Raw genomic sequence first — 144,179 nt, 5'->3', positions numbered from 1 at the left:
TTTTCCTCATAAGAAAGCAGACTGCCCCAAATAAAAATCATTACTGTCTCAAAACAACCTATTACTTCATAATCAAAAATAAAATTTAGGAAAATTCTTTTCCGATTCACCACAACTCTAACAGTGCACACTGATTTGGACATGGGCTTATCCCCAACTGAACATGAATTAACTTCAGTATAATACATATTTTTACCTCGACTCTGATGCTCTGACCAGAGTAATCTAAGGCTGAGGGTTCAAGTGTTTAATATAAAATCTTCTGGAGTTGATCCACTTTAGGTATATTCAGAGTGACTTAATCACCAGAATATCTATAAACTTTGCAAAAACTTGCTAGGCTTCAAAATACTTGATAAATTATTTTTCTGCATTCATACATATCCAAAGCAGACCTTTTGGGGGGTAAGTTCTTGAAGTTACTTAAGGCTTGGTCCCACTGCACTAATACGGATGCAGAGAGGATGTAAAGCGGAAAAGAATTTTGCCATCCGTTGGAAAACGTTATGTACCCGTTGTGTACTCTGTTCATGTGTTTCATACGCTCTATATCCATCGAGCATCTGTCCACTGTGATTTCATTGTTTGCCCATTTTGTCCATTGTCTGGAGCAGATGAAAACGGATGGAGCCACCCCAAAATGTTGCTTGTCCGCTGTATCTGTTATAAATAAGTTTTGATTCCGTCGGCCAACGGGACCAGGCCTTTACAAGCATAGATAGATAGATAGATAAATGGTATTTATTGTGATAAAAATTCAATTAGCAGCCAAAGGCTGAATTACATGAATTTGTACAGAGTAAAATTTCAGTAAACAAACAAGCGAAACAGTAAAAAAAAATTATAATAAAGTTTACTAATGTACAATATTGGAAAGGGGATACAAAGAGAAAAGTATACAGAGGGAGAAGTAATGTCAAAAGCAGGAATGGGGAAAGGTTAGGAGTAGACTAAATGTATATACCTTTAACATAATGAACATTTTAACATAAATATATATTTAACCAATTTTGAATGGATAGCAATACATGTAGATTAAAGAGTGGATTGTATGAAATAATGCTTCCTTTTTAGAAAAGAAAAAAAGAAAGCTATTAATTTGGGTGAAATTGAAGGAGAAAAACATGTATAAACATTATAAATGAAACAGTAATCTGGGTTGGGATTGTTCTCGATATGCTTGATAATGATTCTAAAGAAACACTGTGTTGGTGATAATAATAATAGTTGGAGGAATCGGAGTAATGAATGAATTATCTCGAAAGGAATTTAAATTAAAAATAAGAGGACGTGGAAGTAATATGATCTGAACAAAAATATAAATATAAATGTAAAGTGGGTTATAACATTATTAGCCAGTGATTTTTCGGAAAAGAAAGTTGAATGATTACTGCAGAAATTAACAATTAGAAAAATATTTCAAAAGTCAGTTACAGTTTAAGAGAAGCTACAAATAAAACAACAAAGGTATAAAGAAATAGTTCTTCACAGTCCATGGGAGTTTAAAAGTCTCGTAAAGAAGGGGACATTATAGTCTGATTAACAGGCGAGGTGCGCGATTCAAAATCGCTAGCACAGCAGACCAGGCGCTCGCACATAACTGCTTGCTGATTTTCCCCCAAATATTTATGTTTCTTTAACTCCTGGCTTGCCTGTACCCGTCCAGTGTTTAAGGTACGGTATTGTAAAACAAGTTAAAATGATTCTCAAGATTGTTTTCCCTAAATTAGATTTTGTTCAATCTCATTAGCATCAGTTTTACTTCGTATCAATGCTACAAGCAGCATTTGCTTAACATGCAATTTTAATTTTGATTTGTTGATGAGTATGCAGAAGTGCCATAGAGTCCGGACATGGTCAGAACAATATATTGCATGATGCCCAAAGATTTTAAAAAAAAATACAAATTTTGTAAACAATTTACTACCTGCAAAATCTTAATGAAGCCTAGAATTCAAAAGATTTGTGAAGAATTTGCATTTTGCACATATGTGCAAATTAAGGCGGATGCTGATGAATTACCATGAACAGAAGTATTTGATTGACATTTTTTCATGTACAAAATCATGTTCCTTTCTTACACTCCAAGATCTCTACACAATACTAGCACAGAAATTGTCAAAACAAATGTCAAATAACAATTCAGGCAAAATGAAAACCAAAATACAATCATATTTGATCTTGTTAGTGTTTTAATCATCACTTTGATGATGAATCTTGTGCTAATTTCTGTCATCTAGTAAATGCTTGAAGTTAGTTATGTCCATATTATATTCATTCAAGAATGGTAGGTTCACCACTGTATAGTGTATACCATACTGTGGCATATATATCCATGGTTGAAATTACTTTGGTTTTTCTGGGGGCCAGTTTGAAAAAAAAAGAGTCATTTTTCATTTTACAATCTGCTATTTAGTTTTCTAGAGCCATTTTTAAAGTATTCAGCACATGGCTTCACAATGCAATTTGTCATGCTTGTTTACAAATTCATTTAAAATTATTTTATTAATTGATAATTTTAATTCATTTGGTAGTTGTTAATTATTTACCAAATTGTTTGTTCATGGTTTATTTAACATCTAATGTTTGTATCTCATGTAACTCTACACATTATATCCCTCCTTTCCATTTCTGCATCTTCACACTCATTTTTATTTTGTGGCTTGCACATCTTGTGACAAGACGGACATAAATGCCACTCCTTATTCAGTCCATGATACCACATTCTTAATAAACAAGTCAACCACATTGTCTGTTCTGTAGAATTTTCACAGAATAATGAAGCAATGGCTTCATTGATATTGGCAAGGGTATGTTTGCTTTTAGAGAGAAGATTGAAGCTCTTTGCTTTCAGGGGCTCAGAAACTAGAACGTGTTCCTCTTAAAGTGGATGGTTACCGCTTTAGATTTCAAAAAGCATGTTCTAACAAATGAATACACGTACACCTACATGTTTGAGTAGAGGTTTAAAGGACAAGTCCACCCTAACAAAATTCTGATTTGAATACAAAGAGAAAAATCCAAGAAGCACAACACTGAAAATTTCATAAATATCGGATGTAAAATAAGAAAGTTACAACATTTAAATTTTTTGCTTAATTTCACGAAACAGTTATATGCAAATTGGTATGCAAATAAGAAGACTGATGTCATCCACTAACAATTTCTTTTGAACTGTTTAGCAATGACTGCTAAACCAGGGGACCCCCTCATCCCCCCCCCACACACAATCTCTTCAGTAAGTAATATTTTTATCTTTTTGGTTGCCTCTTTAATACCATACTGGATGTTAACTTTCGATGTAAATGTATAAATTGCATTTATTTGTTGCTATTGAATTTATACATTATTTTGTATCATATTTTGGATATATATGGTAAATAAATTGAATTGAATCAAGGATGTGTATGACCATCAAACTTTGATTTATAGGCCTTTCAAAATCAGTCTTTGGTCCCTGTACAAGTAGCTTTCCTATGAAGGAGTGTATGCCCAAGGAGTTACCAGCAACTCCTTGGTATGCCTCTGTTCAAAATGAATATAACAGCAACAAGTGTCGTATGAGCAATGTGTAAGAAGGAAGAAAGGGGCCCCCATTGAAAATGACCTGTCATCTAAAGTTCGAGGTGAACCGTCTGATGTCACTATACCCTAATCGCTTTTTCAGAAGACAGGGGGCATGAAATGACAACAACACATCATCAGTCTAGTCTTCGTCTTAAAGAAAAGATGATCTGAAATAATACCCATAGTTTAAACATAGATAGCATTCATATTCTCAAAATATAGTCAGTGGTGCAAATCTAATTGCAGCATTGCGTTATCTTCCGGATGACACCCCTCCCCACAATGGTAGGTATTTTGAGTAGGAAAACAAAAGAGGAATCACTTGTCTGCAATAGCTGCGCCATAGCTGTTCATGTGCATTTAAACTCTCTCCTTCAAATCCCCCCTACATGTACATGTAGCCCCTGTGAAGTTCACATCCAAGTTATTATAGTAAAATCTTATGCCTCATAAAATTCTCCAACAGTAATGTGACATCAATTCATTTGTCAAAAAGAACACTCTCCCCTCTAGATTGAGGGGTCTGGATAAATTTGGAGGAGAGAGCCATCGTAAGTGCAAATAGATGAGGCACAGCTGTATTCATTGAATGTGCACATGGGATACTGTGCAGAAAAATGTTGTTTTTCGCAGGGCATGTTTGTTATGATCCCTAAACACAAAATTTGCATGTTTTCTGAGGCTGGGAAACAGGTGTAAATGTTCATGGAGTGTTGTGGCCAGTGGATTAGTCTCCGGACTTTGAAACAGAGGGTCGTGGGTTCCAATCCCAGCCATGGCGTAATTTCCTTTAGCAAGAAAATCCACATTGTGCTGCACTCGACCCAGGTGAGGTGACTAGTACCCGGTAGGATTTATTCCTTGAACGCTACAGCCGGGGTAATAATATGATACCAAGTATCAAAGAGAAGTCGAGTATATGCACATAGTATAACTGCGCTATATAAATGGACATATTATCGTTACTATTCATTAATTCAGGTGTGCTTGGGTTGATCACAAAAAAACAAAAACTGAGATCGTCCCCACCCCTTGCATAGTAGCATGAATCAAGGATGAAATTTAAATACTTTCCTCATTTTATTCTTGTTAATTTCAATACATACATCTCAAAATGCACTTTCTACCTGGCCTGCAATGGAGCTCAATGTTTTCAAATATTAAACATGAAAAGGAATGCCACCATGTTTTCAAACATTTCACATCCCTCGTTTTGGCCCCCCAAATTTGAGCGTATAAACACGCCCTGAGATTGGTGCAGGTGGTTGGATGAAGCATCCAATTACACATCGGTGATTAAACACATATCCCTCAACGACTCTACTCAATCAGCTCACAATATTTATGACTAGAATTATGAATATGTAGGGGAGACCGGGGTTAGTTGGAACATTTTTGACAAAAATGGCTGTAAAATCCAAATAGATTTTATTTGAGAAACAATCAATATATCAGCTTGAAGCATATATCTAAGGGCTTCAAATGTACCCCATAAAATTTTTAACTCAGTTATGGTTACTGAAAAAATCCACCTTGAACAAGACCATCGCAAACGTTCCAACTTACCCCAATACGGGGTAAGTTGGAACATGGTATGGGGTATTAAGTTGGAACACTGCATGGTCAATTAAGAATTATACTAAAACTACTTAAAACTGTAATATTACATGGTTTTAGCCTATATGCTTTATTTTTTCAAGTTAAAAATATTTGAAGTGTGGATTTGTTGAACTTTATGTTTTCTATTATACAGCCACTCACGCTAGCAGACTGTGTAGTAGAATTCGGCATATTTGGGTGCGTTTGATAACATGCAATTACCGGTAAGTGTTTTTGCATTTAACTCTATTTATTAACCTAGTAGAATGCTAATTTTTGGTGAGAGTATCAATTTTCACATTTATAACAAATATCCACCAAAAATTGCAAAAAAATATAATTTCTTATGTATTTTATTTTTTTTTGTATTTCTTTGTTTTTCGAACCTTTGTTTTTTCTGATGAACTTTGTCGGGACTCTTTTGCGATCATAAATAGCATAAAATAAATCTATTTGAACCAACAAAAGTAAAAAAATAATCATACATTTATGACTTTTGGTTGAAAAACACAATTTGCATTGACCTTGTGCATGGAATCACGTATTTGAGCAATTTTTGGTCCGACATGCACATACAAAATGTTGCGTATTTTCGAAACCGCGCACACAGGCATCGCAAATTTGGTCTCAAATGATGCGCAAGACTTGAAAGTAAAAAGTCAGCGAGCAGTGTAGTAAAAAAAAATCGCGTGACGGCGTAGTGACCAAATTTCTCGAGGGAAGGCTCAAATTGACCCCCCCCCCCCCCCGTTTGATAAGGGTTAATATTGCATCAGGGGCCTACAATAAGCCAGTTCGTAGTTCCTTTCTGCACATGATCAAAAGATTCTACGCATGATCAGAGGAAGGTCATTTGTACTAAAGTGACATGGTGGATTAAAATCTAATGAGATAAACACCAACTTTATGTCTTGATTATTCAAATATTCTTTTGAATTGTGGTTTTCATTTACATCCACAAAAAACAGCAATTCGTCCACGAACGACTGGTATTTCACAGTTTGCCAAGTACATTGTACAACATGCTATGATATGCATTCAAAGTAGGAATGCAACAAATACCTTCATAAAGTGTTCATTGGTGTGCTATTCTAGTCACCTGGTCTATTCAATTTCTTCATCCTGCTATGTAAGGCAAGCTTACGTAATATCTTGCTTTGAAATCTACCTATCATAATGAAAGAAATGAAAGGTCATTTGACCAAAATTGTCCATGAATTAACTACGAACTGGTCTATAAGCCTTAAATGCCACTCAGACCTAACTGATAAACAAACAAGTGGAATGCCTCTGGCCGTCTCACCTGCATCACGCGATTCAATATAGCAGCAGTGCTGATTTTGAAAACTACTATAACTCGCACAAGATGTTCAGTGATACTTGGTTACTCTTATTTCCACGTTTTATGAACTAGACCAATACACTTATAGAGATATGATGGCAATTCAACAAATACCCCCAACGTGGCCAAAGTTCTTTGACCTTACATGACCTTTGACCTTGATCATGTGACCTGAAACTCGCACAGGATGTTCAGTGATACTTGATTACTATTATGTCCAAGTTTTATGAACTAGACCAACACACTTTCAAATTGATGGCTGTAATTCAACAAATACCCCAATTTGGCCAAAGTTCATTGACCCTAAATGACCTTTGACCTTGATCATGTGACCTGAAACTTGCACAGGATGTTCAGTAATACTTGATTACTATTATGTCCAAGTTTCATGAATCAGATCCATAAACTTTCAAAGTTATGATGGTAATTCAACAGATACCCCCAATTCGGCCAAAGTTCATTGACCCTAAATGACCTTTGACCTTGGTCATGTGATGTGAAACTCAAGCAGGATGTTCAGTGATACTTGATTAACCTTATGTATAAGTTTCATGAACTAGGTCCATATATTTTCTAAGTTATGATGATATTTCTAAAACTTAACCTTAGGTTAAGATTTTGATGTTGATTCCCCCAACATGGTCTAAGTTCATTGACCCTAAATGACCTTTGACCTTGGTCATGTGACATGAAACTCAGGCAGGATGTTCAGTAATACTTGATTAACCTTATGGCCAAGTTTCATGAACTAGGTCCATATACTTTCTAAGTTATGCTGTCATTTCAAAAACTTAACCTCAGGTTAAGATTTGGTGTTGACGCCGCCGCCGCCGTCGCCGCCGCCGTCGGAAAAGCGGCGCCTATAGTCTCACTCTGCTATGCAGGTGAGACAAAAACAAGCATGATATATTCAGAAGAGTGTGAAATACTTTATATATTTTTATTCATAATTATGTTTGGGGTAAGTTGGAACATGTTCCAACTAGCCCCTTCAATTTTGTTCCAACTAACCCCGGAGGCCCATTTGACGTTTATAAGCTTACAGCACAAAAAAGGGACTTCACCATGGCATATTAATAACTTAATTTTGTAGCTTGGTACAAGTGTCTATCATACCCCCAAACTGGCCAACTTGATCTATAAACTTCTCTGAACTAATAAAACATTTCTGAAAGAGAAAAAAATTACTCAGAAGGTAAAAAAACAAAAATTCCTTTCTAACTTCACCAGGCTTGTTGCACATGTGTTGTCTGTAATATGGTGGATGGCTGTTGATAATGACAATAAATTGAGGGCAGTATTGCAGAAATTTATTTAAAGGTAAATGCCAGTTGTGATAACGATCTCAAAATGACTTTTTACAGAATCCAATATAATGACCACCCAAGTGTCTGTTTGTATGAATAAAAAATATGTGCCAAAGGATTCTGGAAGAAATTGTGTAATTGCTGAGAAATAAGCAAAATAAGCGCGGATGCGGGCACTTCCGTCGGGTCTTTATTCCAGCAATAATAATATACTGTCCCACGTGTGCCTATCTGTGTTGGCGATCTTCAGTGTGATCGTTTTTCAGCTTAGATTTTATGATTTCACAGAGTTCAGTTTATGTTACTGTACCAGATCTACATGTAGACCCACGATGATATAGTAATACTTAACCTTGGTTTTACAGACTTTCTCACAAAATCAGTGTTTACTGCAACTACTATCATTTAGCTTTAAAGACGTTAAAGAAAATTACAATGTTTCAACTTACCCCGTGTTCCAACTAACCCCGGTCTCCCCTACCTCTGAAATAATGGGCATTAAAGACAATTAAATACACATCTCCAATCCACTAAAAGTCTAAGGGAATGGGTTATGCACTAGATTAGTTCAAAAACTCAATGGGTCATAGATTCAAGCCTCAGTACAGTGTATACACAATTGAGAAGTTGAGGATCCACAATGCATGAATTAATCCTGGGCTTTGAACCTCGCAGCCTAGCACTTGTCATTTGATATGAAATTAATTTAAAAGGCTCAATTTGCAAATTAATATAATTTTCACTATAATAGTATCAGTATGATCAAAACTTTTATTGGAAATATTCATTTCAAAGTGGAAATGGAGTTCACTTCAATTTTTTTTACTTCAAAGGCTTACATAGTTCTTTGCACATGAAATCAGTTATTCTGTATTTCATGCATACCAGTACATTGAATGAGTTCAGTTATTTGCCATTTCAATTAATAATAAAAAGAAATACAAGTGAATAGGCTAGTCATGTTTATCTCTGCTGGACGTGAACTGTTTGAACGTCTCGCTCTGAGACTCAGAGCTATTGGCTTGTGCAAACAAAATTATTCTTGCACATCAGTGACTATTATAATTAACTTCTGATCGGACAGTAGAGATTCCTATCAAAGAAAATCATTCCCATTTTGCAGCCTCCATGAAGCAATCAATGCATGGTATGTGTATGATAATTGCAATTCTATGTTAGCATCTAAAGCATACATGTAGTGTGTATTCAATGTCGATTTTAAAATTTAAACAGCAACATGAACCATGATTGAAAACTCATTTACAGAACACAAACATGATCAGCGGTGCACTGTTCAGTGTTGAAAATATAAAGCTGATTATATGTTGTCTTTAAATCTCTTGCTTTCGTTTGCGCAGCTTTAGTGCAGAATTTGACCCATCACAAAAAAGGTCAATTCCACCTGTTTGGGTAGGCTTCCATTGCGAGAGCAAATTTATAAACGTTTCAAAACTCAATCGTGTTCAATGTCGCATTTGCGATGGTGAAAGTTGTAAAATCTGAAACGCATCTAGTTTTAAAGTTTAAATATTCCTCCGAATCATGATTTGAAAGGCATTTACTTTTACGACCGGGAATGGAGGACATTGAACACACCCTTTGTTTCTCATTGTATCCGCGTATTGTAATCACGTTTTCAATCATGATTCATGTTTCCGTTAAAATTTTGAAACCAACATTGTACACACCCATAGTATACAGCATATATGCTTAATACTGAATTTCAATTAATTCAAATGATCATGATTTTAATTACAATCCTTTATACAAAATGTATGTCACATGGCTTATTGCCTTCTTATATTAAAGACAGAGCACACAGACGGTCGATTGAGAATATTTCATTACTTAGTAGCAGACCCCACTCCTTCCTCATTACCGAACGCATATATTAGCATATCTGTCAAGTTATTGAGCAATAGTATATTTGACATTTCAATCTATCATACTCAAATGCATTCATAAGCCAAATAAGAAAGCCCAGTGCTAGTCTGGAAGCTCAGACTCAAAGCTGGTATTTTCTTTTGTGGGATTTTACAAGTAATTTGCTTTAAAACAGGCAAAAATACCAGTGTCTTCTGACAAGGGTAGATCAGGGTAAATTTTCTGATTGTTTTACATAAAATACGAGGGAGCCGTTTCATAAAGCTGTTCGTAAGTTAAGAGCGACTTTAAGAATGACTGGTGAACCTTTCTTATGTGCTAAACTATCGCCAATTCAATATACTATTTACCACAAGAAAGGATCACCAGTCGTTCTTAAAGTCTCTCTTAACTTACAAACAGCTTTATGAAACACCCATCCGGTATTTGGGTATTTAAATGGGTCAGAAAGCTCCAAGTGCAGCATAAACTTCAGTTGAGACAGGGTCATTCAAATAAAAGCTGAAACAGACATACAGGAGAGAAGAAAGGACAGACACAACAAATAATACGAGAGGGAGAGAGAGAGAGAGTGATGAGAAGACAGGAAAAGAGTTTCCTGGCAATTAAAAGGCAGTTAGTAATGATTACTTCCTTAATTACACTTCACATAAACAAAGATAGATACTATAACAAACAAGCATTTAGGAAAGAATACTAACAGCTGGATAGCAAAGTCATAATTTTTTGTTTAAATTCTACTGTGACATTAATGACATCACAGCATGTCTCTGAATATATGACAAATCGATCAAATACAAAATTTAATAGATATTTACATTTTTCTTTTGATTCAGTATGCCTAGAGTTAACCGATATTATATACATGTAACCATGGCAGTGTAACATACATAGACAAAGAACTGAAACTTTTTTTCTTAATTCAGTTTTCCATAGATTTCAACTTACAGTCATGCTTTTTAAATTTGATTTATGTTACAAGGCACAGTTGAAAGCTTGGTTATGGGCAATTCCATGGAAAATGTTCACTTTCGAGAAAAAATGAAGTTTCAGATTCCACTTAAGCAGTCAAATTTTCTTAAAAAGTAATCTATAAAGTTTCAATTTCCAATAGAAAAATCACAATATTGATAAAATTTTGTGGTTTTTTCCATCATCAAAAAAATAAAATAATAAATTGCAAAATCTAAAAAATGTGGCTATTTTTAAACAATTCATCTTTCCTGTCTCTACTAAAAGCAAATAAGGTCCCACAGGTCTATTTTAACTTTTGTATAGATGATTAATGTTTAAATCAACAGAAAATCATTGTTATATTTCATGCCATTCATCAATTTTAGAGAAATCGATCTTCTTTACCATTATCAGTGTCATGTCCATTACGTTTTTCACTTTAAGTTTTCACAGCTTACAGGAAATTTGTCTGAAGGTACTGCAGATTCAGATTCTATGTTAGAATTAAACCCCCTACCATGTGTAGCAATCATTTTCCCTGACCACTTCTCATTTTCATAAAAATGGCGTAACGGACATGACAATTCGCGTAACGGACATGACACCTAATATATGACAAAAGGCAGCATTCACAAAAACAAAATATTAGGCTCAGTGTCACAGACTGTGGTCATTCTCAATTGCTTGAGGATAGCTGGATGTAATAACTCCTAGAATCTGCATGTCATTCAAGCTATTTTTAGAAGTTGGTAAATGATGAAAGTTCAGCTCTTGTTCTGGTATATTTTTCTGAGAATTAACAGTATGCCACATAATATTAGGATAAGATGCAGCTAAAACTGGCAACATACTCATATCACAATCTGCATCATTTGTGTTTGAACAATAATTGATTATCTTAGGTGTTTGCACTGACAGTTTGGAGCATGATAAAACTCCAATGTGAATTCATGAGATCTTTGATGACATTGCTTCAAAGTATCTGACTTTCACCAACCCTCAACTTCTTCAGTGATGGCACTGGCTCACATTTAAAACAAGTTTGTAAATATTCAGATATCTGTGTTACATGATGTAGCTCTATGAATCCATGAATCTACAGAGGCACTTCTTAATATCACAAAGCAAAGAGGCTGTGGAAGGAATGTGGCGCGATCAATAAATTATGTCATCATAGTATTTTGGTCAGCCATAATCATGATTTGAATGATGTATCTTCGTTTGTACACAAGCAGCGCAGACAATACAATGAAATTAGATTCAGCCACATTTGTCAGCAAGCAAGATCGTAAGATTTAGTACATCCAAGATTTGATGAAAGGATGATTATACCAAGGATCTTTATTTTGAATGAAAAAAATCTCAGAAGCGATTTACAAACATTCCGATTACCTTATAACTCGTACATAATCGATAATGAAAGACTGGTTTCCAGGTACTGCTATTAAAATTTAAAATACTTTTTAATATCATTTTTTTAATCTTAAAATTGACATTAATACTAGTACATATTCTTTATCATAAAATACATTTTATAATACAGGTGTATATGGCACGCCCATAGGGAAACAATTATATATATATTTCACTTGAAAAAAATATGTTTCTCTTCTACTAAACCATTTCACTCAAAGAAATTTACATTTCACTTTTCAAAAAAATATATTTCACTTTTATAAAAAAAATATATTTCACTTTTCAAAAAAATATATTTCACTTTTCAAAAAAAATATATTTCACTTTTCAAAAAAATATATTTCACTTTTCAAAAAAATATATTTCACTTTTCAAAAAAAATATATTTCACTTTTCAAAAAAATATATTTCACTTTTCAAAAAAAATATATTTCACTTAAAAAAAAAAATATATTTTACTTTTCAAAAAAATATATTTCACTTTTCAAAAAAATATATTTCACTTTTCAAAAAAATATATTTCACTTTTCAAAAAAATATATATTTCACTTTTCAAAAAAATATATTTCACTTTTCAAAAAAAATATATTTCACTTTTCAAAAAAATATATTTCACTTTTCAAAAAAATATTTCACTTTTCAAAAAAATATATTTCACTTTTCAAAAAATAATATGTTTCACTTTTGAAAAGAATCATTTCACTTGTTACATTTTAATTTTGAGAGAAAACAAATCCTTTCACTTTTGTTGGATAACACATGCGGCTGCCGTATTAGACCGTACGTAAAATTCATCTATCTATCTATCTACCTACATTATATATCTATCTATCTCTCTGCCTAATATATATCTATCTGTTTAAATCTATCTATCTATCCATCTATCTGTCTGTCTATTTATCTATCTATCTCTCGAACTATTTATTTTTCTATCTATCTGTCTAACAATTATCTGTTTAAATATGTCTGTCTATCTATATATCTGTCTGTCTCTATATCTATCTATCTATCTAATATCTATTTATTTATTTTAATATGTCTATATCTGTTTATTTATCATTCAATCTATCTATCTATCTAATGATTTATCCGGCTGTTTAAATGTCTGTATATCTGTCTTAATTTCTATCTATCTGCCTATTTATCTTTATCTATCTATCTATCTATCTATCTATCTATCTATCTATCTATCTATCTATCTATCTATCTATCTATCTATCTATCTATCTATCTATATATCTATCTATCTATCTTAAGTCTATCTGTTCAAAATATGTATGTCTATCTGTATGTCTACCTTTTATCTTTCAATCTAATATCTATTGATCTGTGCAAATAATCATGTCTGTTTATTTGTCTGTTTATCTATTTAATATCTATCTATTAAATCTGTTAAATATGTTATTCTATCTGTCTATCTATCAATAAATATATCAATCTATTTTCTCTCTATCTATATATCTATCCATCTGTTTATCTATCTGCGTATGTATCTATGTATCTATCTGTCTCTGAATCTATGTGTATATCAAATATAATATCATAATCACCGTTATCATCATCATCATATTTGCCATCATCAGCATCATCCTCCTCATCGTATTTTTTATCATCAATCAATATCTATCTAATGTCTATCTGTCTATCTATCTAATACCTATTAATCTGTTTATATCTATCTATATATTAATCCCTTTTATTAATATATATCTATCTTCTATTGATCAATCCACCTATCATTTATCTCTCCATCCATCGATCTATCTATCTATTTATCTATCTTTCTTATACGTATCTGTTTAAATATGTATGTCTATCTGTCTGTCTATTTATCTTTCATACTTATATCCACTCATTTGTATAAATAATTATGTCTGTTTATCTACGACCGACCACCTAATTCGTCCGCACGACGAATTAAAATCTAGTTTCTTTTTCACTTGTTACATTTTAAATCTGAGAGAAAACAAATCCTTTCACTTTTGTTGGATAACACATACGACGGCGGCCGCCGTATTAGACTGTACGTAAAATTCATTCCTCACGTGAAAATCCATTCCTCTCGCTACGTAAAACATTTCACTCTTGTTGCAAAATTCATTTCACTCAATTGCAAAAAAATACGTTCCTCTTTTTTTTCGGCCTGTAGGCGGCGCACATCATTGTTGGCAGGACGAGGTAACAGAGATGGTTGCAAAATTTTCGCTGTGCTGAGGGGAGAAATCATGAATCCGGTTGCAACACACAAAATGACAAGGATATGGGGATACCAGCGAACCCAATTACGACACTTTCCCACGCGTGCCCGAGAATACACCACGAGGTGGGCCTATGAACACAAAACATAAAGTTTGATTTTATTGCTGATTATGCACAATAGCCAGTGCAATATCAGCTGTTGCATTCTGCCCTACGATCAATCACTAACGTTTTGTAGGCATGATATGAAGCATGGATAGCTCCACGCATGGCACTACACTATCTCCGGAGCTAAATGGACAAGGTGTTGAAACTTCCCTTTTCTCCATTCCGTCTGTCTTTTACTTCATTGACATACGATAATCGCGATGATTGATGAAATGAAGCTTACAAAAGGCTACATTTCACTGGTCAACTCGCTTGTACTTCCGTTGCAAAACAAAATTCTCACCATTTTGTCACGGGCAGTGCTTCTTCAAACCAGACATAGGCGGTAAAGCATACATGACATTCTCGGCTAACACCAAATTTTTAGGGTTGAGCGATGACGTCATCACTTAACTTCAGTCCCGTATACTCACTTTTCATGTCTGTTCAAAAGACGGTGAAGTACTGCCCGTTCTGAGAGTAGCATTGGAAAACCCCCCATTCATGTCTCGGACAAACTGGAGAGAATTTGGTTTTGCAGTGCAGGTACAAGCGAGTTGACCAGTGAATTGTAGCTCTTTGTAAGCTTCATTTAATCAATCATTACGATCATCGTATGTCAATGAAGTAAAAGACAGACGGAATGGAGAAAAGGGAAATTTCAACACTTACCTTGACCATTCAGCTCTGTAGATAGTGTATGTATAAAGTATTCATGCCCCATGCCTACAAAACGTATAGCCAGACCGTGCTAAGGTTAGTGATTGATCGTAGGGCAGAATGCAACGGCTGATTGCACTGGCTATTGTGCATAATCAGCGATAAAATCAACCTTTACGTTTTGTGTTCATGGGCCCACCTCGTGGTGCATTCTCGTGCACGTGGGAAAGTGACGTAATTGCGTTCGCTGATATCCCCATATCCTTGTCATTTTGTGAGTTGCAACCGCTTTCATGATTTCTCCCCTCAGCACAGCGAAAATTTTGCAACCATCTCTATTTCCCGCCAACAATGAAGCGCGCCGCCTACAGGCCGAGAAAAAAGAGGAACGTATTTTTTGCAATTGAGTGAAATGAATTTTGCAACAAGAGTGAAATGTTTTGCGTAGCGAGAGGAATGGATTTTACGTGAGGAATGAACTTTACGTACGTCTAATACGGCAGCCGTCGTATGTGTTATCCAACACAAGTGAAAGGATTTGTTTTCTCTCAGATTTAAAATGTAACAAGTGAAACTAGATTTTAATTCGTCGTGCGGACGAATTAGGTGGTCTGTCGTAGATAAATAGATAAACAGACATAATTATTTAAACAAATGAGTGGATATAAGTATGAAAGATAAATAGACAGACAGATAGACATACATATTTAAACAGATACATATAAGAAAGATAGATAAATAGATGGATGGATGGAGGGATAAATGATAGGTGGATAGATTAATAGAAGATAGAGATATATTAATAGATATGTATATATATAAACAGATAAATAGGTATTAGATAGATAGACAGACATTAGATAGATATTGATTGACGAAAAAATATACGATGATGAGGAGGATGATGCTGATAATGATTGATGGCAAATATGATGATGATGATAACGGTGATTATGATATATTTGATCTAAACATCGATTCAGAGCATGGGCGGAAATCCTAGGGGGGACAGGGGGGACGTGTCCCCCCTACTCAAAATAGTAGGGGGGACACAATATCAAATGTCCCCCCTACTATTTTTTGTCTTTTATGATGGTAAGAAATACATCATTCTAAATCGAAATAAAACATGTATTTGGGGACGAGTTGGGACAAGATGACCTTACTTTTGGGATAACCTTTTTTTTTTGCTTGTCAAATGTTCACGCCCCTTGTCCCCGTAGGCGGACCAGGGGGCACAGGGGGCCGCCCCCCCCCCCCGCCCCCCCCCCTCCCCCTCTTGGCGGAGCCAAAAAAAGAAAAAAACGGAAAGAAAGAAGGAATAAAAGAGGGAAAAGAGAGGAGAAAAAGAAGAGGGCGACGAGTGCATAAAACAAGATGAGGGGAAGACTTGGAAAATAAAAAGAATCTTTCGTGCCACTATATATAACATTTTAGCTCTCGCTTCGCGCTCGCATTGCCTGTTAGGTGATTTACATATCTTGTTCAATATGGAGCTCGAATGTCAAGTTTGGAAGTCAATATACAAAACATATTTCACCTTGGAAATCGAACTTTCATTATTTTGTGTGATTTACAAATTGATTTTTAAAAAGTGCTCTGTAAAAATGTCAGTTTTATGGTCTAAATATTAACATTTGCTGCTTGCCTTACAATTTTTCTACAAAGTGCTTGAAATATAAAGCTGAAATTGACTCTTTTTTCAGATCGGAGTATCAAAGTTTCATGATTTACATGATTAAAGATGTACATGTATATAGAATGCTTAGATTCTAGGTCTAAATAATTTATGAAACACGCGCCCGCATGTTTATTCAGATACTCAACTTGTTCTCTATTTAAATCATTATCCAGTTTCAGATCACAATATCAAAATATTTCAGCTCGCGCTTCGTGCTCGCATTTTTTGATTGTTGAAATATGTAACGCCTTCATGGCTAAGTGCAAGCAGTCCTTAACAGTTACCTTTTCAACAGGTGCCAGTTCAAAACATATATAAAAATTTTCTGCTCGCGCTTTGCGCTCGCATTATTAATACTCATCCTTTTCATGATTTACAAAACATGAGTAGAGTGTCTCGTTCAGTAAATATTATAGGACTAAATCTCGAAATTTTACGCTCGCGCTTCGCGCTCGCATCAATTGTTTACTTATATACCTATTCTGCTTGAGTTTCAATTCTTTAGGTGAAAATGTCAAAAAAAAATTAGCTCGCGCTTCGCTCGCATTATTTGATTGTTAAATGCTACTTTAACAGGTATCTTTTCCATCAGTTTATTTCTGCTCGCGCTTTGCGCTTGTAGTAATTATTACGTTGCATACACATCTTTTTCAGGATAACAAACATTGCCCAGAATGTTCAAATTTAAGGAAAAAATACATAAAATTTCCAAAAAATTAGCTCGCGCTTCGCGCTCGCATCATATAAATAAGGACAATGATACTATATATTAATTTATAAGAATAAAGCTAAGAAGTGACTAATGAGGACTACCCCTTCAAAGAAACAAACAAAAATCTTCTTCGAGCTGCCGATCGGGGAAAATATGGCTGAAACAAATTTCCGCCCCCCCTATTGGCGAAGGCTGGATCCGCCCCTGTGTCCCCCCTACCTTTTGGGAGAGATTTCCGCCCCTGGTTCAGAGACAGATAGATACATAGGTACATACACAGATAGACAAATAGATGGATAGATGTATAGATAGAGAGAAAATAGATCGATATATTTATTGATAGATAGACAGATAAAATAACATATTAAACATATTTAATAGATATATATTAAATAGATAAACAGTCAAATAAACAGACATGATTATTTGAACAGATCAATAGATATTAGATTGAAAGATGAAAGGTAGACATACAGATAGACATACATATTTTGAACAGATAGACATAAGATAGATAGATAAAGATAAATAGGCAGATAGATAAAAAGACAGATAAATCATAAGATAGATAGATAGATAGATTGACTGATTGATAAATAAACAGATATACAGACATATTAAAAAATATTAGATAGATATATAGATAAAGAGACAGACAGACAGATAGATAGATTCGTAGATAGATAGACAGACATATTTAATCAGATAATTATCAGACATATAGATAGAAAAATAAATAGTTTGAGAGATAGATAGATAAACAGACAGACAGATAGATGGATAGATAGACATATTTAAACAGATAGATATATATTAGGCAGAGTGATAGATAGATAGATAGATATATCATGTAGGTAGATAGATGAATTCTACGTACGGTCGAATACGGCAGCCGCATGTGTTATCCAACAAAAGTGAAAGGATTTGTTTTCTCTCAAAATTAAAAAAAAATTTGTTGAAAAGTGAAATATATTTTTTTCAAAAGTGAAATATATTTTTTTGGAAAAGTGAAATATATTTTTTTGAAAAGTGAAATATATTTTTTTTGAAAAGTGAAATATTTTTTTTGAAAAGTGAAATATATATTTTTTGAAAAGTGAAATATATTTTTTTGAAAAGTGAAATATATATTTTTTGAAAAGTGAAATATTTTTTTGAAAAGTGAAATATATTTTTTTTGAAAAGTGAAATTTATTTTTTTGAAAAGTGAAATTTATTTTTTTTTAAAGTGAAATATATTTTTTTGAAAAGTGAAATATATTTTTTTGGAAAAGTGAAATATATTTATTTGAAAAGTGAAATATATATATTTTTTTAAAAGTGAAACATATTTTTTTGATAAGTGAAATATAAATTTCTTTGAGTGAAATGGTTTAGTGGAAGAGAAACATATTTTTTTCAAGTGAAACATATATTTAATTGTTTCCCTATGAGCGTGCCATAGGTGTATGTTCATCTTGGATTTAATCAGGTCTGGTACATTTTGTTTTCTTCTCACAAAAAATCTGATTTGCTCTTCTCAGTGTGCCTATGGTACTATTAAAGCATTGTATTCTATATAAAATTATCATGTGGGCTATAGCTATTAAATTAATAATACCTGCCAAAAGTGCCAATAATATCTACATTTTTTTCTTAAGAATGTTAGTAAAGGTACTTTGCTGTTACATAATTACATTCATTATTCATATTTCTTTCATTTTGCAACTAAGAAGTGCTGATGAAGTTCACTTCGGAAGGGTGTCATGTCCGTTACGCTAGTGTATATTGTCAAATAGTAAGCCATGAATAAAAAATAATCTTTACTCTCAACTTTTTCTCTTTTAATTAGATGTGGCGGATGGTAGTAACTGGAAAATAATCATTAACTGTTGTTAACTGGTGTAAAAGAAATTTTTCCAAATATTTTTTTGTTTTATAAATATTGTATGCAAAGCCCCCCTCTCAAATTGCAAAATAATAGGAGATATTACAGATTACCAGTTATGATGTGTGTCTCTAACCTCTAGCCTTAACAAGTAACCAATTAGACTTGTACCATATCTTGTAATAAAATAATTATATTCGCTTACAAAAAGTGGACAAAACTGTCATGTCCGTTACGCTACATTTTGAGCTATGAATACAGAATGCACTGTAAAACTTTTGTTAAACACCATTTTATGGATAGAGCATGATCTTAAGGTTAAATTGTCACCAGCGTCAGGTGCATGCAATCTAAGAATTCACAGGAATTTTGATAAGCAATAGGAGGTAAAAATGCTTCGTCCATTTCGTGTCATGTCCGTTACGCTGACAAAGAGTGCAATTTCTCCGCAACTGTTCAACGAAACGATTTGAAATTTCATGTGTATGTAACTGATACTTAAATGTGTCTGATAAGCTCAGTAGCAATTATCAAAAGACTGCTAATTCTACTGTATAAACCTTTGAATTACAAAAATTTGTCTGAACGTCATGTCCGTTACGCTGGAATTGCCCTTATATAAAATCGGTTCCTGAAAATGATCTCAAATAAAAAAGTTCACATCATGTCTCTAGATTTCAATGATCTCTTTCTTTGATTATTCATGTCTACTACATTTCAACTAGTTTCGAAGGTTTTCACTCTCAATTATATCTTTTCAGTTTAAGGTCAATGGATTTAATAGCAACTTACTAGATGTAGAAACCATGTGATGTTTTTGACGATTGCGTAACACCCGATGAGTCCTGTAGCAACCATGAAGCTTCCTGTCCCAATTAAGACGTATGGAACGCTGGAGTAGTCCTGTTCCGAGAGGGCTAAATAGTTCTTTAGTTCTATCACTCCCCATATACCAAGAGCAAGAAGAGCTATACCAACAACCTGAAAATAAAAAAGAAATAGTTTATTTATTTATTAATTGATTGATTTATTTATTTACTAAAATCCAATACACTAAATACAAAATCCAGCAAAACAATGAAGGAAATATTACATTACAAATTTCATACTTGCACAGATCACATTTGAAGGAATATGCTGGTAGGATTACATTGCGAAAATAATATTTCTTTAGCTTTAAAGTGTTGAGTTACATGCTCTTATCAATCAGGGCGACAATACAAGATTGATATACATGTAGTTGTACCCATGCATTTCATCTCTAATTATTGGGCAAAAGGTTGGTAAATTAAACACCCCATATAAGGTCTCCAGAGTTATAAAATCTATCGAATCTAATTCAGTGAATACACAATACGGTGTGCCAACAAACGGTTGCAGCGAACAGGCCAAAATTTGCAATGCCTCATGGGAAAAAGTTGACATCTGTTGCGTGTGCTAGAACTTAAGTGCATGCGATTATTCAGCGCTGGCCGGCTCGGCTTGACCGGATATGCTGTTAACTACGGTCCAGGAGGTGGACGAGAAATTTGCCTGCATATTTCTCTGCGAACTTTAGACCGTTTTGGTGAATTCTTGCCATATGGTTCTCATTTTTTAAGCATCACAGTCACATTACAGTACACTAGCACTGAGCGCTGCCTGCGCCTGTACGTGATGTCGACCCTGAAGTTAGAAATTTGGCCTGTTCACTAAACCGATAGATGGCGCACCATATTGTGAATCCACCGAATTGATTACATTTATAGGTTGTCTTATGCAATTACAGAGCAAACCATTGAGTTTAAGAAAAGTGGCCTGAATATACAGCCTAAAGTCTCTGAATGGAACGCTGAAGCCCCCTGAACACATGAAATAATATATTTTTGTATTATGTCTGCATACTAGTCTACACCCTCCATACTGGTTTCAACTAATTGGAAAATGCACCTTTCCAGCATGAGTCTTGTGATTAAGACTAGAACTCTAACCGACTTTCCGACACCTACTCAAAAAAAGCAATCCATTTGTGAGGCATAGCCTAAAACAAAACGCAAATAATAAACTGTCTCTTGATCTATAAGATGGTTTGCACACTTATCTACAGTAAATATTAGCTCCTAAAACACCCATTATCAAAATGTTAAGTGTGATTGCAAACATGAATAAAACCATCCAAGGCTTTATGTATGAAACCAGTCATCGCCATCTCCCAAAATAAATAAATGCAAATTCAGAATATTCAAGCTTGCTTGACTGGTCATTGATACTACACAAACAGGAATGCATTTTTTATATGCCTACGAATTAGTCAACATACAGAACAAAATAAAGCACATCGGTGGTCATCCTTGTTACTGTATGCATAGATTTATTATGCAACATTTCAAAGAAAAAAGCATCATGTTGGAATATATTCATTGGCAACACAAACATCTTAATGCAACAATCTCATGTTCAAAAGAAATCACCAGTTTTTAAAGCAAATGTGCTTTAAAGGACAAGTCCACCCCAACAAAAAGTTGATTTGAATAAAAAAAGAAAAATCCAACAACCATAACACTGAAAATTTCATCAAAATCGGATGTAAAATAAGAAAGGTATGACATTTTAAAGTTTCCCTTAATTTCACAAAACAGTTATATGCACATCCTGGCTGGTATGCAAATGAGGAGACTATGACGTCATCCAATCACTATTTCTATTTTATTTTATTATATGAAATATTCTAATTTTCTCCTCGTTGTCAAGTGATACGATTATTTCCTCCCTGAACATGTGGATTTAGCATTGTTTAATACTACATGTATATGGTTCAGTGACTTCAGACAAGTTGGTCCTTATCGTCAAATCTATAAAAAAAGAAATATTGTATAATTCAAACAATACAAAACAAAAGAAAAAGTGAGTGATGGACATCATCGACTGACTCACCTAGTTGTGCATATCACTGTTTTGTAAAAAATAAGCGAAACTTTAAAATGTCATAACTTTCTTATTTTACATCCAATGTTGATGAAATATTCAGCACTATGCTAGTTTGATTTTTCTCTATTTATTCAAGTCAGTATTTTCCTGGGGTGGACTTGACCTTTAAAAACACCCGAAATGTAACAAAGTCAAGAAATCTAGACATGAATGCATAATCACTCTCCCAAGTCCTGGTATTTAATATTTTTTAATCCATGTCATTCAAAGATGTAAAAAAAAAACATTTGAAAAACGAGGGTCAAATGTAGCTGTCACTGAGCTCTCCATATTCTAAAATGTTACACGTTCGGTGAGGTCAAAATGAAAAAAATATATATCACCTTTTATAATAATTAAAACTCAGTTTCTCTTCAGACTGTATATTATTACAATGCCTTATGATTAGGCCTCTGTATATTAATGGTTACAAGTTGATTTTATACTCGGATATGGACATACATGTTACAAACATGTATTGTATGATTTCTTCACAAAGTCACTGCTTTATGGAGTGTTTATGATGTTCATTATTCCGAGAAGACAATTATAAACTGATAGTACATTTTCTGACTCACTCTCACTCTGTGTAGAGTTCAATCGAGCATAGAGTACCAATGACATTACACAAAACTTTTTTTTGGAATTCCAGCCTTTTTTAATACCATATTTTGGTAGAGCATGATGAAAAACCCCCAACTTCAAAATTTGGTGGGAATCTGTCCATGGGGGCCTTAGATATGACCTCATGAATACATAATTAGCCCTATTGAAGTCAATGTATTATTGGCCTGGTTCTCAATGTTAGGAACCATGCCAATAATACATTGACTTCAATGGGGCTAATTATGTATTCATGAGGTCATATCTTGGGGCCCCATGGACCGATTCCCACCAAATGTGGGTTGTGGGTTTTTTCATCATACTCTACCAAAATATGGTATAAAAAACGCTGATATGCAAAAAGTAAAATTTGATGACGTCACACTTCAGTATTTTATAGCAACTTTATATCATTACTGAAGAGTTTTATGCCTATTTTGGGCTTATAATATTCTAAAACAAAAGTTGAAGTTCTTTTTATACAAAAAGGGGTATTATCAACCTGGACATTATGTGTAAATTATCTTTATTTTTGGGGGCAGTTTAAATGAGCACTCAAAAATACGCTTAGCATGTGAATATATGCATACCCATCCTTGTTTCAATGTACAGTCGACAAGATGGAGTTTCGCATGAAAATGTCTACTCCAAATTTCAAAGCACGTTATGACTCCAAAATGGTTTGGAGTGCCTGCTTGAAAGGATACATAATTGATGCTCCTCATGGGCCACTGGAGCCGTGTTAGGTTGGGAGCCTAAGATTGCACACCATAAAGGGGTTAAATTTCATTCTTCATGGATCAGGGATGAATTAATTTGAGATTATCCCCAACTCAGACGTTCCAGCTAACCTCATTATCACTCAGCCAGGGTTTTTCCTTCGCATCTTAAAGTATACAGCATCCTCCTCAGTTGTGAACGAATTCACGCATTTACAAGTGTTCTCTTTTTTTGTCTTTCATTAATTTTGTTTCTAATACAATATATAGATGGCAATTTTTCAACGTCTTCTAATGGATTTACAATAAATCTTGTATGCCATCCGCAACATGAAGTTTATGAGAGAGCAACATGAAATGGTTTATTTCCAATTGGTAATGCCAATTCCTCTAATTACCAATTCATTTGGTCTATCATAAATTCGTCCACTATCCACTTGGTCTAATTGCCATTTCGTCCATAAACCATTTGGTCTACTTGGATAAGTTGGACGAAATGACTGAAAAGAAAATGGGTATTAGACCAACTGGTTATTAGACGAAATGGTCATAGACGAACTGGTGATTAGACAAAGTGATTATTGGACCAAATAGTTGTTAGACAAAATGTTGATGGACCGAATGGCATTTGACTAAATGAAGGTAGACCATGTGATGAGTGGACGAGTTGGCAATAGGCGAATTGGCACTTTACCCATAAAGTTTATGAGAGAAAAATGATTTCCATAGAAAACACTGTCTGGTAAAAATATGAATCTATAGGTTTGTAGGACGTCAATTTCAATGGATAAAAAGAGAATCATGCTGTGAATAATGAGAGCAGGTCTGAAAGTAAATAACAATGGTAGCAGGAAAATCACAAATTACAAACACATTTCCCAGCGACTGTGAGGAAGGGCTTCAAGGGGGTGGAAATAATTTCTGATGTCTGCCAGTCTCTAAAAGTTCATTTCTCAGCTTGATGTTGGGGAAAATGATTATAATTCTTTAAGTTCCACCACCCTCCCCCCCCCCCTGAACAAATACAAATGCTGTGCATTATCTCCACCACCTGCATATAATATCAATGTCTTTGGTGACTCGATAAATGCAACATACAATTATGTATTCATTATTTCACTTCACCTCACCTCTTCCAATATTTGAAGTCTGAATAAGATGACAAATAAAAAGTACTGATGCTTTTCCTTTATTTTTCCCAAAGAAGAGAGAAAAAAATAAATTCACTGCGAAATAAAGGACATAAATTCTGAAATCCATGTGAAATGCTGGTTGATCATGGTAATGATAATTTACCATGGAGCTAAGTAGTAGTATTTATCTGTTTCTAACACCTGTACATGCATGATATTCATGCCAGGGCTTTTATAAACAAAGTCCGATGCAATTAAAGATAAATTCAAATTTCATAAATTTTCATTAGAACTGCCAAGGTGTTCAATGCCTGTATTACTGTACATTATGCTTCCTTCCGAAATTGAGCATAAAATTAGACAATATTTTTTTAAATCATAATTTCTGTTGCAATATTTTAGGTTATGTTGCCAGAGATCTTAAACTCCATATATTTTGTCTTTTTTCTTGGCTACCCAACATTTGTTTCTTTATTTTTAAATCTGGCTCTGTTCATTTTTGCTTTTATACGGTATTCTAGTTTGTATGAAATTGAAGCATTTCCAACATTTTTATTGGAATTCAACTCAAAAGGAACATACATGTATATGCCTACACATGTTTTGCATTTGACTTGGGCAATCTAACTAGAAGAATGTCAAATGCAAGTTGATCAAAAAACATTTCTGGATCATCTATACACATGTATTCACAGGTTAGTGTACATTCCTATACAAGAAATGCACTCAAATTCTAACATTTTTATAAGGGAGTTTTCACAAATTACAAATAAATGGTGGAATTGTATGTGTTAGGCATATGTTAACCCCCCCCCCCCCAAACACTAGTAGAAGCAGAAACCATGTAACTAAATTCTCGTTTTCAAAAGTCAAAACATATTTAAAACAAACTTTACTTTTTCTCCTTTAATATCCTCCTTCCTTTTGCATTCCCGTATAACAAATGCAGGTGCCATTTTATGCATATTGTTGTCAGAAGTCATTCTGTTTCTTTCAGACATACTTTATAATTATATCAGCAAAAATCTTTGGTTTTGATTGGTAGAAAGCACAGATCCATGACTATTACATCATGGAATATAATCCATAATGTCTATTATTAAGTGTCTGTGATGACATTATACAGTGCACATTATTTTGTGAAATGTCGTTCATGTGGTAAACAATTACAATGGCTTTTCAAAATGATTTCTGGGGCAGTGAGAATGACCCCATATAAGGTGGTTTCAAACCGCCTCGATCACAAGAATTCCCGTTAAATGACGAGAAGTTTATCAAGCTAAAAAATACCAGATAATTATTTCCCCCATTCGCACCGCCCTGAAACATATCCTTCATGCGCAGTATGGTCTGATAGGCAGGCAAGGCGCGAGATTCAAAAGCGCTAGCTGAGCAGCCACCCACGGCACAGCCATTGCACCCATGCCCAAATTTAACTACATGCTGCGCTAAGAAAGTTCCCATACTTTGCTTTCACACTGCCAAAGTACCTGCAACCTTGGAAAAGTCCTTGTGAACATTCTCGTAATTTAGCGGGTATTTTCTTTCGGGGATATTACAAGTAATTTGCTTTCACACTGCCAAAATTACCTGCATGGTGTCAACTGATCAGAGCAAATTTCCCAATCAGAAATACCGTACCTGGAACTGACAAACTTCGAGGCGGTCTGAAATAACCTCTAGTTATGGCATGACTGACCAAGCCATTCCGCATTTTAATCTCCTCTCCCATAGAGCATGTACAGCAAGCTTATCAATTATTACCAGCTTGACATTTTAATAATATGCTACCAGACACTGGGTTTTTTTCTTATTCTTCTCTGGCTCTGTAAATAACACCAAGTAAAAAAAGACTTTTGTGTACATTATATATTTAAACGTGTGTGCAAGTGCAAGGACGGCAATAAGATGGCTCAGATAATAATTTTTGCTACAATGTATACTTTTATTAAAATGTGTATTGAACTATTACATGTATATGCATAATAGGAGCATGCACCTGTCCATGTATTGTAAGCCCATTATTGCTAATGGAGAGGGAAAAGGACTGTTGTTGGTCCCAGGACAGTCTTACAAGATAAAGACTGAGATTGAGAAAAAAATCACAGAGATGGCGAGAGATACACACACAGAATTGTTTTATACAAGTAGTATAAAAATTTACACAACCACTGGTTATCCGATGCCTCAGCTACTAATTGGTTAAAACAAAAGTTAACCAACTGTAGGTTGTTTAAAGTTTAAACAGCCATTGTTTAAATGTTTTAAGAAACAGTTAGATATAGGTGTTATACAATTGTGTTGCTCAAATTTTAGCTTGGGTAGTTGATTAAATGAGTTGTATAAATATTAGGCCACCATTGGTTAATTTGAATGTTTTAACCACAATAATTGCCTAAATTTTTAGTATCGTTGTTTAAAGAGGTTGCTACTATTTTAACCCGTTTGGTTTATTTACTGTTTTTACCACACCTGATTGGGCAGTTTAAAAGGGTGAGTACATTGTTCACCATATCTTTGAGCGAAGTGTTCACTGTAGTATCAAGAACAAAATACTCTAATTTTTGTGATTTTATTTTTTTTAATTTGATAATATTGTTGCCTTGTCATGGCTCATGGCCTGTTGACGAGCGAGTAGTCTGCCAATGCATGCAAACTCATTAGTTCAACTTTATAGAACATGACAATTCATGAATTAAGCCTCGCTCATCAATGTTGAGCCCTGACGAGGCAACACAACAATATCATTGTCAAATTTCACACAAAATAAAATCACCAAAATAACAGTATTTTGTTCATGATACTACGGTAAACTCACCTTCAAAGGTCAAGTCCACCCCAGAAAAAGTTGATTTGAATAAATAGAGAAAAATCAAACATGAATAACGCTGAAAACTTCATCAAAATCGAATTACTCATATTCAAATGTTGAATAATTCATATTTCTTTGGTATGAAACTGCAGTCATGTGACTCATTTTTATTTAATGTTGAATACTTTCATATTTCTTTGGCGCGATAATATCGGTTACGTAACTTGTTTTATTCAATGTGTACTAATTTTTAGGTTTTTAATATCAATATATCGTTAGATTTTTTTTTATTCAACGCAAAGTTATTTATATCAAAGCAGCTAACTGCTTTTTATACAACTTTCGCGATTTTCTATACAATTCTAATCTAACTTGTGCAATTTCATATCGTGTTTTGTGTGTGTACAGAGCATCAGAGACACTGTATGTCTAGAATCAGCTAAGACACCCGAAACACAATCACTGTTCTGCAGACAGATCTCAAGTCACCCACCACTGTCTGACAGACTGAAGTAAAGCAGTGAGATTCATCAAGATTAAGTTCCTTTTCAGTATCTCGCCAATGTCCCTTTGATACAGAGGACAATCACTGACTAGAGACATGTCTCCTCTCTCCATACACTAAAACACTGACAACAAAAGCAGTCAGATTTACCTCATCGAGATGGGTTCCTTTTCATTGGCTCGCCAATGCCAGTGCCTTTGAGACACTTCCTTTGAGACAGAGACCAATACAATATTGTCTGAGACCATCATGAGACTGTCTCAAGAGAAGAAATATGTCTTTATAAGATGCCCAACACTGACGGACTGAAGTACATGTACATGCAGCTCAGTGAGATTTTACCAGTCAAATTGACCCTTTTTTCAGTGTCTTGAAGAGAGTACAGTTTTCTCGGCCTCAGGGAGATACTCACAAGCAATATACTTTTCCCGTTGAGAAAGAGACCAAACTAGTATTAGTAACAGCATCTGTAACATTTTATGAGTACAGTATACGAGACAGACAGTATGCAAGACAAGATACATGCTTCTAGACACCCTATACTGTTCATATCATGGTACTGAATGTAATGAAACCATTATCCCTCAAATTCAATAATTCAATCCTATTTTGAAACAATCTCTAGTGCTAATGTGATATTGCTATGTCATGCAATTGTACTCTACTTGAATAAAGCAATATAAGTATTAACCCCCCCATAAAAGAAAGATAAATAATAAACGAATGAATGAACGAAGAATGAATGAATGAATGAACGAACGAATGAAGAAATGAAGGAACAAATGAATGAAGGCATGAATAACATAAACACGTACTGTGCATGAATAGATAAACAAAAAAAATGTAAAAAAATAATTGAGAAATACACGTAAATAGAATGGATTTTTTATAATAACATAAAAGTGGATGAATAAAGTATACAAAAGATATAAACCCCAGTATAAAGAGATAAGTTCACAATTATCTAGCTTTTACAAAATTCCATGCACAGCACTTGGAGTGTACAGACTCATCTAGCACAGTAAGCAATTGGTGACATGTACATCTGTGGTACAACCCCTTATTCATTCCCATCCAAATTAAATTAATTACACTTAAATTCATCAAAAAGCCACCGACTTTAATATGACCAAACTCGTCTCAATTGCCATTTAGGCTTAAATAGACCGACTACATGTACACTGTACAGTATCTACAATCTGAATTTTCTTTTCATTAAGCTCTGACTTGAAAATCTTTGTCAGGTAGGACTACTCTGTAAGTTTTACACTGTATGTTATTCTAGAAAGTACAAGAGTAGCAAATTATGAGATAAAAACAAACATTTGTTTCAACTTCTCAGGCAAATAACAAGCAAATACTAGAATAACTGCACTTAAGACAAGACATACAACTCATTTACAATATTAATATCTACCCTGAGTTTCCCCAACAGGAAAGAAAACAAACAGCATTTAATGCAGCCTGCATTAATAAAATCATTATTGATGCAGTGGACAAAACACTGTTCTTAGAAACAGAAGTATACTCTACGGAAAGACCTAATGTACAATACATGTATGGGAGGATGTAATCATGCAATGACTTCAGGCTTGCTGGATCGATTCGGATTAATTTGGTATGAAATTAATCAGCAACATACTCTAATTACTTTATATTTAAGCATGGTTAAGAAAAACTAGGGTTGTATTTTCCCTTTATATCTAATCATATATATTGTTGCAATTCATTTTTACTGAATAAATTAAAGAACTCATATTATCAAAATAAGAGTGACAGAATTGAAATATGAAATATTTAGATCAATTGCATGTAGAGGTCATTTATGACATTGTGCATCACATCTACATGAACGTTGGTACAATGCAAAGAACCTTCGAGAAACCACAGAAAAGAACATCCTTCGACATAATCTCATGAATGATGAACGATGCATAATGAACACTGGGGGAGTACTCTCTCTTTCTCATGAATAATGTAGCTTTCAAGCTGATTACAACCATGGACCTACTACAACATAGAAATAGAAAGGTGAAATGGGGGAGAGAAGAAGAGAAGGGATGGGAGGGAGAAGGGGTGGAAGAGGTGTAGGGAGTTAGGGAACGGGGTAGAATGGGATGGAAAGGGGAGAGAGATTGGTGATGGGCGGTGGATTCATGGAGAGAAATGGAAGGGGATGCAGAGTACAAAATCAGGGAACAGAAATGGTGGGTCTGAATGTGCGCAGCCTATTAATGTCTTATGTACTGAAGGCTCTCTATGTGCTAGTCTTTGCTTGGAGACCCACTTGTTGATCAAAGTTTCAATCAGGGTCTGTGCCTGCGGACTAGGTTATGGTTGGAGTGAGGAAGGGAGATATTGGAGGAATAAGGGGAAGGAGAGGGATAGGAAAGTAAAGGGAAAGGATGAAGAAGAGAGTCTGGAATTGATGATTGCAGAGATGAGAGATGGAATAAAAGGGTTGGAGAAGTGCAGGATGGAGAAGTGTGAGGAACGGAAAAGAGGGGGAGGTGGATGGTAGTTACTGAGATTAGGAAAGAGAAAGGGGAAGAAATGTAGAAAGGGGAGAAGGGAGAGGTGAAGAATTGGTAGTGAAATATAGGAAAATACAGAGAGGGAGAGAACAAATATAATGCAAAGGAAGGATAGAAGGGGGTAGAAAGACTTGATGTGTTGTGTAATATGGGCCGACATGTACATGTATTATGCCACCTTCTCTTGAGAAGAAACTTAATACACTTTATGCTACAATTAAAAAAAAAATTCAGGGTACCAGCAGATTCATTAAATCAGATGTAATGATTGGTGTTACTGAGGAGAAGTTAAAAGGGGGAAGTTATTACGTTGTCAGTTTATCACAGAAGCTTTCAATCTGAACAGCTGCGATAAATTAGCACATCCCATTCCTAAATCCTATTGCAGCCATTAAAGTCCTGATTTGCAGGCACAAACCATTCATTTTTGCATTTACATGTATGTACTAGTAGTTCATAATACAGAGCCTGAATGTAGAGACTAGGCTATATACAGCCATAGGAGATTCACCATGGCAGAGTTTGGAGCAAAAGAGGGGCAATTTTGCCCCAAAATGATTAAAAGAGCCCCGAAAAGGAAAAAAATAGGAGCCCCAGAAAATTCCTTCCATTACAATGTTTAAGGAGAAATTCACCCTAACAAAAATTTCATTGTAAAAATAGCAGAAAAAGTAATAAAATATATTGTCGGAGGTTTGAGAAAAATCCATCAACGAATTAAAAAGTTATTAGAATTTTAATTATTTGATTTATGACGTCATATGCGAGCAGCATTCCTACACAGTGAATGGTAAAAAATCAATGAAATGTCATTTTCTCAAAATGACAATGGTTACTACTGTACCTTTTGTATATCAATAAACGATTTATTTCACACCCGATCATGAATAGAAAATAAGTCATCAGGAACCATTAAAAATTGAAATTCATGCATTCTATATTACATAAAATATGGGGCAGCTGCTCATTTATGATGTCACAAATCCAAGACTTAAAATTGTATTAACTTTCTTAATCTTCAACGGATATTCCTCAAACCTTCACCAATATTTTTTTATTTTTTTTTTCTGCTTTTACCACAAACTTTTCTTCAAGGTGAACTTCCCTTTTAATGCTTTTCTTATGTTGTAGATTTATTCCAGTCAGTAGGTTGTGAATAGGAATAGTGCCCACCCCCCCCCCCCTGAGGAAAAATAAATTGTCTGGTTTGGTATGAAAAAAATACTGCACTGAAAGTATTAATGATATTCTATTTTGTTGATTTTGCTGAAGTCTGAAGAATTATTATCAGACATTGCTACTGTTTGTGAATCAACTAATGATGAAATAAAAATGATCAGACAAAAAATGGATTTCAAGAGGGTCATTTAGTAGACAACAATCTATCAGGATTTCTGATAAAGCCAAGATACAGATTACTTGTTACTTGTTATTAATTAATACCCAATGCCCATGAATGTGAATTCTTACAGCTGTTTTTCATATCACGACTGATCTTAATCTGCTACTCCAATCCTGCTTTCAGGGCCACGCACTGTCATATGCAGCCTTGATTTCTGATGAACATTACAAGTCATGACCCTGGACTCAAGTGTACATTATGCACTATGCTGTACAACAGTTGGGTTCACACGACACCTTCACAAATAAGTTTTTGCATACAGTTTACCATTATAATGCCCTCCAATATTTCAACATTTGTATCATTTAGGAGATCCCTCCCAAGAAAATGGTCATTTCAAGACAGGACTATATAGCCTAAGTTAAATTGGAGAAATAATCTTATTGCCATATTTTAAAGACATCAAATGCATTGAGACCTTCAGCATTACAAAATATTGTATGCTATTTCTAATGAATGATTTGTCAAGATACCATACTGTACATTGTTCACATCAGAGCTGAAATTGGATCTAGTTGGACAAATTCTCTCCACTACAACCATACTAGGGCTAAATGTGCTTGTAATGATTCAAGAGTCAGTTTTGAATCCACAAGTCCCAACGTAAAACCCCCAAAAAAACTACTGATTCATAAACATTTAGAATTCGCTACGACCTGAGGAGCATTTCATGTTCAACAAATAGTTTGTGATTTTGACTGGCTACATCTGTTATAAGCTACTAAAATCCTTACATCTGATTGGCTCAGGGCAAAATATTAGTCATTGAATATCACTATCTGCTGAATGAAGTCACACTCCTGGGTCCCGTTGCACCTAATAGGGTAACTTTGCCATGCAATGGTAACTTGCACGGGATCCTTGATTTTGATTGGCTGTTGATCATTGAACCATGGTAGTTACAATTGGTTGGCAAATTACCCTTTCATGCAACGGGGCCCTGATGTGATCATACTGTGACCGGCACATGTACGTTGAAGTAGTCTCGTTGTGAGTCAGAAGTCACATAATGTAAAATGTGATGCAACCAATATGACTCATGTTTGACATCATTATCAATGGAAATGATGTCAAGAAACTCGACTTTATTTCTTTCAAAAGAAGACTTCCCTTCTCCAATGCCACAAGATATCATTTGAACACAAATGAAAGAAAAGGAAAATAATATGACTCATTTCCATGGTTACCCATGATTTTTACTCTTGATTTCCTGTGCAGAATTTCCATTAAATGTGATAAAGCCATCTAATAAAATGATTTGTGCTTGAGAAAAATTTTATCTAAGGCCTATTGCTTTCTCGAAATTTATCAAGGCCTCAACTTTATTTCGACATGTACATCTATATAGAACGGCAAGAACTTTGGTATTAAAAGTCAAGTCCACCCAAGAATAAAAAAAGAGAAAAATCAAACTAGCCTAATGCTGAAAATTTCAGTCGAAATTGAATGTGAAATAAGAAAGTTATGACATTTAAAATTTTTGCTTATTTTTCACATAACAGTGATATGCACAACTTTAGACATGCAAATAAGACAGTCGATGTCCCTCACTCACTAATTGTTTTGTTTTTTATTGTTTGAATTATGCAATGTTTCATTCTTAACAGATTTGACTATAAGGACCAACTTGACTGAACCATATAGTTTTAAACAATGCTAATTCAACATGTTCAGGGAGGAATTAATCATTCTTTCACTTTGACAATGAGGAGAAAATTAGAATATTTCAAATTTCATATAATAAAATACAAAAGAAATAGTGAGTGGATGACGCCATCAGTCTCCTCATTTGCATACCGCCCAAGATGTGCATATGACTGTTTTGTGAAATTAAGCGATGATTCAAAATTTCATAACTTTCTCATTTTACAAATGATTTTGATGAAATTTTAAGTGTTATGCTTGTTGGATTTTGCTCTTTTTATTAAAATCAACTTTTTGTTGGGGATTGACTTGTCCTTTAAGGGTCAATAATGTGCTTCACTAAACACAATATTTCAAAGTGATGTATCAATTGAGACTATTAGGCCTATAGTTCAGTGCACCTTTATATCAATGACTCATCATAATGAGCTTTACATACATGTATTTCACATAAATATGAACTCTCATCATTATTTAGACATTTTGATTTTGTTTTATTCAATTGCTCTTTACCATAGACAATGCAAAGGAAGTGTAGATTTGTTTCATTTCTATATAAATGTACTGTCAACATGAACTGAAATGAAATGCACTGAAATTATTGACTACTATACATGTACCTACAATGTAAAGATAAAACATTGTACTAAAATTGATTGCCCATAAAGCAATGTTTTAATCTCCATAATGTCTTTCTCTTGTAAATACCTGATATGATATCAGGTATTTACAAGAGAAAGACATTGGGGATAATAAATTTCTTTCACCAAGAATGCATTCAGTTGACCCTTTTCAAATTACTGCAGACCTAGAATGTAGCTATCACCAAAATGAATAATCAGTAGGCTACATGTATGTAGGCCTATTTCTCAAATGCAAATCCCATATGTCCAATCTTGTAAAATACAAGGGTTTTTTTCCTTGAACATCCAAACAAAACCCTTCACAGATCCTAATGCAGGAGACACAGGTCAATGTAGAGGTCAAAAGACTACATATTGTACTTGTCTGGGATGCAATTAGTCTACAGTGCAGAGACTGAAATGTTTCAGTCTGCTAGATTGAAAAACAGAACGAAAAACATGAAGTTTTCATCTGCTGAGATTTCATTCAATGCAAATATTTTTTTTTTAAATAGGACACTGTTTTAAATTTAATGAATTGGAAAGAGCAATATTATTTCTTTAAAAGGAAAAATGCTCACAGCCTCACACTATACATCAGTGGAACCATTTGAAAAAATGACTAGCAACACTCCCAGATGAAGGTTTTGGGATTCTCCTCTTCTGCTGTTTGTTTATCTGGGGGGGGGGGGGGTAATATATTGGGTGTGCCTGCATGCTGGAATAGCTTTGGAACTGCCGAAAGGGACAATTCTTCAAGGTTCACTTCAAAATATACTTTATGGTACAGAGGTAAAGAGCCAGATGTAAAAGAAAATGTCCAAAGCATTGTATCTAGGCCTGCTGTGACAAACATTCAATAAATTGAGTTTGGTGTTGCAAGTCTGCTTAGTGGATTTGGGTATAATCATGACTAAACAACATGTTGGACATTGTATGCATATGTTTAAAACAAGGATCTGATGGCTTCAAGCAACCGCTTCCTTATCTCTTCAATCTCAGAATTCACTAGACAACAGATGGCTGCTGCCAAGTTGAAAGGAGATTGCATCATGAATCAGTTCAATTCCATCTGTTTTTCCTCCAGAAATCCCTCTCACTTTCAGAAAGGTCATCTCCATTGCTGTTATCACCACAGCTTCCATTTTTTTTTTACATATATGCAAGCAGTAAATGCCAACTTTCGTAGTAGTGCCAGTGTGATATGCACATGTTGCAAATGCAATTCAGTAGTGGAAATACAAGTTTATTATGAAGGAATGTTGGCTGTAGTCCCATGTTTATTTTTAAGCATTTTTATTTTTCATTTTACAAAGTTCACAATAAGTATTCTTCTTCTTTTTTCATGTCCACAAAACAATATCAGATATTTGGCTAGAACATGGCATGATAAACAATTTCTTCAAAAAAATGCTCACTGCAATCAATAACATATTACAGGCTTTAATGTTAATCTGAAATATGAATAACTATATGAAGGCCTACTTGAATCATAGGCCTAAAAACCAAAATGATATCTTTGTAGATGCTGCTGTTATTATTTTGGATATCATCTGAGATGACTAAATTCCAATCCTTGGTGGGTACATTGAATATAAATGAATTTGTGGTAAAGATGAGTTTGAACAGAATCAAACAAAAAAATTACCACCGAAGTGTTTGCACAGGTAGTATGAAAAAATATGTGCCAAATGGCTGTTGAAAAAAAAATGTGTAATTGGTTTTCGGATAAGATTTCATGACTTCACAAAGATATATGTAGGCTTATTTCAATGTACCAGAACTAGATATACATATAATATAAAGGTAGCTCATTAAACCTTGATTTAAAAGACTTTCTCATTCAAATAATTGTTTGCTGCAACTACTTTCTTTTACCTTTAACTTGTTAAACCCTATGGCTATGCCCAAGATAACTCTGGCTGGGGTTTATAGCCAAAGTGTAGTTTTAATTTTATGGAAATTAAATCTTGTTCATTGGGTTGAATGGAATTGGACAGGAGGGTTAATGTGTTGTAACATTCTTTTTTTTTCCATACAAGCACCAAAGGGAGCAATCAAACTGCACTTTTTTGTTCTTTCCCTTCATTTCTTTTATACTTCCCATAATTCCCAAAGTGTGTATGTGTTGGATGCCTAACGTGGACAGACCATGAAGTAATTATTGTACACATGTTGATCAAACTACTGACATGGAACTTGTCAAACAACTACCAGGCTAATGTTACCCCTACTCATACACAAACATACATGTACATATTTACAACTTAGCCCAACACAATGCACATTTTAATGCAAAAAGATCCAAATGATTTGGTATTACCCATGGAATCCATACCTATAGAAAAGTATTGTGGTGTTGTGGCTCTTGTAGTGGCCAAGCAACCTTGAGTAAGGCATCAACCAATGCATTGCCACTCTCCACCCAGGTGATTAATGGGTATATTTAATTGGATGTGTAATGCCAATTGTATTATGCCTAGCATTTGAGCATACACGTAGTTCTGCTTGAATGCTCTCCAGACCAATGGGAGTAGAGAAATATGTATTATTTTTACAGTTTGTGGGCTAGCCAGAATGTGATGACTTGAGTATTCTATGAAGTGATAATAAGAGAGGTTGTTCTCTTTATTATTGAATAATTGGACTAATACTTGTGTTTGTAGTTGAACTAAAGTTTGTAAATAATCATTGCAAGGCTCGACATTAGCGGTGGCCCGGTGGCCCGGGGCCACTAGAAATTCACCTCGGGCAATTATTATTGAAAAAATGTTAAGTTTTGGTGGCCCGAATCGGGCAACCAATAATTTTCAAAGTAGCGCAATTTTTCTCCCGATTTTGCACGCATTTATCAACTTTCTACAGTTCAAATTGCAAGTCAATTCGTCATGCGCCCTTTTTGTTAATCTACACACAAATACACACACACAAAGATTGCATAGTCATGACAGTATGTAGGCCTACCGCTATAGCATACAGTAAACTATTATCCAGCCGGCTGTGCCGGCCGTCTGGCGAGAGCTTTGCATGGCATGAAACCACTGCATGCAGCTAGTTAGCTGTGCGCTAGCAGACTACTCAGACTCAGGGAGCTGCGATACGAAATGTTGCTGCTAAGAAATCTTCCACAGAACTTTGAAAATCTACGTCAAAGTCACATTTTACACCTATGAAATGCCCTTCTACAGTCCATATTACTAAAATCTGGTGTAACCTGATTATTTGCAAGCATTTAAAAGAGGAATTATGACCTCTCTTTTGACTCAAAAAGACCGATTTCCAAATGCAATAATGCACATAAAACACATAGGTGAGTACATCACAGTCCCACGTGTGCATTTGTATGTATGTTGATACTTTGTTTCTTCCGAAGCTGTGTCTTTTCTAGCCAAAAATAAGCACACAGTTTCTTTATTTCTTTTTATAAATGACTTCTTAAACCACTCTTGAGGAAGTAAATACTTTGGGAAGGCATTTCATTGATATGAAATGTGAATTTTTCCAGCATTTGTCAAATATATTATAGGGAAGGACTTTTCTCACACTGTTTTTTCCAGATATAACTTATGCAATTTTTATTATTTTTTTTCTTTCATTTTTTTTTTATAGTGGTTAAACCATTTATACCCCTTCCTATTGAATATGCCTGATTAAATAATATGTTTCTACTGAAAAATAATTATAAATTTTCCATTTTTTTTTATAAATTTTGTTTTATTAATTTTTCTTTCATTTTTTGTTTTTTTTTCCTCTAAATTTTTTCTTTTCTTTTTTTCCTGTTCTTTGTTTTTTCTTTCTTCATTTTCTTTCTTTTGTTTTATTTTTTTTTATTTTAATATTTTTGTTTTCTTTTTTTTAATATACTAAATAAAAATTATTATTGTTTGTTTCCCCCTTTTTATGCATTGTTCTAATTTTGCAGCATATTTCTGTGATTTTCTCCTGCTATAATATGCTGGAAGAGAAAATAAACTATAGATGTGGGGCCTGCATAATCTAGGTTTTAGGATTCAAATAGGAAGAAAGGAAAAATCGAAAGTCCACACAACCTTTGGAACAATACAATTCTTTTATTCTCTTTCAATCATTTCATATTAATTTACAACGATAGAACAATTTATATATTACCACAAATCAATTAGCAAAGTAAAATAACAGCAAACAAGATTTACATACAAGATGTACAAAGTGAAAGTAACTTGGTGGTAGTGGCTGCAGAATTAATATTTCAGAAGTTTGTTTTATTCATTTTAAATTAATGTTTTTCTTTATACTTTTCGGGCCACCAGACTTTGATATCGGGCCACCAAAAATAATTATTTGAAGGTTTTGGTGGCCCGAACGGGCCACCACCAAAAAAAGTTAATGTGGAGCCTTGATCATTGTCATCATATACACATTTATTTTCAACCATTGCAAGTCAATTTCTGGACAGCAATAATTTAAAATGTATTCACAATCTACAGATCAATATTTATACACCTGCTGGTACGCCTTCAAATCCTTTTAAAAAGTTACTGAAGATACTGAAGGTATATGAAAATAGAACTGAGAAAATAAATCAGACTATCACATTACTTGCTTGTTACATGTTAAACCAGGAATTTTTAATGAAATAATGCATAAATGAAGAAAACCTCTTGCTCTAGATGCTGGGTGAAGAGAAGTAAATATATTGGTTTTAAAGATTCAATAAAAATAACTTGACTTGAGGAATTTAAATATGTAAATTACTGATAAAAAGGATTTTTTTTTTGCAGAACTGATGGTGGTCATTCAGAGGCATAGCTCCCTATTTTCATTGTCCCCATAATAGCCTTGAAAAGTTCAGCAAAACTGATACTGTGGTTGTTCAATCACAATATCATCTCTCTTTTTTTAATTATTATATTGTATCATAATTATCATCATCTATTTTGTAATAAAAATAAAATCGTTATATTATACTTACTGTTACCACTATCATCATCAAATCAATTATAAATGTATTGTGCTGTAGTCATAGTCATACATGTATTTCCCTTCCAGCGACCATACGGCAAGTAAAAAACTGTAGCTTTAATTATTTTTTATTCAAACCGCCTATATGTAGCTGGTAAAAAAATGTTAAATTTTGACTCACCGTACATAGGGGAAATGTGACTGTGTCATTTATATCATTGTAACAACTACTATGAAATCAACATCATAATGACATTAAGACATTATCAAACATCATCATCATCATGAGACTATCAATCATCAACATCATCATCATGACACTATCAAACATCATCATCATCAATCATCATCAAATATCATCATCATCATCATCAATCATCATCAAATATCATCATCATCATCATGACACTATCAATCATCAACATCATCATCATGACACTATCAATCATCAACATCATCATCATGACACTATCAATCATCAACATCATCATCATGACACTATCAATCATCAACATCATCATGACACTATCAATCATCAACATCATCATCATGACACTATCAAACATCATCATCATCATCATGACACTATCAATCATCAACATCATCATCATGACACTATCAAACATCATCATCATCATCATGACACTATCAATCATCAACATCATCATCATGACACTATCAAACATCATCATCATCAATCATCATCAAATATCATCATCATCATCATCAATCATCATCAAATATCATCATCATCATCATGACACTATCAATCATCAACATCATCATCATGACACTATCAATCATCAACATCATCATCATGACACTATCAATCATCAACATCATCATCATGACACTATCAATCATCAACATCATCATGACACTATCAATCATCAACATCATCATCATGACACTATCAAACATCATCATCATCATCATGACACTATCAATCATCAACATCATCATCATGACACTATCAATCATCAACATCATCATCATGACACTATCAAACATCATCATCATCATCATGACACTATCAATCATCAACATCATCATCATGACACTATCAAACATCATCATCATCAATCATCATCAAATATCATCATCATCATCATCAATCATCATCAAATATCAACATCATCATCATGACACTATCAATCATCAACATCATCATCATGACACTATCAATCATCAACATCATCATCATGACACTATCAATCATCAACATCATCATCATGACACTATCAAACATCATCATCATCATCATGACACTATCAATCATCAACATTATCAATCATCATCAAATATCATCATCATCATCATGACACTATCAATCATCAACATCATCATCATGAAGCTATTAATCATCAACATCATCATCATTATTTTCACTACATAACAACATCATGTTAAAACAAAACATAGCTAAAAAAATTACAAAACAAAACTTAACAAGATTACCCTAAACATCAACAAAGTAAGACCAACATTTTGAAAGTATCAAATGAGATGCTCTTTTTGTCAAAAGAAGTATTCAATAATTGTCTGACTCCCTGAGTCTGACACATGTCCACGCTTGAATGTTGTACCAAATGTAAGGTAAGGTCGGGTGACACAAGTCTGCGCAGTCCCCCTTGTCTGCACACATGCGTATTCGCGCGATTCTAATAAAAGAAGATACGCAGCGACCACAAACCTTACACCTGAAATACATAGACAGATATTCATTAAAGAATCTGACTCAAATGGTGGAAAAACAATGAATTTGCAGCATTTCATGTGACGGCCTCACAATGCAGCCTTTCTCATAAAAATCCCTGAATCGTGTGTAAAGTGAATGGATGCACAGACAAGGGGCACCATTGTTTGTTTTGTTCAATCTGAAAATGACTGTCCGAGGGTTTTTCCAAGAAAACCGTATATTTCTTTCAAATTTTCACAAGATTTTTGGCACACTTACTCATAAGATTATAAGGAACATCATCAACTGAAAACTTTTGAGGAGTAAAAATAAAATCATTTTTAATCTACAAGTTAAAGTTAGGTGAGCATACATGAGAAATGATGAGGCTTTATTAGTACTTTCTCAGGAACATCTATGACTATGACAAAAGTGGGTGGGGCACCAATATTCAATAAATGAATGAATAATTAAATGTCTTTGTAAGTTTAAGATCGTCATTGGCACTAATCATCTCAGGGAAAATCACAATTTCTCTATATTTACAGAACTTCCATGATTCCATCATGCAATAAATAAAGTCTGCAACTGCCAAGCCCAAGGCAAGCAGGGAGGACAGTAGACCAAAAGCTTCGGTCTCTGTTATGTTGGTTGTTCAGCTGAACTCCGTTGGCTTCACTCACCAAATACAGAGACCGAAGTTCTAGCGCGATCTGTACAGGGGACTCAATGGCCATATGTTTATGTACTTAAGATCGGATAAAACGGGGAAGTGAATTTGCGCGACAGCCGAGGTAAGTCACTGTTTTTGTTCCTTTTAACTTGATTTTTCTCCGTTTTTTGGCAATTGATGCCAAGAGGGAATATTAATTTGCATTTTGGTCGCGTGAATTTTCAAAATTTTTACTCATTAAAGACAAAAATTGAAGAGCCCCGACGGGGGGATTTTGCATTGCATTGCAAGTCCCCTAATGGTGGCTGCACGCTAGCGAGCCGTCTGTGTATGAGGAGAAATTAAAAAAAAAAAAAAATGTTAAAAAACTCCTCGAAACAGACGGCTGCCAGCTGTCTAGGAGGACAGCTGGTAGCGGAGTCGACACGCGTACGGCATACCACGAATTTCGGCCAAGCGTTATCGGGCTGCTCTGGGCAATGAACTAAGGAACGAAAGCACTCACCCAAAATACGACGATGAAAATTGTCAACAGAATCTTGACACAAGCCATAGCGGCCGTTGTCTGAAACCTCTTGGGTGGCATGCTGGTTAGTTATTCCTCCTTCACGAATTAAGATATTGTAATCTTCGAAAGAAAACCAATATTACAAAGATACCAGATGGCAAGACGAGACAAAAATACCCTCCGAGTCTACACTGTACAATCCAAGAATGTATGCAGCTAGTATTACGCATGCATAATACGCGCAGCCGGTACTACGAGTTCCGACCATTCTCACAAAATTTTGGTTCCCTACGCGGGCACCTGCCAATAGCTGTGCATGAAGACGGTGTGCTAGTTATTTTGTGTTATATACAAAAAGTGAAAATTTTGAAATAAAATGTGTTAAATTATCAAAACGCTCATTTAGAGGTTTGCTTTGTTTTAAGCTGGATCAAAATGGCTAATGGGTCAGATGCATAACAAAAATATGTGGCAATTGCTTCTGCTAGGCTTTTGCTTGATTCATAGCAATTAATTTTTTCTTTTTATGCATCTGACCCATTGCAATATTAAAGAAAAACTTGGCGTTTATGGTACAATAACAAAATGATGATGATGAATAATGATGTTGTTAAGAAGAAGAGGAAGAAGAAAAAAAAGAAGAAGAGGGGGAGGAAGAGGAAGAAGAAGAAGAAGAAGAAGAAGAAGAAGAAAAGGAAGAACCGCACTCAGTGATATGGATCGGGTGGTGAGGGCACACGAGTCCTTTCCCCTTTTATAAGAGCAACTCTCCCTCTTAAAAGCTAGGGAAACAGGTGTGCCCCTTCAGGCTCCATGGGCTCCATCACTTCAGATCGAGGGCCATAACAATATATTTCAGATTTTTCCTGACATAAATCACCTTCATTACTTTGGAAATCAAGACCCTTTTCTTGTCAGATTTATCTGAACGAAAATGCCCCCCTGGAAAGTCGTGGATCTGCCCTGACTCACTAAAATATCATAAGAATCTGAAATATATTTTTCCTGATTTAATAAATAAAATACATAAAAACGGGGGAAAACAAAAACATTTATGATGGCGAAAGTTGTAGGCCCCTATAAAAAAAAGCCTCTTACTGGCTTGGAACCTACAACGGCGAGGTACTTTATTATGTGTGTGTTAGTGTTTTATTTTTTAATTCAAGTGTGCATCCACTATATAAATAATGCGAACGCGAAGCGCGAGCTGAAAATTTTTGACATTTCGACCTAAAAAAGTGGACATTCGATACACTTTGCGTAATTATGAACGGGATATATATAAGTATAGCTAAACAACTGATACGAGCGCGAAGTGCGAGCGGAAAAAAGAGATTTCAGGCCTAAAAAGGGATACTATTCATGTTTAATGAATCATGAAAAGGATGGGTAATTGGGTATTTTCCTACATTAATGATGGAGTGCGAAGCGCGAGCAGAACATATTTGATATTCTGATCTGAAACGTGCGTGTTTTAGATTTAGACCTAAAACCTGTGCATTCTGAATATTTTTTTTTTGCCATGAAAATCAATAATGCGAACGAGAAGCGCAAGCTGGAAATATTTAATATACCGATCTATTTCAAGCACTGTGTAGGAAAATTTTGAAATAGATGTGGATCGCACATATAAATGATTCGAGCTAATATTGACCTAGACTGGGACATTCTAAAGACATTTGGTCATCATATGATAGTAATGATTATATTCCTATTCCTAAGCGCTACGTGAAACTTTTCGATATTCCATTCTGAAAAATGGGACAATTTAGTCATTAGGAATTCATGAAAAGGCTATCATCTTGTTTATTAATCTAATAAGCCTAATGAGAGCGCAAATTTGTTGATATTAAGGCCTGAAAAGTGGACTTTTGTAATTTGGTAAATATATTTTTAACAATTAATGTGAGCGCAAATTGCAAACCGATTTGTTTTTATAAACTGCCATGAAAAGGGGATTTTAAGTAGTTTGGAATAGAATTAATATAGAGATATATAATTTACGAATTAAACTGCGAGCGCGCAGCGCTAGCTGATACGTTTTGACAATTAGACTTGAAGGATATTTTGAGAATTTTATGGGATGCACGAAGACAGCGCGAGCTAAGAATGTTGATCATAAAACAAACATTTTAAAGAGCACTTTACAAAATTTATAAATCAAACAAAATAATGAACTCTCGATGTCCGAGCTGAAATATGTTTTGTATTTTGACTTAAAAACTTGATATTTTAAGCTCCATATCAGCCTATTGAGCAAGATGTGTATCTCATCGAGCATCATCATCATCATCCGTTAAAGTACAGTCCACCAGGTTGGTGTATCATCGTACTTGTATAATTATGAAAAAAAAAAGAAAAAAAAAAAAAATCATCGCAGTCTTAGCGCAATTGGATTTTCTGCACCTCAGCCTTGAAGCTGGCTACTGAAGTGCAGTTAACTGTAATGGCAGGGAGAATATTCCACAGTCTAATGGCATCAGGAATAAAAGTTTTCTGATAAGTAACAGTGCGAGCATGTGGGACGTGTAACCTCATCTGATGACCACGAAGCGAAGTGGAAGTAGCAGCCTGGTTGAAGTACTGTACCTTTGGTACATCAGCAATTGTAAGGGTAATGCGAGCGCGAAGCGCGAGCGCGAAATTTTATATAGTGACATAAAGTTTTTTTTTGGAATTATTTTGCAAGTCTTCCCCTCACTTAATTTAATTCATTCGTCTTTCTCCTCTTATTTTTCCTCTTTTTCGTCCTCTCTTTCCCCTTCATTTTATTTTTTTCTTCCCCCCCTTTTTTTGCTCCGCCAACGGGGGCGGACCCCTCGCCCCCTCCCAGGATCCGCCTATATTTGGGGGCTTTGGTCTCCTCTATCGCATGTATGCCAGTGGTATGAATAATGCTCAAAATAATAGCCCTGGTAGACGCGGATCCAGGGGGGGGGGGTGGATAGAGGGCACGTGTCCCCTTTCCCCTTTTGAGAAGCAAAATTAAAATTTGTAATGTAAAAAAGCCATAAAAACAGAGGTGTTCCCCCTCTTTTGAAATTGAAGACTTTTTTTGCTTGTCAATTTTTTTGGGTACGAAATACTCCTTATTTGTGGTTGAAAACCATTCATTTTTTGCTTGTCAATTTTTCGGGTACGAAATACCCTTAATTTGTGGTTGAAAACCCTTTTTTTTTGGTTTGTCAAAATTTTACTCCGAAAAATTTGCCCCCTCCCCTATTGGAAAATTCTGGATCTGCCCCTGAGCCCTGGTTTGAGCACTCACCCTCTTTTGTACTTTTGTAAAGCTCGCAGATATTGGTCCCGAAATTGGCGCATATTATGCTGATTTCACGCTGTGTGGGACAATAAAACGAATTTATCATGCTGAACATCATTGCCACAACATCTTTGCATTTTTTGATCCATGGAAATAACGATATATGTGACTTGTTTGAACAAGTTTTCTTCCGAAAATAATATTTTAAACCTATAGGGAAACATAACTTTAGCCTGTTTGTTTGCTGGATATGAGGGGACAAAAATGGGGGGGGGGGGGGGGGTCAAAGTAGGCCTGAACAAAAGTTCATTTCAAAGTTCAAACATGAACCTCCAGCATTTTCGTGATTATGTTTTGTCCTTTGATAAGGAGTTTATATTTTCATACGCATTTCTCCACACTTTTTCAAACATGACGATATAACCAATTAGGATATAAAAACAAACAAAACAAACAACCAATCAAGCCTATTTCGTGCGATTCACAGCATGTAACGCAGATGTATCAACATTTTCTTGTCGGTGAGGGTGCATATGGCGCAGTGGGTGGGCAAGAAAAGTTGTAAATATAGGGGGGGGGGGGAGATCTTTCTTAACTGAAGCGCATGTGCTCTTCATGAGTTATGTCCACTTTCATGCATAAAACTATTTTGCCCAAGTCACTAACTTTGTAAAAGCGGAAACTTTTGTCGACGGTGATAATTGTCATTTGCTTACAGACGTACACTTAAACCATGTAGAAATTTTGAATAATTTAAACTTCGATCAGGATAACATAACATATTGATTGGATTTTTTTTCAAAGTGTAAACTTTTTTTGGAATGCAAGTATACAGACCCATGCAAATGGAAGCAATAAACTATTTAGTATCTTCTATCTTGTATTTTGTATAAAATTGGTCCTCTTTAACATTCTTTTGGCGATTTTGAATGATGTTTCTGTGAGCTTGAACTGTAAAAGAAGAAAAAAAAGGAAATGTGTTTAAGCTGGCCGGACTAATAAGATTATTTGGAGATATTTTTGGTAACCAACCCTTTTCCTTGCCAAAACAATAGTAGGGTGGGGATGAAGTCTCGCTTTAATTGTGACGGCGTGACCATGCATGAGAACTTATGTCACGGTTCATTGTCATGAAAAATAAAAGGGCCGGGTGGGAATGAGCTTCATTGTTGGGTGCATTATCAAATGACAATGACTAGCCGCCCTAGCTTTCACACGGTAAAAAAAAAAATCGTAATTTGAATTTGCAGCGGCACCGAAAGCTCGTGAACTTGTAAGCTAGTGAACACTTTTTGCGAGAGTGATCACGAATTTCCTAGAAAGCTAGTGAACACTTTTTGCGAGAGTGATCACGAATTTCCTTGTTGACCATAGTAGATTGCGAGACAAATGAATACCCTCTAGCGATTATTTCATTCCGCAATAATGAACCTATTTAGTATTATTGAATGATGAATGTTCAAGTGAAAAATACAGCTATAATGACGAATATTTAGCACGTGTGAAACCAAACTAGAACATGATTAGGATCACGATTCGAACGCTAATCACAGTCACAATTACAATAGCAGTCATCATTGAATGATGATTCAAGATTTACGTGTGGAAAGGCCCTTAATCCTTGGCAAGATATAAAGTATTTTGTAACGGAAAGTTAAAAGGGGTAGGCCTAACTGCAATCTGCGATCGAGAAAAAGAAAGAAAATAAATAAAGCAGTTTCGAAATCCGGTGCACAAAGATAAGAAAAAAAAAAGCAATTAAGAACTCATTTGGTTGTAATTGTAATGAAAAGTACATAACCATGGCAACTCGCTGCATGGGTTTTCTTGGTTGCTTTCTAGCTGCATGTCGCAAGTGGGGCAAACCTTTTTGATAAAAAATCAAGCTTTTGTGATAGATTTTGACACTATTAGAAGGTGATATCATATTTCACTCTTTTTTCATTCGTGATTTTTTTGAGAGGGAGGGGCGGTGGTCCATTGCCCCGAGCGCCCCCATCTGTATGCCAGTGCTACATAATAAAAATGATGGTAAATGTCGGATGATTTATGGTTTTCTGAGCATATGGCACTTAATGGGATTTATACAACATGACAAATATTGGAATCTGGAAGCCATGAAATAAAAACGTTGAAAATTTATTATATCATTATGCTTTAATGGAGTTTCACCAAACTTTCATTTACATGGTTTATTAAAACCAACTTGACATCAGGGTGAATTTTAATGATTAAGATAATACATTGTCATCCTCATCATCACCACCACGGTCACCATCATCGCACTGCAACACATCACATCATAACCAATATCATTATCATAACCACCATCATCTTCATCATCAACATCCACCACCACCATCATCTTCATCAACATCAGCCACCAGCACCACCACCACCACCATCATTACCATCACCACCACCATCATCATCATCACCACCACCACCATCATCATCACCATCACCACCACCATCGCTACCATCATCACCACCATCACCACCACCATCATCATCACCATGATCATCATCATCATCACTTTCAAAATTACAATCACTACTACATTGATCTTCTAAGAAAGTATATCCCAATTGACCATATTTTGCCAAACAGGCAGAATTTTTTTAAGGTGGAATGAACTGAAACAGAGATTATGTAATGGGCAAGAGGGCTACAAAAAAATGCCCAAATGTGTGTGGGGGGGGGGGGGAGAAAAAGAAGAAAACCCAAGAACCATTAGAAATATCAAAATGCAAGGAAATACTGTCATGGCAAACAGAAATGCACGATTTCAATTGTTCAGTTCAAACAATGCTGTCAATATTTCATTCTTTATTTTCAAAGAATTCCACTCAGACTATAAATTATCCAATTTACAAATTCTACAAAATAATTTGATCAACTGAGGAATAGTACGTGCATAAAGGCATCAACACAATAAATATTTACAGGAAATTTACCTCAATATATAAATCATCACCTATTGAACAAAAACATATAAAATACACTGAAACAACAGTCGTAACAAGTTTACTTCTCATATATTTGCTGAAAACCCATTCCAATTCATTAAAAGATCCAAATAGCATAAATGATCAAACAATATGGAGCCATTTAATAAAGCTATTTGTAAGTCATGCACATCTGGTGACCCCTTTTATAATTCCTGTTTTGACAAAATGGAATTGCATTTCCTATTACCCTAATCAAATATGGAAAAATGATCAACCTTGCACCTAGACTTCAACTTTCAGATTTCAAATTTAGAAGTTGTAATCGGAATGACCAAGAATCTGACGTCATTCTACAGAAAGGGTCAAGTACATGCACAACTTACAAGCAGCCTGAAAACAACCAGGCTTATCAAAATTGTATTCAATGTGCAAGAGCAAAAAAAAAAGGGTATTCTACCAATTCTAAACATGTACCGTATGTGATTGTTTCAAGCATAAACACAATAACAAAATACTAATTTCCAAAGCTTTGGTTAAAATGCTCAATAAATTTGAAAAATATATCTCAAACATACGTTTATATTTTATCAGATATATTGCAAAATATACACCTGCAAGTACTATCATTTAGTAACTGTTATATCACTTCAAAGGTCCAATAATATTTTTAACAATTGATATATCAAATGAAGTTCTATGTACTGATATATCGTTAATATTTGTTTGAAGTGAATACAGCAAATTAACAGCAATATATTGTTCTCAATATCTAGAACTTGAATACAGATAATGAATACATAAAAGAAGAATGAATATATCTGTGATGAACTGATATCTTTCTTAGGCTAATGCACATTTCATTTTTTAAGTTTCAAGTCTGTGCTTAAATCTGGGAGGTTTAAAGAATGTCCAAATTCTCTTATATTACTTTGCTCTCTTCTGATAAATGGCGAAGAAAAATATTGAAGTTATGGGTTAAAAGTATGTTATCGATAACAATGTCTGGGTACATTAAAAGTACAGAAGCACCACACCACCTAAACACACGTTGCCATAATAGCTCTTATATATCTAATACAAATTGATATTGGATGCCCAAAATACTTTCTCTCCTATTACGAAAGTTTTTAGAAATATTGATGCATAGAATTTTGAAGGACATTTACTCCAATATTCATTAGGAATTTTCTCTTTCTTACAGTATTTGCTAACACAAATTTTCTCGAACTACATTCAATTGCAATATCTACATACTCATGAATAGAATATTATGTCCACACACTGCCATGCTAATATTCGGTGAAAGAATGAATGATAGAACTGGACTATTTTTCTTAATCAATACCTATACTGCAAAAGTAAATATCCTTAAAGGAGACCAATACCCCCATTATCTTTCAAATTGCATCTTGCCTCCTTCTGAGCATAACATATATCACGTGAAGATGTGGAATTCACACCACATATGTCAAGGTCAGGAGGAGAAAATGTGAAATACATGTATGTAAAATAAAGGGGAAAATCTTAAAATTTGTGTACAAAACAAATGGAGAGTTGTCCACAAAATCAGCAATTTTGAAGCATGTTTGCCAATTTGAGGATCCCATAGAAAGTACAACAAGACTTTTCAAAATTCCATAACTCGCTTATTCTAGAACCGTTTTGATGAAACAAATATTAGATTGCTCCTTACTGATAAGATTGATTCTCTCCTTGTGTTTCGGTTTCCTTTAAATGAACAAGTTGTTAATCGCAAGAAGACTACTCCTAACTATTTAGAGCTTGCACTTCTTTTTTATACCGTTGGTTATCCGCAGCGACCACAAAGTCTGACTGCAGCTCCTCCTCGCTGAGTTGGTCCAAGGATAGATCATTGCAGGGAGTGCTTAGACCAGAACCTAGTCCATCATCCTGTGTGATTCCTAGAGCCCGGTCCTGGTCCTCTTCGGCCATGAGTAGAAGGTTCTCGTCGAGACCCTCGATGAGACTTAGGCTAGAGATGCGCCCATCAGCTAGAGATAGAAACAGATGGCAATTGAATGGGTAAAGGCTTCCAAACCTACAAAACTTTCACAAAAGTCTGACTTGAACCTTAAATCCCAGAATATAACACATCACCACATTGGTCAGATCATGCTCAGGGGACGTGCACTATGTGAAATCATCAGTGAGATCACATATTAAATATCATGTGCACGTTGGCATTTAAGCAAGATTTTTTTTTGTCAGACTTAGGGAGTGTTGCAAGAAAATATTTGCAATCAATTGCAAATATTCTGTTGCAATTTTACAACTGATAGATCAACATTAGCTCTAGCAAATCAGATTACACTTCTTGTTTCAAGGAGCAGATTAGTATTCAATCACTAATTTGCAATTAACTACAAGACATATGATTGATTTAGGGACCGAAAAAAGACTTGCAATTGATCGCAAGTTTCTTGCAACACCCCATTACTCGTTATGAACATCCCACTGATCAGGTATATTGGCAAAATTTTCATTTAATATAGAGCATAAAATGGCATTACTTAAGAGACACAATGAGTCATCTTTTATTTTGATCCATGAAGTAGTGTGTTGGGTGAAAACCTCCAATATATGATAGGATGAAAGATTTAACCTGGAAAATTACTAATTGCTAAAATTATAAAATACTAATGAATACATCTCATTTCACAGACAACAGGTTGCAACCAACTCTATCTAGCAATGATCCCCTCCCTCTGGACAAATTCTCAACCAGAAGTCGTTTTGTTTTTTAATATGTTGTATTAAAGTAAATCAATGCATGGAATAGCCTACCTGTAATTCTGCCTTCATTAGAGGCTAGTTCCCAAGTGAGTTGTTCCAAGGCATTATGGTCTTCTTCCTCTCTCCTTCTAACATACCCATCGTCATCATACCCCGTCATGTCGTCACCATCGACCTCGATACGACTGCTACTCCTCGGTGGCATACTGGACGCACTGGATGATGCTGAGTGATCTCCTGTGGCTGTCTTCCTTGGCACCACCTTGGATCCTTTCGCCTTGTCAGCCTGACTGAGTTTCCAGTGGAGAGTATTGTCAACATCCGAAGCATCTCCTTTTCGTTGGACCAATCCTGTGGATGTTCTAGGTGTCCGTTCTTGGATTCCGCTTCGTGGCTTGCTTGACATCGCTCTGGGAGTTGTGCCAGTTGGGGCAGATGAGGCGTTTGCTTTCGTAGGTGATGCTGCCCCCGTTGCTGAGGGAAGTGACGATCGTTTCCTTCCAGACATGCTGGATGACTTGTTGTCTCTGGCTTGTTTTGGAGGTGATGGGGAGAGAACTGTGGCAGGCTGATCAGGATGATTGGACATACTGCTATCAGGTCTCCAGGTTGATGGACCTTTAAATCAAGCAAGATCATAAAATTCAGTCAAATACACTTCTACATGAATAGCATATCAGTATAAAAACCTTACTGATATGACACAAACCAGATTATGACAAGATTTTGATTACCTGTCATATGAAAACAAATGCATCATGTCAACTCTCATTTATCAATGCTCTGTAGAAGATGAAAATTACAATGTTGTGCTCATTTTTAAACTTATATTTCAATATTTTACAAATTTGGTTTACACAAACTCAGTAGAACTCTGATATGGTAACAAGAAACCTTGATCTTAGATAATTTCTTCAAAAATATTGCTTGCTGCTACTGCTCATGTTAAGCTTGAAAATTATCAGCAGAAGGCAATGCAGAGAATTCAAACACTGTATTTAAAAGCAGTCTCATAGAACTAGCAATGCGAACCAGCTTTAAGCTTGTCACACATGGTTAGCAACCCTCACCTTTATAGGAACATTCAGGTAGTACATTCGTAGGTGTGTTCATTCTCACTGGCTCCACTTGACTTCCACCAGGCCTCTCCTTGTCCTTGAATTCTACACCACCCATGAAGAACGATCCCAGTCCATCCTGATATCCCTGCTGATGCTGCAAGCCAGAGCGCATCCTACCAATCTCCTGGAGTTCCTTGGAGGGCAATGTGGTGATGCCTGCAGAAGGTGGCCTTTCAGTTGCTGATCGCCTGCCTTGGGAATCTTCCTGTCCTTTCTGTTTCCCAACTCCTGCAGAAGACTGACGGCCTTTGGAGGACTGTCTCCCGTTGACCATACTTTCCGGTCTATTTTTCTGGATTGTGCTCTCCCGTTGACTGCTCGAGGCAGAACTGGTCTTGGAGCCAGGTCTTCTTTTAGCCATCTGCTTCTCGGTGCCAGGACCAGCCTTAGATGCTGACCGGACAGTATTCCTGGATGGAATTTGTTTCTCATGATCCTTCCTGACTGCGGACTTTGCAGAGCTCCCCGACACTCTCTCATCAATCTTTGATGATCCTTTTCCCGAAGGCATCACATTCGGCTTGTCCCCCTTCATGCTTGAATCTGTGAGTTTGATTTCAGAGTTATTGTTGTCTGGTGTCATCACCTGGACATGCGGTGATGGAGCGTTGATGACGGAATCCCATTCCTGAACGCTGTAAACAGATTGGACTTCAAGATCTTTCTCCACAAAGGGACCCTGAAGAAAAAAATAGAGAATGTGAATTTTCACAAAAGCACTGAATATGGCTGTAAAACATAAGAACCATGCATACAATATATTATAATAATTAACTATTTTACCTTTTAAATTTGAAACCTGTCTTTCCTCATGAGGATAGATTATAGCAGTACTGTAATCATCTGAATGTTATGACAATGTTTATTCATGGATTATAGTTTAGCTGATAATTTCATTTTATGTAGGTCCCAATATTTTCTAATGGAGCATAGGCCCTCTAGAAAACTTAGAAGTGCCTAGTCTTGTAGACATAATAATAAATCAAACAAACTCTATCCCCTTTGTTAACAAAACCAATAAAGTTGAGGAGTAAAATCAATGGCGCATGCAATGAACTGGAATGGTGCACTTTTAGTGGATTCACCAAAGAGGTGACACACCCCTATGACATGCCTTTACACATACCTCGTCTGTGATCTCCATGATTGTGAGACTGCTACTGGGTCGTACCATTTCTTCTCGGGGTGATTCTTTAACAAAAATATTTGCGTAACGTTGATGTTCCTCTTCCATCTCTAATTCCTCCTCTACAAAAAAAAAATAAATAAATAGCAACATGATTTTGTTTTAGTTTGTCCAAGATTAGATATTACATAATAAGTATAAGTGATGCAATTAATTATACCATACATAAATCTAAGAATGTTGTTGAAAATGTTACATCACATGGCAACAACATATTATAATTGAACAATTTCAAATGTAATCTTGAATCAGTATTGCTGTTTATCAAAAGCCCCTCCCCCTCCCAGTTTCCCTTAGTAAGTTATCATTCATCAGAATATGTGCATAAATTGTCTCACCTGAGGGGTCATAGTGCCCATTGGTCAAATCACTATCACTGATTCTGGAATGAGTCTCCCTAGGTAAGTAATGATTTGCCAGTTGACTCGGGGATGGGCTCAAGGCAGGTGGTAGGTCGGTGCGTCTGTGTTTCTTCAGAAGGAGTCTGTCAGCGTAGCTCACCGATGAATTATCTTGGAAGTTGATTTCTACCGGGATCTTGTCGTCATCGATCGCTGCTGCCGTTCCGCTGCCCATGTCGTGCACTGGGATAAGATAAATCATACAGAATGTGAATTACACAATACTGAATGGAATTACGTAGCACTGATGTGAATCATGCAATACTGAACATAGTTTGGTACTGAATGTGAATTAAACAAAACTGAATGTGAATTAAACAAAACTGAATGAGAATTATGCTTAACTGTACGTAAATTATACAACATTGAATGTGAACTTCTCGAACATCAAATCAGAGTGAATCATGGGAAGTGCTGTAGTATGATGAGCGACAACTGGGTATGAATCCTGATTAGGTCCTTGGAAGAAGTTGAGAAAATCAGATGAAATCCAGGGAAAAAAATTGAACTTGGGACAAATTTGAGAAATTGGGTAGCCCTACAGATTACATTTACACAGTCATATTTCTAATGCTTGGAACATAGTCACAGGAGGCCTATGTTCTAAGATAAAGAAACACAAAATAAGATTATTGGATTTCTAGCACAGCATAGGAGTGTGTCACGAAACAATGTGTTATCTTCAATGAAAGCTGTTACAAGCTACTGAATTCTGTGCATCTGTTTGGTGGAGAGCAATCTCTAGTAAATTTGCCTTTCTATGAAACAATCAAAGTTGAAATCAAAAGCTGCATTTTACATACCATCTTTCTTGGCTGTCTGGCCAGCAATGCCATTTTGCTGACCCCCTTTCTTCACTTGCCTCCATTCAGCTAATGCAGCAGCAAAGGAAGCAGCGCTTTCCTCTTCATTGTACTCCCCATCAAAAGCTGAATTAGCAGGCTTTGGAGAAGGGTTCTGGATTTACAAAAAAAAGGAGGTAAATGACTGCAGGATTCTCACAGCATTCAACAGAGAGCTTTTAAAATATCTACGCATTGACGGACCAGAGAGTTTCCTAGTTATAACAACATTATACAGTCCTTGTGAAAATGTCAGGTTCCGAATGCCTGACCACAATGACAACTAGAATTATCACTGGAAGTGATCAATACCCCTGCTGCCGCAGCTAATTTGTGGCATTTCATATTGTTACCATGGCAACGCAATTTTCAACACATACAAAAAATGTGTCTTGCACATCTTTACCACAAGACAAATGTGTGGTCCAAATTTCAAGAGAATTGGTTTAAAAATTGAGAAAGTAGTTCAATGCGCAAGATTTGCACCCAATTTTTGGCATTTTATGCCATTACCATGGCAATGCAATTTTCAACATGTACGAAAAATGTGTCTTGCACATTTTTACCCCAAGACCAATGTGTGGTCCAAATTTCAGAATTTGGAAAAAATTTAGAAAGTTCGATGTGCAAGATTTGCACCTAATTTTGGGCATTTTATGCCATTACCATGGCAATGCAATTTTTAACATGTACAAAAAATGTATCTTGCACATCTTTACCCCAAGACCAATGTGTGATCCAAATTTCAAGAGAATTGGTTAAAAATTGAGAAAGTAGTTTGATGCGCAAGATTTGCAACACTGATTCCTATATACCCCCTACAAACTTCATTTGGCGGGGTATAATGATTATAATCATGATGGAATAGTGTCAAAATATCTTTCAGTGAATATACTATGTCAATATTCAACAAAATAGAAATACTTCTCATTCACATTCAATATTTGCCAAATAAACTGACATAATAGAAATAAACATATACTCACATTTACAAATGTAGTCTTTTAACTCATTTTAACAGGTATTTAAGCAATGTTACTAGTACAGTACATTCTACGAAAATAATATACCCTTTTTAATGAATTCTAACTAGATATCAAATGAAGGATTGAACCTTGCAAGAAACCTTCAATTAATTGCAAAGCCATTTTCAGTTCCACCAAGTTGATCATACATCTTAATATCAACTGAAAATCTATGATCGATGATTGCTGGTTGGCTTTTTAAAGACAAAATGATCTACTCTTGTTGAAATTAATGCGTACAATTTGTATTTGGCGTTTGCAATTGATTGCAAATATGTTTTGTGTAATTCCCCCTTTTGACTGATAAGCCACTGCGACATACCTTTGGTGGTGTAGTCTTTGCAATGATGACCCTACCAGGTTGCTTAGAATGACTGTCAGCTCCTGAACTTGTCTTGGGAACAGTTTGTTTGATAGATCCAGGCTGGGAATTGGAACTTGCTTCCAAACTAAACAGGAAAAGAAAAAAAGGTATTGATAACAATACAAAAGTAGATCAAAATCAAGTAATGTTTAACAAATATAAATTGCATTGACACAGTGTCACATTCAACAAGTCAAATAGCTTTTTTGTATTTAGCAACCCCCCCCCCTCTCCCCCCGAAGACCCCAATATGAGCAAGTTGATTTGTAACACCTGTAAATCCAGGGGGGAAAAAATTCTTCAAAAAAATAGAATTTAAATTTTACCAGATTTTAAAAAGTATACTGACAGAATGCCAGTTTCAAAACAAAGACACTATTATCAAATCAGAGAGTATACATGATAAACATGAAATACAACAGCACATCCTATGTGTATTATAATTACATTTTGTACTTCGATACTTGTTTTTAAAAGTCATTATTAGTTTTCCTATTTTGTAAAGACCATAAAACGTCTTAGTTTGTCTTGTCATTTCAAGATATGTATTCCCCTGATTTGTTTTCAATATTGGACCCACCCTGAATTTCATTGGCTTTTTCTTCTACTGGATACTTGACAACTCACCTACTGTGTGGTGAATTTTCATTGCTTCCAGACTGGAAAGGAATGGAACGATGCTGACGGAGCGCCCCCTTGAGGTGAAACTTGGCAAAGCATCCTGCACAGTAATTCTCTCCACATTCCATGCAAGTCTAATATCAAATGGTAGAAAGAATGTATTATATTGAAAACATCTGATGACAAGGAAAAAAAAAGAAAACTGAGTAAACGAGAGAAGAGGGTGAGAAAATAATGCTAAAGAGATAAAGATAACAGTGAAAAGGAAAGAGAAGAAAAAAAGTATGAACAATAAGAAGGTAGGATAAAGTGTTTGATTAAGATAAAAACAGAAGAGAAGAACAAAGGAAAAATAGAGATATTTGAGGATAAGCAAATGGAGAGGTTAAGAGAAAGAAAAACTATAAAAGACAAAGAGGGTAACTGCTACAACTACTACAACTGACTGATGACAATGATATAAATGCTGATGATAACAACAATGAAGAAAAGGGGAAATAAGGAAGAAAAAAAAGGAGGAAGAAAAAAGAAGATGTTAAGAAGGAGAAGGATGCAGAGAAAAAGAATAAGAAGGAGGAGAAAGAGATGGGGAGACCTGTAGAAGGCAAAGGAAAACAACAAGAAAAAGGACGAATAGGAGGAGAATGAGGAAGAGAAGGAGAAAGAGATGAGAATACAGGGAAAGGGAAGGAGGAGGAGACAAAGAACAAGGAGGAAGTGGAGGAGAAAGAAGGAAAAGAAGTAAGAAAAGGAGGACAACGAGAAGGAGAATTAGGAAGAGAAATAGAGGAGAAGTAGATAAAGAGAGAAAGGGAAGGGGAAGGGGGTAGGAGGAAGAGGAGAAAGACCGATATTATCTTACCAAGGCTACTGCCTTTTCTTCACATTGGCCACAAGGTGGTCCAGAGAATGACTTCCTCACAGAGTTTAGGCCTGGTTGAGTTTTCTTTGGGGCTCTCTTTGGTAACTCTGTTAGGAGTAAGCAATTATGATCAAATAATGATAAAAAATTAAGTGGATGCTTAATGAATATACTTACTTTGATTTTTACATTTTCATCTAACTTATTCAAATACTAAATTTTAAAATAGGGTTCATATACAATAGATTAAGAATATAAATACCTAGAGGAATATGAAACAACAGCCAAAAAAAACAAGAAAAGAAAGAAAACAAAAAAAAACAAATAACAAAAATAATGAAATGAAATAATCAGATATATTAAGAGGATAACAACTGAAATTATGAACATCTTCCTATAATCAGATATACTTCAAAGATATTGATAGGATAAACTACTGTACTAGTAAGTGAGTATTACAATATAAAAAACAAAACCAATATGAAACACAAAAATGTGTTTACATTCACAGGTAGAGTGCATATCTCGATAAGATAAAAGAACCTTACCAATAGGTGTATCCTTTAGAACCTTTATTTTTCTGACCTGATATTGAAACACAAATATGAATAAATAACATCATTATGATGAGTTTGAAATTCTAATAATATATTAACATCATGGAATATTTAGGTTTCATCATAACGTACAAAGACATTTCCTTTATGGCCTGCATTAACTGATTATAATTTATTTAATGTGAGCAGACCAAAATCTCTTTGCATTAGAATAAATGAGACTCAATATGATATTCATTCATGAACTATTCAAACAATAAGTGTCAAACTATGAAAGAATAGATTTTTCTGGAATGGTTATTTTTAATTCTTAATACATTCAGGTAGCACTACCTCTCTAAGTTAGAAAGACGAAATTATAAAGGAATATATGATTTTTAAGGCCTGTTGCCTAACTACATGTATGTTAACTTTGAAATCCAATGGTAAATACTATGGCAACCATTCTCAACAGTCAACCCCCCAAAAAAATCATCAGGAAAAGAAAAAAAAATCCTTGCATACCTTGTTTTCTCCTGGTTTGGAAGGTTTTGTTGGACTCTTTTTCTTGATGACATCATTGACCGGTGCTGTTGTATTCGCTGATGACCAAATACCACCTGAACCGGCACTCCCCTGCCTCCTGAAAAAAAAAGGAAAAAAAAAAAGGTGATTATCTGCCTAAAAACCTACAAATCATGGTACCTGGTAAGGTTCTCAGTAATGAGCCAGAATAGAATTTGGATTCCAAAACATATCATTAGATAAACCCTTTTTCCTTCTATGTTTCTTTTCCTTCACAGGAAGTTTCATCCACTTGTGCAGTAAGCATAATTCATGTTTGAATGAACCTGAAACTTTACACCTTCAATCTCTTTGATTGATTGCATTGTTTGTTGTGTAAGATCAACGTAAAAGTCATCCCCTGATGATCAATCATTCAGCTTTAGGGCCTTGGATATTCTCAAAAGCAGAGAACAAAATATTCATATCTATTCTGTAAATATTTGCCACTTTGATTAAAAAAAGTGGCTAGAAAATTCAACATTTTTCTTACGAAATTCTCTATGACTTCTTGTCTGTAACAAGACATGAATGAGCGTTGTTTAAAGTTTAATATGAATGCAAACTCACTCTCTTTCTTGCTTTTCTCTGTTCATAGCAACCTTCAGCTCTCTAAGCCGCTCTTCCATTCTGCGACTGTCGATCTCAAGCTGCCGTGTTACACTTTTTGAAGCATTCAGCCCTCTATTAAGGGGGAAAAAAGACAGCATCATAATATTCTGCAAGCTAAACAAAGTATTTGACGATCAAGATTTTAATTTATTTTGTGTACTACTATTAACTGTAATGTACTCTTAGGCACTGACTCATGCTGCTAGTTGTCTGCAGGCACAGACCCTTGGTTTTTGCAATTCGCATACTGCATAATGCAGAGTCTGAAGTAATGAGACTAGATTCACTATGTACTTTGGCTGGCTCTGGCTCTTATTTGACACAGCGTCTTTTGAGTCTAGTCTTCACCCTAGACCTGTTATGGGTTGAAGTGTCAAATATGAGTGTGTTTGCAGACTATACTGCTACCAGCTACCACCAGAAGAAGAAAAAGTAGGAGAAAAAAGGGAAGACAAATATAAAGTAGTGGAAGGAGAAAAGGAAGAATAAGAATAAATAAAAAAAAATAAAAAAAAATAAAAGAAAGCAAAAGAGTCGAATAGGATAGAAAAGAAAACCGAAAGAAAAGGAATCTACAAAGTATTAAAAAAGGAATTAACAGCAACTACCTCTTTTTACTAGTAATATTAGTACTACTTCTACTTGAACAATATTTTCAAAATGTTTAAGAACAATATAAAACGTACCATCATGCAAGTAAAACATCAAGGGATGTTTTTTCTTTTATCGTTGAGATTTGAAGAATAGTCTTAATTTGGATTTAACTGGTTGGCTTAAATTAGGTGAAAGATATTCCAGTTTCAGAAGTAATTTTGAAAAAAAATACATCTTTGATTTTCATACCTGAGCTTGACCGACATTGGCTCCTTAGCCGATGTATTGAAAGGTTTAGAAGCCATGGCTGGATCAATCTGAAATGAAACATTTACAACATGAAACATGAACAGGTAGCAATGATTGGATTATACTTCTCAACCCCTTCTGATTTGACCAAAAGGCCATGGATGGATCAATCTGAAATGAAACATTTACAACATGAAACATTTACAACATGAAACATGTACAGGTAGCAATGATTGGATTATACTTCTCAACCCCTTCTGATTTGACCAAAAGGCCATGGCTGGATCAATCTGAAATGAAACATTTACAACATGAAACATGTACAGGTAGCAATGAATGGATTATACTTCTCAACCCCTTCTGATTTGACCAAAAGGCCATGGATGGATCAATCTGAAATGAAACATTTACAACATGAAACATGTACAGGTAGCAATGATTGGATTATACTTCTCAACCCCTTCTGATTTGACCAAAAGGCCATGGATGGATCAATCTGAAATGAAACATTTACAACATGAAACATGAACAGGTAGCAATGATTGGATTATACTTCTCAACCTCTTCTGATTTGACCAAAAGGCCATGGATGGATCAATCTGAAATGAAACATTTACAACATGAAACATGTACAGGTAGCAATGATTGGATTATACTTCTCAATCCCTTCTGATTTGACCAAAAGGCCATGGATGGATCAATCTGAAATGAAACATTTACAACATGAAACATGTACAGGTAGCAATGATTGGATTATACTTCTCAACCCCTCCTGATTTGACCAAAAGGCCATGGCTGGATCAATCTGAAATGAAACATTTACAACATGAAACATGTACAGGTAGCAATGAATGGATTATACTTCTCAACCCCTTCTGATTTGAACAAAAGGCCATGGATGGATCAATCTGAAATGAAACATTTACAACATGAAACATGAACAGGTAGCAATGATTGGATTATACTTCTCAACCCCTTCTGATTTGAACAAAAGGCCATGGATGGATCAATCTGAAATGAAACATTTACAACATGAAACATGTACAGGTAGCAATGATTGGATTATACTTCTCAACCCCTTCTGATTTGACCAAAAGACCATGGATGGATCAATCTGAAATGAAACATTTACAACATGAAACATGAACAGGTAGCAATGATTGGATTATACTTCTCAACCCCTTCTGATTTGAACAAAAGGCCATGGATGGATCAATCTGAAATGAAACATTTACAACATGAAACATGTACAGGTAGCAATGATTGGATTATACTTCTCAACCCCTTCTGATTTGACCAAAAGACCATGGATGGATCAATCTGAAATGAAACATTTACAACATGAAACATGAACAGGTAGCAATGAATGGATTATACTTCTCAACCCCTTCTGATTTGAACAAAAGGCCATGGATGGATCAATCTGAAATGAAACATTTACAACATGAAACATGAACAGGTAGCAATGATTGGATTATACTTCTCAACCCCTTCTGATTTGAACAAAAGGCCATGGATGGATCAATCTGAAATGAAACATTTACAACATGAAACATGTACAGGTAGCAATGATTGGATTATACTTCTCAACCCCTTCTGATTTGACCAAAAGGCCATGGATGGATCAATCTGAAATGAAACATTTACAACATGAAACATGAACAGGTAGCAATGATTGGATTATACTTCTCAACCCCTTCTGATTTGAACAAAAGGCCATGGCTGGATCAATCTGAAATGAAACATTTACAACATGAAACATGTACAGGTAGCAATGAATGGATTATACTTCTCAACCCCTTCTGATTTGAACAAAAGGCCATGGATGGATCAATCTGAAATGAAACATTTACAACATGAAACATGAACAGGTAGCAATGATTGGATTATACTTCTCAACCCCTTCTGATTTGAACAAAAGGCCATGGATGGATCAATCTGAAATGAAACATTTACAACATGAAACATGAACAGGTAGCAATGATTGGATTATACTTCTCAACCCCTTCTGATTTGACCAAAAGGCCATGGCTGGATCAATCTGAAATGAAACATTTACAACATGAAACATGAACAGGTAGCAATGATTGGATTATACTTCTCAACCCCTTCTGATTTGAACAAAAGGCCATGGATGGATCAATCTGAAATGAAACATTTACAACATGAAACATGTACAGGTAGCAATGATTGGATTATACTTCTCAACCCCTTCTGATTTGACCAAAAGGCCATGGATGGATCAATCTGAAATGAAACATTTACAACATGAAACATGAACAGGTAGCAATGATTGGATTATACTTCTCAACCCATTCTGATTTGACCAAAAGGCCATGGATGGATCAATCTGAAATGAAACATTTACAACATGAAACATGAACAGGTAGCAATGATTGGATTATACTTCTCAACCCATTCTGATTTGAACAAAAGGCCATGGATGGATCAATCTGAAATGAAACATTTACAACATGAAACATGAACAGGTAGCAATGATTGGATTATACTTCTCAACCCCTTCTGATTTGACCAAAAGGCCATGGATGGATCAATCTGAAATGAAACATTTACAACATGAAACATGTACAGGTAGCAATGATTGGATTATACTTCTCAACCCCTTCTGATTTGACCAAAAGACCATGGATGGATCAATCTGAAATGAAACATTTACAACATGAAACATGAACAGGTAGCAATGATTGGATTATACTTCTCAACCCATTCTGATTTGACCAAAAGGCCATGGCTGGATCAATCTGAAATGAAACATTTACAACATGAAACATGTACAGGTAGCAATGATTGGATTATACTTCTCAACCCCTTCTGATTTGACCAAAAGACCATGGATGGATCAATCTGAAATGAAACATTTACAACATGAAACATGTACAGGTAGCAATGATTGGATTATACTTCTCAACCCCTTCTGATTTGACCAAAAGGCCATGGATGGATCAATCTGAAATGAAACATTTACAACATGAAACATGAACAGGTAGCAATGATTGGATTATACTTCTCAACCCATTCTGATTTGACCAAAAGGCCATGGCTGGATCAATCTGAAATGAAACATTTACAACATGAAACATGAACAGGTAGCAATTATTGGATTATACTTCTCAACCCCTTCTGATTTGACCAAAAGGCCATGGATGGATCAATCTGAAATGAAACATTTACAACATGAAACATGTACAGGTAGCAATGATTGGATTATACTTCTCAACCCCTTCTGATTTGACCAAAAGGCCATGGCTGGATCAATCTGAAATGAAACATTTACAACATGAAACATGTACAGGTAGCAATGATTGGATTATACTTCTCAACCCATTCTGATTTGACCAAAAGGCCATGGCTGGATCAATCTGAAATGAAACATTTACAACATGAAACATGAACAGGTAGCAATGATTGGATTATACTTCTCAACCCCTTCTGATTTGACCAAAAGGCCATGGATGGATCAATCTGAAATGAAACATTTACAACATGAAACATGAACAGGTAGCAATGATTGGATTATACTTCTCAACCCCTCCTGATTTGAACAAAAGGCCATGGCTGGATCAATCTGAAATGAAACATTTACAACATGAAACATGAACAGGTAGCAATGATTGGATTATACTTCTCAACCCCTTCTGATTTGACCAAAAGGCCATGGATGGATCAATCTGAAATGAAACATTTACAACATGAAACATGTACAGGTAGCAATGATTGGATTATACTTCTCAACCCCTCCTGATTTGACCAAAAGGCCATGGATGGATCAATCTGAAATGAAACATTTACAACATGAAACATGAACAGGTAGCAATGATTGGATTATACTTCTCAACCCCTTCTGATTTGACCAAAAGGCCATGGATGGATCAATCTGAAATGAAACATTTACAACATGAAACATGAACAGGTAGCAATGATTGGATTATACTTCTCAACCCCTTCTGATTTGACCAAAAGGCCATGGATGGATCAATCTGAAATGAAACATTTACAACATGAAACATGAACAGGTAGCAATGATTGGATTATACTTCTCAACCCCTCCTGATTTGACCAAAAGGCCATGGATGGATCAATCTGAAATGAAACATTTACAACATGAAACATGTACAGGTAGCAATGATTGGATTATACTTCTCAACCCCTCCTGATTTGACCAAAAGGCCATGGATGGATCAATCTGAAATGAAACATTTACAACATGAAACATGAACAGGTAGCAATGATTGGATTATACTTCTCAACCCCTTCTGATTTGACCAAAAGGCCATGGATGGATCAATCTGAAATGAAACATTTACAACATGAAACATGAACAGGTAGCAATGAATGGATTATACTTCTCAACCCCTCCTGATTTGACCAAAAGGCCATGGATGGATCAATCTGAAATGAAACATTTACAACATGAAACATGAACAGGTAGCAATGATTGGATTATACTTCTCAACCCCTTCTGATTTGACCAAAAGGCCATGGATGGATCAATCTGAAATGAAACATTTACAACATGAAACATGAACAGGTAGCAATGATTGGATTATACTTCTCAACCCCTTCTGATTTGACCAAAAGGCCATGGATGGATCAATCTGAAATGAAACATTTACAACATGAAACATGAACAGGTAGCAATGATTGGATTATACTTCTCAACCCCTTCTGATTTGAACAAAAGGCCATGGATGGATCAATCTGAAATGAAACATTTACAACATGAAACATGAACAGGTAGCAATGATTGGATTATACTTCTCAACCCCTTCTGATTTGAACAAAAGGCCATGGATGGATCAATCTGAAATGAAACATTTACAACATGAAACATGTACAGGTAGCAATGATTGGATTATACTTCTCAACCCCTTCTGATTTGACCAAAAGGCCATGGATGGATCAATCTGAAATGAAACATTTACAACATGAAACATGAACAGGTAGCAATGATTGGATTATACTTCTCAACCCCTTCTGATTTGAACAAAAGGCCATGGATGGATCAATCTGAAATGAAACATTTACAACATGAAACATGTACAGGTAGCAATGATTGGATTATACTTCTCAACCCCTCCTGATTTGACCAAAAGGCCATGGATGGATCAATCTGAAATGAAACATTTACAACATGAAACATGAACAGGTAGCAATGATTGGATTATACTTCTCAACCCCTTCTGATTTGACCAAAAGGCCATGGATGGATCAATCTGAAATGAAACATTTACAACATGAAACATGAACAGGTAGCAATGATTGGATTATACTTCTCAACCCCTTCTGATTTGAACAAAAGGCCATGGATGGATCAATCTGAAATGAAACATTTACAACATGAAACATGTACAGGTAGCAATGATTGGATTATACTTCTCAACCCCTTCTGATTTGACCAAAAGGCCATGGATGGATCAATCTGAAATGAAACATTTACAACATGAAACATTTACAACATGAAACATGTACAGGTAGCAATGAATGGATTATACTTCTCAACCCCTTCTGATTTGACCAAAAGGCCATGGATGGATCAATCTGAAATGAAACATTTACAACATGAAACATGAACAGGTAGCAATGATTGGATTATACTTCTCAACCCCTTCTGATTTGACCAAAAGGCCATGGATGGATCAATCTGAAATGAAACATTTACAACATGAAACATGTACAGGTAGCAATGATTGGATTATACTTCTCAACCCATTCTGATTTGAACAAAAGGCCATGGATGGATCAATCTGAAATGAAACATTTACAACATGAAACATTTACAACATGAAACATGTACAGGTAGCAATGAATGGATTATACTTCTCAACCCCTTCTGATTTGACCAAAAGGCCATGGATGGATCAATCTGAAATGAAACATTTACAACATGAAACATGTACAGGTAGCAATGATTGGATTATACTTCTCAACCCCTTCTGATTTGACCAAAAGGCCATGGATGGATCAATCTGAAATGAAACATTTACAACATGAAACATGTACAGGTAGCAATGATTGGATTATACTTCTCAACCCCTTCTGATTTGACCAAAAGGCCATGGATGGATCAATCTGAAATGAAACATTTACAACATGAAACATGTACAGGTAGCAATGATTGGATTATACTTCTCAACCCCTTCTGATTTGACCAAAAGGTATAAAATTCTCAGATTTTTTTTTTCTTCCTTTTTTTTAATACAGATTTTAAGAAATATTGAGACACAAGTTGCAGAGCTACCAAGATCAAAGACCAGCTAAACTTGAGATTTTCCATGACTTTGCTTGAGATCACAGGTATTGTGTATAATATATATATGGATATAGGCTGTGATACAAGCATGAGTAAGAGATTTTGGGAGATATGGACAAGAGTCCCAAAGGCGGGAATCTCAAGCGTGAGACTTGTTATGTCTGAAGTTGAAGTTAAACATCACAATTAAAAATACATCTAGACAAATTTAACAAATGGTGAAAATAAAGTTTGGAACAAAAAATATTGGAGATAAGCTCAATATCTGATCTGACATGTCAAATCTTGGGCAGTAAAAAGCACTAAAAATGAAGAAATCTGTGGTTTTGTTCCAAGTTCACAAAACATTCTTGCAAATTTAGGATCACATCTACAAAATCAAAATGAAAAAAAAAAATTAAAATTTTGAACACATTGAGATTTCCACAGAAATCAAGTCGATAGGATGCTGATGCCTTCATTCGACATGGGGTCCGAGCATGAAGATACATTTCAAGATTTTATGAAATATTGAGATGGAAGTTTAACATAAACATTGCAATAAAAAATATATAGGGGGCCTACAACAAACATTGATGCTAATTTCATTTTTTGAAGACATTAAAAAAAAATTGCAGAAAAGCTTAATAACATGTCAAATTTGGGGCAGGTTACCGACTCTAAAATAAATGTATGACGGGGCGACCATAATTTGCGCACATTTTAAAATTTATTAAGAAGTTTTTAAGGTCAGACCACCATCCATATCACTCAATTGAATTAGTCAATAGATCAAACAAGCAACAAGTTAGAACATAGATAGATCTGTATTAAGTAGGCCTACCAGTAGAGGCGCACAGCCAATATTGGAGACTGTCTCCAATGTGGGAGATTATCTCCGATATCAGAGACTTTTGTAAAGAATTTGGGTATCCAATTTCAGAGACAGTCTCCAGTTTTGGAGTCCAATTTCCTTTGTTTACATTTGCTGCAAAAGGATTACCTTGGCGGCAAATAAAAATGTGATAAGCAGATTCCTCATGAAAAATTACCCCTTTTCACCGTCTAGGCCTACTTTAAATATTCACAGTCTACTTTTGTTTTGATAAGGATTTTTGTTGTCAATCACACACAAAACAAATGGGCTTCTGACCTCAGTGAGACAAAATTTTGGGTGGAAAAAATCATGCTTTTGTTGGTGTTGTTTCTTTTGTCCTTTTGCAAAGCAAGTCTCCAATGTGGGAGATTGTCTCCCCTATTGGAGAGAGTCTCCCATATTGGCCGTGCGCCTCTACTGCCTACTAACTAAATAGATCTAGGCCTAGTAGTAGTAACTAGTATAGAGATCTACAACATGATTCATTGAACTGTGGCTCTCCTATTCCTAACAGTAACAGAGCCGATGATACCCAATCTGAGCGGAGGAAGGACATAGCCACAGGAGAGATTCAAAAGTCACATACCCCGTCTTCGATCTTTGGCCACCGCCGGCAAAAAGTCCGCTGTCGATGTCGCAGAAATTGCACCACACACGCGACTATTCTAAATTATAAATAGGCCTAGGCATGATAGGGTCCTTAATTACGGATCTAATCATCTATCATACTCATAGTTATTCCTTGCAGGGTCAATATTCGACTATTGAAAACAAGAGCCAGGCGGCTTGGAGAGTACTAATACTACTGATTATTGCGTTCAAAAGCCATGAAAGCTTTCGAAAGCGAATGACTTTTAGGTAACACAATTCCAATCCCCAACACATTTTTTAGTATATGGGACCAGAGCAGCGCAGAGTTAGATGAGCTAACCGCGGGCGCCAATTAAATCATCAAGATAGCAAACAAATGAGCGCTAATTCCATCAGGATTTAGTCAAAATAAAACAGAATTAAACTATACCTATCAGATTTCTGCAAGCCTAGGTAATTTCACAAGTGAAAATCCGATGAAAAGCGAATCTAGATAATCTCGACGTTCATCGTTTACATTGACAACCACCTTTGAAAAGAATTCAAAATGGCGATTACAGGATTATTTCAGACGCCATCGATTATTTTCCCTGTTATTTCCCCCCAAAATAGATCTAAAAAATTGTTTAAAAGCTTCATTTTTCCATCTTATATAAAATAAAAAAAATGAATTTAAGATAATTTGTGTTTTTCATTGAGTATTTCCTATGAAAACTACGCTAACATTTGAAATTTGTTCTAATGAAGCAAACAAGTCTGAAAAATAGACTAAGCCCGGCATAGAATGATGGAAAAAAAGAAAGAAATAAAAGGAAAATAAAAAAAAAAGAAGAAAGGGAAAACAAAACAAAACAACCAAAAAAGGTTTAAAAAAATGGAAAAAATGACAAGAATAGTAAAGAAAAAAGAATGGAAAAAGAGGCATATATACTGGAACAGGAAAAACAAGAAAAAAATAAGAAGGTATAAGTCAAGAAAAAAAAACCCAAAAGCAGTGGCAAAATAGTAATTTTGCTTGACTGGTTGCCAGCTATACTAGAAATAATAATATAATAACAATGATTCCCATTTATAAAGTACATTTTCTAAAAAGTATGACATTTTTTTATAATGAAAAAGGTGCCGGCTCTTTGGGAAATGTGTTTTTCTAATCTGGGACACTAGCTACACATCCCGGTTGACCATCGTCAGCCTAATTGATTTCTTGATAGTTGTCGTCACCTTATTTCTTGTCTTCTTTTTTTTCTGCACTAGCTGCTGATTATTCTCATTCTCATCATATTTATATTGCTATCTCAAGTTATATCACCTCTCCTCCCTCAATATAATCATCATCATCACTGTAATAGTAAGTTTACAATCATCACCATCATAGATCATTACAGTCATCATCATCATCATCATCACCACCATGGGGGGGGGGGGGCACATTTTCCCAGAGGAATTCGACAAGCAATAAAAAGTTTTTTTAACCAAAAATTAAGGGTATTTCGTCCATGAAAAAATAAAAATAAAGTCTTCACTTTTAAAGGGGGGGGGGGCACACTTCTGTTTTAATGGCATTTTTACATTCAAAATTTTATTTGTGCCTCTCAAAGGGGGGGGGGGGGGGGCACGGGCCAGCTATGCCCCCCCTGGATCCGCCAGTGATCATCATCATCCCGGCCATCAGTACTAGTACAACAACCATCATCACCACCACCACCACTTCTGAGATCTTTATAACCATTTTCTGATTTTTTTTTTCAGTCCTCCTACACATTGACGAAGGAGATACCATGGAGCAAGCCAGGCGAAGTCTCAGCGGAGCATATCCCTGACCGAAATAGACTGAGTTATCGGTCTACACGACCATCACCATCGTCATCATCATTACCACCACCACCACCAACATCATGACTTTCAAAATCCCAAATCATCATAACCACAGCAAACCACTAGTGTCATTGTCACATCAACCAATTTACAAGGAAGGATATAACATGAAATTAAAAAAAGAGGTAATAAGTAGTACAAAAACAATCAGAAAACAACTTGTAACACCATATTCCTTAAAAAACTTATATTTCATCATATACAATTTTTTTTTAATACTGAAAAACTCAGAAAAGTAAACAATAATGGATGTTTGATGTGATGGTGGAGCTATATAGTCATTGCAAAATAATTAGTAACCACAGTTAAACTACACAAATTGATTATCTCGTGGAACGAAGAAATGGGGGAGGGGGGGGGGGCGCTACGCCTCATTAGATTACCTGTGACAAAATAGTGCCTTCCAGAAGTATTTGAATAGGTCTGCTTTCAGTTTTTGATTTTTCCTTTATCAGCATATATAGCCAGTAGCACATCAAAACATCAAATTCATCTTTGACATAAGGATTTGGGTAATTTGGTGTAGGCTTTCTTTTTTCTTAGGAAATTCCAGTACATGTAATACCGGTATTATTTAAAGTACATGTACTTATTTGAGTTACAGTTTTGGAGAAGCAAATATCACTGAATGTAATATGCCATTAGGTCACTTTTGTTTATTGAGTAACCCTCCCCCCCCCCCGGGGGGGGGGGGGGGGGAGGGATGGTACTTAGTATAAATGTATGATACATATGTTAGTTGAGACCCCAATTTTCGGCCTAAATTTCCGTTTCAGAGCATCAACAATGTAGAAAGCCATAGAAATTCCTTTTTTAACAAACCTTCAAAATCACAAATTATGTTTATGAATAAAAAAAAACGTCAGAATAACAAATATCTTGGGAAGAGCAATTTGGGTGTTTCAGAATAACAAACCTTCAGAGCATCAGAAACTTCAGAAAAACAAAAACCATTAAGATTCAATATACATACGTTCATGAATGAAAATCAGGAAGGTTACTTTCACAGAATTGAATTATACACAACTCAGTCATAACATATGGTAGTCAGTCTACTTGAAAATTTTTTTTTGAAAGCTGATCTTGAAATAGTGGTTAAGATTTTCAGTTTCAACCCATGTTGTAATTGAGATTGTACGCCTCCTTAGCTTCTTGTACGCGAGCAACTGGGAGACTGTATGTCAAACATTTGTACCGTTGCACACAAGACGTACCATCCAAAATGTACCGTTGCGCGGCTTTAGGAGGTGACGTCACAGTACGATTTAATTCATTGTGCTCATTAAAAATGAAGGTGCAATACGCGTACAAGCCTGCTGGCTAAATGCGCAATGCTGCCCAAGGTCATGTGCGCTTGTGGGATTTTGCTTTTCGCTTTCAGTATTTTGCTCCCTTTTCATAGATTATTACAGGGAAAAACTCTTTTTTCCCCATATTTTTGCTAAATTCCGAGGCGTTGTACAACACAAATAGGGAATATTCTTTTTCATGCAATGGTGCGAGATTTCGCATTCGGTGAAAGAGACGCTGTATTCAACTCGGCTAACGCCTCGTTCAATAGAGCATCTTTCTTTCACCTCATGCGAAATATCGCACCATTGCACTCATGCCTATTCACTATTTGTATAATGGTTGCTGAATGCCTCGTTCAATAGAGCATCTTTCTTTCACCTCATGCGAAATATCGCACCATCGCACTCATGCCTATTCACTATTTGTATAATGGTTGCTGAATGGTATGTATGAAATTACTACCTACTTCATCAATCAACTGAAATTCCTATAAGTCTTAGTAATCTGGCTTTAATATATGTATACATATCAGTAGACATATAGTTTACAGTTCTGAGGTCTATAAACTAATAATTGTTAGTACTGAATAATGACCAGTTAAACAGACCAGAGTTTTGTATTTCCTTATGGATATGTTTCACAATATCACTCTACCAAAGGAATTCGAATAGCGAGACTGCTATAATTTTCAACTAATGTTAAGAATAGGGACAAATGATAACATTTCAAAACCAAAGACACAATATAACAAATATTGAAAATTATTTTTTTTTGCTGTTGCTGAATTGAGATTTGGGTGTATTGAAAATATGTTATACTGAAATCTTGTACAATACATAGGGACTCTGGCAGGTACATGCTCAGCAGGAGGGAAAATACACGAGGGCTTGGGGGCGAATTCGCCCCTAAAATCCCCTACACAGACATAGAAAACTAATAAAGAGCCCCTAAAATTCTCATAGGGTCTTCTATAAACTGTAATGCAATGTAGAAAAATAGGGCTGGTAAGCTATAAAAAAAAAGTAGCCCGGAGAAAATATAGATATTTACCCTTGTGCTCGGGTAAAATGACACTTGTTCTACAACCACTTTGTCTACTCCTGGTTGATCTCATCCCACATAGCTTATTCTAGTCCATCAACAACTAGTAAATCTACTGTAAGAATTGGTCTTATTGCCATTTACCCCATTCAGCATTTCATCTAATTTCTCTTTAAGCAATATCCATTTCGTTGAATATCCACTTGGTCTAACACCCCATAATGTATATGATTATATGAACTGTTTGTGAACAATATTTTCATTCCTAAGTGCAAAATAAAAAATACAGACATGGAAATTAGACCGGCTGGACATTGGACTAAATGACAACTAGACCAAGCGAGTATAGGACCAAGTGATGGTTGAATCAAGCCATTGTGAAGTTAGATCATCTGATGATTAGACCATCTGCCGGTTGACATGTTGGGTTAGTCATGACGGAGTTCCATCATCTGAGAATAAGACCATCTGAGATTTAGACAATCCCCTTGTTGACTCAAGTGGATATGGGTGTGGATTATGTTCATACCATAAAATCTACCCTCAGAGTCCCAGAGCATACAGAATGCTAAACTTTAGGCAATCAAAACAACACAAGTTTTATTACAAAATTGCTTATAGATTGTCGATACGATATCATTTCTTGAGTTTTGGGGAGAAGAAACTTGAGATGCTCTTCATTCCTTTCTTGTCCACTTTACTCAATGCCTTCTGTGCCGCAGTCATCTTCCCATTCTGCAATGAAAACATAGAAAAAGACAGCAAAATAAGACTTTTACAGGGTCTGGTTTATACGAATATGCAATATAATGTTTCTAAGCACTGCAAACCATTACCCTGGCTTTAGCAGCTACCCTGATCAGGCACTCAAGCATTTAAAAAAATCCCTTCCTACCGTACCGGGTAACCATTTACTACACCCAGGTGGGGAGTGGCAAATGTAGATAAATGCCTTGCCAAAGTACACAAGTGCCACATGTGGTGGGATTTGAACCCCTGATCTTCTGGTTCAAAGTCAGGAGATTTATCCACTGAGTCACAACACTGCTAGTTCAAATTCAATTTTTTAGTTTCTTATTCCAATCACAAACTACATAAACGAAATTGCAATGAACAAACTCCCAGACACATCCCAAATAAATATTTTTTGCTTAATTTTTTTTTCTCTTTAATCCTCATAAGAGGGACTTTATTTGTTCAAATAATATTTACAATCATCATATACAAAAGTCCCCTACAAAAAATTATATGTACATATTTTAATACATAAACAGAATCAATCAAAACAGATGACAAATCATTCAAAATACAAAAAGGTGTGTTTGTAAAAAATAAAGGGGAAATGCCAGGAACAGGTAATAAAGATAATCAATTCAAATTTCATGAAAAAGCAAAGCTCAGGGGTGGTATTCTGAGGTCATTTTATCTTCAAAATATTTTATTTTATCTCTTAAAATGAAATTGGTTTTCTGAGATGACATTTTATTTCTCAGATAAAATTCAAAATTTTATATTGCGTATCTATGATGACACGCAACAGAGCAGTGGCTGCATAGACATACCCATCGCGTATCTGGCCATTGAAACACGGGTGACTTGCTTGCGCCCAAGAAAAAATAAAATAAACTTAAAAGAGGGTTGGGGCTATTTTATTTCCGCGACGTTGATTTCGTCAATATTTGTAGGTGAATTATTGAGATCAACACCTTAACTTTATTCCTGTACAATCAGGAAGTATTTCATGAGACTTTTTTTTATTAATATTGTCTTTGAAATGATGCTTGAAAAGATGCGATATAGACTTCGAAAAAAGATGAGAGTATTGTCATTTTTGTTAAAAAGAAATCTCTGTAAAGACGCGCAAGCTATAGTGCAAGCGTATTTGAAGTCAATACATCGATGCAATCTCACTCCTTCGCCACACCTCCTAGCGGAATGGATTTCCATTGGTTGAGTGATATGAGAGAGCTATAAAAGCGCGTTTCTAATTGGATATTGATTTAAAAAAATAGGTGTCTTACAGAGATAAAATGAAGATAAAATTGTTCTCAGAATACCAATTCGGAGAGATTTTAAGGGTATTTTATCTCACTGATTTTAACGGAGATAAAATATTTTATTTTATCTGAGATAAAATGGATCTCAGAACACCACCCCTGGAAATCTACAAAAAAACAAAAATACAAAACAAAATAGGATGTGATTATAAGCATAGATATTCAGACTGGAAAATAGAAAAGTATAAATGGACTGAAAGAAAAATTCGTGAATACGCAATTCATGGAGTACATATATGTTATCCAATAACCAAACAAAGATATCATTGGGGCATGTTGAAGAAAGAGTTGCAATCGAATGCACCTTAGAAAAATTTTACTCTTGATTTACAGCCAATCAAAAGCGCATATTATGGATTTGCGCTTGATTTAAATGCAACTTTTTCAACGACAAGGCCCAGAATCCGTATATTATGAACAGGTGTAAACCAATCCTACCTTTTCTTTCTTTGTATCATTTGATCCTGTAAATGCCTTGGAGTAGTCTTCCTCTGGTTCTGTTTTGGCAGCTGAGGATATTCTTGCTTTCTGCCATCAAACATGGAGAGAAAAAAAAAGTTAAGAAGGATATACATCTTATTTTAGAATCACTTATAATCTCTTTTGATCCTAAATACTAACAATTCCACAAAAAATATTCAAGGAATCTACCGAAAATCAATTCTATTTTTCAATATTTTTGTACTTGAAAATATCATTTTACAATTTAAAGCTGCCATTTTTTTCAGATCCTATGTTGAATTAGAGAAGGCTTGTAAAAATCAAAGTTAGTCAATATGCTACATCGATTTTCATTTTTTTATAGACCACCTTCGAAATACGGTAGTCTTCCATTTAAATTGTTTAAAGCCTTTGCTAAATTGATTGTTCAAACACTATTTATCCTTATCCTTATCATTGTGGGGGTTGGAAGTACAACACATTTTATTATTTCATGGATTTGCCCCAGGGCTTAAATTAATCTAAAGCCATTGAAGCAGACCTGCAAATCTTGTGAAAAAAGGAATCATAATAGGCCCCCCAAAAGGAATTTCCAAGGGGGAAAAAATCTCAACAAGACCCTTAAAACAGGACCTGCCAACCTTTCTGAATGAGAACCCGTATTCAGTGATCCTGTTTTGAAATATTGACACATAAATGACCTTTGGTCTACTTACCTGAAACTACATTCATCCAATCACCTAAACTTGAGACTCTTTGAGTAAGTTTCACGAAATAAAGACATAATATATATATATTTTTCACTAGGAGACAATTTTCTATTAACAAATATATACATTTCCTTTATTTTTAAAATAAAAAATTGTATCTTATGAAGAGAAATGTAATGCCAAAATTTGGTTGCAAAAACGGCAGCTCTGTTGATGGCAATGACCTTGGATGCCCAATTGATCGGCCTCAATTTTCCTTTCAATGGCCCTGGATATATAATGTATTATACCCTTTAATATGGAAAAAAATGCCCTCTTGAAAAGTCAAATTGCCCTAAAAACATATTCTACAATTACACCATAGTAAGCTGCCTTTGATAGACACGTTGCCTTGTGAATTTTCTTACCTTCATAGGAGGTTCTGCACCATTCTCAATCACCTTGGCTACTTTCTCAGATACCTCTTTAATTCTGAAAAAGAAAAGAATAAAACAAAATAGACGGATTCTCTCCAAAAGTCAAATCTATGCCTTTACTATTGCCAGACCAATACCATATTAGGCACACAACTTTTAAAATTGTCAAATGACCTCTGTGACCTTTGACCTTATGACCCCCCAAATCTAATAAGATCATCCTCACTCACATATGTCTACATGAACCAGTTAAGTTGATCCCACAAAGGGTTATTCAGTTATTACATAAACAAGATATTTCAAAGTAGATGATAACCGCTTTGACCTTGATAACTTCTGAAATAATCAGATCAAGATATACTCTTGGACCAAATTTAAAATTGATCCATCAAAAGTTCTTTACTTATGGCGAGATTGAGAACAAGAAGGGCAATCATCTACGTTGGATGGAAGGCATAAAAACAAGTTAATCTTTAATTCAATCTATATTCCTGCTTAGGCAATACTAAAAATATATATATACCCTATACATGTATATATATATATATATATATATATATATATATATATATATATATGTATTTATATATATACCCTATACATGTATATAAAAAAACAGGTTGACCAGAGAACATTTTGCAAATGCTATGATTATTTCTAGTCCCCCTTTTTATAGGTTGGTTTAAATTGGAAAACTAAGAGAAGGGCATAGAAAGGAGATGCTTACCCTATGTGTTGAAACAGTTGTTTACTCAGGTCTGGAGAAAGGTAATCAGAGACTAGGCCTGCAGCATATCTCTGGTAATCCTCTGTAAAGAAAATAGAAATGACTCTGGATGACTTAAAGTTTGGTGTTAGGCTATTGGTGTTAGAATCATGTTCACATTGGCACAGCACACAAACCTAAAATACACTTTAAAGCTGGTCTGTGGGATGAATCTCAATAAGTGTTATAAATAACTATTCTTAAGATATATGTTTTGAGATAATATATTAATAACACAGAGAATAAATTAGCCTCCAAATTTATTGGTAACGAGAAACTTATGTTTTGAGAGGAAATGTACTTATCTTGATACTCAGTAACCTAGTTATTGCGATATAAATGTATTGAGTATTATATCATTTCGCTACCATTCCATTGGACCTATGTCATAAAATTACACTGCTCAGAATGTTGCATTGTGGGTTATGAACCTGGCTAGATATTAGTATTTGAAGACTTGAGATGGCGCCATTTAAGGCTGTTGGTTTGGATTGGCTTTAAGATTTGGGTCCCGCCTTTTAAAGAGTTACGATTGATCCGATCAACCTCAATTATATGGAAATACATAATTGTCATAATTTTTTCTACAGGAAATTTGCGCAATGTCCTTTGTAAACAGAGAGGAGCAAACTGAATTGTCTAAACTACAATGAATGTATGATTGTACATCATCATGTAGAAAACATTTTGAATAAACATGCATTTGCTGGCTTTCCATAATTGTGGTTGATCGGATCAATCGTAACTCTTTGTAAGATGGGACCCCGGCATCTCTTGACTCACCTCCTGTTGCACCTTGCTCTTTGCTGCTACGTACAAACGTTGTTGACTGTGCTCCACTTGTGACGTGTATATCTGTCTGTCCTAGGCGTGCTGCTGTCTGCTCCACTTTGTCCTTCAACCAATCCAGTGTCTTGGATTTGTCGTATCGGAAGGCTCTCACATCACCACTTCCTGAATAAAAATGACAGAATACACGTCTAATTGGCTCAAATTTAAGATGAGTTGGAATATGAGTGTTTTTTCAATAAGCTGGTCATGTTTGTGTAAACTTTTTTGCATGGTAAAAATGTATTATATTGCCCACTGATGATAATGATGCTGATAATGGTGACTATGCTAATGACAATGATGATGGTGATGAAAATGATGATGATAGCTTTTTAACTTCCAGGCAATATATGACTATCAGAATTTGAAGAAAAATAAAGGCACTTTAGTAATTTTGGGTATAGTAGCAAATGGAGGGTTTATTTCTCCCCTACATCACATTCACAATTAAATTAATTACCTGTGTGTAGCCTACATGAAATCCCAAAAGATACAATAATTACTATTTTTGCCAGTTCATTACTTTTGCTTAAAATAACTCGAAGTCATACTAACCTTTGACCTCCGCTACTCTTTCTATGTTGGACATGCCAGAGCAATGCAGCAACTTGATGCATTGTGGGTAATCATCATCAAGGACAATCTGGTCTAAGGTCATGTATTTATTCCTCTGCAGAACAAGGGAAGAAATGGTCAAACTCTTGTAAGCAACTATAAACAAACAAAACTAACATCTCTTGGCCCGATACATTTCATTTAAAGCGGGAGCAAACTGGCCAACACTATTTATAGTTTTTCATTGACTGTGTGTTATAAATAAATTACTTGTCTTAAAATACACCTTTTGAGAAAATTATTACAAATAAAGTGAATAAATTAGCTTATAACTTTATTTGCATAGAGAAACTAAATCATTTTTGAGAGGAAATGTACTTGTTTTGCTACTTGGCAACATAAATACCGTGGTATGAAAGTAAAGTACTGAATAGTGAAATAGCATCTTTCAAGTGGGCCTACATAACAAGACTACACAGCTCAGTTTGAGTAGTTGAGGTAGTGCTGCTGGTTTGTTTTTCCTTTAAGTTCCCTGAAATGGTCTTTGTTACAACGCAGGTTTGCACTGGTCAGAACCTCCCAACACTTAAAATAGCAATATCACATCCAACTGCCCACAAGGCGCTGATTTCCAAATCGTCAAAAACTTATATGAAAGGGACATTATTTTTAAATTTAGGCCCTGAGAACCGATTCATCCATTCAAAGGCATCTACAGGAATTTGACAAGAAAAAAAGTCTCAAGATTTTCCTACCCCTCACCCACTATCCGCAACTGGCATTGGGAATAATTTTTTTAATAAAATGAGAGACTAAAAATAGGTCTAAGATTGAAATATGACAAACCTCTTGATTTGATTTCACCAAGTATGGCAGAGCTAAAAATACCGGGTCAACAGGAGTTATGACTTCTAATGATCCATCTGTCAAAAAACAAACAAACACAATTGAAATAAAAAGCTTGAAAATTAGCATATTTTCTAGTGTACACTGCAATAAGTACCTGCATTGGAGACAAAAAATAAAATGAGCACTTGAAAGTTCAATCATTTGAAAGGGGTGAGCTTAAACACTATAAAACATTATTAAATCTTGAACTAAATTTGAAAAGTGGATATATTTTATTATTCCAATCGTCAAACTAGTACCTGTATGCTTTGCAATTTATATCAGCATCCTGAGCAAAAAGAGATGCAATCAAACAAAACTTACAAAATCAAATGCAGCTTGAATTCCAACCAATCGCAAGTCTGTAATTGGGATTGATTTCTTTTAAGTTGTATTTAAATGCAACTCTTTCTGCAACTGGGCCCTGGATCTAATACACAAAGCTAAGTGATTGATCTCAAAGATGACTTTCATGTTTGATTTCATTAATTCAATTCTTTTTTTTTTCAATTCTTTTTATTTCATTTCCATTCACAACATAATACAAAGTAATATAAAGTAATACAAATCAAGTACAATTTTACAGAAGGGCATTCTTACTTCGTAAAAAAACCCAGAAAAAAACAGTATAATATAGAGCATAAATGGAAATGAGGGGGATCCACTAAAAAGCAAAGCTTGTTAAGTGTGGATCCCCCTTGGAAATGAAAAAAGTATAGTAGACTTATTCTGATATGCGTACATATATGTATTACAGGAAAGAAAAAGAGAACAAAAGAAATCATACGGATGCAAATATAATTACTGAACTAATGCAAAGCTTTTCACACAAAGCTATTTAATAGCTATGCAGAATCAATTATACAATTCAACTATACATGTAGAATCTAGGCCCGTTTCGGGTACACGTGTACACGTGTACACGCACGGTCAAGTCAGTGCACGTGTACTAAATTCCATCACCGTGTACACGGTAGCATCTGCATAAAGCTTGCATGGGACTACAAAATCAGTGAACAAGCTCACAGCCTCACATTAAATCATAGTTCTCAGACACTGCACATATTCTAATTACTAATATGTCAATATATTTCAATTAATCTAGAGTGAGTTCACTTCCAAAATCGCCGATTTAATCCACATACATTCTGGAGACTCAAGTTTTTGTACCACGAAATGGGTCTGCTCCGCCTCCGGTCTCGAAAGTGTTGCTCAATCACACTCATAGCCAATTTGAGAATCACCAATTGCAACAGCGATCATTGCGACAACTTACGTGTTATACGCTCGTACACATGTGCTACAAGCCTACAAACAAACGCTCCTCAAATTGGCAACAAAATAATGAAAATCAATCGATAACTTCAGTTACACTTAATTCTGCAGCGATCTGTGCATGCACGTACGGTACAGTATACAAAATGCGCATCCAACGAGCGTCGGCGCTAGCAGGGCCCTGCACTGATTTTCTTTTGCATTCTTTATTAATTTAATGCGCTGCTAAGCTGAGTAAACTTTTAATTTGCACCAATTTTTGTGGATTGATACTTCAAACTTCTCTGGTAAGCTTTAAAACCGTGACTTAGGCTATATAGACCCCCTTTTTAATGACATGTTGATGCAGGTCCGTGTCGACATGAAAACAACTCGCTCTCAGAGTGTTTACAACGTGTACACGACCGAAAAACACGCCGTGTACACGTGCATCAAAAATGGACTTTCAAAACGGGCCTAGTAGAATCAATTGCTAAGATTTATGTAACAGGTTCTTGGGTCCTGTTTTATAAAGATTTGTCACAATAATAAATGCACCATTTAACAGGTTTACTTTCAGCCAATCAAATTGATGGATTGAATCAGTAGCTTTAAACTATTATTGCAAATTAATTATTTTTTATGAAACCGGCCCTTGGGCTTGAGGCTCTCAAGTTAACACCTGTAATCAATACACTTAGGATTGAATCATCATTCTTGAAATACTTCACCTTGTTGGACTGAATCATTAATGAACCATGATCCAAAGTCTCGTTTGAATCTCATCACCTCATAAACACCCGTTCCGTCACTGCTGAATAGAAACATCGCTCCATTCTCTGCAGGTGGAAAAAACATTATAAAGCCATTTCATAATCGGTGCTGAGAATGCCTAGAACTGCTTGTCCATGCTATTTTTAAGATCTTATTTGATTTTAAAAATTTTATTTATTATTATTTCATTTATATTCCACATTCACCACCATATAATACCAATATTTACATAGTACATAATAAGTACATGAAAACTGTCTATAGTAACCATCCTAGGGAAACACATATGCACTTGACTGCTATAGACAGGTTCTTAAACACAAAAATTGCCCCCAAGAAAATTTGTTTTAGAAGTCACTAAAAAAGGCAGGTGGCTGCTTTAGAGAGGTGGTCACTAATGCACTTTTGACTCACTGTATACTACCAGACAGATAATACAACAGTGAATAAGGATCTACCAAAAATCTAAGTTTGATTAATACAGACCCTTTACTTTAAATATTAAAATCAAGACAACATAAATAAACATTGTTTATCTTTAATATTAACCAATCAGACTTTAATTATTCTGGGAGAAAACTACCAAGACTAATACAAACAAGCAAGAATAATACAAAAATTCATATGAAAATAAATGGATCTCTCTGCTTGAATGGAAATATTTAACAGTTCGATGATCAGGCATAATATGGTGTAGCACCAGATGTTAAATATAAAGGCAGTGGTGCGTATATCAACTTAATGGTGCATAATGATGACCATTTCCCTATAAAATATGATTGTTTGAAGTGTTTTCCCTTATATATTCAGAATTCCCTTGTTTATTTTTGCGATTTAAAAAAAATGTTTGCTCGTAAAAGTCTGCAACAATACAAAGTCACAGAAATTCATGACAAATTTGCTCTTGACCAATGAAATTGCAGGAATTCTGCTTCATCACAGGAACTTGTCAATGAAAACATGCTTTAGGAAAGAAAAAAAAATACATGATAAATAAAAAGGTATTAAATATATACAATTTAATTTTTATACCTGTCTTAGGGTGCCTCAGCTTTACAAAAGTTGGATCTGGGCAACCATCAATACTATCAAGTGAAGATTCTGAAAGAATGGAAAGGGAAGGTAAAAAAAACACCAAATCATTAGTTTGTGTGAGAGGTTTTTCAGTATACTATCACAGCAATTTGATTATTTAAAATTAAATACATGTATGATATATCAATGAAACAGAAACATAGGGATGTCATATTGAAAATCTTGGCATTTCCAATTAGACATAAAACTACACAAAAGTAAAAACAGAAAATGGGGGCCTGTTGCATATTGAAAGTTTTTGTGTTAAGTGTCAATTGTGTAATTTTGTTTGCCAGAGTTTTTTATGGCAAAAGTTTTATGCAACAGGCCCAAGATCTTGGCTTCACGGCAAGACTACATTTAAAAAAAAAGAAGATAACTGACCACTTTGATATGTGCCTGTAATCCATTAAAAATTGACAGATTTGAGCTCTGGTCGGGTCTTTCAGATGGTGACGTTAAATGTTGTTCCCAGACTTAAATTATCCTATCAGATTGATTGATACATGTACAGCCAATATGGGAGACTCCAATGTGGGAGATAATCTCCCATATTAGAGACTTGCTTTGCAAAAGAACAAAAGAAACAACACCAACAAAAGCATAATTTTTTCCACCCAAAATTTTGTCTCACTAAGGTCAGAAGCCCATTTGTTTTGTGTGTGGATGACAACAAAAATCCTTATCAAAACAAAAGTAGACGGTGAAAAGAGGTAATTTTTCATGAGGAATCTGCTTATCACATTTTTATTTGCCGCCAAGGAAATCCTTTTGAAGCAAATGTAAACAAAGGAAATTGGTCTCCCAAACTGGAGACTGTCTCTGAAAATGGATAGCCCAATTCTTTACAAAAGTCTCTGATATTGGAGATAATCTCTCTCTCGGGAGACAGTCTCCAATATTGGCCATGTGCCTCTAGTGATGTATGGTAGTGGATTGTATTACCAGACACTTTTCATGAATTTAATCATATCAAATATATTATTCTCATAAAATTCACCAAACTTTTACCATAAATACAAAAATACCTACAAAATATAAACCTGTAAAAATTTTGCCGAAATCATTGTTATTTTTTACAATATCAGCTTCCCATCGGACCCCTCTTCGCATGTGAAATATTTTGGTCACTTGAAAATGGTATCGCATTACCGAAAGTGTGTTTTCTATGAGAACTTTGATAAAACAACAAAAGCACTGATGGGCTATTCTGAGAATATAGAGACTTTAAAAATGCATTTTTGACCATTTTTCATCATTTTAAAAATTCAAGTTCCCTTTGGAAAGATGTCGCAAAGTTTTAAGCGTTTGAAATTATTTTCAGATGCATATGATGCGCGTGTTTTTTTAATTAGATTCTACAGTGTATTTCCTTTTGTATACCCAGTCTCCAATAATGGGAGATATTTCCTGAATTGGAGACTTCTTTTTCTTCTCCCCCATCCGACCTCACTTTCTTCTGCACCAAGCGTCTTCTACTCACTAGTCTAGGCCTAGATCTATGGAAAGTTCCCCCCAGTCTGCGCAGTCCCCCTTGTCTGCGCACATGCGTATCTGCGCGATTCTAGTAAAAGAAGATACGCAAAGAACACAGACTTTACCCATGCAATACATAGACAGATATTCATTAAAAAATCTGACTCAAAATGGTGGAAAAATAATGAAGTTTGGGCATTTCATGTGACGGCCTCAAAATGCAGCCTTTCTCATCAAATTCCCCGAATCGTGTGCAAAGTGAATGGGTGCCAAGACATGGGGTACCATTTTCAATCTGAAAATGACAGCCTGAGGTTTTTTTCCAAGAAAATCCTATATTTCTTTCAAATTTTTATGAGATATTTGGTACACTTAATATTATAAGGAACATTATTAACTGAAAGATTTTGTGAAAGAAAAAGTAATTCATGTTAAATCTTAACTCAAATTGTTAGGTGCGAAGACTTGAAGGCCACCATTATACTATTCATTTTCCAGAATTCCTCCCTTAAAAAAAAAAAAGTCAAACAAAGTCAAAACAATGACTGACGTCAGATTGAGAATGACAATGACTGAATGAGTGAATGACATTGACAATGTTTTCTTCAGTAATATGCATGACTCTCCACCTCCTAGACCTAGTCTGTCAATGACAATGTTTTACTCTCGTCTCCTCCCTCTTTCTCCTTCTTTTTCTTCTCTTCCCTCCTTTTGTCTTCGTCATCATCGGCTTCAGCTTCGCGTCGACGTCAGGATCATTCAGAAACTCTTTTAGTCAGTGTCATGACACAATTACAAGCATGTGGGACTAAGCATCATGAAATTATCTGATTATGACAGAACAAAGTTGAAATTTCACTCTTACCTGGAGTAATACACACCCACTGATCCCTATCACATTTGGTACTCCCCTTTCCTTTCTGTTTCTTTGACTTTGGTGCCATGATTTATTAATCTAACCTTAACTGAGATTTATTTCTGCAAAAAGAACTAACTTTTTCAAGTTTTTGTCAACTCCTCGTTCGCGATCGCGGGTCGAGCAAATGTGGCGCGCCGTTTCTAACTTTTCGTTGAACCTCAATTCCAGGTTAATGATTGGATTTCAAATAAAAGTTTTAGTCATGTCATCAATCGTTGTTGAATTTCCAAAGTTACGAGAGCTGTTAAAAATAAAAATCACAAGATTTTATGAATGCCAGGGACTGCATTATAATTTGTATTTACGGAATAGGATTATATAACAAAGAATGATATGAATACATTTGTTTCTATTACTTTCCAAAGTTAGCATAGATAACCCCAATATTGCTGAAAATATATTGTCACGGTTGTTATTTCACGTGACGACCCCTCGCCTCGGCTGCTTTTGTGGTATATCTTTGCATTTGTGTCCAATTTGCATTAAGCTATGAGCCGACTCGACTGATGTTGTGAAGTTTGAAGATGCTATCCGCGGCTAGCTGAAAAGGAAACTCAAAACTTTTGACTTTTGTCCACTAATAAACTAAAAATCTTCGTTCAGGATCAAGTAAGGATGGAAAACAACGATCAGAATCATGATGAAAATGCACCGCTGCTGAGTGGACGACCGGACAGGAATCAAATTCAGGATGATGATGAGGATGTGGAACTCTCAGGCTGTGGAGCCACAGTTTGTTGTGATCCGAGACGGGCCCTGCATAGATACCTCATTCTTATTTTTATTTGTTTCTTAAGTTTTGGTAAGGATAGACTGAGGCAATATATCTTTATCTTCATTCTAGGGTGACTGTCATTAAAATGAGCTGAGAAAGTCTTAACTGATATTCCGTCAACTTACATTGTAGTTTAAGTTTAACGTTGTTTTTTTTTAAAGAAGTTAAGGAGCTAATTATTAGAGCCTGGTGCTGGACTCTGCTGGAGTTGGAGAGTAAAACTAAACAATTCTCTAGACTAAGCCTAAGGTGAGGTTAGCCTACTCTCCAACTCTAAGAGTTGCCTGGCACTGCACTGTTTGTGTCAATGGCACATTAAAAAAATAATTGCATGTAGACTTGTACTTGTAGTCGATCTTAAACAAGGTTTGGAAAACCATTTCCTGCATCCTGCCTCCACTCTATATAGAATGGATAAAATCATGAAAAATAATACTTGGAAAAAAAACAGTAATGTTTTGACAAAATGATTATCGTCAAATCCTATGATTTTTTAAAGGAACTATATTTATAAGAAAAATCACTTATGGTTTTAAAACGCAACTGTTGTCATAGAAAATTCCAATCACCGTCCAGACAATTGAAAACCTTTCTTTAGCCTAGGACTAGGAGTTGGTGAGTGATCAGACCATTGACATGACAAAAACATTCCAATTTTTAACATCAAAATGCATTTTTTATCTGAATAATGATGGGTAAAGAAAGATTGATTGATTCAGCTTAGGCCTATATTTTGGATTGAGTCATAAAGTTTTCGAACTTATCCAAGCTAGGAAGACAACAAGCTAGGAAGACAACAAGATAGGAAGACAACAAGATAGACCTGGAAACTTGACTGCAGGAACAACTGTATTTTTCCAGTAGATGCGGTATAAAGGTATAAAGGTATAAACATGCATAAGAAACAGCTGAGCAAAAACATGCTAACTAAAAGAAGTATATAGCGGCAGCGATTGCATGAATGGCCTGCACGTCTATAGCCTCTTTGAGGTGTTCAAGTGCAGTATTTACAAGACAAGACAACATGTTCATGTGTTGGGTAATAAATGTTGGTTCGTCACCATTTTTGTGAATTGATCCCAGAGGCCAGAATTGACCTTTGAATTGATGAAAGGATTTTAGTTGACATTTTTTTAATCTTACAAATTTCCAAGTCTTAATTCTCTCAATTTCTTAGGTATTGTGAATGTGGTATCAAAAATTTAATTCATTCACATCACAAATCTCTTCATTCATGTTTTTAATAGAAAAGCTGCATATTTGGTCTATATAAGAATATTTTTGTCCACTAAAACTATTGTAAGGTTGAGAAAATTATATGTTTGGAGGTAGAAAATAAATGAAGTTCTAAATCAAACTCAATCAATCATGCTGAAGGGGGAATAAGTGAAACAGACGCAAAATGAAGAGAACTTAAACCGAAGGAGTCTGGTTGTACACTTTTTAATATCTGGGCTATTTTGCCTCAGCTTAACTTTGGATCACAGAATAATTTACATAAATATTTAAATTAGAAATAGCAACCAATCAAACTAAAGAAAATGGAAGGATCGAACTAAAATGTAAGAACCCAATTCATAAGATAAACCAATAAGGAATGAGATGAGATGACAAAGATGTCTGGTGATTATGTAATAATGGAAGTAGAAACTAAGGAGTCAGGTGAGGGATGGAATGAGTGGAACACCTGAAGAGAGAATAGAGAAGGAATGAAGATGACAAGAGAAACACAGGAAAGGCATTCAGAGTAGAATGAATGAATGACAACTGAATATCATTAAACTCAAATAACCTAAGTCCAGACTGCAAGGGCAGTACTGAAAAGAAATGCAAATGAACTAAAGTCTAGACAGAACAGAAATGTAAAACACCTGAAGAAAACACAAGTCAAAGGAAATAAACAAAATAGGTAAATGACAAATTAACAATCCTACATAAACTTTCTCCTTCCAAAAAATTGTCCTCAATTTTCAAAAAGTAAAATTATATATAAAATAAAGCTGCAAAACCAGAATTTGACAAGTTGAACATCTAACATTATTTACATAAAAGAATTTAAAAAGAAGTAACGTAACCATGACATAATTCAATTTTATAATAAATGTGAAGACCAGGAGAGGATGGAAAAATAAAAAAAAAATATATATATTTTATCAGAATTTTGAACTTTTCCTTTTTGGCATCATATGAGTAACTTCAGTGGAAAATGAACATGCAAATAATTTCAATGTATATCTTATACTTGCATGCCATGAAATTAAATACCGTATCAATTAGAAAAAAACAAAAAACTGAAAATTTTTGTCTTGATTTCCGAAAAGAAAAAAAAATGTTATAATCTTGAATATATATATACATTTTTTTCAAATTATTAAAGATTTGTTTTTGTTAAATTTATGCATGTCTTGCCAACTGGAAAAATGTATCTCCTGGACTTACAAAAAAAATGAAAAACTTATGAGAGCACCACTAGACAAATAGATAAAAACAATTATGGTAGCTCAAAGGAATATTGAACATTGAAAAGTGCAAGACAAAATACTACTGAACTTTACAAAAATTTAACATATGACGTTCAGCAAATAACTTAATTACCAGAAATTATGAAAAATCAAACATTTGAATTTATATAAAGCCATATTTTCTGAAATTATATGACAAAGTATATCTGTGAAAATCTTTGACTTTACTTTAAAAAAGACATTAAACTAGGGGTATCAAAAATCTAGGAATTTTAACTGAATGTTGGAAAAAGAAATTACTGAGTAATACAAATAAAAAAGACTTATTTTGTATAATTTGTAAAATTACAATGATGAAACTTCAATAGTAAAAAATAAGAAATGATTTAAATTGAACATTGAACTAAGTCTGACTTTGTGCAATATAATTGATAAAACTTTAATAAATATACAGTGATTAAAATTGAAATAGTTTTGAGCATTAAGGTATACAAATAAAATATTTCAAAAATTTAGTTGTCATAATCTTTAGTTTTACGATTTCATATATTGCACTTAGTTCACATTATTTTCAGATTTAGAGATTTGTTAGTGTTCTCACCATCAGGGAAATAAATTGTCCAAAAGTTCCAAATAAAGTTTGAGTTTGAGAGAAGAATGTAGTCTGGTGGTAAAATGGAGACATCAAGATCAAGTTGTTGAATATCGGACCTTCTTAGGGGGCGAAAAGTTTTCACTGTATGTATGAAGACCAGGGGAACAGCATCATCCACTCATGGGCTGGAGCAACTGAAGAGCAAAAGGTGGCGGCTGGCTTCGAAGATCAAAGCAGAGCGTCATCAACTCTAGATGCGTAGGCGACAGAGTAACAGGCGAGAGGCTGGAAGGAGTCGTGCATCGAGCGAAGATAGAGGGACAAAGCAACATGAAGACCAAAATGCAGCATCATCCACTCGACGAAGAGAAGCAAGGCGAGAGGCTGGAAAGCATCATGAGGCAAAGGTGGGAGACTGTTGAGCCCGAAGAGACTGAATGAAGAAACATAGGCAGCGACATCATCCACTCCATGTAGTCGGGCAATGGTTGTAGTTAAAGGCAAGAGGCTGACTCGCAGGCAGAACTTTCATCTACTCACGTTGAGAAAAAGGCGAAGGTTGGCTGGTAATCAGGCAGAACGTTCATCCACTCACGAAGAGCAATAGGCGAAGATCCGAGCTGGTACTCAGGCAAGGCTTTCACCCACTCACGTATAGAGCTAAAGGCGAAGACTGGCTGGTAGTAGCATCATCCTACTAGACAAGCCACAGCATTGACGTTGAAGTTGTAGGCGAGCTGCTGGCTAGCATCAATCAGGCAAGAAGTAACGGCTGAACTGAAGTACATGTATGAAGGGCTAAATGTTTCTCCAACAGGAACATGAGGACGATAAAGTTGACGAAATATGATTGAAAGTTTGTGGCGAACAGATAAGCGAGGCATAAGGTTCGAAACACCGCTGCTACCAGTTGTAAGGTTGAGAAAATTATATGTTTGGAGGTAGAAAATAAATGAAGTTCTAAATCAAACTCAATCAATCATGCTGAAGGGGGAATAAGTGAAACAGACGCAAAATGAAGAGAACTTAAACCGAAGGAGTCTGGTTGTACACTTTTTAATATCTGGGCTATTTTGCCTCAGCTTAACTTTGGATCACAGAATAATTTACATAAATATTTAAATTAGAAATAGCAACCAATCAAACTAAAGAAAATGGAAGGATCGAACTAAAATGTAAGAACCCAATTCATAAGATAAACCAATAAGGAATGAGATGAGATGACAAAGATGTCTGGTGATTATGTAATAATGGAAGTAGAAACTAAGGAGTCAGGTGAGGGATGGAATGAGTGGAACACCTGAAGAGAGAATAGAGAAGGAATGAAGATGACAAGAGAAACACAGGAAAGGCATTCAGAGTAGAATGAATGAATGACAACTGAATATCATTAAACTCAAATAACCTAAGTCCAGACTGCAAGGGCAGTACTGAAAAGAAATGCAAATGAACTAAAGTCTAGACAGAACAGAAATGTAAAACACCTGAAGAAAACACAAGTCAAAGGAAATAAACAAAATAGGTAAATGACAAATTAACAATCCTACATAAATGGTGTGTGAGAACTTTGAAGAATTTCTGTAGTTTTTTCATAGATTGATCATGGAAGCAATTATGACTGCCCACATACATGTATATACACTATGGCCACATTTTTTTAACATGAATAACTTTAGTATACAGGGGGAGTAGAGACTTAATTTTGATCTCATTTCAAAACTTGAAGTGAGTAAACTTATAATAATCTAACACTGTTTTCAATTAATTGTAATTAGCGATTAATAGTTAAGAAAACCCCAAAATTCCTTACATAAAAAGCACAAAAAATTCTCGCATAGGAACAATTTATGATGTGATTTTTTTCGGCTGATTGAAGATGTATTATTATGAAATTGGTGTCATTTGAAAGCTGAGTATAAGCTGTATAAAGAGTGATAGTATAAGTTTATATGCATATCAATTTGAGTCATTTTGCTCGATATAATGACTAAAATGGGTTCTTGAGGGATAGTGGAAGCAGTACACATTACATGCAACTCTATGGTATTGTGTATTGCTAGTATTAAACATGTGTAATTTTGGTTTCCAAGGGGCGAGACCTTTGATTTTGGTCTCAGATTACAGCTAAATATAACAGATATTATAATACACCTCCGCACACATCACACAATAATTATGGTAGTTAATTATGATTTTAAGGTAAAAACTGATTAAAAATGTCTGTATTTGATATTTGAAATTAACATAAATTTGCATATCAAAATTACCTTGATGAAATAATTGAATCCCCTTAAGATATATATCATATGAAAGGGAATTTTATGGGCAATACAAATCTGATACCGTAACTAATTAATGGTATGGGCAAAGAGAAAACAAATATGGATGTCTGAAATAAAGTACATTTGGGGTGCTAAAAAATTGAACATTTTCGCTCATAAAATGTGAGCAGTTCATCCTACCTCATTTTAAATGCCATTTTTGGAATACTTTTTCAAAAAAGTATACTTTGTATGGATATGGTGAATATTTTCAAAGCTATGACCATGTTTATACCATAAGTGTGCTCTCATTAGATTTGGGCGATGTTACACAAATGGGGCGTGTTCAAGAAATGGTTTCACCCTTTGAAGTGTGAATTGGTTTTGAACCTGACATTATGATTTATTGCTTTTTCTATTTATGTAGTAGTTACTCATTGAGGTGATTAATAGCTATTTGGTTTCATGTATCATATCTCATTAATTTTAACCAATAATGCCTAGTTTCTACTTACTGTGTAAGAATTTATTTAGTGTACACATTTGTTCATTAGGATCTTTTGGTTTATATCTCACCATAAAAATTTAATTGAATTTGAATCCTCTTTCTGTCACATGTGCATTTACATGTATTTGAATTAAATATTGGGAAAGATAGCTTTCAATATACTGGCAAATTTCAATCACTTATTTTTATAGGGTAGCTGGTCAAAATTCTTTCTGTAAAAACCATTAGGGCCTACATGTAAGGATCATCTTTATTGTAATTTGCTGTATATCGTACATCATTCAAATCTGAAAATCTCTTAAGAATATTTATCATCAAATAAAATGTAATGATGAATTTCTGAATATATTTTACTGGTTTTGTAATACTTAGTCACAAATACATTTTTACATGTTTTTTAGAAGAAACTATTTAAATTAATCACCTGAAAATACTAGATACCGGTGCTCAATTTCCATTTTTATCTACCGTATTTGTTTTCTTATCAGGGAGCTATTTTTGCTATGACAATCCATCCGCTCTTCAAGATCAAATTAAACAGGTAAGTTTTCCTTTTAATAAGGCACTTATTTGAAAGTTTTTCCAGCTGGAATCCTACTCATTGTCTGAAGCTGCTGTGAAAATAATGAAATGTGAACATTGACTTCTTCTGTTAAGATGTCTAAAGGAATATTGTTATCTTTCTTTGGTCATGTCTTTCAGAAGAAATCCCACTCGGCCTCTTTTCCCGTTTAGCCCTCCCATAATGCGGAATGTACATGTAGGAGATCCAGTATTAAGACTTGGTTTACAATGGGAATAGTGAGCATATGAAATCACCAGCACAATTCATCAATACAAAAGTTCAAAATTTTCCCAGACGAAGCATGTCAATTATTCTGTGAAACATGCACGATGCAATGCTTAAATGTATGAATAAAAAAAGTTTCTGATTGGTTCTACATGCAGAAAGAAATCATTGACTTTGAATTGAAATTGATCACTCTGCCCTCATAACTCGTTTATATTTTTCGATCTCTTTTCAGCATTTTATTTTTAATGCGTGAATGCTCCTGCCATTATATTTGTTGGTCATGTGATCTTTCTTGATCTTATTGTCATTTGAACCCAGTCATTTCCTTGAATGTATCTCTTCCTGTAATCCATACACCTGCTTCCTGCTATTGCTATTTGTGATTATTCACTTTTGGTGACAAGGAAATATAGATATATTTCTCCAGAAATTCTTTATGGAATGTGAAATGAGTACATGTACTTGGCAGGTGTTCATAATGATACAGTTCAACCTTGTCTGTTAAGTACTAGTAATACATTTTTGCTAAGTTATGTATTTCCTGATCCAAGGAAATCATAGATTATTCTTTTATTGGCAATGATATAAACAATGCCTCCATTTTTTGCTGATTTACAAAATGATGAAATAATCAATAGGTTTGTTAATGAAAACTCTCTTTGATTTGTTTTTTTAATGGGTTTAATATAAGACGGACACAAGTATTGTATGGGTTTGCGTGTATGCAGATATGGAAGAAAATTATCTTGTCTCATAGAAGAACTCATCCATGCTCTCTGATATTCATCACAGTCATATAGCCATGCAATATTCTAGAAGTGCTATTTGCAGAGTATTCTGATGGAGTCATTTTCCTTTTTTTTTTCCTGGAAAGCAGAGATTATTGTTCAAATGCTGAAGTAAATCATATATTTCTAATCAGAATTTTATGAGATACCGGTACTGTGATGTTAATAATTTGCATGTGTTTATTTATTGTGGTTAAGAGGAAGGGGGTGTGGGGGGGGGGGGGTGATGAACGACAAATTTGTTTTGGTTTCTAATTTACGACTGAAAATACTGTTTCATACAGAAATGTATTAGCTTTATTAAACACTTTTGTGTTGGCAGGTTATGCACAAAGACACAGCCAGTTTCATGCTGCTTTACTCTCTGTACTCGTGGCCAAATGTTATTCTCTGTTTCTTTGGAGGCTTCCTCTTGGACAGAGTCTTTGGTGTCAGGTGAGTAGTGGATGGATGGATGGATTAGTGGATGGAAGGATAGATTGATGGATGGATGGATGGATGGGTGGATGGATGGATTAGTGGATGGAAGGATAGATTGATGGATGGATGGATGGGTGGATAGATTGATGGAAGGAAGGATGGATGGATGGATGGGTGGATGGATGGATGGATAGATGGATGGATGGATGGATGGAAGGAAGGATGGATGGATGGATGGATGGATGGGTGGGTGGATGGATAGATGGATGGATGGATGGATGGATGGATGGAAGGATGGATTAATGGATTGATTGATCGATGAAAGGAAGGGGATTAGTGGATAGATCTATAGATGGAAGGATGAGCAAATGAATGCTGGATGAAAGAAAGAAACAATGCAATGAATTAAAAACAATGAATGTTTCAAAACTAAAACTTCAGTGAAAGAATGAACGAGTGAATGATTTAATGAATAGCAAAATTGAGTGATGTGGAATTGCAGCATACTTCATTAAACTGATATCAGAAAATGATGTACCGATAATCAATCAAGGTCTGAAACTGCTACAATGTCAATGATAGAATGTTATGTATGAATTGATAAAGGATTTAGTGTTATGATTAAAGGATGAATACGTGATTGAATTAAATAAATTGGAATGAATGACTAAATTAATTTCTGTAAAAGTGAGGTATTGAAGGAATCTATTAAAATCAGGGATATGGTGAAATTAAAATGTTTAAATGTCAATTATTGAACAATATTCTGTTGTGATACTGTTGTAAGTCCCCAAGATAAACATGATGATGTTATTTTCAATTATGTTTTTTTTTAGAAAGTCAAAAAGGGGCCTAAGCTTTCGATCCTAGCAGAATCTTTGTCGGAGGCAAAATGACAAACATATAAGGTGGAACAACCATAATATAGACCACAAACAAGCTACAGCAACACTAGAAACAAGGAGACAAAAGGGGCATTACTAATGCCCCCTTTGTCTCCTTGTTTCTAGTGTTGCTGTAGCTTGTTTGTGGTCTATATTATGGTTGTTCCACTTTATATGTTTGTCATTATGCCTCCGACGAAGATTCTGCTAGGGTCGAAAGCTTAGGCCCCTTTTTGACTTTCTAATTTACTCCATTGGCTCTCTTTTATTAGATAAGCAGTTTTCAGCAGCTTCTTTTTGCCATGTTTTTTTTTATATTAAACTTGTGAATTGAATTATTTCATTTTTATAGAGTTGGCACCCTTATCTTTGGTGCTTTTGTCCTTATTGGGCAATGTATCTTCGCTCTTGGGGCAACACTCAACAACTACACTGTCATGCTGGTGGGAAGATTCGTCTTCGGGTGAGTTAAGCATTCAATTATTATTTGCTGGAGAATTGTTGAAAAAATACCTTCCCTACAACATAATTAGGATAAGTAAATAGAAGTATGTAGCTCAAACAGAAATGCATATTTACTCATTTCTAACTCCTCAATCGGAGTAATGTATATGTTATTAGTGATGTTGTAATATAATTTCTTTTATCATCATTATTGCCATCATCATCCTCATCGTCGTCGTCATCTCCATCATCTCCATCATGTTCATCAGCACCAGCATCATCCTTTCCTCATCACCATCATAATCATCATCATCGGCATTCTCATCATCATCATCATCATCAATCATCGTTGTTGTCGTTGTCGTCATCATCATCATCGTCATCAATGTCACCGCAGATGAAAATTATTTCATGCAATTATTTTCTGTTGATATTTTATATTGTTTTTCAGGTTGGGTGGAGAGAATCTAGCTGTAGCACAGAATACATACTCTGTGAATTGGTTCAAAGGAAAAGAGCTCAACATGGTCTTTGGACTACAACTCAGCTTTTCAAGAGTGGTAAGTATGAATATGTAGAATTAGTTGACATTATTGAAATAATATTACTATCATTATCACAATAATATGAACAATGTTAATTATCATATAATGTCTACTTCATTTGGTTCAGCTTGTCAAGGAGGGTGATGCAGTACATTGGGATTACCCCAAGTAAAACAAGTATAAGTAAAATGAGAAATTATCAGACTAAAAACACTTAAATTCTTCCAAAGCAGGGATCAAGGATGACATACCTGTTAAAGTTGTAAAGGAAATCGCTCTTGAATTGTCTGTGCCCCTTACTGATATCTTGAACACTTCTTTCCAACTTGGGGTTGTACCAGATCAATGGAAGCTCTCCCAGATTACCCCGATAGCTAAGGCACTGCCCGCGTCTATCGACCAATCGCTCTCACAAGTAACTTTGCTAAAATAGCTGAATATTTTGTGGCAAAATGGCTTTTGCAAGACATTGAAAAACACATTGATTCACGTCAGTTTGGTAATAGGACTGGACTTTCCACTACTCACTATTTGGTACAGCTTTTTCATTGTCTTTTTGAAAATGCAGAAAAAAGTAAATCGATTTCTACCAATGTGTGTTTTAGCAAAGCCTTTGACAGGCTTGATCATACTGTACCATCTTTATCCGTAAAATGATTGATCTTGATGTACGACCATGCTTAATTCAGTGGGTTGTTGATTTCCTAGAATGTCGTCAACAGTGTGTTAAGTATCAGGGTAAAATATCTCAATGTTTGGAAAATAAGGCAGGAGTACCGCAAGGTACAAAACTAGGTCCGTTACTTTCTGATTATGATCAATGACGCATGTAATTCTTCGACTATTCCTTACTTCAAATATGTTGATGATCTAACTTTCGCAGAATGTAGAGTAATATCATCACCCCCCCCCAAAAAATGGGATGAACATGTAGAAGTGTAATAGGAAACTTTATATGTTCAGATCACTCAAGCAATATGGAATGCCCATTGAAGACCTAAAAACTGTCTTTGTTGGATACATCCGTCCCTTATTAGAATATTGCACACCGGTTTTCAATGGGTTTGACCAAACAACAGATCACTGACCTAGAAAGAGTACAGAAACGAGTCTGCAAAATTATGTTAGGACGTAACTACTCATCGTATGAAGATGCTTGCCAAACAATCAACCTTGAAACTCTGGATTCTCGACGGAAAATTCTTGCTAAAAAATTTGCTAAATCTCTTACAATCAATCCACACTGCAGAACTTGGCTCCCTCCTCCCAAAAGGCTAGAAATTTCACCAAGGAAAATCCCTAAGTACAATCAATACAAATGCAAAACCAGCCAATTCCGAAATAGTCCCATCCCCTACTTTATAGACTTACTAAACGAGAACTAGATACATTTGTTGACCCCCCCCCGGAAGATATGATAGATATAGTTTTCTTTATTTGCTAGGATATCCATCCTCATTCTATACAGCCTTGCCCCACTCAGTCTACTCTGTACTTAATTTGTTGTCATACATGCATCCCTTTTGTTTTTAATCTTCGCCACTACTTTCTTCATCTTTCTGGCCCAATCCTCTCTCTGTACTTTCTACCTATATCTCCTTTTAATTACCCTTTCCCCTTACTTACCTTTTCTCTGTCTGTCTCCCTATGCTGTCTTTATCCTTCCCCATCTTCTCTTTTCTAATACTTTACATTCATGCATGTACAATGTGCCTCATTGTAGTGGTTATAATTTGCGTACTTAATATTTATAATGTTCAATACAATGTATGATTTTATTTACTTTCAACAATTTATTTCCTTGTATTATAATAAGAAGTACTTGTAATTTTATATCATTTCATGTTTGTATTTGAGTATTATTCTATTGTAAATTGTACACATGTTTTTATTCAGCCTTTGGCTGCGAGGCATGTTTTTAATAAACCATTATTGAATTGAATTGACTAATAATATTAATGGCCATGATGATCATTATGATGATGTAAAAAAAATAAGAAGTTCTTTTTAAAATTTAGATTGTTTTGATTCACTGCTATGTCAACTAAGGTAAATAGTATGCAATGTTTCTGTAGCCTTTAATACGACGTTCTTAGGCGCTGCACACTGTCAACCTGGTCGTAACACGGTTACCCTGATCAGATGTTGAGCATTCAACAAATTCCTTTCTACTGGGTACCCATTTACTACACATGGGTGGAGAGTGGCAAATGTGGGTAAATGCTTGCTAAAGTAATCCCAAAGTATACTTTCATTTCTGCTGTGTGCCTTCACATAAAGTGTCTCAACACTCTATATTTATAGATTACAAAGTAAGTGATCATTGCAATTTTCTATATTGATTTTATTTCAATGTTCTTGTTGTTTTGCAGGGCAGCACTTTGAACATGAATATCTTGGCACCAATCTTCAAAGCACTTGACAAGGATATACCAGGATATATCAGACTAGGATATGTACTTTGGCTTGGTATGTACATGTATCAGGAAAAAAAAAGACACTGGATATAAAAAAAAGACTTAGGGCTATTCATTCCCAACAGGTCCATTGTACATGCAGTCTCTATAAAGCCAGTAGATTTAGCAGTCTTGTGTAACAACACCTTAAGTCATCAACTCCTCAAAGCTGGCCAGGTTCTTAATCTATAATGCAACATTCAGAGCAATTGTATTAAAATATTGGTCCACATGAATAATAACACACTAACTACTCAGTACCACATTAGTCATATTACCAAGGAGCAGAACAATGTTGTTATCAAGTATGGGCTGCTTTTATTGAATAGGATGATATGATTTCAGAAGCCGATAAATTCGTGTAAGAATTCAAGAAATCCTACAGGTAAATCGTCTTTCCATACTTCCATTTCATTTAATATCGTCAAAATTTCATATGAATAGTGAAATTCAGTTGATCTAAACCTACTTAAATTTCTTTGTTTTCCCCCACATCATTAAGTGTATGTTGAAACTTGAATATGTCAATGTTATCATATTTGTTTTATGTTTGTCTCATTGTGCCATTAGGAGCCGGGATGTGTGTGTTTTCTATCTTATGTGGTGTTTTCTTGGGATATTTTGACATAAGAGCTGCAAGAATACTCAAAAGAGGAAATGGAGGAACCGGTAAGTGACATTAAATTATCAAATTAATTGTGAGAAAAAGATGTGACATTGAAAACACAGAATATCGAGTAAATGAATTGTTCGTATTCTGTAATTTTTCGCAAAGTTTAAAATAACTTTTGTGTCACCTCCCTATTTTCAAGAGTGCTGTAGTATGTTTCCATAATTTCAAATGTCAGTACAATTAATAAAAAAAGATTGTAATAACTCCTTAATGTATTGAATACATTATTTTTTGGGAAAATCAGATTTATGAGTAAAAAATATTGCTTTTGAATATATGATACGGTAATATGATATAAATCAAAAGTCTATTTTCAGCGTCCAACACGTCTTTGTTGTTTGAATTGTATTCAAATTAAATATTAATAATAATTAGAAATGTCGTGAGAGCTGATATGAAGTACAGTATATGACATTCATGTCAAATTCAATATCGTATTTCAAGATTATCAGGAATAGTGTACAGCTCTATTACCAAATCAGTAAATAACCTTTTGCCCAAAGGATATTTCTAATGTTTTCACATTTGTTTTTGCAGGAGAGACAATCAAGTTGAGCGATATCAAGGACTTCCCTCTCAGTTTATGGCTTATCTTCTTAGTCTGTGTTTTCTACTATGTCACTGTCTTCCCTTTCATTGGGCTTGGAATGTAAGTACCATCCTACTACAAGGCAATTTATAAATAATAATCCACTCTCTTTTTGTATGTATGACCCCCATATTTACCCATTTTTACTTCACTTTATGAATTACTCAAGCTATGATATGATAATTAAGAGTGTTAAATATTTATTCATTTATTGAAGAACTGGAGAGTAAGGGAGAGAAGCGACTGAGCTTGTCGTGGGGGTACTTTTGTATTTTTTAAAGTGAAATTGAAGGATTTTGTGCACACTTAAAAAAAATATTTGTGCAAATTTTCATTAAAAAATGAATGTTTTTAAAATTCCTGGGGAGGGGTGGGGGCAATTCCCATCTGCCCCCAAACTGCGTATAGCCATGCTTACAAGTCTTTCTCTTTATAAGTATAGTATAGAATGCATTCTAAATATAATTGGAATGTGAGTATTGTCCCACTATGAGGAAATTTAGAAATAACAATCAACTGTTTTTTTTGTATTTGACCCCCATATTTATCCATTTTTACTTCACTTTATTAATTACCCAAGCTGCAATATGATTATTAGAGAGTATTATATATTTTCATATGAAGTAGAAATAGGAGAGCCAATTCAAAAGTTGAAAATTAAATGCTAAAATTTCCATTTTCATATGCTCGAAAATTAGTTTATACAGTACAAAGTTTATAGATTTATTTATAGCTGTATACTTCAGTCCGTATATAGTCGTCCTCCCGCAAGTCAGATAATCGCATATGTTGGAGCATTTTATTTGTGCCAGATTATGCAATGTGCGTTACTTACTCATTCTATAAAATCAGACTAACAGATGTGTACGGTTCCAAGAGATATGACTCTTAAATATGCAGAGTCACGTATGCATATAAATTGTTGCCGAATAACTATTTCCTTTTGTTTATTCAGTGTATTCTTTGAAGACAAGTTTGACATGTCTCCCACAAAAGCTAATCTTGTAAACAGGTAAGAGAATGAAAGATCTTCTCATACTAGTAATTGAATTAAAGACATTATTTTCTTCATTATAAAATTCAAACAAATGTTCATAAATCATGATTGTTCTGTGAAAGAGATTCATTTTATTTTCCCTGTAACATCAAGCTTAGTGATTGATCGTAAGACTGATATTACAATAGGTCATACACAATTATCAATGGAATCAGTTGTAGAAAACAGCCCAATGATAAATCTCTTCAGTTTTATGTTTCAGGGCTGTGAATGAGATGTAAAATAGATTGATATTAACAGAAAAAAACCCAGGAACCGACACAAATTTTGTATGAACGATAGGCCACAAAAAAGGCATTTTGGAATCTAAACTTGCCAACAGAGACATGCAAATGGATCAATTTCCTCAAATAAAAAAGTAATATTTGTTAGTAAATGTCTTCCAAGCTCTTTGCATATACCGGTATAGAAACTAGGGAGGTCCACTGTGTAAACACATGTCCTATGCTATTCTTACATTACCACTGACCTCTATATATGACCCACTCCATATATGCATAAGTTTAGGGCAGTGGATGTGTTGATTTCTTCTTGTGCAACTAGGCTAGGTTGAACTTGTGTTCATTCTTCATGAATTATATAATAGTCATATTGGCATCAATATTTTCTTTTGAAACAGTTTAATGATATATTTCAGTTATGTCTATATCTTTCTTCTCCGTTTATTTGTATCTTATTTGTATCTTCGTATCTTTCAGCTTGGTTTATTTCATCTCCGCTGCCGCATCTCCCTTCTTTGGTTTTATTGTCGATAGAACAGGCAAAAATATCTTCTGGGTGGCCTTGGGCATCATTCTGACTCTGGTTTCCCATGGCGCTTTAGCATTCACCTTCATCAATCCGTTTGCAACTATGGTAAGTTTCCTTGTCCCACACGCACATATTTGTGTTAGTGTTGTTTGCATCCATTGTAGGTGTCCCATGTAAGTGTTGTTTGCAACCATGATATGTGCCCCACATATACTAAACAAATATATCAGGCTTTGAGAAAGTATAGTGGAATTATTTATTTGAGGTTGGTCTGGTCTTTCCCCGAGGGAAAAATAGTAGTTTTGCCAGTCCAACCGAGGATTAATAATTCCCACTATGCTTTCGAATGAAACGCCTGATATATTTGTTTTATATCCTACTTTTAATAATTTATAACCAAAATCTGTGCGCTGAGCTTGCAAGGTCTGGTTACTTGCGTTGAATTACCTTCTTTTCTCCGAGCCACCGCGCTCAGCGGAACGCAGATGAGTGCCTGCGCTGACGCACCGCGGGACTTTCCCGGGAGAGAGAGCTCGCTGGCCGGTGCGCCCGAGAGTTAGCTAAATATCCAGTTTTCTGAAATCGTGACGTCAGAATATTGGTATAGCGAAAAATATATTGAGGTCTGGCGTCACGCAACATCATAGTTGAAATATATTCGGTCACATGATGCTTTTTTAACCAATCACTATACAGGATTCAATCTATGTAGGATATAAATGTTAATGTAAAGTGTTTTTTTATTTTCCCATATTTACAGTCATTAGGATCCTGGGGATAGGGGAAAATATCCCATGAATATGACTTCAAATTAGATTTTTAGGAAGCTGTGATTTCGGTGAAAGGAAAATTTTCCCCCTGTTTTCTAGTTACGTGGAAAAATTTGCTTTTTGATGTGGACAAAAAATTCAAGAATTCCAGAATATTCATGTTGTGAGTTATTTGTTTTTACATTAATTTCTTGGCTTTCTCAATTGACACATATGGGCCAATGTAAAGTTAAGCTCTACCCTGATAATTTGTTATTGATTGTTCCTCATTCATTTTTGTCAGAGATCTGAATGAGTAATAAAGATGGTCATTTCTATTTTTTTTTCTTTCTAGACCTTGATGGGAATTGCTTACTCTATCCTTGCCTGTGCTCTGTGGCCAATTGTAGCCTTCATCATGCCTGAACATCAACTTGGGACAGCATATGGATTGTAAGTTCTGAACTCAGATTTAATTTCAAATCTGGTCTATGTTGCGGGTTAACTATGGATAGCCACTTGCAGCATAAATCTCTAACAGTGCATATTCAATTTTCAGCTCATTCTGACACTAAAATCATTTTTATCAAACTGGGAATAATGACAAAAGAATAGGAGGAAAATACAATGTATATATTGAAAACGTTGAAAATTGAAATGCCATTAAATGTAAATGTCCTTTTATATGAAGAGACTGTCCCAAGAAGTTTATTGCACTCATTAAGGCAAGCTGCCGCAAGCATCATATATATTATATGTTGTTTTATGAAACAAATCATGTACAGATTTTAGACCTCATTTTTGTATGCATTTGTTCTTAGTTTTAAAATTGTTTTTCATTTCTCTCTTCTCACCTTCCCCTATCTTTTATTTATATTTTTTTTATTCCTCTTACAACTCACCATCATCACTTTTCTTTTTCCACTTTCTCTGTTGGCCCTTCTTTTTCATACTTCTTTCTCTTTCATGTTTTCATCCCCAATGGCTTAACTGATTCTCTCTCTGCCTCTTTCCCCTCCTACTTGCTCTCTTTTCTCTCTCTCCCTCTCTCTTTCCCGTCTCTTCTTCTGTACCCTCTCCCTAGTATGCAGTCGATTCAGAACCTAGGTTTGGCTATAGTAGCTGTAATAGCAGGCAAGATTGTTGATTCCAATGGTTATCTCCTATATGAAGTCTTCAACCTATCCTGTCTATGTAGTAAGTTGATCTTATTGAATTTGCAGAGTATTATCTTATCAGTAACCCCCCCTCCCCCCCAAAAAAAAAAAAAAAAAAGAAAGAAAGAAAGAAATAAGATAAAATAAAAAATAAATAATAAATAATGAAAAAATAAAAATAAATCAATAGATAGATAAATAAATAAAAAAAAAATAAATAGATAAATGAATAAAAAAAAATACCATGAGATACCAGCTTTAAAGCAGAATTAAATCCTGACATAAATTTGATTTTAATTGAAGCAGAAAGTCAAAAGAAACATATTGGTGAAAATCTATCATATATTATAAACAGAGTTATGGATTTTGATAGTTTGATTTTGTGATGTCACATGCCAGCAACACTGCATGTTTGATTATTGTCGTCGTCGTCATCATCACCACCACCACTACCGTCGTCATCATCATCATCATCTCTTCATCATCATCATCATCATCACCATCATCATCTCTTCATCATCATTATCATCATCACTATCATCATCACCATCATCATCACCATCATCATCATCATTGTCATCATCATCATCTCATCATCATCATTTTCAATATTATTATCATTATTATTTTTCATTATTACTACTACTACTACTTTTATTATTACTATTATTATTCTAAATTGCATTAAGTTTTATTTTTCTTAATTTTCTCCTCGTAGTTGCCCTGATCTGCTGTGTATTGATGTATCTAGTAGATTCAACAAGAGGAGGGGGTCTTAATCTCTCAACGAGAGAAAGGAAGGCTCTGGCCAAGAAGGAAGAAGAAGATTTGAAGTGAGTAATATTTTCATTTCATTTTCATTTTGTCTTAAAGGGGCAGTGAGCTGACCAACACAGTATGTGGTCTGCCATTGACTGTGTGTTATAGATAGCTAGTTGTAAATATACCTTTATGCCTTTGAGATAAGTTTTGTTATGAGTATTCGCCATCTGTGTTGTATAACGCCTCAGAAGTTGTACAGCGAAAATTCAATTCATTTTTTGGTACGATAATTCATGAAAATGAGTACAGACTCATCGAAGCAAAAAGCAAAATCCCTCCATGATTCAAGCCCATATCATATTTGTAGTATCAATGTGTATTTATAGCTAGTAGGCTCTTTCATATTGTGCCTGCATCTATCTATTTACTAAGCGCATTGTGACATCACCTTTTAAAACCATGCAATGGTACATTTTGGATGGTATATGTGCAAATTGATGAATGTTGTACTTACAGCTTCCAATTTGCTTGCTTAACACAGGCTGAGTAGGCGTTGTACAATCTGAATTGATTGTTTATCTAACTATAATTCCTTATCATTTGGATGTACAGAGAGAAATTACACCAGTCTTAACTGTTTTACCATCTAAATGTAACTCCTTATTGTTTGTATTTACAGAGAGAAATTACACCAGTCGGAACTACCTTCTACATCTAGTACTATTCAGCCCCAGTCAGCCTTTGCTCTTAGGAATAGATAGACATAGAGTAATTACACCAGTCTTAACTGTTTTACCATCTAAATATAACTCATTATTATTTCTATTTACAGAGAGAAATTACACCAGTCTGAACTACCTTCTACATCTAGTACTATTCAGCCCCAGTCAGCCTTTGCTCTAAGGAATAGATACCTCTCAAGGCTGGGAGCTAAGGTAAGAATTCCTACTTAATAAGTTATATTATTCAAACAAAAAATCAGAAAATAGGATGAACAATCATCTTAATTTTGATGAAAAATACTTCTTTGGAGGTTCAGACTAATAATTTAATCTTGAAAAGATTGGAGGTTATAATACTTGCTCCTAATAAACTGTTGATGTGACCTGAAATTATTCAATCTTGGAAATAAATGAACATTTTTATGTCATGTCTTAGAATCCAGTTTCATTGTTTCTTATTACCAGCCACTTGTCACATTTCAGTTGAATTTGTTGGAACATTGGAAGAAAAATGAATAGCATACATATATTTCTATCTTAATATTGCTGCCTTGGAACTAAACTTTTCTATGATATTCTGCATTCTTCCCAATTTCATTGAATTGTGTCTCCTTTTTTTCTTGTATCTCTGGAAGGTTAAAATGCTCCTATAAATTGTAAAATAATTAGCAAAGCTTTGAGGCTTATTGAATAAGTTTTGTTTTATTATCATTTTTCAGTTACCTATGAATTACAACCCTCATACAATGGCACTATCGAGACATGGAATCTTGCAGTAGAGACTTCCCCTTCACAGCCAGAAGGTCCCAACTCCTTTAGGTCTATTTCTAATGATGGCTTTGTGAATAATTAACTCTCTCTTTATATTGTAAAGTTGATTTATGTATACAAGTATATCGTTCAGTTCTGCATTGATTACCAATAAGAAGATCATATATATATATATTTGTATTTTTGTAATGATTGTTATAAATCTGCCAGATTTGAATATAATGTATTACAAGACGTCTTATATATTTCTGTACTTACAATTATCTATGAAGTTATGGTCGTCAAATGAAAATTATGATTTGTGACAATATTTTTTCATTATGCAATATATAGCCATATTTTGAGGCTAAGATTGCAGAGGTTTTATTTCATTTTGTATGTTTGTAAAATATCATTTTCAGTTCAGTTGTTAATGTACAAGACTTTTTTTTCTGGAAAATCATGTCGAGGAATAACGCAATAGGGTAAGAATAAAGAAAAGGTGAAAAAAGAGTTCTTTAAGCATCCTTTATCATCAGTCATGTAAAACCACATCAGATTGTGTGTTTTTTTTTTAACTTTCATAATTATGTCCAGTATATACAACTTGAAGTTAGGTGTATAATGATAATAATATGGTATTTATAATGCGCTTAAGGACATACATGTACAGCTCTTTACAGATTTATTTTTACCCCAGTCATGGGATTCAATCAGTCATTCTTGCACACAATGTATACACATCCTCCACTCCCTGGGGAGTATTCCAGCCAGTTGCCCTTGAGGCGCACCCAAAACTGGACAAGCCACAATAACTTGAACATCCTACGGGTGCCCATTTAACACCTGGGTGGAGAGTGACAAAGTGTGGACTAATGCCTTGCCAAAGAACGCTAAGCCACAATGGAATTTGAACTCATGACTGCTTGCAAGGCGAAAGTCAGCACCACTACACCATGGCTCTTATATATATTCAGTAACAAATTAAAAGTCACATCTAATCCCTTATTTGTTGATTTTGTTTGATAACCTTCCTATTCATATCCAATCGGGTCAAACGCAGTTCATAAGTGTGTCATCCCCAGGTAATAAACTGAGATGGATTTAGCACAAAGCTACAGTTATATGGGTTTATATTAATACCTTACTTGGACATTCATGAATTACTTAGAAACTGACTATAAGTAAAGCAAATGCATTCCTTCACTTATCAGGATTCTTTCCCACTCATATATTACACAGATATGTTCTAATAATCATTATTTCCAATACTTTTATGACTTTAACTATTAGTTTCTTTCACTCTCTGTGAAAGTCAGTGAACTTAAAGATGCTTCATTAAAGGGATGGTCCAGGCTGAAAATATTTATATCTAAATAAATAGAGTAAAATTTACAGAGCAAAATGCTGAAAATTTGATCAAAACCGGATAACAAATAACAGTTATCGAATTTTAAAGATTTGCACTATTCCGGTGAAACAGTTCTTGGCATGTCCTTATGAATATTCATTAGGTTGGCTGATGATGTCATATCCCCACTTGTTCTTTTGTATTTTATTATATGAAATTAGGTTTATTCAAAATTTTTCTACCAAGAACTAAAACAATTGGATTGACAACTGATTAAGTGCATTAGTTATTTATTGCCGCAACTTATTTCATCAAAATGGAGACACATCATTTACACATGTATGAAAAAATGAAAAAATATATGATTTCATGTAATACTATAAGAAAAAGGAAAGTGGGGATGTAACATCATCAGCCCACCTAATGAATATTCATGATGATGTGCATATAACTATTTTCACAAAATATTGATAAACTTTGAAATTCAATAACTTCGTTATTTGTTATCCGATTTTCATGAAATTTTCAGCATTTTGCTCTGTGAATTTTACTCTATTTATTAAGATATAAATATTTTCAGCCCGGACCATCCCTTTAAAGATTTCTCAGTCTCTGCCCTTTTTCTGGGTATCTCTGATTCTTGTTTTTTTTTCTTCTCTCTCGTCTCTTCACCTATCTTTTCTTTGTGTCCTTTGGTTACTTTGTTTTTCTTTTCTTTCTCCTTTTGTTTTTCTGTTTTATCACTGCTTTTCACCTTTATCCACTCTGCTGTACATATCAACTTAATATATCTTTCTACTTTACTTTCCCTTTCTCTGTGTTTTATAGTTTTTACCCTCAACACATTTTGTATAGAAAAAAAATTATTGTCTTTAATCTTGGGTAGCCCCTGTTACCTTAAACTCCCCACTATCTGCCCACCCCCCTCTCTCTTTCCATTTCTTGGTAACAAATCAGAGATCAATTCACATTTAAAGGAAGCCATGAAGTGTCAGCTAGATGTAACTACTGCCTCTTCAATTTACTTCTAGATGGCCAGAAGCCATGTTAAGAAGCCCCAAACGTGTATAGCATCATTATATGACTCCCCAAGAGGGTAATATAACAAAGTATTGCACTTATTTATGTTAAGGTAGATGATGTGAAAAAGGGATTGATTGCACCCATAGAAATGCAGGCATCAAAGAAAAGAATAGGATTATAACGGGATAAATTGAAGGAAGAACTAAAGAAATTAATCACATTGAAGGATGTGAATAAAGTTGACCTATTGTGTTGGAAATTAATCAAATTTGAAGGATTAGGCAATTGTGTCTTCTTCTTTTAAAGCAAGATAAAGTGTAACAGATTACCTTATTACCCTAATCTGCTTATTTGCTCATATTTATCAGAGCTATTCTCCTTGGTGATTGCCTGCACATCATGTATTTATTCCATAGAAGGACCAGTAAGAAAGGGTAGATTTACCGTCTCATTATAAAGTACAGTTGTGCTCAAAAGTTGATGAACCCAACCACAAAATGCACCCTTTCATGTTGAGTATTGAATATAGACAACAACACTACAATATTTGGCGAGCCCAGAGAAACAAACTTTATTTAATGTAATATTTTTTCATCTGACTTCAAAATTAAATATCTAAAACATGGCAGAACCTGAACAATTAATGTGTTTATTTTCTGGTGGGGTTCAATAACCTTTGAGCGCCACTGTTTTCGCCTTGATATACATGTATTTACACTGAACTGTATGTACGCTCATAATAGCAGACATAATGAAATGCTTTGCATGAATTCTCACTATACATTATGTCTATGTGGGGGCGTTGTGGTCTAGTTGTTATGACTCTCGTCTGTCAATCTGAGGGAAGTGGGTTCAATTCCCAGCCATTGTGTGTTTTCCTTCAGCAAGAAATAGATGTATACCCACATTGTGCTGCACTCGGCCCAGGTGAGGTGAATGGGTACCTGGTAGGAAGAATTTCCTTGAATGCTTAACCCTAACTAGGCCGGGCTTTTTTGGCTGTTCTGCGGCCGGGGGGGGGGGGGGTTGATTCAACCCCCCCCTGAGATCTCGGCCGCTGATCGCGCGAGCGCCGCAAAAATTTGCACGCTGGTAGTGTGCGATGTAATCTACAAGGCTGTATGGTAAAATTTTCCAAAATAATGAGATTTTATTTTATATTAATTAATTATGCTAATTTATGCATAAATCATACTTTTTGCTCTAATTTACTAAATAAAGCTCCTAGAATGCTAATTTTTGGTAAAAATATTCTTTGTAGCATTCTTAACAATGGCAATTGAAAAAAACTTCGGTTTGGAAATCAATTTCTTATGTATTTTATTGTTTTATGAATTTTTTATGTTTTTCCTTATTTTTTCAACCTTTTGTTTTTCTTTGTTTTTTTCACCAGATTTATTGCACAACCTTTTTGAAGCATAATTATGCTAAAATCAATTGCTTTGAGCTGTTTAAAGTAAAAATAATCATATCTTTATGAATAAGATGAGAAAACTCAATTTGCATTGACTTTGTACACAAAATCACGTTTTGGAGCAATTTTTGGTCTGACATGCATTTACAAAATGTTGCGTAATTTTGGAACCGCGTACCCGGGCATCGTAAATTTTTTCTCAAAAGATGCGCGAGACTTAAAAGTATAAACTCTGCCAGTGGTGTGGTAAAAAAATTTCACGCGGCGGAATGATCGCAGAAAATGTTGAGGAGGGGGTTGATTCAACCCCCCCCCGGCCATTTTAGGGTTAAGCCTCTATAGGTGCAGTATGCTGAGGCAAAAAGCGCTTTGTAAATCCAGCTGTTATTGTTATCAGGAGCCCTGTATTTTTTTCATCTTATCTATTTCATCTGAAATGTATATAACTTCCTAGAAATTGGTATAGTACTGAAGTGTCTCTCTTATTATCTCTGAAAATGAATCTATATACGAAAAATCATACTTTATATGTAAATGATACTTCATGTCTTATTAAATTATATATTAAAGGGATTGTTTATATTCCTTTGTGATTAACAGTAGTCTTGCCAATTGGCACAATGTAAGTACACATAAAACTTCATCAAGGCCTGACTTCAATGCCATGTTAAGGGGCCCCTTTAATAAGCTCTGCTTCTTTGGGGTCCCAAACCTATCATGTCTTATTATTTTTTTTTTCTTCAAAATGTGTGATATATCTCTTGTTTGATTGGTTTAAATAAACTTGAACTTGTTAATAGTGAAGAAAATTAATTTCTCAAACATATAAACCTTGTAATATCAACTTTGGGATCAGGACAACTACCCCCGGACAATTACCCTCCCGAGGACAATTACCCCCCCCCCCCCCCCCCGAGGACAATTACCCCCCCGACAATTACCCCCGGACATTTACCCCCCCCCCGGACAACTACCCCCGGACAATTACCCCCTAGGCAACTACCCCATTGTATAGCCAAGTCATGCCATCTTTGTGTATATTTTCTATGTATTTTATATTTGACAAGTTTGATATACGTAACATTCCTTATCTACATGTTAGTATAATCGGTTTGATATGCAATTTCGGTCCATCACCAAATTTAAATGCAAATGACCCGCAAGTGCCTTTTTATTTCAGTTCAAGTGTTATGAATGTTTCAGTAGTTTAATCAATAATTACACCTCTTACACTTGTCTACTGCGTGAATTTGATTGAGACAATGTGAGAATAACATATACTTACTCAAGCATTTATATAGAGTTTTTTTTTGGATTGAATATGCTCAAAGCGCTTTACCATAAAACATAACAGTAAATTCTACACTCCAAGTGATTACAATATGGGCAATTCCATAAAATATGTACGTCCGACTCTCTATTATGTGTAACCTTAATATTTTCTGTCTCAGATTTCTTGTTCTTTTAACAATCTGTAATGTTCTCAAAGGACCATGAGTTGGTCAGTTTATGAAGTGAAGTAAAACGTGAGAAAAATGGGGGTCGGATGTATAAAAAGGTTGATTATTTTATGGGATTGCCCATATATATCATGGTGATATTACTGAGGAAATTAGGTTCTTTAATAGCTTGGATTTTAATACTTCTACTTAAGAACATGAATGGATGTTAGGGAGACTATTCCAGACACTGGGACCAGTGAAACTTATGCATTGCTGACCTTTTAAAAAATTCATTTTAGGAGTTTGTATATGAAGAGGGTCTGTTCTAGAACATATTGCAAAGTGAGATTGTTGGACTGGAGGAAATAAGCATGAAATTTGTTGCAGTGTCAGGTTATATATGGACATTCAAACGAACAATTTTATAAGTAGATTTTTGGACTGGTAACCATTGATTCAAATGCACACTTATATCGGACTCCACTCCGACTGCCTGCTCCAACTGGGAAATATTCTAATTAGATTTCACTGCTCAAATATTTATTCAACTTATATGTTTAAAATCTGCCCTTATAATATTCAAGCCAGGTAATTGTTGGTGAGAGTTGGTACTTCCTAATTAAGCAACAAAAAGCATTTGTGGTGACAGTATATTACGTCAGATCATTTGCGCCCTGTTCCACAAAACTATTATTAATTTGCCTTCAGTGGTAACTGCTAATTGAAAACTTGAATTCATGAGCATTATTATGAACAGTAAGTTTTGTGCAAGTGGGTTACTGATTACATAGTATTAGATTATACAGCAGTTTGAAACTTGGAATGTGGTATGTTCAATTTACATTCTCATGTTAATGAAATGATGTAAACGATGCAGTGTCTTTCAAAGAGGCTTACATACTAACATGTTGACTACTGAATTCTGTAATTCCGTTTTGGTTTTTGACAAGAAACCATGTGTTTCCAGTAGGCAACAAGTTAATAGATTGTGATAATAAATGATGAATAAAAAGATAAGTATGAAATAAAAGGAATTATCATTAGCTATTGAACATTACATGTGTTATGTTTGTTTTCATTGATACTATAGTCATCGATTAAAGCGGCCCGTATTCTGAAATCTGGCTGAACTTGGGCCATGGTCTACCTCTAGAAATTATGGGAAGCCAAAAATTTCAAAATTTTGTCTACTTTGTCATTATGTGTTCCCTTCATACTGGGTAAATTTTGGTGTAGAAAACTATTACTAAATATAATTCCCAGACAGATATTAATGAATTTTGCACCAAATTGCTGACAAATTTAAAGAGATTGGTGTCACAATGGCTATCCATAATAAGACCTCAACTTTAGCACAGAATGCAAAGTAAACCTGAGTTCAAAACTCAGGTCAGTAAGTATTGTAAAGTGAGTCCCTCATTGCTTAGTATTAGACCAGTAAGCTTCAAGCCCATCAGAATATTTCTGTCAATTTACCTTCGTATTGCGGGCATGAATGAAGGTAAATTATTTAAGGTGTCTTTATTAGGCTTATCATACAAGTAACATACATCAGTAAAGGCATTAGTCAGAATTAAAAGTTGATGTACCATCTTCAAAGCGATAGCCGAAGGTGTTTGCTCTGTTTGAAGATACCGAGTATGGGCATTTATTCATATTAATGACCAAACAACTGATGTGTAAAATTACTTGTTTATGAAGTGATGATGTGCATCCTTGTTATTGGATAAATCCCCTTAACTGGCCACAATGACAGATCCAGGATTTCGGAAAGGGAGGGGCTGCAGAGAGCAAATTTGAAAATGGGGGGGGGGGGAGATTTACAATTTCATATATTTGGCAATACTAAGACGTTTAAGCAGGGGTGATGATTCTCTACATGTAGGTATAGAGGGGGTGCATATCCTTGGTGCCCCTACCTTGATTTGCCACTGTGTCATAGTACTGTATTTAAGATTGGGAGAGGAAATGTGGCAGTTAGAAAATAAGAAATTGGGGGGCTATCTGGAGTGGAATTAGGATGATATTAAGAGAGAGGGTTCCATGATATTTGCTCTGGCGACAACAGCTCTGCTGTGAATTCCCCACACTAAAGAAATACCAACTTCAACCCTGGATTCAACACTATCCTAAACCTAGCATAAAACCCTTTTGCAACCCTAACCCTATATATCTTAGACAAAATGAAACCTGGAGCAATTGTCGCAGGAGCAAATGTCGTGTCACCAAGAGAGACTGCACATGCAAGATGGGTGGGGGGGAGAGAGATTAGATAATTGATTTAGGAGTGTAGATGACTAGAATAAGATATATAAACACTTCTCCTACAGTTGGTCTACAGAGTCTAATAATAATTCAGTCTAATACCTCATGGGCTTTAACCCTTTTGGTCTATAAATCTGATAAAATAAGTTTGTTCTACTTTACACTTGGCTATACCCAGTTAGTCTTGTTCTTATTTATTCTAATGCCAAGATGGTCTAATTTTCATTTACTCATCTACTAATTTTGCACTTTGTAAAATGAAAATTTGATTTTGAAGCAGTTCATTTAACCACGGTCCCGTAACAAAAATCAGCGATTAATCATAGGCTTGATTTTTATTATTGATTGTACATTGATTTAAGGTTTTATTAGAATATCCACATATCACAGCCAATTAGGCTGAATTGCATTGGATTTATGAAATGTAACGTGATATAGCAATCAAACATAAATATATTATTTACAAATAAAAAGACAAACATGTTGGGTAACTTGGCAGATTAAGGAAAGGATGACCGAAGTGTAGAGAAAATGGGAAAATGAGATACAAGAGAGTAGGGGAAGAGGGTGGGGGAAGATGAGGACAGAAGAGAGGAGAATGAGAGTAGTAATACACAGATGTAATCTTGTTTCAAACCAAGTGGGAAACTGAAGAGCGAGAAACATAGCCGGTTAAATTGAGAAGGGTACATGTATATCAAAATATAAATATGATTATGGTAATGATATGTAAATTAAAAGAAGTGCCAACAAACCCCCTTATAGGAATCGTAGAAAATGTTCTACGATCATTGCTTAGCTTTGTGTTACGGGCCCCATATAGACTAAATGGTGTTAAAACAAGTGGATATCAGACAAAATATGCAAAGTCTAAGTAGAAATAAGATGAAATGATGAATGAGCTAAATGGCAATTAAACCACACGGGATGAGAACAAAAGGATAGTAGATGTACAGTAGATAGTTTATTTTCAATTGGTCTAATGCCTATTCATCCAACTACCATCTCGTCTACTATCATTTGGTCTACCTTCATTTCGTCTACTATCCACACGGTCCAATTGTCATTTCGTCCACTCACCATTCTGTCTAATAACCAGTTGGTCCAATAGCCATTTAGTCCAGAGATCATTTGGTCTAATTGTGCTGTTGATTGGGCGAAATGAATGAAAATAAAAATGGATATTAAACCAATTGGTTATAAGACAGTGTCATAGACGAACTGGTGATTAGACAAATTGATGACTGGACCAAATGGTTGTTGGATGAAATGTTGATGTATGAAATGGCATTAGACTAAATAGGTAGACTATGTGATGAGTGGACGGGTTGGCAATAGACGACTTGGCAATTTACCGACCAGATGATGAAGACCAATTGGCATTTTACTGGTTAATAATAAAGACAACTCCAAAATAATAAAAAAAGGTGAACATTGTATAACATTTTTCTTTCTGAACCGGCCTTCCATCCAGCCAATATTTTATTATTTTTTTCTCTTGCTGATTTTTCCTTTCCCACACCTGTTTCACATTAAAATCGACATAATAAGTCTATATTTTCTACAATATTTTTTGACAACCTTTCAAACATTGCTTAGGTCAATAATTGACCATATTTATCATATAAAGCTGAGAAAACATTCAAGAAACACTTCTAGGTATATTTCTTCAAATCATTAAGGCACTCGACACACACACAAATAAATACAATACAAATATCAATATGTTCTCAATTTTTCACATGATATATGAGATTGTCTCACTTCCAGACTGTATGATTTAACATCATCATACATCATTTTATGAATGGGCAGTTTCTTACAATTTAGGAATAAAATAGTACCTGACCGCACAATCACTAAATTGTTAGGATAGATCATCAGCAGAATGAATTCATGGTGTCTTTTCATTATTCTGTGTATCAAAATTTTCTTTGGAAATTCAACTGCTTCATTGCTTGTTATCCCAAAAGATGATAATAATAAACACAAATTCAAAAGTAGCTTTAAATAGATCGAGGTATACAATCTACAAGAATTATAATAATAATAATAAATTGGACTTGTATCGCACCGAACCCACTCTGTAGAGTGCTCAAGGCGCTTTTGAAAAAAAATCATAGGAAAGTAAGAAGATTTGAACAGACATGTTTTCAAATGTTTTTTAAAAGTTTCAGAATTTAAATCTTTTGTTTTAATGTCTTCAGGAAGGCTGTTCCATAACATAGAGGATGAGTGGACAAATGATCTTTCTCCAAAGTTTTGGAAACTTTAGGGGTAACAAGAGAATTGGAAGTGGGTGAACATAAGGATCTTGAAGGGTTGTAGCTTTGTGAAATGAGGTACTGAAGAGAAGAACCAGTGGACACAAAACAAAATCTTAAAAATAAATGCAAAGTTCTACAAGGAGGCAGTATAAGGACTGCAAATAAACAAATAGTACGATATTAAACACAATAGGCTAAAACCGAGGATCATAATAAATATTTTTGGAAAAAACTTTCAAAAACAGTCAACAATTGACCATACTTATCATGAAATCCAGATATCATATTATTAAGACAGCTTATATGCTTATTCTTAGTTTCCTGTTGACATATGTTGAATTTTGAATTTTTAATGATTCTTGCAGTTTACACTGATGTGAGTATGGCTATTTTCTTTGGTTTATCTCCTATAATAAGAGTATATCCATGATCCTACAAAGATATAACACATAACATAGATTTATTCAATCTTTAGAAATGTATATTTTTCTCAATGTAGCTAGGTACCATGTACTAGTAAGTCATTTGCACCAAAATCAATTTCTAGAATTTCATATGGCCTTGAAAAAAAAAAAATTAAATGGATCATTTCAATAAATAAGTAATTTTTTTCCCATATGCAAGGAATATGTATTTCTTATATCATAATCTCTTTGTAAATTTAATTATTAAATTCAAGATACTCTTCTTATTCAATGCACATTATTCATATCTTTTCTCAATTTCCATGAAAAATTATTAAAGGACAAGTCCACCCCAACAAAAAGAATATTTGAATAAAAAGAGAAAAATCCAACAAGTATAACACTGAAAATTTCATCTAAATCGGATGTAAAATAAAAAAGTTATGACATTTTAAAGTTTCGCTTAATTTCACAAAACAGCTATATGCACATCCTGGTCGGTATGCAAATGAGGAAACTGATGACGTCATCCACTCACTATTTCTTTTGTATTTTATTATATGAAATATTCTATCTTTTTCCTCACTGTAAGTGAAACAACAATTAATTCCTCCCTGAACATGTGGAATTAGCATTGTTTAATACTATATAGTTCAGTCAAGTTGGTCCTTATTGTCAAATCTGAAAAAATTGAAATATTGTTTAATTCAAACAATAAAAAACAAAAGAAATAGTGAGTGATGAACATCATCGACTGACTCATTTGCATGTCACCGAATTGTGCATATCACTGTTTTGTGAAAAATAAGCGAAACTTTAGAATACCATAACTTTCTTATTTTACGTCCGATTTTGACGAAATTTTCAGTGTTATGCTTCTTTGTTTTTTCTCTAAATATTCAAATCAACATTTTTCTGGGGCGGACTTGACCTTTAAGAATGGAGTATTAACCGAACTAATTGCAGTTTAAGTACCGTACATGAAATGATATCCAATCATTCCCATCTGTGCAACGTAACCTTTGGATTTAAAAGAATTTGAGCAGTAGGATCTCATTAAAATCAACAAACAATTTTCATATACATTGGGAGTTGGATAACAATTCAGTTTTAAGGTTGAAATCATTCTATTTGCATAATTTATTTCACTTAATTACACCAACAAATATCTTGACCATTAAGTGTAGTTCTTTTTCTAGTGTGAATTAAATACAATGACTGAAGGTAAAATCTTACTATTATGAGTTTTTTTAACAAAGAAATAAAACCCATTACTTAGAACATGGCAAAAGACATTGAAATGCAATAAATTGAAAATCAATAGTTGAATGAATTTCAAGAAACATAATTAGACTGAAGAATGTTGTGTATAACTGTATGCTACCACAGCTGTCATAAGGTGTGTTTAAATTTCCTATTTCAAGCCCTAATCAGGCTTTTGTTACCTATTTAGTAACATACACAGACGGGCGCTACCTTATTTTATAGATGGCGCTTTCAGATAATCAGCATTTTGTGGCAGCTCTCCAAGAAAATAGACTAAAATTGCAGTTTTCTGCTCCCAGTTCTCTACACTTGACTCAATGCAGTTATGAGTACCGGTAATCAGACGAAGAAACGACTACAAGCAAACCTTTGACAAAATAAGCAAGGAAAAGACCATTTGGAGATACTGGGTGTGGCCTATGATTCTGATAGGTCGGATAAGCAATCATTCTATGGCTCCGCACTGTTTGCCTGCACCGATTTAGCCCGTTCACTGAACCTCAGCAATCGGACCCACCATTTTCTGTGCAGTTCAGTGTCTTTAAGCAAGAAATGAAAGGTATGCTTTCTTCTTTAAATAAGGATATGAGTGAAAGATTTGATCACGTGTTAAGGGAACTGTCCGGTTTAAGGCGTGAACTTGAAGGAGTTAAGACATCTGTTGCCCATATTACGGCTATAGTCTATCTGACACTCCTGAAAGAGGTGGTCAACTCCAATCTGATAAGAATCCTAAATTACTACAGCAAAATGAAAATGATGCAAAGCTCTTAAAGCTTGAGATCCATGATCGCAAGCTATACCTCTTAGTCTAAGGAGTAGCTCCTACACCACTGGAAAACGTGTATGAAACCCTCACTGCGAAATATTTGTGCATCGTTTGAATATCTTGTGGGATGTGGCTAAAAAAAAATCATTTAAACGGTGATAGTAAAAGCCTATTGTAAACCCACAAAAATTTTGAAAGACAAATTCTTTTGAACATTGTGATGAACACTTAATTACTTCTGGCCTTACTAGCAAATTCATTTTAACCCAAATGTTAAAAAAGCAGAAATATTGAGCAAAATATCAAATTGGTTTTCTTTAAAAAATCTTAAAAAATGAAAGGAAAAAATTAAGATGAAAAAGTTAGGCTGTTTGTTCACTGCATTTCAGGAGGGTAAGGATATTACTAGACACCAAAAGGAAAAAAAAATGAAATTAAAATAAATTGCGTAGAATGGCACAAGCAGCCGATCTCAATCCAATGAATGAAACAAGATGGCTAAACAGTTATATCATCTCAAATGACCAGATAGAGTTAAAAATACACTGTGAAAATATCTTTCTTTCTACTTTTTAGTATAACAAGAGCTAAAGGCTTGGTCCCACTGCACTTACGGATGCAGAGAAGATGTAAAACGAAAAAGAATAATGCCATCTGTTGGAAAACGTTATGTATCCTTTGTGTACTCTTTGCATAAGTGTTCCATACGCTCTATATCCAACGAGCATCCGTCCACTGTGATTTCATTGTTCGCCCATTTTGTCCATTGTCTGGAGCGGATGAAAACGGATGGAGCCACCCCGAAATTTTGGTTGTCCGTTGTATCCGTTATGAGTTCGTTTTGTGTCCATCTGCCAGTGGGACCAGGCCTTAAAGATATAATTCCATAAACTATCATATGGCACCCAGCAGATAAAATGTGACAATCGTACTTCATACTTCTGTTCATAAGGATCATTATTATTATACAGAGTCAAAATCATGAAAAGACTGATTATTTTCATTCGTAGCATACATTTTACAACGGTTATCACTAATTCTTTAATAGAAATGTCACTTTAGTACTGTCTATCATTACAAAATTCTCGTAAAAAGTCCACAGTATACATAAATTCTTTAGGACTAGTACTACATATTAATTCTTGTGAAATGAGGAGTGTTTTAAAATGCTAATTATAGTGCTCCCACTTTGTGGAATGCACTCTCATCAACAAAAATGTCAAGTCTATATAGAGTCATTAAAAGCCAACCTTAAGACATATCTATTCTCATCATATTTCAAATAACACCCCCTCCCCTTTTGTGTAAGAATTCCCCCTGCATCTCTGAATAAGAAACAAGATAGGAGGCGCACTCTAAATGCTATATTATTGTCAGCTTTTTCAGGATCAGTGTAATATCAAAATTTTTGTTAGAGCCTATATAGCCTACTGTCATTTGGCTAGGAATCACTCCTGGATATCCACATTTTGCTATTCTCCACTCAGATATTAAAGGGGAAGTTCTCCCTGAAAAATAAGTTGTTTTTAACCAATAAGACAAATCAGAGAAAGGTGAAGGTTTTCAAATGGATAAGGTGACTTTAAATACAAATGTTGTTATTATTTATCACTATCCCCGGTCACTATCATCATCAAAGATTATCTAATTCAAATATTTTTTTGGTAATATTGATTACTTTAAAAGCACACAAAATTTACCAAATACAAATTCCCTTTTCTGTTAACAAAGTTAGTACAGAGCCCATTCTTTTATGGGATAATTGTTGAATAAAACATATAAATAAAACCTACCTTGGAAGCTACATGGCAGCAAATTACTTTTCATGGAAATAGTTGCAGTCAATAGATAATAAAAGAGCAGAAAACAAATCCAGTAAAAAATGTGTGTCAACTGGCAAGACATAGAATAAATATTCGCAACTCTAATCTCATATTAAGTAATAAACCTTGGAAAGAAGTATTTCTATGTATCTGCAGAACATACTGGAATTATAAATAGATTTCCAATAAAATCTTGAAAAGAAAATAAAGGTCCAGCATCGTAAACATTTGCTAAGAAAAAAGAAGGAGGAGAAATAGCTGGGCTACATGAGGTTTTACTAGATTTGATCACCAGTATTGCTGGGCACCAAAGAAGTGACCATGTAGACTTTTTTGGAAGACAACACTTTTCAAATTATCTTTGGATAGATGTGCCTGAAGTCTGTTACAAATAGCAATTCATAAGGTTATGCATGAATTTTACAAAAGACTGGCATATGTTCCTGTGAAAACATTCTCTGGTGTACTTCACATAAAACAGGAGTGAATTTCCTAAAATCATATGCTAATTGTGAAAATACTGAATTTTGAACTGAATTGCTTGCTAACTAGAATTTCTTATCTACAAGGATTGTATTTAAACTTTTGTGGATGAAGAATAAAATGACAGTCTGGTTAAGTATAAGAATATGTTCCAGTCATCGTAAAATCATGCATAACTTTACAAGTAGCTTTGAAGCAGCTTCACATGTATAAAATATTGGAAGGTTATTGCAAGGATAGGGAAGACTTTCAAACATCTATGTTTTATTTAATAATGAGCCAAGCCTAATTCATGAAAATATATCTTCATAGTACTTTTGATAATCATCAAGCTAAGTTATCATTCTGATAAGCAATGACAAAATCTTGGCCTTTAATCTAATTTAATGATTTCTGCACATTAATTGTAGGCCTGATTTCAGTTTCATCTGTGTAAATTATCAATTACAATAATGACAGGTATATTATAACTCTGTTAAATTCTGATATGAGAGTCAACACGTAGAGAACACCACAACATGATAAATCCTTGATGCTGCAGCAATATCTGGATCTTTTTTTTTTCAGATCTCTTTCATTCTCCGAAGGCTCTTCAGTGATGTTCCTGGTAATCTTAGCAATACGCTCCATGCTTCAAGAAAGAATTGTACCCATACTAGATCAGTCAATTCTTCATACTTGATACCACTGGCCATTTGTAGTGTTTCAACAAAGTCATGATCTCTTCAAAAATGTCTTTTTTTTTAAACACAGTACGATATTTCATAAAATGTTTATAAGTTGAAGTGACTACATGATTGTTCACTCCTTGTTTCACAGGCTATTCTCTTGTGGCTCTTTAAGGAGGACATTGTCCCTTGCATCATGAACATACAAAATTGTAAGAACCTTTGTGCCATATCTTAGGTTTGCATAATCAGGGCCTTCAAAATTTCTATATCTATTTCATAAATCAAGTTTGAAGATCAAGGAGTACATGTACATTCTACCATGTCCGCCACTGGCATAAGAGGCTTAACTTGCCAATTGGGCTTGTCCAAATTTTGCCATGATGGGCCTTTGTCATAACTGCACCAAGGAAACGATTAACGTTGTACCACTGAAATCTTGAGTGTCCTGCATGTCGTTTCAGGAATATCCAGTACCTAGCGCCGTGATAGGTTGGGTAAAAAGATGTTTATCGAGTCAATCCTCCTTTAAGAGTTCAAAATGCCCCTTCCGGAGCAGAGGGTGCATTTGCCATCAAAAGTCTTTGAAGAGTTTGAGGACATCCGCCTTGACAGAAGAAGCTGCCGATTGCCAGTCCTCTTCAGGGTACTCATCAAAGTTACTTGTGTCACCAGGGTGGGTTAGCCTCGGAACAATTGGAGGCTGGAAGAGAAGATGAGAAGAAAAAAGAAGTACTCTGTCAATATGTGCAGATGCTGGGATTGGAAGAAAAAGTGGAGTGGTAGGTGTAACTTGGTGAAGGCAAATGGGGTATGGGTATGTGCTTAGGATGGATATGTGCAGATGCTGGGATTGGAAGAAAAAGTGGAGTGGTAGGTGTAACTAGGTGAAGGCAAATGGGGTATGGGTATGTGCTTAGGATGGATGACGGGCATGTTTTAAGAAAGGCTTTTGAGTTTGAGATGGATTGTTCAAGGAGGAGGAGGGGATGGTCAAGTAAGGCATGAAAGCAGCAAGATGAGGAGAGTAAGAGGGTTAGGATGATGATGTAGGATGCACTGAATCATGCAAAGTGGAGGGAGGGGGTTAGGGTGATTGGTGCAAGTATGAGGTTAATCAGACTGCCCCCATGTAATAAGGACACAACATGGAATAATTTTGCTTTACAAATTCGAATAGCATTTTTGGTCATAAGAGAAAAGCTCTCAACTAACTAATGTACAGTCCTATGTAAAAATATGCTATACAAAAGACTTTATGCATAGCAGTCTTTCAAAAATGTGGAGCAAATTGCGATGCAATACCAGGAAAATTATCCCCTGCACAATCTTAAATTCTTACACAAAATTACAAACTCAAATCAGTGTTATCATCACTCAACTCATCCCTATCAAAATATCGTATGGTAATTTTACCACAATTTTGGAACACAGTCTCATTTAGTAACATGAGAACTCGAAGGCATTAAAAAGAAAAACAGTGGCTAGCGTGATCAGCCCCCAAAACTATTGAAATTGTCAACTTAAATATAACAACTTAAAAAGCCACCATCAAATGATATTTCTGTTAATGTCAATGGGTCGTAATGCATTCAAATCTCTGACCAAAAAAGGCATATTTCTATTCTAAACAGCTCCTGCGAAAGAAATTAAGATTTTTCACTGATCTGAGGATCTCTGTCTTGACATCTGGGTTGGAATGTTTTGACGTAGTGTGAATCATTGGAGACCTGAGATATCGTGGCAGATTTAGCATCAGGTTAGACTCGGAACATTATGATGTCAGTTGGGCAGATATCTACCAATGATACGGCTCCTTTCCATTTATGAATAATCAATGGACTATGTAATTATAATTGGATAAAATTTAAGGGTTATTATATACTTTCTCAACAGGATGATAACCTTTTTCGGCCTACCAAACAATAATTACCAAAATGTCATTGATATATTCAAGAAAGAAATACAGTTAATGCATTTCACCTTCTTACAGGATCTAAGTTTGGTGATTTTTTTACATGAATTGCAATTTTGGTAACTAAAAGTAGGGATTATAGGCAATGGTTGTAAATTGAACCTAATATCACCACCATTCCTGGAATCATCTTAAGACTGATCACTATGGGGTTAGCTTGAGTTAAAAAAAAAGAATGATAATAATAATGATGATGGGCCTTGAAGAAATTGAAGTAAAAATTTCCAATTGAATAAATACACTGATAGTTTACTCAAACTACAAATAATTTTGCATAATGGATATTTGAGGCTTAGATCAGCAGGGAAGTGTACTGATCCCGTAAGAGCATGGGGACAACTGGATCTGAATTGTTATCATTGCTACAACTCTAATGATGATTGATTTACTGCTGATGCTCCTCAAAGCACATCAGATCTTAATATGAGAACTACCCTTTGCACTGGAGTTGATTTGAGCAGTGTCCCCCCCATGACTAGCATGACATCATATGGCTAAGCACATGATTCCTTCATCTTACACACTTTCACTTGACATGTTTGCTGACTGCAGCTACTCTAGTTACATTTCATTGTAGGCCCTCATGTATTTTTACTATTATTTTTGTTGCTTTTGTTGCAGAGCTACTACTATTTCTATCATCACCACAAGCATTTGCATTAGCCAAAGTTGACATGGCAATTTGCCTTGGGTGCCTACATGACCAGTTCCATGACACTTGTTCTGGTGACAATTGCTCCGCTCTTAATTCCACCCACTAAACCGAATGACCAACTTCAACCATGTTTTTAACATTATACCCTACCCTAAACCTAACATAAAACCCTATTGCAACCCTACATCTTAGACGAAATTAAGCCTCGAGTAATTGTCGCAGGAGCAAATGTTGTGTTACCACCTGACCTGCCTTCGCTCAAAATTCCCCCATTACCGACAGTGGTTCTAAGACAATAGCAAAAGGCATCGGGCATCCCCCTTCTGGGGCCTCGGCCAATCGCCGCTACAATTTGGTTTTTGCAAAACTTAGAATCCCTCAGGGATACCACTCACCTTGAGTTGTCTTTGTCTAACCATCTCCCAGTCGACGGATTCGAACCAATCAGCATTCTTGATGTCATTGGAGCCCGCCCTCATGCAGCCTAACCTCTTGGTCCTGTCTATTACCAGTAAACCCTGGATTAGTTTCCTGTAGTATGATAAGGGCAGAGTCATCATAAGTGGCAACACTATATCTTCATTACAACCACAAACTTGTAATAAAAAGAGAGAAGGATCTGGGGGAGGTAAGACGGTGGGGCATGGAAGAATAAAGGTAAGGGGAGCAAAAGAGAGAAAGGAGAAGATAGGAGGTGTGATTGAGGGGTGAAGTTATAAGGAGAAAGCTAAGAGAGATGGTGGGAGTTTTGGATAATAGGGTATGGAAGGAAATGTGGAGGGTGGAAGGGAAAGAAAGAAAGAGTATAAAAGGAAGAAGTACATGTAGGAGGGGGAGTAGGAAAGGAGGGGGAATAGGAAAGGGGGAGGGAGGGGGAAGAGGAAAGGGGGAGGGAAAGTTTAAGGGAGGGGTGGATAGCTGGAAGGAAGGAGAGAAAGGGAGAAATGAGAGATGATGACAGGCAAGGAAGGGATGAGGAGATAGGAAGAAGTAAAACAAATGGGAGGAACTCGGGAAGATTGGACATGAGCAAACACACATGAAGAGAAATCGTGGGAGAGTAATAGAGGATGAGATAGACAGGAAGAGAGTGCAAATATAATTGATAAAGAGAGAAATAGATAACAGGGATACAGTGACATTGCAAAATACCAGAACAGATGTCCATGCAGTGCAGATAATTGGAAAAGGGACAAGAAAATAAAAGTAAGTGAAAGTTCATAAATCAACATGTAAACAATCTTCTTGAAATCAAGTTAGTAACGGGTCGCACAATGCCAAGAAAATGATGATGACAAGCCTACTTTCCAAGAACCAGTGAATTAGGCTAATCATAAACTACGGCTGTGGTGCTTGACTCATTTCAAACTCATATTATAAAGACATTAGTGACCGGGTTTTCAACTCAGATTCTCGGCTAGACAGTGCACACTCTTAGGTATGTTTTATTCCATTCATTTCAAATTTTTGTTTGCTTTTTGGAAATGACAACTGTTTTTAATATATAAAGAGACATTTGTAGAAATACGGAAATAAAGATAGGATGATTGGTGCCATTGACAGTCCGTTGGCTTGTTTTAATGCTTTTTGAAGGGCATTGGAAGAAAATTGCCCCTGTAGCCTCTAACTTTAATCCCAAATGACCGTGTTCTGCAAGACTTTCCCAAAGCAGGCCTGCATGCTATAACTTCAGGAAATGGCCAGGCTCATCACTTTTATGTGTAAAATGACAGGAGTCCTGATTTATTTGAACGCTAGGCTCTGGAATTACCAGAAAGTCGATGGCATGGATGGAATTCCAGATAATGACACCATGGCTTTGTGTACTTGACATTGAGGTAATACAGCACCCTAACACACTTGGCTCAAAACCTACAGAGCAATCGGACTGATGGAGTTCAACATGAAGTCAAATAACTCCATAATACCATGGTCTGTCTTACATAATATAAGTGGGACAAACTTTTCAGACAACTATGAACATGTTATTGACTGCAGTGAAAACAGGGATAAGGTTTCATTACTCTGTAAGTTATGGATGACTTTATAAATGACTGGTGACCATTTCTACCAAATGATAAACTGACTTAGCACTTAGAAACATGTATCAGTCTTACAAACGGCTTCCTGAAGCACCGTCCTAATCAAGAATGATAGTTGGGACTTAAAAAATATTCCTAACCAAATCAATCAAAACAGATGAAAATGACCCAAAATTCAAAAGGGTATTCAAACCAAGTCAAATAGTTAAATGCATAATAAGTCTCACTAGAAATAAAATCTCATATATTATTTTTTTAGAACGACAATAAGAAAAAAATATCTTCTTAGGAATTGAAGACAGAGAAAGTAATCGAGAATCCTCCAGATGGGTTACTCCATTGTTAGAGGGATCGTACATTCCGTTGCAGTGAATCACATGCAACTGTTCTAACAAGCATCACGGGGGACCACCCGCGACACATTTTCTTGTTAAACGCCATTACTGAAGGATGATTACAGGGGTACAAGAGAGGATGAGATATAATGCATTGTCTGAGGAATAGAGATTCAGGGAGAGGGGTAAGAGCTTTGGAGGGAAAGGGAGCCAGTCGAGGGGTGGAAAAGGGTGATCTCCCATCTTGAAACAAGAATAATTATGTTAGAATATTACAGACAGGGCCATTTGGAAGAATATAAAATATATGAATACAATGATGCTGCTGTTGGCCTGGCATACACTGGTGTACAGATGGGGGGTTTGGGGGCTCCCCCCCTCAAAATTGTTCATGACCAAGAAAATAAACGAGAAAAGGAAAGAAAATGAAAGGGATGAGGGTGAAATATGATATTATTTTCTAAATATTATGTCAAAATCAATCACAAACTTGAATTTTTGTAATAAAAATGTCAAATTTTTGCTTGCTTGCTTCGCAGGCTCGCAACTCTTTATTAGATTTGCAAGATACACCATATCGCATAAAATTTTCGGCTCATTACGCCACTGCTGGCAGAGAGATAAAAGGTGAAAAATGGGGCAACATTTTGGCCCCAACTGTTTTAAATTAATCACATTATCTTAGGAAGTGCGATAGCTCAATCGGTAGAGCAGGGGTTTCGGACTACAGTGACCCGAGTTTGATTACCACTTGGTGCCCTGGTGCCCTTTAAGCTGTCGGCCCTCTGGTTGCTTGCTTAAAAGCACTCATGCTTTCTTAGCAATCAGGTAAAAATATCACCACCATTTATTAAAAACATGCTTCATTGAAATGTGAGAATATATCATTATTTTGTTTTCACACATGCACTCCTTTTAGTTCATATTATTATCATTATTTGGGGAGTGGACTTGCCAAATTTATCAGGGAAAGTTTCTTGAGGCCTACAGAATAGTGCTTAGGACTTGAATTAGTTCATGTCTGCAGAACAGGGACTCATTTTATAAACAATTACTAATGTAGTAACTTCGCCATTTTGGTAACTACCATGGTAACAGGGCTCAGCATTCACTCACAATCAATGCTTTCATTTTTACTTACAATAATGACAAAGTTACTATAGTTGTCAGTCTTCATGAAATTGGCTCTAGATATATATGCACAGGTCATAGTGGTATCAATATGTTTTTTCTCAACATTGAAGGAGGGTGGGGGGAGAGGCCGGGTAGCAGCCGGATGAGACGGTTTCCAGGTAAAGCTCGGTATCAGTTTTGATGCACTAAGGAAGTGATGAGAGATGACAATGACGAAGAGACTCAAATGTTGTGATTAGTTTCACATCAACTTTCATATCATCTCTCAAGTTTTCCAATCAGAAACAAAAGGACTTTAATTTACATCAGGTGATGTTTGTGAGCATCTGTTTACGCCTCAAAAAGCTAAATAGTTTCTCAAATTGATTATGATCAATGACACTATTACAGTTTCCCTGTGGGCAAGAATATCTATTATCTCTGGATTCGTATATTTTCCCCATTTTTTTTTTGGGGGGGAAGACACAAAACTATCAATATGCCTATAACTTGACTTGGATGATTAAAAAATAATAATAAATGGCCTAATCATTAGTCACTGTGCATTCTCTTTCACCCACTTTCGAATAGATGTTAATTGACAAAATTTGTACAAACAGAATGGAGCCCATGCAATACTTATCCCAAACCCACGACAACCAGTGGGTGTATATGCATATACGTGATATATAAAATGGAAAAGAACATGGACCTGGGAAGCGGGGGTGCTGGGGATACTGAAGCACCCCCCAAGATTTTCCCAGGGGTGCTGCATTTATCAATCTCCATAGGCAGCACCCCTGGAATTCTTGTCAGTGTGACAAAATAGAAAAAGGTAACCAAAATGACCGACCTTTCTTTTCTTGCTTGACATATTTCTCGCGACCAAAATGACCTTCAATTTTTTTGTAGCGAAACCGTTTTTTTTTTGCTTGTCAAATTTACATCAGCGTCCCCTGTAAAGAAATTTCTCCCAGGGCCCTGGAAAAAGAGTTAATGTCAAGGACATTTTGACATGAAGGGCATAAAAAATGAATATGAAAAGTGAGAAAAACAATAAATTCAATTTGAAAATCACTCTGAGCCCTCCTAAAATATTCCTGAAACATCAAACATTTTTCTCTGGGATCGTAAATCATGCACGCCATGGAATGCACAAACCCCAAGTAATACAGGTATGCAAGATTCACCTGGCATTATGATTTCATAATTCAGAGGCCCAATATAAATCAAAAAGGGGCAAAGACAGCCCCCCCTTGCACTCCATAAAACTTTTCGTTCTAGGAGGAGAGTGTTCTCCTTGCTATTAATAGACTGATACAATTGTTTGTGATTACCATGGCAACCAGAACGAGTTGAGAATTCTATGAGGTCAATGTGTACTTTCAAACAATGAGGGAATCACATGAACTGGGCATGATACCCTGATTTGGCTGATAGTCTGGTTTCTCAGACTCTACTATTAGAGATGAAATGAAGTGAGTCATTTTAGTTTTAATCTGCTTTGTTACTTTAAAAAAATATATATTTACGAAAAAATTTAGGCCTAATAATACAAAAATATGCACCTCCACCATGAATGTGGGCATTTCTCAAACAAATTATATTTCTATAAATCATGATTCATTGCGATCTATCATCTATCTATCTAACCACTTTTTTTTTGGGGGGGGGATAGGGGTCACACAGCTTTAATAACTAGGGTCTTTCTTGAAAGATTTGATTTTTTTCTCTAAAAATTATCACTCATATAAAAATGTCCCATATGGGTCTAGATTCCCAATATTTGCCATGAATAAGTTATCAGTTTGTACACGTATGTGCACTAGATGTAACCAACATCACCAATGCAATTATTTAAACTTTTACAATATCTGAACTGAATTTCAAGAATAGTTCACTATACAGTTCATTGATCACAGAGATGCATGTTTTGTATAAAGATTCCTGAATGAATGCAGGGGGTATGCATCTAACATAAAAATTCAATATGACTGATGACGAAGGGGGGTCTCCCCCACGAGCAAGCGTCTGTCATTTTCTGAACCAGTTAATACTAATCAAAGGCAAATATTTTTGCACGCTTGTGGGCCTCTCTAAAAAGACTGTTCTCAATCATGACAATTGTAGCTCACCCCAGGAAAAATAAAATCATAAGAGAGGATTCAGAGTTTCGGAATATATATTTGTTTTCATGGGGGGGGGGGGGGGGGCTAAAGAGATTATAATTGATATGAACTGAAAGATATCAATAATTAGAGGGAATAAAGCACTAAAATATTGTTCTCCATGTGGACCTGACAGGCCAGTCATGATTATTATGAAAAATAATTTGGTGTGGAAAACAGCCAATGGACATACACATTCATAAAAATAATGTAGTAATGAACTAGAACTGCGACCAAAACTTTAGAGGGGCTTTCAACTTTTCAAGCACAATAATTGTCATGATAGATCTTCAACTGGTGACACGACATATCCTCCTACGACATTTGCTCGGGTCTTACTATCTCAGAGGGCATAGGGTTAGAGTTAGGATTGTAAAGTTTTTGGTTCAGAATCATGTAAATATTAGGATCAGGCTTTTAGTTTTGGAGGTTGGGTTTTATGTCTTTCTTAATGTGCTGATTTTCCATCGGAGCAATTGTTGTCGGAGCAAATGTCTAGGAACCCTTCAACTTGACAAAAGTCTAACCTTAAACCTGGGGACAACACTGAGCAGGTGGGCCAAGGTCAAATGTCACAAAGGGAATTGATGTTTTAGGAAACCTATCTGAAATATTAAAGAAATAACTAGCTTAACCTAGTATAACAAAGGGAGGAGTTGTATATTCAGAAACCATGGGTGTGTTAAATTCTGAGACAAAAATATTCACCAAAGTCAAAGGAGCAAGGTGCAAGAAGAAACTAGCACATCAATGATGTGGAGCTCATCCGGCATCTCACAAAGAAATTTAACACAATTTTTTCATTTCAGCCCAGTTGACACTGTAGTGAATTATATTGGTGACATAAATTGAGGAAACAGAATTGAAATTGATGAAGAAATGAAATAGAAGAAGCATTTTTGGGGATTTATAAATAAATTCTGTATAGAATAGCATAATTTTTAAAGTTAAAATTACTAAATTCTGTGTAGAACCTTGGTGAACCTCATGTAGCTCTTAGATGGAAAAAAAAAATAAGTCCACAAATATATAAGTATTGTTTGTGAGTTTTGAAAAATATGCATAAATAAGCATATTAAATGAGATTAAGAATTCTGTTGAAATTTGGTGACCCTCATGTAGCTATACCGGTGGATGAAAAAAAAAAATCAAAATTGGTCAACAAATAAAGAGTGCAAGAAGAAATAAAACTACTTGAGGGTAATATGAAACATAAAACAGTTGAAGTATGGATATGAATAGGGAACCAGGTACCCACCATTCTCATGACACATTAAACTTTTTTCAAGTAAACTAGTTTTAGGGCGGTTATGAGAACAGGGTCAGAGTCTCGCCCCCTTTACTGATGCCACATATGAGATTAAAAGAATATTATTTATCATTGTAGTGAAACTAAAAGACTACAGGACTACAAATAATTTACATCTGAATGGAATGTGCATTTAAGCAAAAATAAACAATACAACACAACAACACAAGAATGTAGACCTACGAATTAAAATGTTGCATCCTGGCTAAGGATGCCGGGTCCATATGAGGCAGTTTAGGTCTGAAGGTGGCGCAATTCAAAGGGCATTGTAACTTTAAAGGTAAAATAAATTTAGTTACAGCAAACAAAAGTCTTTAAAATCACTGTTAAATGCTACCATACTATCATAGGTCTAGTTCTTGTACATTGGAATCAACTTATCTTTGTAAAATCATGAAATATTAGCTAAAAACCAATAATTCTGATGATCACTAACACAAAAAGGCATATGTAGGACAGTGACATATTAATATTGTTTGGAAAAATACCCAACATTTTAAAGAATTCTGTACTTATTTTGCTCATTTCTCATCAATTAGACATTTTTTCCAGAGCCATTTGCCACATATTTTGTATTTATACATACAAACATTTTGGGATGGTCATTTAATTGGATTCTGTTCGAACTCATTTTGAGATCGTTACCACAACTGATATTTATACTGACTACTGTGAATTTTGTTACAGTGTAGGCCTGATTCCGAGATGCTTGTTGTAATCACTATTGTAACTTTTCATTCAAGTTTCAGTCAATTGAATAGAAACAATGAACATAGATCTAGACCATTCTGAGAAGATTGGATTACGCACCGGTCTTCATTCAGGCTAGATATTATTGACTGGGGCAAGTGGAGCATGGCAATTCATGGGGGGTTATAACGTCCTTGTACTGGGGTAACACAACCCTGAAAATCAATATAACAGTATTTCCTTGTGCTATGCACTTATGTTTGAAACAATAGGCAGATCAATTCCGCTACAATAAATCATCCGTAACTCCAATTCTGGGCAGTCAGTAAAACGTTTGTACATACATACAAGCAATGATTACTGGTACTTTGTAAGAGCATGTTTCATTTACTCTCTCTGTAATTCAGATCTGTATTTTCCACACTCCCCCCCCCCCCGCCCAAAAATAGAAAACATTAAAATAAATTCTAGTCAAATCTTGAATGCTAATTAAGGTGTTATGATAGTTTTGTTAACACTTTGAAATTATAGAATTTGGTTTCTTGCTTTCTTTCTTTGGCTTGTTGCATTTTACTGTATTCAATCAAATATCTAATTTTTGTAGAACAGTACCCATCTGACGTATAATTGCAGAATGGTGACTGAAAAATAGAATGCAACCATTAAGATTCTTAAATTTGGTATTATATCTGGTATGGGAACTGAAATATGTGTTTTATAAAACACAAACAAAAAGAAAATTAAAAGAAAGCATTAATAGAAACAGAAGACGTATCAAAGAAGCACACTGCATCGACACCTTCCCAGAAGAAAAATTGTTGTTAATTTATTTCACAATGCGCAAATGAAAAATGCAATCTGTGCTATGATATGCAATGCTGATACGTACTTGACACAATGTGAAGAATGTAAAATAATGTAATATTCACTTATTCTTCCATATCTAATTTGATTTATTTTGTTCTTAATATGAATGATATGAACATTTTGCGTTAAAATTATTTCCCTTGAATGTAGAGGGACTCAATTCAATCCAGTTTTCATCCTCTTGCCTTACTGGGCATATGCAATTTAAAATTAGTTTTAGTCAAATTTCATTACAAACACATCAATATGAATTGTATATTTATATAATCAGATAAGCCTATCTCTTTGGTCACATGAGTAAAACCTACTCAGCCACTTATACTAAATTATGAATTAAACAGAAAAAAAAAAAACATTATTGCAGAAAAATGTTAGAAGCGAATAGGAGCATCAAATAATCACGATGAAAATCCATTCAATTGACTTAATCCTTTATTAAAGAAGACATTAGTCACTAAATCAAGCGTGAATTGAAAATTTGTCATACGTCATTTGAATAGGCCTACTTGACCACCGAACCATATTAAATCCTATTCCTGCAACCAGTTTAACCATGTCTAATGGGGTTTCTTTATTGACCATGAAATCCCCTATTTCTGCATCATTAAATTATAACTTTTACGTCTCAACAGTTTGATTCATCACAAATGTCCGATAAGTGCAGTACGATTAGTAAAATATCACTGGAATGTAGATGATATACTACTTTTATTGACCTTTAACCAAAGCTGAAGAAAGGCTTTGACAACCTTGACCATTCATTTTGAGCCAGGACTTTTTTAAATTAAAAGTTGTGGGAAGATCTAAAAGTTATGATTAACTCTTGTTATATTACATATCAAATGCAAAAAACTGTGAAAGGGGTATTACAAAAGCGCCCCAATGTCAAGCTCGGTCGCTTTGCTCCCTTGCTTTCAAGGTTTTTTTTTTAAGTTAACGCATCCTGCCCCCCTCAGGAAAAATGTCTGCAAACGGACATGACACCAATACAACAGTCTTATATCCTGTTGTCTGAATAGGTCATTGGAATGCCTGTTGAACATCGTGAGGTCAGCTGACTGGCAAGTACAATCATGGACGAGCCATGGACGAACAACTGGTCAGCAAATCCACAACGACTGGTTCAGGAATGCTCTTATAAGACTAATACCATATTTACACCACCCCAATCAGGAAAAAATATTTAAATATTACCAAGATTAGTCTGGCCTCATAACAATTAAAGGTATTGTTTAAATTTGTGAGCAGCCGATTTAAAAAATTCTCAAACCAAGATGAAACATGTGTACAAGTGCATGTATTAGAACTAATAAACCCTGAAAACAACCATTATTGAGAATGAAAAGCTAAAACTACAAGGCAAACCCCGATTTTGTAAATAGGTGTCTTATAGACGCCTAAATAGTACACATAAGTGTATGGGATGAAATTAAGATGGTGTTTTCGGTCACTTTATATTTCGGTGACAAGTGTGACCTTCTAGCTCAGATTTTTAAAAAGTCAAACCAATGTTAACCATCACTATTAAGTTAAGGCTTGGGCCCAGTGCGCTTACGGATGCAGAGAGGGTGTAAAACGTAAAAGAATCTTGCTATCCGTTGAAAAACATCATGTATCCAATATGTACTCTTTGCATACGTTTTTCATACGCTCTATATCCATTGAGCATCTGTCCACTGTGATTTCATTGTTCGCCCATTTCGTCCGTTGTATAGAGCGGATGAAAACGGATGGAGCCACCCCAAAATTTTGCTTGTCCGCGGTATCCATTATGAATACATTTTGTGCCTGTCGGCCAGTGGGACCAGGTCATAAAATATAACATTTGTTTTTTTGTAACCCGACTGACCCTATTTAACATGTTGAATTTCATTTTTTATTCAACTTTGAAAACAAATTAAATTGATTCAGATTCATTTATTGGTCCATATTTAAAAACATAGAAATTTGTCCTCTACTGGCAGCACATTGTAATATGAAATACATAAATAAACACTCATGACGTATAATGATATCATAGTAGAAGACATTAGAGCCCGAACATCCCTCAATCTCCATATAGGAGCTCTTTCTGAATACTAAACTTTGCATTCAGATTCCTTTTAACACCAAGAATAAAGATATGATGCCAAATTGAGCTGTAGAAACAGCAAGTCACAAGTCATGCTTAATTTCTGAACAGATTCAAGAAACACAACTGAGATATTTCTCCTGATAGGTGGGTATGAAAACACCTTAAGTAGTAAACAATATCTGGACAGTGACAGGAGAGTCATAAGCTTGTAATATGCATTCAAGGTAAGAGCTGTATTCAATAATCCAATACTCACATAATGCAATATCTGCACTTATTTTCACGGTTTTCTGCTTCCAAATACCTTTACAATTGACTTTTTTTTTCTGGGGGGGGGGGGGGTGGTGTCATTCTTTTTAGCTCTGTGATTTTTTTTCACAGTATGGTAGATAGAAAAGGTATGCAAATGATTTTAGAACTTGTGTTCATTGTTTTAGTGCGCTTAAAAGCAACACTCTCTCTCTCTCTGTGCACCTATATTGTAGCCTACGGTGAAATAGTTGCATCAATGCAACAACAAAAAAATCAACACACAAATAAAAACACCCATAAGCAACAGATAAATTTAGGGTGTGATCTTGCTAAATCAATATTATGAATATTAATAGACCAAATGGATTTAGAGGATAGGATTTTAGCTCTTAATCCTTATTTGAAGAAACAGTGAATGGATCATACTGTCAATAGACCAAATGGATATTGGGCAAACTGGTAATATCAAATCAAATCAAATCAAATGATAAAAATCCATTCACTTGCAATAATCCCTGTAATTCAAAGAAGACATTGGCCACTAAATCAAGCGTAAGTAAAAAAACTGTCTTCTCTAATCTTTTAAGCTTTAGGTAATGATCGGTTAAATCCCCTTTTATTGAATTTTTTCGATTTTTGTCATTCAGTAATAAATGGACAAGATTACTTCCAGAGGAAAGGGGAAATTTAGGATGTGAGCTTGCTAAATCAATATCATGAATAGTAATAGAGCAGATGGCTATTAGAACAAATGGACCTTAGAGACATGGTTATTGTGCTTAATCCTTATTCGAAGAAACAGTGGATAGATGATATGGTCAATAGACCTAATGGATATTGGACAAACTGGTAATAGACCAAAGAATGTTGGATGGTTTGGGCATTCTACCAGACTGCTTTGAACCGAACGGTAATAAACCGACTTAAAGACTTGGACAGAAGTAAAACAGGGTTCCCACAGAAATTTGAAAACAGAATTAACATGACTTTTCCATGACTAAATTACTGCTTTCCATGACTTCAAGTGACGTCCCGGGAGTTAGGTAGAATTTGGAATGTCACAAAAAAAGGGAAAAAGGGAAATCATGAATACCAATTATAATAGCAATGCATGAGAGTTGCGAGACATGGCAAACTGGACAGCTGCCACAGCCAAGAGGTTAATGCAATTCCACGACTTTTCATAAAATATTCAAATTCCCTAACTTTTCCCTGACTTTTCATGACCACAAATTTTTCCAGGATTTTCCATGACTGTGGGAACCCTGTAAAACAGTGTAGCATAGAACTTACTTTGGTTTAGATCCTATTGAGCGAGGCCAGTCTATCTTACAAGCCAAGATCTTCTCGTAAATACCAAATGGATTCTCATCATAGAACGGAGGATACCTGTAGCAAAAGACAAAACAACAAATCAAAGCTCCAGAACGTCAAAATTGTTTTGTTGTACAACAATATCAGAGAATCAGACAAAAGCAAAACAAATACATTATTCATATATTGTATAGATGCCAGCTATCTGCGAAAAAGGTCGCAAATGTTGCAGTTATTTTTACAGATACAATGCTTTCAAAGGCCTAGTAATGTGCTTTGCTTTTCACACTGCACAAATTTTCCTTGACCCTAGGAAATAGGTGGGGCTAAGGGGAGTCTTAGCCCCACCAATTTTCCAAGCTTAGCCCATTTTATCAAAGTGGGCTAGCACGGTAAATTGTACAGTACACAAATAATGCACGTAAGCGCGTGCATGCAGGGCCAAATAATGAACGATGTGCGAGAAGATCCAATGGGATATACCGCACCGAGGTCCGCAGGACCGAGTGCTGTATATCCATTTGGCGAGCACTGTTTATTATTTAGGTCCTCTTTGCACAAGAATGTATGCATTGTTTGTTTTATACACCCCCTCAGTTCACATCTACATTAGATGAGTGTCTATTGAGGACATTCTCCTCGATTCCCTATTCAGTGACAGAAGAAAAAATGTGTTCCATTCATGACAGATGCCTTATTATCATATTCCAATAAAAGTATTTTAATTTTTGGTTTATCATGATGGAGATGCATGTCATAATTCAACACATGCATCTCCACCATGATAAACAACATTTCTATTTGTAATTATTGTTTCTTTAGGACAGTTTGAGTGAATTGCATATTGAAGATTTTATGTCAAGGGTTTTGCAATTTCGAACTAATTGACTGGTAAAGATACACTGTAATAAACCAATCTAAATAAATACAAAAATAATAAAATAAAATAAATAAATAAAAGAATAACAGAATGAATGAATGAATAAATTAATAAATTGATAAATAAATAAATAAATGAATAAATAAATAAATAAACAAACAAATAAATAAACAAATAAATGAATAAATAAATAATCAAACAATGTTGGGGAGGAGAGTGTGATCATTTACTTTACTTATATTTCAACTGTTTCAATTAAAAAAATGAATACCTGGCTTGAATCACTCATCAATAGCTGTTTGATTTTAACCCATTGACAACTAAATTCTAAAATTCCCAAATATTTTGTCCAGGGATCACATAGCTCTTTGGGAAGCAACTAGTTGAGAAGATTGACACAATGCTGTATACACAGTGTAACTGACCTTTTGATGGACCCAAGCAAACCACCTTTAAGTAGTGATGGACATCTGTGTTATGTATGGACACTGATTGTAATCAGAGGGGTCTGTTTATTAGCCTAGTGTTGCCAAACATTTCAGATATGTCTTGGCTTGCAGGTGATGTCTGAGGCAAGAGAGAGTAGTCTCTAAAACAGACCAGTTTACAGTACTGCAGACATATTTCCAATGGGCACCACTTACAATTGTTGGCTAGGAATTAACCTCTGAAAGAGACGAAGACCTCTGTACATACTTCCTCATATATTAAGGCTTACTACAGTGGTGAATTCATGTTGATCATATGTTGTTTTCATGAATGTTGCTATGACAACATTCATGAAAACATACAAGAAAATCTCAACATGCGATATACTTCTGCTGATTTCTCTTCTACCATCATTATCACCAACAACAACCACTACCGACACTACCACCACCACCATCACCACCATCATCATCATCATCATCATCATCATCATCATCACCACCACCATCGTTATCATTATCATCATTCTCATCATGTCATCATCGCCACCACATCCAACGCCACCACCACCACCACAACCATCATCATCATCATCATTCCTATCACCATCACCATCATCATCATCATCATTCCTATCATCATCACCATCATCATCATCATCATCATTCCTATCACCATCACCATCATCATCATCATCATTCCTATCACCATCACCATCATCATCATCATCATTCCTATCATCATCATCACCATCATCATCATCATCATTCCTATCATCATCATCATCTGAATCTGCCATTTTGCACCCAGGGGAGCGAGGGTATTCATGGTGGAGGCCAGGAAGTGGGCAGTGACTGCATAAAAAAAATCAAAATAGTAGCATAAGTGAAGATGATGATACAACTAAGGATTCTGCCAATACAAGCTGTCCCTGATTTCCCTCCACTTGACGGCTTGCCTTGGACGAAGCAGAGGAGACATGTTCACTTGCATGGAAGATGAAAACTATCAATACTATTAAAGTATCAATAACATTTCAGTAATACTATACAAACTTAACATTTTGTGTTCTGAATAGTTCAAAGGTCTGAGATTTCTTTGGTCATACACAATTAACCTATAAACCTAATGAATTTGAAGATTTACAAGATTTTTAAGATTCGGTGCCCAGCGCCAAAGAAACCTTGATAAGTCTATCTTAGCCAAGGCTCTATGAATATACAGTAGGCCCAGAATCAAAGCACTAAATTGCCCAGCCCTATATTTGACACTTTTGGCAACCTCCGCCAACAGTCATAATGTGAACAGACCCGTCATTACGCAAAGGAGGCATGTTTGAAGATCATTAGCTTTCAAAAATGGCTGCCATATTGAATCAGGAATGTACTTCATGTATCTGTGGCATCAGTCTGAAAGGTATAGTCTATAGGTGCAGACTCCAAATAGATAAAACACATTCAGAGGTATTCTGATAAACAAACCTTTACCCAGGTATAATTAACTGCAGACTATTCAAGATTATTATCTCACACCTAGAACTTCCCTGGAATGCTTATACTTAACATCCGTCTTCCATACTCATGGTAAACAAAGAATGGAAATATGATTTATCATTTTATTCTCTAGTACTTATGTTCTCATTACATAACAATTAAAGGTCAAGTCCACCACAGAAAAAGTTGTGTTGAATCAACAGAGAAAAATCAGACAAGCATAATGCTGAAAATTTCATCAAAATCGGATGTAAAATAAGAAAGACATTTTGAAATTTCGCTTATTTTTCACAAAATAGTTATATGCAAAATTTACCCACATGCATATGAGAGAATTGATGATGTCCCTCACTCACTATTTATTTTGTTTTTTATTGTTAGAATTATACAATATTTCAATTTTTACAGATTTGACAATAAGGACCAACTTGACTGAACCATATTATAATGTTTAGCAATGGTGACTCCACATGTTCAGTGAGAAATAAAACTGTATTTCACAGGACAGTGAGGAGAAAATTAGAATATTTCATAATTCAAATAATAAGATACAAAAGAAAAAGTGAGTGAGTGATGTCATCAGTTCCCTCATTTGCATATCGACCAGGATGTGCATATAACTATTAAGTAAAATTAAGCGAAACTTAAAAATGTCATAACTTTCTTATTTTACATCTGATTTTGATGAAATTTTCAGTGTTATGCTCGTTGGGTTTTTCTCTTTTTAATCAAATCAATTTTTGTTGGGGTGGACTTGTCCTTTAACAAACATCATATTTTTATTCCTGATCACTGTATTATTAAATTAATTTATACTTGGAGTATATGTCGGTAACTAGCATTCCATGAATGTGAGGCGTAAGTTCACCTGGGGTTTTCCTAACCGTTGCTAAGAGAATGCCATCCTAGGACTCTGTGGCAGAGACATACAGTACTAGCTGTCATAATCGGGTGACCTAGATCTAACAACAGCAAGCACAGTTGCTCGCTGCCACCATTTCGTCAGATTCTAAAGCTTATTTCCATGTCATCTGCAGATGCTATAAAACTCTCTCTACTAACAACAAACATAGCCTATGTTTTATCAAGAAACATCCTTTATTTTACTAATAGTAAACAAGTTGCCTGAATCTATTAAAATCTATGATTATAAACACTGGTGTATAAAACAAAACAAAAAAAACTCCCCCCCCCAAAAAAAAACCTATTGTCCCATGGGGGGATCAACCAAAGTATTTACCCCCCCCCCTGAAAAGTATGACATCATTTATTTCTGCCCATGATTGAGATCACACAAAATTACCCTTAGACCTTTGTCTGCCAGTCTATGGGACATGTTTCTTTTTTTCTTTTCTATTATCTGAATTAATCTTCTCCCTAAATTCTGAATTCTGAATTTTACTATGAATGAAACATTTACTTAATGTTGTCATTAAAATATCAAACCTCCGCTCAAATTCTATGACAATCGTGTTCTTTGACAGTATTTAAAAACATCCTAACTTTATCTTCTTATGACATCCCTCTCTGCGACAATTTTGGAAATCAAATATGATGGAGCTGAAGAGATCATTGATGGTTGTCTTTTATGATGTCCATCCACTCAGAAGTAGATTTTATTGCATGTCAAATTTATGGGATGGCAGAAGAGGTGTCACATGACCTCTAGTATGTCATATGACATCTGCCACATACACAACTCCCAGGGATTCCAGGCCACAAATCTTGGTAAATATGATTCACTGAGGTTCAAGAGCAACAGCGATTGGAAATTATGAAGTGCTACGAAACTGAACGACTTCCCATTTTACTCTAGCCTCAAAGATGCATCTGACTTTCAGGAGCACTGTAAAATTGGCGACCATAATTTGGGTACCCCCCCCACCAAAAAAAAAAATCAATGGATTATGCATTAGCATTTTGTGTTGCTAAGACATTTTATAAATTATTGTTTGTAAGGTAAACTTTAAAGGTCAAGTCCACCCCAGAAAAAGGTTAATTTGAATAAATAGAGAAAAATCAAACTAGCATAATGCTGAAAATTTCATCAAAATTGGATGTAAAATAAGAAAGTTATGACATTTTAAAGTTTCACTTATTTTTCACAAAACAGTGATATGCACAACTCAGTGACATGCAAATGAGACAGTCAATGATGTCCATCACTCACTATTTCTTTTGTTTTTTATTGTTTGAATTATACAATATTTCATTTTTTACAGATTTGACAATAGGGACCAACTTGACTGAATCATATAGTTTTAAGCAATGCTAGTTCCACATGTTCGTGGAGGAATCAATCGTTGTTTCACTTGACAATGAGGAGAATATTCGAATACTACATATTTTATGTAATAGAATACAAAAAAATAGTGAGTGGATGAGTGACGTCATCAGTCTCCTAATTTGCATACCGACCAGGATGTGCTATAACTGTTAAGTGAAATTAAGCAAAACTTTAAAATGTCATAACTTTCTTATTTTACATCCGATTTTGATGAAGTTTTCAGTGTTTTGCTTGTTGGATTTTTCTCTTTTTATTCAAATCAACTTTTTGTTGGGGTGGACTTGTCCTTTAAGTCTGTGTTAGACATCATAAAAAAACATTAAACTGAACTGGTCAATAACTATACTAGCTATTCTAGTCCCCACCATTCTCAAATGCTTGAAAAAAAAAGTACAATAAAAAAAACAACGATGGTTGCTAAAGATGACTAGCAGAAAACTTTCCATCTGATACGTCCATGCTGCATTCCTTTGGGGAGTCATTCTATCATTATCAAACTAAAATATCAATTAATCAAGATCACTTTTCAATTTCGTAAAGCAGAGAGGAGGTTCTTCTTCAAGGTTGTGTTCAATCGGTGTTTTTTGCATGCTTGAAAATTGGTTTCAAAGATGTTTTACAATGTAATAGTTCGAACCATGGATGCATTCAAGAGATTTTTCATTATTAGTGGATAGAAGTTTGTAAAAGGTAAATGTCTTTTAAAATGCATGAAACGCTGTGAAAAAGTTTGTTATGAAGGCGATGCAACAGTCAAAACCATGGATGTTAGAATTTGATTGAAAAAAACAGAGATTCAAATCATGATTTTATAACTTGCTTGAAATACGGGTTAATCAACTTTGATGAAAATAAGCTTGAATGCTTACCCACAGTGACAATGTTTCATGGTTTTTCTTTTGATTACGGTAGTGATTTGTGTAGGTGACTGCTTTAAAAATTGGTTGAATGCACCCTTAAAATGTACAGTAACCCTTTGAAACAAAATATTCATGGCAATATCGGTGGAACTTAATACCATCATAATCCACCTTATTTGAGTGATGAGATTTAATGAATGATGGGCTGTTCTTTTCCAGATTAATAAGTAATTGAAATGTATACTGATAAGCTGGACTGAAAGAAGTAATCTTTAAAATATAATATTACTTTTATATTACCTTTATAATATCTAGCAGGCCCGATATCTAGTTTGTCATTCATTTAATCAATTTCTTGAGTCATTTCTTATATATGTACATATATTACTTATTTAGACATATAAACTATTTTCATTCATATGTATGCATTCATTGAGTCTTTTTGTAAACATGGTAGCTTCATAAACAGTCTTACATATTGATTACAGGAAGGTCCTGTTTAATGAGCAATATACAAAATAAATATTTCTAAACAAAGTCTAAAAATAAATTTTATAAATAAACTAATCTAAACTAAACTTTAATGAACAAAGATCTTTGCAAATGTTTGCAAGGATCAACTATAAGAAGTATATTTACATGCAGGAATTTTCTTCAGTTTTCTATTCTTACATTCCAAAATGAAGATACAACAAAAAAATCTTAGATTACAAATTAATCTCTAATTATGAAATTGTGGTTGAATCCAATTTTAGAAATCAAGAAAGTACAGGCCAACATATACATGGGAAATCAACTTAAGACAGATTGATGATCTTAATGAGTGGAAATGTGGAATCAATAATGTTACAAATCCTTTTTCACTAAGAAAAAAACCAGTACTATTGGATGATTTCAAATAAATCCAGTTAATTACCAATTACAAAAACAAAGAATTTTCCAGACATTAATTGACATCTATTTCTTTTCACTTCATGAAATTATAAGGAAATCTTCGGAATGATTATAAACTTATTCATCTATATGACATAGCATTACTACATGTATAGCCACCATGGGGAAGCCGCCAAGGGTAATATATGATGCATCCCTTCCAAAAACACATCATGTCTTCTTTGAACGATGTTAGCAATTATGGTTAATCCTCAGCGATTTGAAACGTTGATGGTCTACCAAAACGATGCTTGCCCGCCCACATGATGGGGGCATGGAATGAACTCTCTGTTGAGGTTCATTACCAAAGTGCATTGTCCCTAAGACCTCATCAGGGATGGGTGATGAAAGTTAGAAATAGATGGGCAACTTGGGAGACATTATCAAAACTTTGGATGGTATCATGGAGACATTGGGAAGGATTACCCTAATAACCAAAATAAAAATAAAATAAAAAAAGAAAAATGCCATATGGGTGAACAAAGTTTTTTCTTTTACTGGTCTATAAATTTGAAATAATTGACATAATTTCTTACAATAGGAAATACAGCCAGACTGTTCATTTACTCTTTTTATCATTGTGTTATAATCTAAAATCAATGACCTGGCCATTTACATTGTTTTAATGTTTTCTTCTCAATTGTTTAAAATTGCCTCTATATCATCTTAAATAGATTATTTCAAATTCTATGCTTGCCAAACTTGTATTTTTGTTATAGGCACTCCAAGGAAAATAGTTTATCAGTTACTAATGGAGCAACATATACTCAATGAACACAAATGAATCAATGATATTGTAGTGATAAAGACATGTATTACACAATGCAATGTATTTGCAATCAAATCATCATACCATGGACCTACAGAGTAGTAAGTCCATAGAGCTATGATCATATAATTTTTCTGTCATTAGTTTTTCCTTTATCTTTTAAACTGAGAAATGAAAAAAAGGTATACATGTATATGAAAATAATACAGAAAGCTATGTGGTTTGAATTTAATGTCTTTGAAAACAATGTTTCTAGGCTAAACAAATGCTGATTGATTGCAGCCTTTATATTCCCTGTGTTCTCTTGTGATGGAAGGCATGGATATAGGAAGCCTCTTGCATCCATTCTCACATCCCAACTAGAGAGACGTTGGATGCACTCTCAATAGGGAGTTAAGCAATGATGGTACATAGCGTCAGTTCTGGGATAGTTCCCCTGGGAGGACAACTTTCTTATTAATAGTACCGTATTTAATACCCCTTTCATATTGCGCTTTTCACCGGCGAACTTCACCGGCGAAGTTCGCCAGCGAAGGGGAAAGTGTCCAGTATGAAAGGTACACAGGAGAACTTCACCGGTGAAGTTCGCCGGTGAAAAGGCCAGTATGAAAGCAAACCGGAGAACTTCTCCTCTTTAATGACGTCAGAGGTCAATTTTTTCTCTCCCGAAGTCCCCTGTACCGAGATTCCGCGCGGGATAGTTGCAAGCTCAGCTGAATGCTATATGGCCAAGTAGATACCCTCGAACACAATTTTTTTTTATTAACAATATTTATTAAAAAGCACTTTTTACATGTATAAAATGCGCTAAAATATAAAAAACAAGGTGATATTGTTTGTTTTATCGTAATACTTCCAAAATATGTTGTAATTAATTTTTTGATACCTTTTTGTAATAGGTAAGAAGTAATGTTTACAATTTTCTTTCGTTTGTTCTGAAATCGCCCGTTGACTTTCGCCGGGGAAGAAATGTCAGTGCGAAAGGGTACATTTTTTTCTTCGCCGGGGAAGTGAGGAATGCAAGGCGGAAAAGTTTGCCGGCGAAGTTCGCCGGTGAAAAATGAAGAGGGCAGTATGAAAGGGGTATAAGAGTACACCCCCCTCCATGTGTAGAGGATTAGAGTAAGGGATTAGCGAACAAGGCTGGAGGGTAGTAAATAGTAAAACAAAGATTAATTAGAGAAGATGAAATGAATAGATCCATGATGATGAAAGAGATATAAAGATGGAGGGGGGAAGGGAAGGTGACAGAAAGAGGCTGGATCGTAGAAAATAATAAAGATATACATGATGATGAAGGAAAATAAAGAGATAGAAGGGGAGGGGTAAAGTTGGAGGAGGGGTTACAAGAGGAGCAGAGGGGAAGAAAAGGACAAGAAGGTGGGGAAGGCTTGATGGACAGACAGACCAGAGACAGAAGGACAACACAACACGAGACTACGTCATAAAAGGATGAAGGGATAGACAGGGGGACCAGTAAGGTAAGCAGCAAAGAGACTGAGTGTCATGATCAAGAGATAAACATAGTACACATACATCGCTAACAAAATATAAACTGACCTACTTTACAAATGCTATTGAGAATAGCTTACCTACATACACATCACATGATTTATAAGAGGATAATGCCTTGACTATTGAGAGTAGCACAAATGTTGCGTGACAAAGTTCAAGATTCTCTGAATGTTTGTGATATACACACTACTTTCCTTAGACACACATCTCCTCACTGTCAGGGTCCCCCTCCCCTTCGATTCGACCCCTCATCCCTCAAACTAGTGTTGAAAGAACGAGTCAAATCTGTTTCTTCTTCTTCTATGATGATATTGGAAAGCGCTTTGAGTGTCTAGCCAGCACAAGCATACCTACGCCATACTGGGAGGGGATATCGGTCAGTGGGAGAGGGGGAGGGGTTAAGTGTCAGCCCCCACCCCCCAACAATTGGAGAATGACCAAAGTCCAAAGGAGCAATGGAGAGAGATAGAACAAGAAAGATATGGGGGTTATGTGCCTCCCCCAACAGAATCTGACATAATATCCAAAGTACTGCTTTATAAGCATATATGCCCATTTCTTTTTTTAATATTTAGAAGGGGTATCAAAAAGTCAGAAATTAGAAGGCCAACAATTAGTTTTAGAGGCTTCAGTATGATAACAATGTTTTTTCCATCTTTGAATGTCAATATCTTAATAGATGAAATAAAATATATCAGATCAAACTCTTTATTGAGATCGATACTGTCTCCCTTTATAACCTAAGGGACGGATGAAGAGCATATAACATCTTCAAGGCCCTGTTGGTAATAGAGTTTTAAGGAGTACCATTTAAT

At 35.0% G+C, this 144,179-nt stretch overlaps 4 protein-coding genes and 1 long non-coding RNA gene across 6 annotated transcripts in view; 1 reads left to right on the top strand and 4 right to left on the bottom strand.

Annotated features, from left to right (window-relative positions):
- LOC129279145 (tetraspanin-6-like) overlaps positions 1-20,319 on the bottom strand; it is a 36,390-nt gene extending 16,071 nt beyond the window's left edge. The window contains exon 1 of the mRNA XM_054915248.2: positions 20,128-20,319. Within this exon, the coding sequence (XP_054771223.2) occupies positions 20,128-20,193 (66 nt within the window). The 5' untranslated portion in view covers positions 20,194-20,319. The remainder of the gene's footprint in view (positions 1-20,127) is intronic.
- A 27,800-nt stretch (positions 20,320-48,119) lies between these two features.
- On the bottom strand, positions 48,120-68,288 carry LOC129279281 (uncharacterized). The gene is made up of 14 exons (XM_064111016.1): positions 68,150-68,288; positions 60,002-60,069; positions 59,117-59,230; positions 58,508-58,625; positions 57,995-58,031; positions 57,447-57,553; positions 56,591-56,718; positions 55,922-56,048; positions 54,536-54,689; positions 53,670-53,915; positions 53,272-53,393; positions 52,095-52,824; positions 51,076-51,642; positions 48,120-50,282 (listed from the first exon to the last, which is right to left on the bottom strand). The coding sequence occupies exons 2-14, from the start codon at positions 60,055-60,057 to the stop codon at positions 50,038-50,040; spliced, it is 2,751 nt and encodes a 916-aa protein (XP_063967086.1). The 5' UTR covers positions 60,058-60,069; positions 68,150-68,288; the 3' UTR covers positions 48,120-50,037.
- A 1,973-nt stretch (positions 68,289-70,261) lies between these two features.
- Positions 70,262-84,231, bottom strand: LOC129279387 (ribonuclease H2 subunit B-like). Of its 2 annotated transcripts, XR_010295988.1 has the most exons (11): positions 84,036-84,231; positions 81,653-81,721; positions 80,578-80,685; positions 78,551-78,627; positions 77,705-77,819; positions 77,102-77,272; positions 76,280-76,361; positions 75,544-75,607; positions 74,424-74,513; positions 71,225-72,663; positions 70,262-71,090 (listed from the first exon to the last, which is right to left on the bottom strand). XR_010295988.1 is itself a non-coding variant. In XM_054915480.2 (10 exons), exons 1-10 carry the CDS (start codon positions 84,112-84,114, stop codon positions 72,565-72,567), a joined length of 954 nt encoding a protein of 317 aa, XP_054771455.2. In that variant the 5' UTR covers positions 84,115-84,231; the 3' UTR covers positions 70,262-72,564. The 2 variants fall into 2 exon arrangements, 1 of the variants encoding a protein (XP_054771455.2); XM_054915480.2 differs by having other exon boundaries at positions 70,262-72,663.
- Positions 84,232-84,520: 289 nt separating this feature from the next.
- On the top strand, positions 84,521-106,864 carry LOC129279709 (major facilitator superfamily domain-containing protein 1-like). The gene is made up of 15 exons (XM_054915809.2): positions 84,521-84,891; positions 91,179-91,231; positions 92,594-92,706; positions 93,928-94,038; positions 94,471-94,579; positions 96,937-97,033; positions 97,591-97,689; positions 98,231-98,342; positions 99,238-99,294; positions 100,038-100,194; positions 101,194-101,291; positions 101,923-102,035; positions 102,714-102,828; positions 103,590-103,692; positions 104,199-106,864. Exons 1-15 carry the CDS (start codon positions 84,705-84,707, stop codon positions 104,256-104,258), a joined length of 1,584 nt encoding a protein of 527 aa, XP_054771784.2. The 5' UTR covers positions 84,521-84,704; the 3' UTR covers positions 104,259-106,864.
- A 9,821-nt stretch (positions 106,865-116,685) lies between these two features.
- On the bottom strand, positions 116,686-122,565 carry LOC135156934 (uncharacterized). Its single transcript, XR_010295997.1, has 2 exons — positions 122,430-122,565; positions 116,686-120,107 (listed from the first exon to the last, which is right to left on the bottom strand). It is a non-coding gene; the product is annotated as an uncharacterized LOC135156934 (long non-coding RNA).
- Positions 122,566-144,179: the final 21,614 nt, after the last annotated feature.

This window comes from Lytechinus pictus, chromosome 16 (genome assembly GCF_037042905.1).
Source record: "Lytechinus pictus isolate F3 Inbred chromosome 16, Lp3.0, whole genome shotgun sequence".
NCBI lineage: Eukaryota > Metazoa > Echinodermata > Echinoidea > Temnopleuroida > Toxopneustidae > Lytechinus > Lytechinus pictus.
This window is presented reverse-complemented; position numbering and strand designations above follow the sequence as displayed.

What these genes read in the sequence shown, in the direction of transcription:
- LOC129279281 (XM_064111016.1), bottom strand. Translation starts at nt 60,057, where the DNA reads ATGGCTTCTAAACCTTTCAATACATCGGCTAAGGAGCCAATGTCGGTC. An exon ending in CCAAACCAGGAGAAAACAAG is followed by an intron (nt 58,032 to 58,507) that starts GTATGCAAGGAT and finishes TTTCAATATCAG; the next exon opens with GTCAGAAAAATAAAGGTTCT. An exon ending in CCAGACAGCCAAGAAAGATG is followed by an intron (nt 53,916 to 54,535) that starts GTATGTAAAATG and finishes ATCTTATCCCAG; the next exon opens with TGCACGACATGGGCAGCGGA.
- LOC129279387 (XM_054915480.2), bottom strand. Translation starts at nt 84,114, where the DNA reads ATGGCACCAAAGTCAAAGAAACAGAAAGGAAAGGGGAGTACCAAATGT. An exon ending in AAGAGTAGCGGAGGTCAAAG is followed by an intron (nt 77,273 to 77,704) that starts GTTAGTATGACT and finishes ATTTTTATTCAG; the next exon opens with GAAGTGGTGATGTGAGAGCC. An exon ending in CAACTGTTTCAACACATAGG is followed by an intron (nt 75,608 to 76,279) that starts GTAAGCATCTCC and finishes TTTCTTTTTCAG; the next exon opens with AATTAAAGAGGTATCTGAGA.
- LOC129279709 (XM_054915809.2), top strand. Translation starts at nt 84,705, where the DNA reads ATGGAAAACAACGATCAGAATCATGATGAAAATGCACCGCTGCTGAGT. An exon ending in TCAATCCGTTTGCAACTATG is followed by an intron (nt 100,195 to 101,193) that starts GTAAGTTTCCTT and finishes TTTTCTTTCTAG; the next exon opens with ACCTTGATGGGAATTGCTTA. An exon ending in TCTCAAGGCTGGGAGCTAAG is followed by an intron (nt 103,693 to 104,198) that starts GTAAGAATTCCT and finishes ATCATTTTTCAG; the next exon opens with TTACCTATGAATTACAACCC.